This window comes from Eleutherodactylus coqui, chromosome 4 (assembly GCF_035609145.1).
Source record: "Eleutherodactylus coqui strain aEleCoq1 chromosome 4, aEleCoq1.hap1, whole genome shotgun sequence".
Classification (NCBI taxonomy): domain Eukaryota; kingdom Metazoa; phylum Chordata; class Amphibia; order Anura; family Eleutherodactylidae; genus Eleutherodactylus; species Eleutherodactylus coqui.
Genome location: NC_089840.1, coordinates 192,719,175 through 192,847,821, shown reverse-complemented (window position 1 = coordinate 192,847,821; position 128,647 = coordinate 192,719,175). Strand labels below are relative to the sequence as shown.

General features: G+C 45.1%; 3 protein-coding genes and 1 long non-coding RNA gene across 9 annotated transcripts; all 4 read left to right on the top strand.

The window, feature by feature from the left end:
* Positions 1–5,500: 5,500 nt before the first annotated feature.
* LOC136624826 (uncharacterized) lies at positions 5,501–7,331 on the top strand. 3 transcript variants are annotated; one of them, XR_010792451.1, is made up of 3 exons: positions 5,501–5,700; positions 5,855–6,028; positions 6,874–7,331. It is a non-coding gene; the product is annotated as an uncharacterized lncRNA (long non-coding RNA). The 3 variants fall into 3 exon arrangements; XR_010792452.1 differs by having other exon boundaries at positions 5,813–6,028; XR_010792453.1 differs by lacking the exon at positions 5,855–6,028.
* A 12,692-nt stretch (positions 7,332–20,023) lies between these two features.
* On the top strand, positions 20,024–66,970 carry SEC24C (SEC24 homolog C, COPII coat complex component). Of its 4 annotated transcripts, XM_066600498.1 has the most exons (24): positions 20,024–20,161; positions 23,870–24,060; positions 25,780–25,869; positions 26,145–26,286; positions 28,408–28,577; positions 31,408–31,860; positions 32,291–32,442; positions 42,884–42,995; positions 43,534–43,661; positions 46,764–46,902; positions 48,298–48,413; positions 48,966–49,090; positions 49,168–49,359; positions 50,768–50,861; positions 50,943–51,059; positions 54,117–54,287; positions 54,482–54,578; positions 55,820–55,965; positions 59,389–59,527; positions 59,660–59,778; positions 59,879–60,058; positions 62,097–62,288; positions 63,726–63,815; positions 64,867–66,970. In XM_066600498.1, exons 2-24 carry the CDS (start codon positions 23,898–23,900, stop codon positions 65,005–65,007), a joined length of 3,468 nt encoding a protein of 1,155 aa, XP_066456595.1. In that variant the 5' UTR covers positions 20,024–20,161; positions 23,870–23,897; the 3' UTR covers positions 65,008–66,970. The 4 variants fall into 4 exon arrangements, with proteins under 4 accessions (XP_066456595.1, XP_066456591.1, XP_066456593.1 ...); XM_066600494.1 differs by lacking the exon at positions 25,780–25,869; XM_066600496.1 differs by lacking the exon at positions 25,780–25,869 and having other exon boundaries at positions 20,112–20,256.
* A 4,405-nt stretch (positions 66,971–71,375) lies between these two features.
* On the top strand, positions 71,376–84,849 carry FUT11 (fucosyltransferase 11). Its single transcript, XM_066600493.1, has 3 exons — positions 71,376–72,487; positions 75,964–76,589; positions 84,622–84,849. The coding sequence occupies exons 1-3, from the start codon at positions 71,588–71,590 to the stop codon at positions 84,767–84,769; spliced, it is 1,674 nt and encodes a 557-aa protein (XP_066456590.1). The 5' UTR covers positions 71,376–71,587; the 3' UTR covers positions 84,770–84,849.
* A 7,632-nt stretch (positions 84,850–92,481) lies between these two features.
* CHCHD1 (coiled-coil-helix-coiled-coil-helix domain containing 1) lies at positions 92,482–107,771 on the top strand. The gene is made up of 3 exons (XM_066600492.1): positions 92,482–92,650; positions 101,240–101,358; positions 107,394–107,771. Exons 1-3 carry the CDS (start codon positions 92,515–92,517, stop codon positions 107,499–107,501), a joined length of 363 nt encoding a protein of 120 aa, XP_066456589.1. The 5' UTR covers positions 92,482–92,514; the 3' UTR covers positions 107,502–107,771.
* Positions 107,772–128,647: the final 20,876 nt, after the last annotated feature.

Sequence of the window (128,647 nt, the reverse complement as noted above, 5' to 3'; positions counted from 1 at the left end):
TGCAGCTAATTAGGGTCTGTCTCCTCCCCTGAGAATTCTGTCATTTTGGTTCATTGTGATTTCATGTATCGGTATCTCTGTGCCTTTCTCTTCATTCCCTACCATTTTTTTCTCTTTTTTTTCTTTTACTCTCTTCTTCTTTCTTTGTCATCTTTGCTTCCTTTTGCTGACTTCTCTTACCCTGTATCAATCTGATGCCGTTCTCAAGGGCTTAGCACATTGGTTGGGACTCGAGATGAGCGAGCATACTCGATAAGGCAAACTACTCGATTGAGTAGTGCCTTATTCGAGTACCTGCCTGCTCGTCTCTAAAGATTCGGGTGCCAGCAGGGGGCGGGGAGCGGCGGGGGAGAGTGGGGAGGAACGGAGGGGAGATCTCTCTCTCCCTCACTCCCCCCCGCTCCCCCCTGCTCACCGGCACAACTCACCTGTCACCCACGCCGGCAGCCGAATCTTTAGAGACGAGCAGGCAGGTACTCGAATAAGACACTACTCGCTCGAGTAGTTTGCCTTATCGAGTATGCTTGCTCATCTCTAGTTGGGACCCCTCATTGGTTGGGACCCCTCCTCTTCACTCATTGGTTGATTATATTGTCCTGCGGGTTTTGGTGGAGTGGGCCCTGATGCATGCCTATGTCTGTATGTTCCCAATGTTGGCTGGCATTTACCTCTTCCAATTTTTTTTCTGTGTTTTAGGCCAGATTCACATGAGTGTATGCATATTTTTGTTCCAGATGGGTTCTTTTTCCTGCGCAATTACGCAGTGTTTCCCACATCTCCTAGCATATTTTGCTCACATTTGCACATCCCTATTGACTTCTATAGGGATTTTTGTTGCACAAATGCGCAGAAAAACTGAGCATGCTGAGTTCTTTTTTTTTTTTTTGCGTGACCGAAATGCGCAGGAAATACGTGCATGCGAATTAACCCATTGGCTGGTTTTACATGGACAGTAGAGATGAGTGAGTATACTCGCTAAAGGCAATTGCTCGAGCGAGCATTGCCTTTAGCGAGTACCTGCCCGCTCGAGACGAAAGGTTCGGGTGCTGGCAGGGGGCAGGGAGCTGCGGGGGAGAGCAGGGCGGAACGGAGGGGAGATCTCTCCCTCCCTCTCTCCCCCCCGCTCCCTCCTGCTGACAGCCGCTACTCACCGCTCCCCCGTGCCGGCACCCGAACCTTTCATCTCGAGCGGGCAGGTACTCGATAAAGGCAATGCTCGCTCGAGCAATTGCCTTTACTGAGTATACTCGCTCATCTCTAATGTACAGTGAATTGACTTCAGTTGGGTTAGTTCACATGTGCATATTTTTCCTGCACATTTTGGTTGCGTAAAAAAACGTGTTATGTTCTATTTTCCTGCACATTTACGCAACATAAGTCCCCACAGAAGTCAATGGGGAGGCGCAAATGCGTGCAAAATACGATGAGATATGCATAATCAAGCAGAAAAAAAAACACATCTGAAACTCATTAAATTAATTAGACATTTCAAATGGTGCATATTGTTTTGCCATAAGCAAATGTACAGAATACATACTGATGTACATGCAAAAAAGAATTGTTCATTCTGCAAAAACGCTATGCCTATGTGTGCAGAAATACACATACACTCGTGTGAATTCGGCCATAATGTTGAAAGGTCCTTTCAACATGGACTGTGTGCCTGGGTGGACTTTCTCACATTAAGGCCGTTTTCACACGGGCAACAGCGATATTGCAGCTGTGTTCTGTTCGATATCGCTGCGTTGTCTTGCGCTCTTTTGCTGGGATTTTTTTGGGGGGGAGGAGGTTGAAATATAAGCTCTACCATGAAAATAAGCCCTGACTACAGTTTAAAAACAAAACAATACATCACCTAACAGGCACTGTCTGCTCCGCTGCATTTCTCCATCTGAAGCTCCGGCACACTTGTGTAGTCTTCAACCAGTACTTCCTGGTGAGGGGGGGGGGGGGGGGGGGGGTTCAAAAACCCCACCTCCAGGAAGCGCTGGCTCTGACTGGTTGTGGTTCCAATGGCCTTCATTGATATTAATGGAGGTCGTCCGTGTGGATTCTGTAGCAATATAGAGCACCCTACGATTTTTCTTCTGCTCACGGAATACGCAATTTGTATCTGCGAGTGTGAACGAAAAAGCGAATATGCATTCCTTTCAAAAGCGAATATGCATTCCTGTGGCTTACCGTGGATCTTCTGCGCAGACGGCGATCCCGGAATCCACAATACAAATCCGCCTATATGAGCCTGGCCTGAGTTGCAGTTCTCTGAACAGGTCAAGGTCGAGAGAAATGCTGTACAAGGGTAGGAAAAAAATCTGAAAAGTAGTAATGAGTCATGGCATGACCTATTTTGGTGGGAAAATCCTTTAAAGGGAACCTGTCACCCCGCTACAGCACAGTAAATAAGTATGGTGCTGTTAGGGGAATCACCGGCTCCCTGGTTCCTGTGCAGTCACCCGCCAAAGATAGTATAGTGACCAAGTGGGTCCTATAGAACACTTATCACCCACTTGTCCTGTCTAACCTGTCTGGATGCCGTCCCTGGATCCAGAAGGTACCGTCTGTGGGAGAGACCCTGTGTCTTCCATTCTGCTCTGAGCAATAAAGCTCAACACTGATGTCAGCTAGTCTCTCATTGGCTGACAGGTTTAATCTTACTGGTGCAGAGCCTAATGGCGGGAAGCAAAGACAGAGATCCCTATGCAAGATTGCGGGAGAGAGAGAGAGGTTATAAAAGGAAGTGACGTAGAGCAGTTAGGAAGACTCAGCCAGGAGTTAGTGAGGAGAGGTTGCAGTTCCGTAGTCGGCGAGGAGGAGTAGTTCAATAGTTATCGTTTCCCAAGGTAGAGTGTGGTGATCAACCCACTCCCTTGGATTCTTACAGGCGAAAGCACAGAAAATCCTTTCAGAGGTCCATCGGTCCACCGAGTGATAGCTACCCGGTGAAGTTAAAGCCAGGATTAGCCATACAGTCACTTGTCCCTCTACTTCATCAAATCCTACAGTTAAATCTAACTAAATTGTTTCATCTGGATTCACTAGTGGGGAAATTGTCTAATAGACCACTCTTCAGGAAAATGAGAGAGAGAGAGCGTTGAAGTTAAAGTATCATCAATTCAACATTGCTGTATCTTACTTGTTTATTACTGCATTACTTCTTGAATACCTACTCTAAATACATCTTCAGAGAATTGTAAAGTTTAACCCGTTGTTGCCAGATACCAAAGTTAGTAAATCTGCTTACTCTCAGATTGCTAAACTACAATGGACTCATCTCCGTTATTTCTGCGTCATCATCCGGAGTGTCTAACTAGAGTGTGGCGTCACCGTGACAAAGTCTAGGCCTCCGGACATAACTACAGTAGACTCATTGGGACGTTACAATAGTGCCGGTTTGAAGCAGCTTTTCCACCTGTATTTCGCTGTGGAAATTTCTCCCCTTAGAGAAAAGAGAGCCCGCAGTGGAAAACTGACATGTCGAGGACTTGAATTCCGCACCACAAGACAGTTTCCGCACAGCTTGTCCGCAGTGGACAGTCACCAGCGTGTGAACGAGATTTTTGCAAATCTCACCCACTTTGCTGCTTAGTCTGCCGGCCATGAAAACGGCAGCCAATATACGCTTCTATTAACCCTTTCCAATCCAATGTCAGGCCTGCCCCGACATCATAATTTCCCTCCACAGCTCCGATGTCGGGACAGGCCCAACACTGCAGTGCAGGAGTGCATCTGCACCTGATCATCAGACACATCGGGTGCAGATGCACTCCAGCACTGGTCCTCATCGAGGACCCGCGAGGAGAAGGCAGAAAGGGTTTTTAATCCTTTCTGACTTCTCCTTTACACATTACATAGCGCTATGTAATGCACGGAGATGCCGGCTGGTGATCATGTGACCGCCGGTGTCACCTGACCCCCAGCGGTCAAATGAACGCTGAGCCGGGAGCCTGCACCGTGGGGGGGCCTGCTTACCTGTCCGGCATCTTCCGCATTCTCCCTTCTGTCTCCCGACTCGGCGATCATGTGACTGCTGGGTGCCACCTGACCCCAGCGGTCACATGATCGCCGAGCCGGGAGGCAGAAGGGAGAATGCGGAAGACGCCAGACAGGTAAGCAGGCCCCCCCAAGCATATTAACACATTCTGCCGCAGTTCTACAGCGCGGCCGATTCAGCCAATCAGCTGGCTGGAATCGGCACCACGTGACACAGCGGCGTGCCCGCGCATTGCCGTGCACGATGAGCTGTGCCCGCGCGTCACGTGGGCTGTGACGTCACCGTGCCTTGCATTTGCCCGCGGATTTTGAACAGTATTGATCTACGGAGGAAGCAAGCTGATGGTTGGAGCCTTTTCCCCAATTTACAAGATGGGAGAGTAAGATTTGTGCGCTACGTGTGGTGAGTACCCACCTGAGATTTGTGCGCTGTGCGCTACGCTGTGCGCTACGTGTGGAGACGCGGTTACCTGAGATTTGTGCGCCGTGCGCTACGTGTGGAGACGTGGTCACCTGAGATTTGTGCGCCGTGCGCTACGCTGTGCGCTACATGTGGAGACGCGGTCACCTGAGATTTGTACGCCGTGCGCTACGCTGTGCGCTACGTGTGGAGACGCGGTCACCTGAGATTTGTGCGCCGTGCACTACGCTGTGCGCTACGTGTGGAGACGCGGTTACCTGAGATTTGTGCGCTGTGCGCTACGTGTGGAGACGCGGTTACCTGAGATTTGTGCGCTACGTGTGGAGACGCGGTTACCTGAGATTTGTGCGCCGTGCGCTACGCTGTGCGCTACGTGTGGAGACGCGGTCACCTGAGATTTGTGCGCTGTGCACTACGTGTGGAGACGCGGTCACCTGAGATTTGTGCGCTGTGCGCTACGTGTGGAGACGCGGTCACCTGAGATTTGTGCGCTACGTGTGGAGACGCGGTTACCTGAGATTTGTGCGCCGTGCGCTACGCTGTGCGCTACGTGTGGAGACGCGGTCACCTGAGATTTGTGCGCCGTGCGCTACGCTGTGCGCTACGTGTGGAGACGCGGTTACCTGAGATTTGTGCGCTGTGCGCTATGCTGTGCGCTACGTGTGGAGACGCGGTTACCTGAGATTAATGCGCCGTGCGCTACGTGTGGAGACGCGGTCACCTGAGATTTGTGCGCTGTGCGCTACGTGTGGAGACGCGGTCACCTGAGATTTGTGCGCCGTGCGCTACGCTGTGCGCTATGTGTGGAGACGCGGTCACCTGAGATTTGTGCGCCGTGCGCTACGCTGTGCGCTACGTGTGGAGACGCGGTTACCTGAGATTTGTGCGCTGTGCGCTACGTGTGGAGACGCGGTTACCTGAGATTTGTGCGCCGTGCGCTATGTGTGGAGACGCGGTTACCTGAGATTTGTGCGCCGTGCGCTACGCTGTGCGCTATGTGTGGAGACGCGGTTACCTGAGATTAATGCGCCGTGCGCTACGTGTGGAGACGCGGTCACCTGAGATTTGTGCACTGTGCGCTATGTGTGGAGACAACACCCAAGATTTGTGCGCTACGTGTGGTGAGTACGTCACCTGAGATTTGCGCGACGCCACCTGGCGCAACCTGTCTTTTTTTGCAGATTTGTGCGCCTTATTGCAAAATTACGTGTGGAGAGGATCCTGACGTTTGGACGCGTTTCGAGAAGAATTTCGCTTCGCTAGGACACCACCTGACATCACTCAGCGAGGTAAGCTGCTGCATCTGCCCAAATTTTCATCGCGTGCATCTGCTCATATGCGCATATTTGGCGCATATTTGCAGGTTTTCGCTTGCATCTGCTGATATGCGCATATTTGCAGGTTTTCGCTTGCATGTGGTGATATGCTCTCCGTTTTCCACAGGACGACTCGTGTGGAGAGGAACCTGACATTTGGCTGCGTTTTGTACAACGTATGGAACCGGAGATTAGCGTTTTAGGTGCTGATCTCACATTTGCCCCCCGCCTTTTGGAGAGGACGACTCTTCTGGAGAGGAATTTCGCTTCGCTCGGACACCACCTGACATAACTCGGCGAGGTAAGCTGCTGCATCTGCCAAATTTTTCATTGCTTGCATCTGCTCATATGTACATGCATGCCTGCCTGTATGCGTACATGCGTGCATGCCTGTATGCGTACATGCGTGCCTGCCTGTATGCGTACATGCGTGCCTGCCTGTATGCGTATATGCGTGCCTGCCTGTATGCGTACATGCGTGCCTGCCTGTATGCGTACATGCGTGCATGCCTGTATGCGTACATGCGTGCATGCCTGTATGCGTATATGCGTGCATGCCTGTATGCGTACATGCGTGCGTGCCTGTATGCGTGCATGCGTGCGTGCCTGTATGCGTGCATGCGTGCGTGCGTGCCTGTATGCGTGCATGCGTGCGTGCGTGCCTGTATGCGTGCATGCGTGCGTGCCTGTATGCGTGCCTGTACGCGTACATGCCTGTATGCGTGCGTGCGTGTATGCGTGCCTGTATGCGTACGTGCGTGCTTGTATGCGTACATGCCTTATGCGTACATGCATGTATGTATGTATACATGCATGTATGCTCACCCACTTACTCAGCCACCCCCTCTCTCTCACACACACACACTTGCTGTGTTAAATTCGTCTTATTGGCCGAAAAAGACATTACATTAGATTTGAGCATTTAATTCCTTTTTTTAGCAAACGTACAGGTTCCACCCCAATACTGCACTTAATCTGCACTAACTGAACAAACCTTCGGAGAAACATACCAATTGTCCAAATAAGATGTCTTTATCTATTAAAAGTAGGAGTGAAGAAAAGCAGGGACAGTGCAATAACTATGAAAACCCACGGAATTAAGCCAATTGCAGGCAGGGTTAATTTTTTTTTTCTTCCTCGTTATAGGTCAGCTGATACGTTTTGGTCAGAATCTTGCACTGTGGTAACCGTTTCTGGTGCTCGCAACCAGAGTTGAATCACCAGAGAGCCAGAAGTTCCCAGATGTTGGCTCCGAAGGACGCTTAAAAGCTGGAAATGGCCCATCACCTGCTATGGAAATACATCATCAGGATCTGATGGAGCAGTACGATGAAGATTGTCAGGTTGCATGTGATGCTGCTCACTGTCCCTCGTTAGTCGGTTCACAGTTTATACACTAAGCTATTTATCCCCTTAGAGAACAAGCCTGTTTGCGCCTTAGTGACAGACCGAAAATTTGGAACTTTACATGTGTCACTTGACATATCATAAGTCCGTAAAGGTGACTGTGACATTTTTTTCTTCCCCTTGTTGTACTTCTGTTAGGTAGTAAAAAAGGACTGTTAAAAGTTGTGTATATTTATTAAAATTGCTACTTTGCACAATTTTGAATTTTCATTTTTTCACATTGTCAAATGTCATATATAAAATAAGTGCAAACATACTGTACAAATCTTTGCGAACATATAGATTTCCATCTGTTCACTTTATTCTGGATGCACGGTTTAAAACCTTTGTAAATTTATTTTTTCCATTTAGGAGACGTACAAATTTAACATTTCTTTTCAGAATTTAGAGGAACACTGAGGCCTCATGTCTACGGGGAAAATCAGGCCCGCTCCGGATTCTCCATGTAGAATCTGCAGCGGGTCCCTCCTGCCCCGCGGACATGAGCGCTGAAAATAGGAATAAATCAGAATTAACTTACCTCTCACACGCTCCGGATACTTCCTTCGCTGCGGCGTCATCTTCTCTCGTCGCGGCCGGATCTTCTTTCTTCAGCTCAGCGGATGTGCATGATGACGTCGGTGACGTGCCCCGCGCATGCGCCGGGCCAAAGCAAAATGATCCGGCCGCGACTGAGAGAAGATGGCGCCGCGGCGAAGAGAAGAAACGGAGCGGATGGGAGGTGAGTTTATTCTGATTTATTGTTATTTTCAGCGCTCATGTCTGCGGGGCAGGAGGGACCCGTTACGGATTCTACATGGAGAATCCGTAGCGGGCCTGATTTTCCCCGTGGACATGAGGCCTTAATGTATTCTCTGAGAGGGTCTTTTGACCCCACATTTATTTTTAGGAATTAATGCAATTTAGGAGACCAAATAATATTTAATTTTTAGAAAACATGTCCTTTTCAAGACCTTTTTTTTTCTATATTGCACATCAAAAGGAGGATTGAACCTCCGAAATGGATACCCCTGTTTTGTCTCGTGTTCACAAGTATACACAGTGTGGCCCTAATGTTATGTCTGTATGCACCACTGGGCCCAAAAAGAAAGGAGTAGTCAGTGGCTTTCTGAACAGACTGTTACAATTGTGTGAGCAGATAAAGCAGAGGGCCCACACGATCGTGACTAAAGGAGTGGTAGTCTAGTAGTATACACGCACACAGGGAACACAGAAGAGTCACACAGTATCCAGGCAACCAAGCCTGTGCTACAGGGGGGATGACAGTGGCCCTACCTAAGCGGGGACATCAGACGAGTAAGAGGGCGGCCCAGCGATCTTAAGAACTGGGCCCTAGCAGATCCGAGGAGCCACACCACAGAACAGGAGTCATACACATGCCACATAACAGACACCGCCAACTGCATCAGGAGCAGGACAGGGCACACCGCCAACTGCATCAGGAGCAGGACAGGGCACACCGCCAACTGCATCAGGAGCAGGACAGGGCACACCGCCAACTGCATCAGGAGCAGGACAGGGCACATCGCCAACTGCATCAGGAGCAGGACAGGGCACACCGCCAACTGCATCAGGAGCAGGACAGGGCACACCGCCAACTGCATCAGGAGCAGGACAGGGCACACCGCCAACTGCATCAGGAGCAGGACAGGGCACACCACCAACTGCATCAGGAGCAGGACAGGGCACACCACCAACTGCATCAGGAGCAGGACAGGGCACACCGCCAACTGCAACGTATAGTCAAAACACGACAGACTCCACCCAATTCAGATTTTATAATTTATTGCTAGTGTGGATGTTACAACAAGGTTCATTCCGTGATATAGACCAAAGGCGGCTGTGTTTATGGGTCTTTTCTGTTTACTGGATTGTAGTAAAATATTGCGCAGTTTTTCAGGATCCTCCGTCATAATTCTTTTTTTTTTTTTAAAAACGTATTAAAAAAAAAAAGGGAGTCACTGGGAAAAAACAGTTCATAAAAAGAAGGGTTTCAAGATTGCTGAACGTCGAAGGTCTCTTCACTGTCCGCCAGCCTTCCCGTTCTCAAGGACGTCAGATCTGCAGGAAATGAGAAATCAGCAGGTTAACAGTCACATCCCACCATTATTACTGATTCCTAGATCCGCTCAACCCACTTACAATGACCACTACTCCCCCAACCTGGACAGAAGAATTAGACATACATACATACAGGCATGCACGCACGCATGTATACACACACAGGCATGCACGTATACACGCACGTATACACGCATGCACGCACGTATACACGCACGCATGCACGCACGTACGCACGCATGCACGTATACACGCACGTATGCACGCACGTATACACGCACGCATGCACGCACGTATGCATGCACGTATACACGCACGCATACACGCACGCACGTATACACGCACGCACGCATACAGGCATGCATGCATACAGGCACGCACGCACGCATGCACGCACGCACGCACACAGGCACGCACGTACGCATACAGGCACGCACGTACGCATACAAGCACGCACGTACGCATACAAGCACGCACGTACGCATACAGGCATGCACACATGTACGCATACAGGCACGCATACAGGCATGCACGCATATACGCATACAGGCATGCACACAGGCATGCACACATGTACGCATACAGGCACGCACGCACGCATACAGGCACGCACGTACGCATACAGGCACGCACGCATATACGCATACAGGCACGCACGCATACAGGCACGCACGCATACAGGCATGCATGCACGTACGCATACAGGCATGCACGCACGCATACAGGCATGCACGCACGCATACAGGCAGGCAGGCACGCATACAGGCATGCACGTACGCATACATGCATGCATGCACGCATACATACATGCATGCACGCATACAGGCATGCATGCACGCATACAGGCATGAATGCGTGTACGCATACAGGCATGCATGCACGCATACAGGCATGAATGCGTGTACGCATACAGGCATGCATGCACGCATACAGGCATGCATGCACGCATACAGGCATGCATGTACGCACACAGGCATGCATGCATGTACATATGAGCAGATGCAAGCAATGAAAAATTTGGCAGATGCAGCAGCTTACCTCGCCTAGTGACGTCAGGTGGTGTCCTAGCGAAGCGAAATTCCTCTCCAGAAGAGTCGTCCTCTCCAAAAGGCGGGGGGCAAATGTGAGATCAGCACCTAAAACGCCCATCTCCGGTTCCGTACGTTGTACAAAACGCAGCCAAATGTCAGGTTCCTCTCCACACGAGTTGTCCTGTGGAAAACGGAGAGCATATCACCACATGCAAATATGCACATATCAGGTGATGCAGGAGAAAACCTGCAAATATGCGCCAAGTATGCGCATATCAGCAGATGCACGCGAAAACCTGCAAATATGCGCATATCAGCAGATGCAAGCGAAAACCTGCAAATATGCGCCAAATATGCGCATATGAGCAGATGCACGCGATGAAAATTTGGGCAGATGCAGCAGCTTACCTCGCTGAGTGATGTCAGGTGGTGTCCGAGCGAAGCGAAATTCTTCTCGAAACGCGTCCAAACGTCAGGATCCTCTCCACACGTAATTTTGCAATAAGGCGCACAAATCTGCAAAAAAAGACAGGTTGCGCCAGGTGGCGTCGCGCAAATCTAAGGTGACGTACTCACCACACGTAGCGCACAAATCTTGGGTGTTGTCTCCACACGTAGCGCACAGCGCACAAATCTCAGGTGACCGCGTCTCCACACGTAGCGCACGGCGCATTAATCTCAGGTAACCGCGTCTCCACACGTAGCGCACAGCGTAGCGCACGGCGCACAAATCTCAGGTAACCGCGTCTCCACACGTAGCACACAGCGTAGCGCACAGCGCACAAATCTCAGGCAACCGCGTCTCCACACGTAGCGCACAGCGCACAAATCTCAGGTAACCGCGTCTCCACACGTAGCGCACGGCGCACAAATCTCAGGTAACCGCGTCTCCACACGTAGCGCACAGCGTAGCGCACAGCGCACAAATCTCAGGTAACCGCGTCTCCACACATAGCGCACAGCGTAGCGCACGGCGTAGCGCACAGCGTACAAATCTCAGGTAACCGCGTCTCCACACGTAGCGCACGGCGTAGCGCACAGCGCACAAATCTCAGGTAACCGCGTCTCCACACGTAGCGCACAAATCTCAGGTAACCGCGTCTCCACACGTAGCGCACAGCGTAGCGCACGGCGCACAAATCTCAGGTGACCGCGTCTCCACACATAGCGCACAGCGTAGCGCACGGCGCACAAATCTCAGGTGACCGCGTCTCCACACGTAGCGCACAGCGTAGCGCACGGCGTACAAATCTCAGGTGACCGCGTCTCCACACATAGCGCACAGCGTAGCGCACGGCGCACAAATCTCAGGTGACCGCGTCTCCACACGTAGCGCACAGCGTAGCGCACGGCGTACAAATCTCAGGTGACCGCGTCTCCACACGTAGCGCACAGCGTAGCGCACGGCGCACAAATCTCAGGTGACCGCGTCTCCACACGTAGCGCACGGCGCACAAATCTCAGGTAACCGCGTCTCCACACGTAGCGCACAGCGTAGCGCACAGCGCACAAATCTCAGGTGGGTACTCACCACACGTAGCGCACAAATCTTACTCTCCCATCTTGTAAATTGGGGAAAAGGCTCCAACCATCAGCTTGCTTCCTCCGTAGATCAATACTGTTCAAAATCCGCGGGTAAATGCAAGGCACGGTGACGTCACAGCCCACGTGACGCGCGGGCACAGCTCATCGTGCACGGCAATGCGCGGGCACGCCGCTGTGTCACGTGGTGCCGATTCCAGCCAGCTGATTGGCTGAATCGGCCGCGCTGTAGAACTGCGGCAGAATGTGTTAATATGCCCCCCCCCCGGTGCAGTGAGCATCTGCACCCTCCTGAACTCTGTCAGATCAGGAGGGTATAGGGAAATGGATTTTTTCTCATCCATTCTCACCAGCTCCAATTTATTTGGAGCTGGGGAGAATAGATGAGAAAAAAATAATTGGATTGGAAAGGGTTAATAAGCCCTTATGCTGATGTCACACAGGCATAAGCGCATTTATGCACACATTTGCCCTGCATATTTGCACGTTGCATATTTGCATGTGCATGTTTTACTGTTCCTTTTGCTTATGCAAAATGTGCACATTCATTGAAATGGGCAATTAGTGTAATTAGTTCAAGATGTGCAAATACACAGAAAAATAGAGCATGCTGCGTATTTTTTTTGCGTAATCAAAATGCGTGCACAAAATACACTTATGTAAACGAACACATTGAAATCAAGGGGTTTTATTCACTGCATATTGCGTGCACTATTTTTTCGTGCGTGCTATGCTGCAAAAATACATTTGTGTGAATCCGGCCTTTGATGATCATAAAATGTTTCAAAGATGCTTTGTTTAGCATCCGCGAGCAATGAATCTCCGATTTTGCCCTACATTTTACTCTAAGGAATGATGGTATTGCGTGCACTTGTAAGTCACTCGTTTGTGCAATAGGGACTTTGACTGCCTTCCTGTGGCCTCTAACACTACTTACTATTGAGGTAAATGTTGCCCATTCATGCAAACTATGCAAATTTTGCACCTGCATGTTGGAGTATGATGATGCCGACTCCTTGGAGGGTAGGAGCTTCACACCAGAGGCCATTGTGGATCAAGACACCTGGTAATGTTTAATTAAAGGGCTGTGTAACTGTTTTTTACTGGCTAAAGGCCCTTTTAGGCCTCATGTCCACGGGGAAAATCAGATCCGCTGCGGATTTGTAACGCGGATTTGGGCTGCGGATGCACTGTAATTGTCTTTTATTTTTCATGCGGGAGATCAATTGAGCTATGTGCTGTATGAGCTCCCGCATGCGTGATCCGCACTAAAATGGAGCATGTCCATTTTTTTTCATGCTCCAGAAATTTTTTAATTACCATCCGCGGGTATTTATCTACCCGTGGGTGGTCAATGCATTCCTATGAGGCGCGGATCCACGTGTGGGAAAAACGCTGCAGATTTTAATTCTTATTTTCCCCATGGACATGAGGCCTTCGGCACAATGATTATCGCTCAAAAGACATCTTTTGAGCGATAATCGATCTAACTGCACTGACATCGTGCAGTTTTCGTTAAGGTATCGCTGATTGTTCTCTTTCAGCATGCTGAAAGATCAGCGATGAGCCTTATCAGGAATTCACAGCGGTATACAGCTGATACTATTGTTTCAGCTGTATCCAGCTCCCTGATGACAGGCGGGGTATGAAGAACAAAGCGGTCCAGCTGTGTTCTCCATACCCCGCTCAGAGCACTCGGCTGTATAACAGGCAGGCGCTCCGAGCAGAGAAGAGCTGGATGCAGAAGACAAGCAGGGACACTCCACTTGTCTTCTGCATCCTCCGCTTGGAGCGCCCGGCTGTATAACAGTCGGGCGCTCCGAGCAGGGAACAGCTGAGTGCAGAAGACAAGCGGGGTGTCCCCACTTGTCTTCTGCATCCAGCTGAAGACCTCGCTCGGAGCGCCCGGCTGTTATACATGTGGAGATGGGAAGGGGAACTAGGTGAGGAATTGCCAATTTCAGATTGGCATAAAACCACCATATAAGGCAAAAAACTTTGTATTAACGTATCAATTACAGAGGCGGGTTATAAACTTCTAATGCGTTGGTACCTGGTTCCTAGACAAATCTCCAACCTGTTCCCAGGGACGTCAGGCCAAAGTTTCAGGCGATGCAGAGGGGAGAGTACCTCTCTACACATATGGTGGAACTGCCCTAGACTTTGTAGGCTCTGGATTCAGGTATACACTCTTACATTCTCCATTACTAATCTACTGTTACAAAATTCACCCTGGAAAGCTTTATTGGGCAAACAAATCCCTAATATCCCCAGACATACACATAAATGGATATCTTATTGCTTCCTAGCTGCGTGTACAGCAAACGCTCGCTTCTGGAGAAAAGCATCAGTTAGTATCGATTTAGTTAAAACAAAATTATGGTAGATTATGGTCAATGAAAAACTGGCAGCTATCCTAATGGACCGGGAAACGGTATATGAGAAAACCCGGTCATCCTGGCACCAGTACTCGCTCACTATGCGTCTTTGGAATCCTATAGCCAGATCGTCGACCCTTCCAGGGAAATCCAGCCTGCCATCAAGTAGTTCCTCTACCACCCCCCTCCAACAAACTTTTGAAGGTACATATCATTTGATCAAGTTAACAGAAGAGTTTACTTTACCATTCCAATATAGGTGCACAGCTCAGCTCCCTTCACCCCCCAGATCTTCTCCTTATGTGCTCTCCCACTACCTTTGTCTTCCCCTAAATGTTACCCTGGTTTCTAATCTATTCAGGTTGAATCTGTTGTACAATATTAGGGGTTAATTGTTTAAAGGAACTGTACCTTGAACCTTACTATATTTTACCATAAGAATCATTAGCTGTGATGTAAGTTTGAGACATTTTATTCAACTATGTAACACTCTGACTAGATACATGAATGTAATGTTGAAAATCACAATTTATATGTTTTGACCTTTTTCAAAATTACTAAAAACTTTTGTTAATCAAAAACATTTCACCGTGAAAATCGTATATTGGCCAGTGTAATATCAGACCGAGTTTCTTGGATTGATATTGAGCTCGCCCGTGTGAATGTAGCTTCACTCCTAATGTTCTGATTTGTGTTGCTGTGAAAAAGTATGAGGTAGGCATACAGGGATCTGGTCAGAGTGGGAAAAAATTAGCCCCTTTTAGTTGGCTATAAACAAAGTGTGCCATTCTAATCTCAACCGATCTCCGACAGTGGTACTATTTATTTTACCAAGCTCCCTTTCCTCGTCTAGTAATCCCACATCACTAGAAGTCTTTCCAGACTCCAATACTAAGGCCTCTTTCACAGGCGACAGCAATATTGTCACGTGTTCTGTGCAATCTTGCTGCGTTTTCTCGTGGCGATATCGCAATTTTGTGTCGTTACAAGGTCGCATGTTTTCTAGCCCATGTTTCCCTATGAAGCCTTCCTTTGTGTTGCATGGCATCGCATGACAACGCAGTTTTCGTGTGATGCAACTTTTACAGTAGAAATACTACAGTTTGTCCCTAAGATAACCCCTAGTTGCATTGAAAAAAACAAATAAAGCAATACATCACCTAAAAGGCGCTGTCCACTCCCCTGCACTTCTCCTCTGCAGCTTCGGCACTTGTCTGTAGTCTTCAGACAGTGCTTCCTGGTCAGGGGGCTCAAAATCCCCGCTTCCAGGAAGCTAAGCTAATACATCAGATCACATGGCCGTATTCCCGTGTCGTTAAAGCACCTAGCCAGGCCAATATAGCGCAGAGTGCTTTCATGCCAGGCCACAAAGATAGTCCTGGAACTATCTTTCGGGCCAGTATACGTTAGTCAGCTTCTGCATGGGTTCCTATGGGAGCCAATGACAGCGGCCGGAGAAGGGAGGTGTTACGTGTGCTGCTGAGATATGTTGTTCTATTGTGTTTCCAGCAGCACAGAACTCTCAGGTTTAATGATTGAGCTGGCTGGGTGTGGTACTGTCTGCTAGCCAATCCCCTGGATCTGTGCTCACATATAAACCCAGCCCCTGGTCAGTCACTGCTTGGCCCCTCAGGTGAGCAGTCATGAATGCTTGTCTGGTGAGGGTTGCAGTGTGATCAGGTTCATGTCCGGTTGTACGTTTAAATTCTGTCAGTTTTGTGTTAGCTTGCTATATGGCCTGCAATCTGTGTCTTGTCCTGTTGCAGCATTCTGTGTGAACTCTGTCCTGTTCTGCTGGACTCCTGGTTAGTGTAGGGACTAGCAGTATAACCAGGAGCCGTGAAGTGGCCTGCTAACTTTCAACATATTGTACAACATGTCAACTAATACCTGGTATTTATATTCAGCTTCCTATCTGTTACTAGTGGTTGTATGTAGTGTATCCTGGGTCTGTCATGTGGCATGTGAATGCATCCTGTTCTGGTGTGTGGCTCCTAGAATCAGCTAGGGCCCAGATCCGAAGACCGCTGGGCTGCCCTTATTGGGGCAATGTCCCCGCTTAGGTAGGGCCATGCCAACCTCCCGGTAGCACAGGGGCAGTTGCCTGAAACTTGTGTGAATCCCGTGTGTGTCCCCTTTGGTCACGATTGTGTGGGTCCCGTGCTTTGCCTGCCCACACGACCGTAACAGGAGGTAGGAGGGAGTTTAGCAGCGTGACTGCTAAACTCTCTCCCTTTTCTCTCCTCCTCTCCGGCTGTTTGCAATGGGAAGGGGTGGAATGGAGGGGACTTACCCCCGCCCTCTCCCATTTCAAACAGCCGGACGGGAGGTGAGGGTGAGGGAGGGGACGCCCATCGGCATTGCAGGCTCAGCGTGTATACGCCAGGGCCCATGCCATCTGAAAGGCCGTGTGAAAGAGCCCTTAGAGGGGTTTGCCAGGGAGAATACTACTGATGAGCTATCCTCAGGATAGGTCATCAATAGTTGATCGTCTGGGGTCCGTCGCTCAGGATCCTGACCATTTAGCTGAGCGAGTGCATGCTGTCAGCGCCGCAAATGCACAGAGATCGGAGCTGAAGCAGCAGAAATCTCTGTGCCGACCTCTGTGTAGTGGCCGGCTCTTGTAACTGCAGGTATAGCTCGCATTGCTTTCAATGAGAGCCGTGCCTGCAGTTACATTGAGGATAGGTCATCAATAGTATTCCTTGGTAAACCCCTTTAATAATGGAGTGATCGTTCTGAGAAGAGTGGCGCCATGATCCAAGCCCTCGCTACAACAAGATGATCACCAACATTTTTAGTCTCCATGTACTCAGATAAGGTGCTGAAGTCATATCAATGCAACGTATACTCCAATCTGTGTAAGTGCAAACCAATTACAAAGTATTGTCATTTATGCATTAATACATAATAAAATGACATGTAAATAAATACGTCATGTCAAACAACAAAAGAACATTTGGCCAAACAGTGCTTAAATATGGCATCACAGGCGTACATTAAGAGGTCATAAGATTAATCAAAACCAACGCGTTTCTCTAGATCTCCTAGTTCATCAGTAATAAATACATCAATAAATCACTCAAAACTGCACCAAAAAATACTAAATGCAGAATCCCAATTAGAGGGCCACTCCTCATGAAAATAGACCCTTGTATTTACAGTGGGTGTGTATACAGCGGCGATTTTTCTCTCACAGCCATGCTGCGAGATAGAAAGAATGTTTTCTATGTCAGCCAAAAAGTTGCATCGCACTCGCATGCAGATGCGATTTTCATGCCAGCGCAATGCAATTTTTATTTTTTTCTATTGAGTTTTACTCACATGTGCATCCCAATGGCAGAGAAAATCACGACTGCACGTAATATCTCATTCGCCTGTGTAAATCCAGCTTTAGACCGGCTGCACACAACTGGGTTGGATTCCACATGCGTTTCTGACCACGGCCGGTGACCCTGCTTTCTCCTGTATTGCAGATGACCATGGCGTACAGGTTTTCTCTTTAAAGCTTTGTTTTTCCCGCCCTGTTGCTAGGCGATGATGTGGGTATCCCCCAGCCTATCCACAATGTCAATGCGGTTAGGCTGCTGGTCGGACGGCTTCCATTGACTTCCATAGAAGCTGTCCGTGTAGATCTCACTGAAAAATACAACATGGTGCGATTTTTAATGTTATCCGTTCATCTGAGCGGACATGCGAATGTTCTATTCTTTCAATGTGTGCAGAATTCTGCGGATCGTCTGCGGATTCCGTAATTCAAACCCACTCATGTGAAACCAGCCTTACAAAGCACCATCTTGGAGAATCTGTACTGCGGATGGACCCGGTGGCTTGGAATCCGTGACCTGTCTACACTGTTCATCGCGGATGGGCCGCCGGTCTGACGGCTTCCACAAAAAGTGGAGCATGCTGTGATTTTTTTCATCTGTGAACGGAAATCGCAATTAATTTCCGCTCGTGTGGAGGAAGCAGCAGATCTCCATAGGTAATGGGCGGTATTTGCTCTGGATTTGCGGTGTGGACACTGACCGCGGATTCCGCAGCAAATATCCGCCTGTGAGCAGCAGCCCTAATTTTGAATCAATCCCATGATGCATAAGCATAGCATTATCTAGGGGGCTATACCATTTCTGCCTGCTATGGGAAAGTTTAATTATCATTAGCTTCTGTGTTCACTTAAACAAGCTACAGACCATAAGTATACTGTAAGAAGGGTGAGCTGTGGTCTCCTCTATTATAGCTGTGTGACAAGGTAACACTAGTCACTTATATGTACTGGGGGGATAGCTAGATAATGAATTGAAAAAAAGTACTTTAGTTGCCCCTTAACCCTTTGCAATTCAATTTTGAATTCAGGGTTTCCTAGGTGGCTTTCTCTTTCTGCCATTATACAATGGCGCCATCTGCTGGCTAGAGCCAGTATTGCGGTACGGGGCATGCTGGCGAGGCCCCTGACAACAGAGCAGCCAGTAATATACAGTAAGAATACCCTGCCGGGCGTCTTCCAACATCGGAGCTGTACAGCCTTCCATCAGAATGTCTTCAGACGTCAGACAGTGGATTGGAAAGGGTTAATGCACCCAAACATTAGTAAAACACTGACATATTAACCCCTTCATGACATATATGGCTATATACGTCCTAACTGCACATACCTCAAGCAGTTAGCACGTATAGAGTCGCCCACTGCATATGCTCAGGAGCTGAATGCGCTCCATATATGCTGTCTTTGGCAGCTGACAACCGCCAGCAACAGCCACGATCAGAGATAACTGTGATTATGGCTGTTAACCCTTTAGATGCCATGGTCAGTTGTGACACCAACAGTGTATCATGTCGGATGAAGAGCAACACATTAACCCATCATTTGCTTAGAGCATCTGGCTCCACTAGACCAGTGATTCCCAACCGGGGTACCGCGGCTCCCAGGCTACGAATCTGCCGACATTAGTTGAAGGAGTTTTTCAGGCCCGCCGGCTGTCGGAACCGGAATACAATGGGGTCGGAGCGGAAGCCACCGGCACTTGTAATTGCAGGCTGGAGTCCCAGTGATTTCAGTAAGAGCTGTGCCTGCAATTACAAGTGCTGGCCACTAAACAGAGGATGGAGCAGCGGCTTCGGCTCCGACCCCTGCGTATCTTGATGCGCACCGCCTGGAAAACCCCTCTAGTATGGGGACCGAATTTGCGTTGCACAAAATCCATGCGGGAATTGACATGCGGTGCGGAACTTAATTCCACAGCATGTCAATTTTATCGCCATTTCCAGCAGCAAAATCCATAGCATTTCTGCAAAAGCCACAGAATGAAAATACGCATCATCAGTGTGGATTATAACTCTAGGTCAGCCGTGCTCCAGAAGATACCGCGCTCCCGCTTATCTCTGAAGTCTTTGCGCTCTCAGCGCCTCCTTCACCGGAGCGGCCTCTAGTGAGCGCAGCTGGTCAGGTGATGTGGAAGTAGCCAGTGGTGCTGCGCTCATTAGCGATCACTGGGACATCTGAGGTAAAATCATACTCCATGATGAGCAACAACCCCTGACCATACCCCCTTTTGTTAGGGGTTGTTGTTAGGCGTTTAGTCGTTCACGACCCTTTGTGACCCTAAAAGCACGCTTTCTACGTGGTAGGGGTGCCCCACAGTAACATTTTTCCCCAAGGCTGAAAATCTTAGAAAAACCACTGCACTAGACTGAGGTAAACTACTGGATGAATACACTTGTGCTCCTAAACAGAAGCAGTAGTGACTATATCACAATACAGTCACCACTGACCTTTCACTCCCTGTGTACTGGCACTGCCAGTACTAAAGATGGCTGACCTTGTAGTGACGCAGGCGCCCTTCCAGGCTTTGCGCCTGTGCAATGACCCATGTGAGGCCGCTCGCCATGTCTGGGCGGAGTGTAGACGTGGCAGTGCCTGAGAAGCCCAACTAATACATCATTTCCGGTAGGAACTGGAGACGACGCTTTCTGGAAGCGGACGGGAAGTGAGAGAAGAAGCCGGAACGGGAGGAGGTGAGAGGCCTCGTACGCTCTGGGGTTCAGGAAACTGGGGCGGATCCAAGAAGCCGAGGTCGGGGGCCCCCAAAGCCAACGGCGACGTGTGTGATGTGAGTGGAGTGAGGCTGTCAGTGCCGGAGGCGCCCCTCTCGCAGGCCCGGTGTGACAGGTGTGACCCCACCTGTGCTATTTGAGCCTGCCGGCCGCCGTAGCCGTGGGCTCACGTGATGTTTACCGGGTGGGACCCGTATGTACTATAGGAGATGGTGGGACTGGGGGTGACTGACTGCCCCGGTATTACTGCAGTTATGGAATGGCATCCAATAGTTTATTGTTTAGCGCTTGTACCCACGAGCGTCTCCCATGCGCCAATGTTACGCACGTAATACGCAGCGCTCCCATTAATCTTAAGGCGTTTGCTTACACATTAAGCGTATTTTTTTTAAAGCGCGATGTGCAATTCCGTGAAGACGTCCGCAGCCGGACTTATCTTGCGTGAATTTGCGCACCATTAGAGCCCATTGAAATCCGTAAATGTGCCCAAAGCCTGCGTATCCACTGCAGGAAGGCGCACAAAATCACTGTCTTTCTGTGCGCAAATATGTGGTGCATTTGCACCCATATAAACACGCCAGAGTGACTGAAGAATGTGCGGATAGGCAATGTCGGAACATGCAAACATGCGGCATATTCTGCCCGTGTGGACAAGCCCTAAGCGCTATAAAGCCGGCAAATTTTAAGTGGTCCTTGTGCCACTTGTGTCGTGTATGAATGGTGACAACCACGAGGGCGCTGTACCCACGGCCGCATTGGTTGGTGCTCTGCTTGCCTAGGGACATCTAATAAGAAAGGGGCCTTTTCCAAGGCACAATTAGCGCCGGTTCCTGTGAATTTGAGCGCGAATCACTCAGTATAATCGCGGCCAACGATTAGATGGGGAACGATATTTTCCACTTGTGTTTACGGTTCGTTTTATGCCGACAGAAGAAATCATCGTTTTTAGTTGTTTGCTATTTACACGTAACAACTTGCGATTGTGCGGTCGATCCGATTTTTCGTGTCCAGACCGCGACGACCAATGATTGAATGATGGGAAACTATAAACTGGTATTTGTGTGTGAACTGACAGCGTTTTAAAGCAAACGCCTCTGTCCTCTGTGTGATTGCATGATGTAAATTGTTACAAAAATTGGCGTGACGCGCTAATCTCGCACAAAATATGACACCCTTTCTTTTGAGAGGGGTCATACATATGAGTGATGCTTCCCTGCATGCCACGGTACCACAGCATGTCCTTTCTTTTTGTAATATCGCCCATTGTTCTCAGTGGGATCGGGGGCAGCAGCGCCGGCCCTATTGAAAATAGTGGGAGAACATCGTGATCCCCTGCTTCCGCGCTGGGGGATTCATTCATCGCCGCAGGGATGCGAGGCAGTTTCCATGTGAAAACGCCTTGCCTTCAGGAGTTTCATATGTTCTCAAAGGGGTCGGTGGTGGCAGCAGCAGTGCCGACCCCATTGGGACCAATGGGAGAACTTGGCAATCCCATCAGCCGCAGCTGGGGGAATTCTGTCAGCCCAGCAGGGATGACAGGATTCCCCCAGCCGGCAATGCAAGGCTGTTTTCACATGAAAACACCGCACATCCATGGGGCTTTCACATGGTGGAAAGTGTGTGACTCAAGCCTGATATTGCCTTCGCCCGTGTGAAACTAGTCTAAGAGTGACTTCACATTGGCGCTGGGGAGTCGGCTTTCCTGCTGCATTTGGGAAACAGGAAAGGGGAATCCCCGTGGACGAACTGTGCCAGGCGGACCCCATTGACTATAATGGGGTCTATCCACTTCTCGCCGGGCGTTTTACACGCAGATGCGAGGTGTTTTATTATTCCAAAAACGTTCCTTTCATCATTTCTGTGACGCTGCGATCCGTGGGTGTGTTTCATGTGCGCTTGAAGATCGCATGCGTTTCCCTTTGATTTCAATGGGAAACATCACATTGCACGCTGTGTCTTTAAAGGTCCCATTGAAGGCAACGGGCGAGGTGTTACAAGGGAGCCTCAAGATAAGACATGCAGCTGTTTGTAACCTTGCAGCATCCTCTGAATGACTCGATTCAAGAGTGCATATTCATGCGTCTCGCACAATCCACAACACTGGCCGGAGATTCTTGCTCGTGCTAAAGCCAGTGTTTATGGCTAGCCTAATTTGATTCTGCTAACAGATCCTCTCATCCTGACCCGTCCGCTCTGAGGGTGAATATACCTTTGTTACATCTTGGAATGCTTTTCCCAGACAATACTATCGTGTTTCCCCCCCAAAAAAAGACAGTCTTATATTAATTTTTGCTCCAAAATATATATTTTTTTGCATGTATAACTGCCTGGACTCTCTTTAAAAATCATGCTAGGGCTTATTTTCAGGGTATGTTTTATTTTCAGAGAAACAGGGTGTATAGACACATGGCCCGAGAATCTATGAATGACTAATTATCTTGGCCGACCCATGGCACGCTCATTGTCCGGTACATTGACGCTGCAGTGAACTCGTGTCTACATCTGTGTCCAATGCAGGATAGTGGGACAGTAATAAACTACTTCAGCCATGGGGGGGGCCTTTTCACTCTTGTTTAGATGGATCCAGCAGGTTGACAGGGCTCCTGTCTGTACTAGCCATGCAGGCATCAGTTAAATTGACCTTTCATACGGTTCTTGGATTCTAGAGGCTCAGCGATAAAAAGGTTCATACGTTTCGCTACAAAGAAACACAAAGTTCCATGTGAGTCGAAGATTTCCTGTCACGTTGGCTACCTGCTTTCTGCAATTTGCCATCCTAAATACCTGGAGACGGACAAAGGTCATGTTATAAATGCTGATAAGGTATACCATGCCAATAACCATTTAGACATGTCATTCCAACAACGCGGAATTATTACTAATGGACTAGCAGAAATAGAAGATGCTGCGGGGAAAAAACGGTCTGAACCCGTCTCTTCAAATTGTCCATGTTAAAGGGGTTGTGCTATCAGGGCAGCTCTTTTCCCTGTGCCTTATTGTGGTATATGGATCTCCAATGGAAGGAGGGGGGAGCCATGAAGGCCACTCTCACACCGGACGCTTTTTACCGCGCTTAGCACGGTGTCCCAAGCTCCCCGCTAATCATCATACATCGCTCCCATTGATTTCAGTGGAGCCTCGCAGACCTGCGCTCGAACAGCGGCCCTGGAGGATCTTACTGTCCGTGTATTACATTTTTCGGACAATCCTCTAATTGTCCGCCATGTATTACTACTTTTCCCCTGCAAAGCCAGCTGTTGACCAGACATCCCATGAGCAGGAACGATGCTGCTCCTCTGGCCGGGCTCATGCGAGTGTATCTCGCAGTAAGATATATGCGCCCAGTCCGCAATAATATTGCGCACTGGCTGCATGCTGCCCATCGCTATATACTATCTTAGTGTGTGCGCGCGTTATATGCACCAAGATAGAACTTGCTGCGATTTTTCTTGCATGTGTATTTCGCGCAATTCGTGTGAGCGGTAACATGGCTGCGCATGGCAGATTGGTACAGCTTATGCCACACACATGGAATACGCAATACCAACATGCTCATGTGAGAGCGGTCTTTTTTCTGAGCAGTGGTGATTGCAATTATGTAACAACGTGTTGTGTTGATTTAAAAAATGTACTATGTGTCATTTAACTTTCTGTTTTTTGTTTCCGCAGAAACGACCAGTGTGGGGATGTACACAAGATGAACGTAAACCAGCCACCTCATTTAGCTACACCGTACATGCAGCCCCTGCCCCCAGGATACCAGCAGCCGGGCTACGGGGGGCAACCAGTGCCAGGGGGCCCTCAATATCCTGGGTATAATGGGCCTGTGCAAGGTTACCCACAACATGTACCTTCACAAGGTATTGTAGATTATAAAGGCTGTTCTATTATACTGGTGCAGTAAGGATGTGTACACATGGCTAGATTTTCAATCCACATGTTATTTTAGTACATTTCTTACTGGTTCATTCTAAATTCTAACAAAAGGTTGGTTGACTTAAAGGGGTTCTGTCATTAGAAGAAAAAAATCAATACTTACCTATTCCTCCCCATTCCGTCTTCTTACCGCATCTTCTCCCCACCGATCTTCTCCAGTCCCCGGGTCACCTCACCTCCAGCCGTTCGGATCCTCTTCTTCCTGTTTTGGAGAGTCCATTGTCTGCAGTTCACTTCCTGCTAGTCAGTGAAGGCTATGAATAACGTAGCATTCACTGACTAGCAGGGAATGCCGAAACATCAGCAGTCTGCTTTAGGTAAGTATAGCATTATTTTTTTAATGACAGAACCCCTTTAACTTGAATTCAGAATCCCCAACCTTCCTGCCTGCCTCCATTCACTGTAAGCAGCAGTTGTTCAGTACTAAACGACTTGTCATTTGGCTTTTAAGCATGCTGAAACTGAACGACTCTGCCTGCATTTACATGGGGCGACTATTGTTCAAAACCCCACGGGAGCGCAGGGTTTTAAACAACTACTAACAATAATCATCCCATATAAAAGGGCCTTTAGAAGACATTAGTTTTACACCTGCTAAGCTTGACTGCAGTAAACACACAGAGCGGTACTGAGATCCCTCTGCTGGGATCCAGTGCTGCAGCGCCGCTGTGCTTCCAGTGTTTGTTGTGACAGATGATGTGACTGGAATTCAGGTGATCGCTGCAGCGTCACAATTTTTATTTTTTTTTGAATCCCGGCATCATGGCGCTCAAGATGTGAGCTGCAACGAGCCGCTGACTGCAGCGATAACCTGACTTCCAGTGACGTCAGCTGGGACCACAGCGGTGGAGGGTCAAGCACTGCTCAGGTTGTTAGCCCTATTGTTTAGTAACCAATGTTCATGGCTGCGTTTACTGCGTACGGTTGTTGTACGCAAAATATGGAAGAGAGACGGTTTGTGAACTGTCATGATGGATTGCACTTTGCCATTCACAGAGCACATAATGTACTTGTTCTAAATGAAGCTATATTTCCTAGCACTCACCGTTCAAGGTAGCACAGTTGTTCGCAGCTGCTATTTTCACAGTCACTTTCAATACACAGGTGACTGCTGCTTAGATTAAGTAATTATGGTGCAGAATACAAATCTTGATGTTCTGTGAAGAGGTCGGGGTTAATCACTTTCCTTTATCTCAGGATGCTCTTACTGATGCATTTTGTTGCAGCAATGTGATCAAACCTTTCACAGCAAAAACCATGCCGCCAATCCGAATGCAGCTCTTCTGGACCTGTAAAGCTCTTGTCACACATTCTTTTCTATTTCCTTCTTTCCTTTTTTTTCATACGACATTGTTATCTGTAGGCAAATAGAGAATTAGGTAGTGCAGTACAAAAATACTGCTTTGTATCCTTTTTTTTTTTTTTCATAACTTTTGGTGTGTGTTTTTTTTTTTTTGTTTTTTTTCTTTTAGGTAGTTCATTAATCTGCCCCGATGTGTAATAGATAATACTCACACATACTCTTCTAGCATTTCATTTGGTGACCTTGAATATATTCCTTGTGTTGTCTATATGCTCTGCAGTCTTTTATTCCTTGTGCTTGCTCATCTTACACTCCTGTATTCCTGTTTTTATATTTCTAGGTTTCTCTTCTAGTTTGGGATTCCCTCAGAAAGGGTCTCCTGATTCTTTCACCTCTGGCACTTCCTCTCCTATTACTTCTCACTATATAGGTAATTTTTCTCTATTACTTGGCCGTGTAGGGAAGGATTTCCCATCAGCTGGTCTGAGGTCCTGTGTGATGGTTTGATGTGTGAGTGACATAAGTAGTCTTCTGAATCCTGTAGATAGTTCATAGAGCTGACGCTAACTATTTCATTTTACCATGTAGTTAACTTAGAGTTAATCAGTGAACTCCAAGGGGAACTCTTATTAAGTCTGTTGCTTCATGTGAGAATTACTGTGATTGTAACTCACACATGATGCCTGTTTATCTTCCCTTATTCAGGTCCCGTGAGATCTCCACCAACATCAGGTGTCCCAACTGCAGCGGGCATGTCTCTTCCTTCAGAGCAGATGCATTACAACCAGTATGGCGGCCAAGGTGACATGCAGAATGGACCAGCTTCATTAAGCAATCAGATGCAGAGGTGCGTCATTAGCATTCATTACCTGTATGATTTTATACACCTGAAAATAACGCTGCATTACATATAATTGCTATTCACAGCAGTAGAGTTCGACCTACCACATTATGAAGACCTCATATATGGCCTTATGCTCCATCCCAGTACCATACATTAAACTGGGTTTTGAGGGAGAATACTATTGATGACCTCTCCTCTGGATAGGTCATCAATAGTTTATTGGCCGGGGTCCGTCGCTTGGGACACCGACTGATCAGCTGAGCGGGCACATGCTGTCAGCATCGCAAATACACACAGGTCAGAGCGGAAGCAGCAGAAGTCACCTCTCCGATTTCTGTGCAGTGGCCGGCGCTTGTAACTGCAGGCACAGCTCTTATTGAAATAAAGGCAAGCCGTGCCTGTAGTTACAAGCGCCGGACACTGCACGGAGGTTGGAGCGGAGACTTTTGCTCCAACCTCTGTGTATTTGCGGCGCTGACAGCATGTGCCCGCTCAGCTGATTAGTCGGAACCCCAAGTCTATCAACTATTGATAACCTACACTCAGGATAGGTCATCAATGGTATTCTCCTTGGAAAACTTCTTTAGATTCTTGCCGTGTCTTTTTAGGAATAGTGTCCTCATAGCAGCTATACATTCGCTGATCAAACCTTTATGTTGGCATTGCGCAAGTCGGCAGTGTGTATACAGAGTAATTGGCCTTTTTACATGGGGCGAGAATTTCACGGTTCTCGTTTGCCCGATGGAACAAGCTAGTGATGACCCGCTCAGGCAGCCCGTTGAGAATTGTGCAGTTCTCGGGCATTTATTATATGTGAAACACTGAGCCATCAGTGTATAAAAGGCACAATAAGCACCCGAGGCGGCAATGCTGATTTTTATGCGGGCCGAAACTGAAAAACGAACAAGAAGCGCACACTTCTCGTTGGTCGTTGGCTCACTCTTAAACTGAACGATAATTTTTTTGTGTAAACGGGGTTTTAAGCAGGCAGCACACGTAAGATAATGTGCGGCTGATTGGTTCTCTTACAAATAATCACGTCAGCAACATGAAAGACTAAAGTAACTGATCAGGGAGCCAACTTGGGGTGCCTTGCGATCTTTGTGCAATGCATTTTTAACATTAGAAAGTCCTATTGACATTTGCGCAGAGATATTGCGATTTTACTCTTAAAAGCATTAAAATCTCACTCCACTTGCACAAACTGACAAATGCTCGTCCGAATTCAGGTGATGGCTCCATAGACAATTCACCTTTTGGTCAGGCAGAAGCCTGCAGTTAACTATTATGAACGCATCTTTGTGTAAGATATAGTCTGCCAAAATGTGCCGTTTCCTCAGACTTGTATCTCATATTTACGACTAGCCTTACAGACTGCATAGTACACAGATGGATGACAAGAGCTAGCTGCCCACCACTGAGTTCTAATGTTGGTTTTCTTTCTGCCTCACTCTTCTAGACTGCATATTACAGACTCCGTTAACATTTTATTCACCACATTTATTAGTTTGTAGCATTTGACTTTTGCTATTCCTGACAAAAATAAACATTTCTCTGCTTCCCTGGGCTATTTCAGATGATCACTGGAGGATGCATTTTGAAAAAGGGTTTTCCAGTTTCATACACAAGCGCACACCATCAGGGGTTAATTTCTTTTTAGGCTAATTTTATATAAAGAATTAGCTCGTTTATATGCCTTTTGTTTTTTTCATATGTCTAGCCCTTAAGCTGGACTCGCATGACCTGATCGGATTCTGCATGTGGGAGCCCCGCTGCAGATTCCGGCTGAGAGCCTGGGCGGTGGACCCCTGACTTCAGTGGAGGCCGTCCACACAGAGTCCGCAGCAAATGAAGCATGCTGCAAATTTTTATTTTTTTTTATTTTTTTCCCGCTTGTTCGTACCCACAAGTGTTCAGGAAATTAACAGTACATGCCTTTCAATGCCTGCGTTTTGCCGCAGGAAGTCCAAGCAGACGGCAATCGCAGATTCCGCTCTTAAATTCCATTTGTGTGAGACCCCCTTTCTTCTGACAGTGATGAAACTCAATAAATAACTTTTCAGATATCAATTTTTTTTTTCTTTCATTTGATGAACTAATCTTATTTTCTATTTCCTGCTCCAGACAACCCGTGTCTCAGCCATATATTCAAACAGCGCCTCTTTCACAAGGAACTAATTTTCAGCAATACCCTCCAACCTCAACCAGTACACAGCACTTAACGAACCAAATGATGGGCATGCATCTTGGTGGTGTGCCTACATCTACTCCACAAACCTCAGCAACTAGTTTTGGTAAGACCCTTTAGAATGATGAATTGTAAATGGCATCCTACAAATATTTTCTTTAGATTGTATATGTGCACCTTTCTTAGCAGCAAATTGTCTTTCCTACAACTGTCTGTCCTCCTCTTTTTTTAACACCTTTTTGCCACCAGAGTGTAAATGTTTGTTCTGGGAAGTAATTTACATAAACTGGTGTAAATTTACGAAGTGAAATGTCGCTGTAGTAATGGCTGCGGATATTGTTGGCAGCCAATCACTACTAGCTTCTGAGGGACCGATCAGAGTGGTCCTGCCCCAGCAATCGCTGTGATTGCTTAGTCAGTGCTAACTGACCAATCGTAGCTCAGAAGAGGAAGATGCACTGTGTACATGGCAGTCTCGCTGACCAACCATCAGTGTTTCAGCAGTGGTTAGAGAGAGAGATTGTGAGGGGAATCTGATGAATAAAAGCCGTTTTAGAGCAATCGTCCTAGTCTAGTGGCTGATCATGTCGGTGTAGTTAGTGTACCATCTGATCTGTCAGTGTAGTTCTTAGCATATTAGTCAGTGTAGTTTGAATTAAAATAGAGTGCTGCCGTGCCGCTGTCCCATAGTTACCCAACCAATAAATACATTCATGTAGTTGTAGAGCAGCACGCACGGTGTCCCAGTACGTTTTAGGTGCATAATGAATTGGATATCCGTACTATGGTCTGCAGTAGGTTTACTGATGAGGAGGCAGATGCAATGATTGCATCTGAGATGGACTTTACTAGTCACGATGACACCTGGTGTCATTCGCTTTGTTGTATAGCTACTTTGAACCCCCAAAAAGGCGTTTGTGGACTGTCATTTCAGAGGCCCTTGATACTTATAATCCTATGTGGATTAACCCTCGAAAATTTCAGACCCCCAGATCCCCAAATCTACTGAGAACTCAAGGATACAATTTGACCCAAAAGGGTGTATTTTTTTAAGTGTTTTTTTTTTTTTCCTGATTATTTTATTGCCTTAATGGCAACAAAAAGCACCCTATATGCCCAATTTTTTTTTTATTTTCTTTTGCAAAAACCCCTAAACTATTTTTGCCTAACCCCACAGGTGGACATCTGTGGATGTAGGAGAAATAATATTATGGGTATTGTATTGTGTATGTGTGGTTATGTCAAGGATGCGTTTAAAACCATCATAAAATTCCTGCATTTTAATTAAAGGATTTAGTACCCACCCAGCAATGACCCATAATTAAGATTGCTTATATAAAATCAGGCACGTAATAGAGTTTCAATGCAAGGTTTTTCCCAGGCGTACACTGCTGAGAAAAATATGTGAGTCCCTGGTGCATTTTGAAATTGGGCTTCAATTCTGTCAGTACTTGCCCAATAAGAGGGCAAGGTATGGCACGAAAATGTACCAGCTGTGAGAGAATGGTTCAGGATTTACGAAGGCAAGGATGTCTGAATTGAGCCACCAGAATGCCCTCTTCCTTCATGGAAATGAGAAGAAAAATTGTATGGGAATTGGTGCCCCCACTTCTGGACCGGGGAACCACCTCTACCTGGATAATTCTTACAGCAGTGTTCCCCTATCCTAGAGCCTTGCTGCCAGAAAAACTGCGGCATGTGGCACTGTTTAAAAAAAAAAAAAGAAAAAGAAAAGTTGTTTCTTGTGCAAAAAATCGGAAGGGGTGCGAGCCGGGCACTATGCAGTGACAAAGTACTGTATGTCAAGTATAAAGTTAAGAGGGATGTCCTTATATGGAGCACAATACATGCCCATACTAGTACCCCATACCCAGTACGAGGTACCAGTACACAGCCCCCCCCAAGCCAGACTGCTTCCTTGACTACAATAGGTACACGGGAGGGGTTGACCTGTCTGATTAAGTCTTCATGCTGTATAATGCAATGCGGAAAACAAGGGTGTGGTATAAAACAAATTCTTGAATTACAAGAGGTGGTCATCAAGGCCCTAATATTTGGGTACCAGGAAGGGGAGGAAGCAGTACTGCTGGAAGCGAGGACACATGTATAGTACTGGGGCAACACTTTCCTAGTGAAATTCCCTCCGCTGGTAAGAAGGGGAGGACCTCCAAAAAAGTGCATAGTCTGTGACAAACAAGTTATAAGGAGGGACACCGTTTATCATTGTGAAACGTGGCACATCCCAGCCCGACCTGTGCATAAGAAATTGTGTTAAAATATACTACACGTCCCTGGTATTTCAGTTTTGTGATATTGTTGAGCCACGGTTATGTTTTATCTCTGCACAGCTTATACATAAAGCCACATGCCGTTCATCCTCTTTTGAGCCCTGCCATGTGCTCGCACACGGGGCATTGCCATACTACGAAGAAATTGGGTAAACGCATTGTGTGGTGCTTTTTCTCTTATTGCCCCTTGTGAAAATCTGGGGCTAAACCTACATGGAAAAAGTTTAATTTTCAAATCAAAATGTTAACAAATTATATACCTTTTGTGAAATTTGTTGCGTCCGAAAAAAAAATAAATAAAAGAACACCTAATTGATTGCAATACAAAGTAGGCCTATGGTAAATATTAACTATTTTGTAATGTATGACTATCTTATGAGAGGAAAAATTGAATTTTTTTTCCAAAATTTCAGTAAATTTTGAATTTATTTTTATTGATGAAAATTTACCACTAAGTACAATATGTAAAAAGAAAAAAAAAGAAAGAAGTAAAAAAAAAACAGGATCAGAATCACGTTAATTAAAGGCATCCATAAGTTACCACTGTGTCCTGAAGGCCAAAATAGGCTGTCATTAAGGGGTTAGTCAGATTAGAACATGGATGGTTCTTTGGAGTAGCTTACTCAGTGATCTTTTATTCTTCTATAGGTTCACAGAGTCCTCTTCCACCGTCCTCTGGAAGTTTTCCTGCCTCTGGGTCGGCTACTTATAACCCATATTCCAATAATCAAGGTCCAGCTGCTATGAATTTGTCCCAAGTAATGCCTCCGACTAGTTTACCGCAAGTGCAACCACCTCCAAGCCAACAATTTCCTGGACCACCCGCTTCACAGCGCCTTCCTGCTTCACAAGGTTTTCCTTCTCAACCAGCAGCACCAGCCTCTCATTATCCACCACCTATTTCAGGAGGTCTTCCACCTACAACAATGCAAGGTCCAGGAATACCAGGACAGCCGCTATCTGGACCACCTTTATCGCAATCCAACAATATATCGCCAACTCAAGCCCAACCAGCTGTTCCTGGTATGATGCCGGGACCTCAAGGACCCCCTCCTCCTATGCCGCCGCCTGGTCAGGGAGGATTCCCTCTTCAGCAGAATGGTGAGCAAATTGCCTTTAATTGAATATTCCTTACAGAGAACTTTTTTAATTTTAAACTAACAACCCACCTGGACAAACAAATATGGCCACACCAGCTTCTGACTGCCTGAGGCACACTGTGCATTAGTATGCAGCGTTAGTTTAAGACACTACATCTGCTTTGGTGAACCCAGTGCTGCCCCCATGAGCAGTGCTGGTCAGTCTGAGTAGCATGTAGTGTCTTAGACGACCGATGCATACTATGCACATGTGTATCAGGTAGCCAGAGAAGCTGGCTGTTTGGCCAACGCATCATGTACTTTACATGATCAGCAGGATCATCCGTGTATGGCCACCTTACTAGAAAGTACTTGGATTAGAAAGGCCACATCTGTTGGAGGTGCTAAACTGTAGACTGCAGCTGTTAACCTCTTGTTCTGCTTGTTTCTAGGTTCCTTTGGGCAGGTCAGGGGTCCACAGCCTGGATACCCTACGGCATATCCTCGTGCACCCAACTATGGTAACCAGCCTGGTCCACAGGGGGCGCCTATCCAACCACCTCCTGCACAAAAGAGGTTGGATCCAGATTCTATCCCCAGCCCTGTAAGTGGATTTGTTTCATATGCACATTAATCTACGTTGTCTTTAATTTAAATAGTGTTTACTAGAAGGAAATGACTCAAAGGCTCATCCACCTGGCTGTATGTTCTTTCAGTTCGTGAATACGCAGCGTTTCACACACCAAAACTTTACCTGTTCCCTGCTTTTTGCGGGGTTTTTTTGCCCTCATGTTCGTTTTTCACTCACAAAAAAAGGAAAAAAACGCAAAGGCCCCATTGATTTCATGGGTAAACGCACATGTATCTTGCATATTTGCTGCGGATATGTGAGCTCCCATTGACTTTTAATGGCCCATTTTTGGTCCCTAATATAGACTAAAATCGGGCATTCTGCATTTGTTTTTTTTTCTTTTGGTCTTTCACAGCGCATGCAAAATAAATGCAAGTCTGAATACCTCAATGTAAACCAATGGGGTTTCAGCTCTCTGTATTACACATTTAAAAATAAACGCGTTGTACAGAGTGCAAATATGCCCATGTGAATGAGCCTAAACGGGCATAAATGTATTCCTAGTCTATTTTCTATTTCTAAATGTCCACCTGTTTACCCCACTGCACCCATTTTTAGAACATGTAATGATACAAAAGTGAAAGCTGCTTCCAGTGTAAGACCACTTGTGTACCTTAAAGGGGTTGTCCACATTCTGCTGATTTTATTCAGTTATAGAATGGGACATAATACGACTTTCTAATATACATGTATGTAAAATTCTGTTGTGTGTTTTTTTTTGTTTTTTTTATCTGTGTGATGGACCCTAATTGCACCGTAGAATGGTATAGTTCATTGACTGGTCTGTCTATGGTATTGGACATCAGTCACGTGACCCCCTGGTATTCGACGCTGATCAGTTATGTGATGGGTGAATAGTAGTTTACTCAGAGTCAGAACTCCAGATGGAAAACTTAACTTGGGAGGGGGGAGAAACATGTAAGAGCTGCTACTGCAGACACAAGATGTTGCTGTAGGTCTCCTCAATAAACTAATATACACCTGCTGGGTACCTATTGGTGTCAGTTGAATGACAGGGGTCACATGACATGTTTTGTGGGTCACATGAAATTAATAAAAAGTAGTAAAGTTATAAAGTGGGCCACCCTTCTTAACCTGAGGACACTGTTCTAGAAGCTATGTTTACTGATGTCTGGTTTTAGACATACATCTTTGTCTCGCCCTTAGAATACCACATGTGGATAAATGCATTTTTTCTGTATTTCTATGGTTTTATAACTTAGAGTGCGGTCTGCAGAACAGCTGCACGTGCCAAAGCCACAGTGCGATAATGGTGCCAACTCTCTGCTACAACAGTACTGTCCTGTGTAGATGGACCCCAACCATTGAATCCACTTTAGATATGGCAGATGTATGCCCTTCTATATGTTGTGCCCTATTTCCGCACTTGTATGCAGATGCACATTGTTGGCTCCGTGTAAGGAGTCCTCTGACAACCTGTTCATGCTTCTCTCCTTCTGTGTGAATAAGCTGACATGCGACAGTGGGAATGTCCAGCATGTAATCTGGTTTCCGATGGGGTTTTATTATACCTTACGTACTAAATCAATCTGTCCCTCTGTAAAGCAATTAAACGCATGAAATGCTTCTGCCGTCTGCCCTCCACGGACGGGTAGATGGTGGCTGAACATAACATGATGTTTCCCCTTCCCCTTTTTTTTCTGTTTTTGTTTTGTTATCCTTTAATACTCTTTCTCTTTGCTATTTTGTGGCATCGCTTACTCTCGTCTTTTAAACAATAAAGCAACTTAATGAGCTGCCACCCCAGCAGAAAACAAGGCACAGGATAGACCCAGATGCAATCCCCAGTCCAGTAAGTGAAGAGTGTGCTTCATCCCCTTGTCTGTGTGATCGTGACCCGGCTCGCTCTACCTCGTGCATGCCACTTACCTCACTAACGCATGTCTCCTTCCATCCCCTAATGCCACTAATCCCTTCATTCCCACACTGTGTTCACGTAGCTAATGGTGTGTTCGTCTTGCAATATGGGTTGTCTAGATCTGTGCTACACCTCCAGGGTTGGGGACATAATGTGGACTCGTGTTCATTGGCCTGACAACTGGAATGCAATATGTATCTGCAGTAATACCCTCAGAGCCTTTGCCGCCTGACTCCGGGGCCTTGTCCGCCTCTGAACTCCATAGTTTACAGCATTTGTAGGACTATAAGATGCACTCAGGTTTACACTACAGGAAAAATATTCTTTAGGCCTCATGTCCACTAGCTAAATTGAATTGCGGAATCCGCAGCAGATTTTGCCCATAGGGAATCATTGGCCATCCGCGGTCCATTAAATTGATTTTTTGCACCCGCGGATGGCATTTTAAAAGAATTGCGTTTTTCACGTGCAGGAGAAAAAACGCGGAATGCTCCATTCTGCCGCAGATTCCGCGCGGATCGACACACATTGCTGTCACATTGATAGCAATGTGTGTGGATATCTGCATGCAAAAAAATACAATTTAAAGCAAATCCGCGGCAGATTCTGCGCAGATTGTATTTTTCTAGTGGACATGAGGCCTTACTAACGTAAATGTCTCTGGGGTTCTAATAAAGTGGAGGGGCTACCGCTATTAATTTTGGTGTTCTAGTATAGAAGAGGGGCTAATAGTGAACAGTCGGCTCTTGATAAACATAGTTTGTTCATTCAAACAATGGCACAAGCACATAAATTCACATCATACACAGCTCTGCTACATGCACATTGTACATACACACAACATACACAGGTCTCTGCTACATACCACGCATAGCTCTGCAACATTCACATACAACTCTGTTACATACAGGGGGTGGACAAAAATATAGAAACACTGTACGAAATGCATGGGATTTTAACTGTCTTAGCTGTCCTTTTGACCCCTCACTTGGCTGAGGGCTTTCCTGCCAAATTTGTGTTTACTTCACCTCTTGCCCTGCTCTGGGTGGTTTGGGGAGCCAGCTGGTAACAGCAGCTGAGTGGCTAAAACCCCTGACCAATAGAAGCTTGTTGCTCGGGCAGATGTTCACTTCTGCCCGGCAGCATCTGGGTCATATTGCCTCCTTTTTAAAATCAGTCTCTACATGTCTTATTGAATTATGGTTTATAATCCCATATAACTTAAAGCGTGCATTTTGCATGGTGTTTCCATATTTTTGGCCACCCCCTGTACATGCACACGCAAAACCCACACCTCTACTAAATACATACACACATGCAGCTCATACAGCTGGCATATTAACCCATTTCAATCCACTGTCTGACATCTGAAGACATTCTGATTGAAGGCCGTACAGCTTCGATGTTGGAAGACGTCCGGCAGGGTATTCTTACTTTAAATTACTGGCCGCATTGTTGTCGTGCGGCCTCTCCAGCCTGTCCCATACCGCAGTACTGACACAAGGCAGCAGATGGCGCCATTGTATAATTGCAGAAAGAGAGAGCCCACCCCCTAGGAAACCCTGAATCCAAAATTGGATTGCAATGGGTTAAACACTGATTTTATTAATGCTAAATCATCACATATAATTGCAGTAATGCATAACCCCCCTCCAGCTGCTTCCTGCTCACGATATCATCAGAGCGTCGTTCTAATGAATACACCGGACTAATAACTAGGAGTCAGTTGTGTCACATTGTGCCAAGTGGCACGTTGTTTGGCTTATATTTTCGTAATATGACATAGCAGACTGCTCAGCACAATTCCCAGAAGGATAATCAAGGCTCTGAGTGCCTGACACGGGATGGTAGCCGCACTCAACGCTGGGATTATATACAAGGGATAAGTGTCATGATAAATTAGGAATATATTTAGTTTGTTTTTTTTTTAAGTGTTAAATGGTTTAAAAAAAAAAAAAAAAAAAACGCCTAAAGCGGAAAAATAACTAGTCCGAAACTGACGCGGGACCCCCGACGCGTGTAAATGTGCTACGACAAAAAAGTGTCATAAGTGCCAACATAGGAGATTTTCAATATCCGTATCTATATATGTGCAGTGTGCTAGAACGCAGCAGTCAATAGGACATCTCCATTGAAATGCAGTATTAGTCTTTATTGATGAATTTCGGCACTCAACACCACCTCTGTGTATGATGGCCTCTTGTACCCAGCAATGTGTCTGCACTCACACCGGCTGGCATCACATGGGCAAGCAAATTGCACAAGATTTGTGCATTGCAAGATGCACAAATATGAGCCCCATTTTTTTTTTTTTTTTTGAATGGGGTCCTACACATGAGCGAAGTTTTCCCACATTGTATTGCACTGTGATACGGGAAACAAATCCTGGTATGTTCTATTTCTGGGTGTGCCTTCGCATCTACCATTGTCTTCAATGAGGCCAGCAGCAGTGCACCACATGCTGGGTGCACATGATGCGATATCTCTCATTGAAAACAATTGCAGAAACTCTGCAATCCCCCGCCGTGTGACTGGTATCGTTCGAATGATTGTAGCAAGGCTGAAGACTATAGCCCCATTTACAATGCCCGACACTTGTTCCCGCACATAATAGCTCCAGTTCTCCTGCACAGGATCGAGTATCGTTGGCTCACGGGGAGTCTGCAGGAGATTTCACTCCTTGCTCTCCCCCCCCCCCCCCCCCCTCTCCATTCACTTAACATAGCGGCCGTTCAGTACTGAACAGCTGCTGTTTACACTGAGCAATCATCATTCAGCTCATCGTCCATCCTTTATGCTGCACAAACGAATACTGGTTCATATTCCCAGCACTCCAGCAGAAGATTGGCAAAAAAAAAAAAATCTGGCATTTCCTACAGGACCAGATTATTTTTGCACTCTGAGTGACATCGTATCACATTAATCTAACTTAGCTTGGACATGTATCTATTAGAAATACAGTGATTCCCTTTTTCAGGGGACCAAGCATATTAAACTTCTTAAGAAGGAAAACGTATTAGGCAGAGTCCCTCTTAAGATGTTTTGAATGGTAATGCATAAGATAAACTTCTTAAAGGGATTCGGTCATTAGAAAAAAAAAATCAATACTAACCTGTTCCTCCCCAGGCCGTCTTCTTACCACGTCTTCTCACCGATCTCCTGGCTCCTCCAGTTCCCGGGTCACCTCACCTCCAGTCGGATCCTCTTCTCCTGTTATGTAGTGTACATTCACGTCTTTCTCTTTCCAGCAGGTCAGTGAACGCCGACTCCTATTCCGGGCTATTGCTGAGACTGCCCATGCGTGGTGTCTCGTGGCAATAGTATATGAACATTCGCAGTGAGACAGCACGCATGCACAGCCCCGGCAATAGCCCGGCCTAGGACTCGGCATTCCCTGCTAGGCAGTGAACACTACATCACTAGTACACTGACCTGCAGGAGCAGAATGCCGGCAATGTGTGGTCCATAATATGAAGAAGAGGACCTGTCTGGCTGGAGGTGACAGCAGGAGCCAGGAGAAGATCTGGGAAGACAACTGAGTAAGTTTTTTTTTGTTTTTTTTTGTTTGTTTTTTTTGTTTTTGTGTTTTTCCTGAATGACAAAACCCTTTTAAGTTGGAAATACCCCAAAAATTACCATTGAAGACCAAATTTCTTAAAACCACTCCAATAAAGAGTGCTTTGTACGTGAAACAGTTCAATAAAAGAACATAGGACAAAGCGCAGACACTACAAACGTGGCAACACTGTCCACTGTTTAGTCTTCAGGAGATCGTCCAGTGTGGTTTGTCTTCATTTTATTTTCAAACAAACTCCCGTGTCCTCCAGTCCCGGCAGGCTTCTCGTCAGGATCCAGGGCCATGGGGTTTTGTACTTGGGAACTGCCTGACTGTTTCAAGACGTTGCAATGCCTCAGCATAGGTGGGTATCGGCCTACTTACCGGTGCTTGACCATTGTCTTCGTCCTCATCACTATCCATATTGTCCACTTCATCTTCTGCACTCGGCAGATTCCCTCCGCACATGTGCGGTGCAGACCTACCGTGTGTCGCACTTAGTAAATATAAAACAGAGCAGCACCATAACAAATGCACGTGTTGCTGGGATTATGGATTGCATCGGTATAAAGCGATTTATATGGGGAAGTGTTCCGCCAGTAACCTACAAAATGACACTTTTTTTTTTCTTAAGCGAAAATGTTTTAGGGGGGGAAAAAGTACATTGATCTTCTGGACAAAAAATTCAGGACCAAGACAAATCGCCGTCTTAGGCGGGAAAATGTCCTAAGGGGGAATCGCTGTGTGTGTTCTTTTAGCTTCTTTAGTGGCTTATCTGCTGGGCTGCGGACCCTGAGACACATTGCTGGGGATGGGACGCTATCAGACATAGAGGAGGTGTTGAGTGACAAGGTTCACTAAAAAGACTCAATTATATGTGGATTGTGTTTAATGGAGATGTCCTATTGACCGCTGCAGTCTGGCAGATTGCACATATATGGATACAGATATTCAAAAATTTCCTATGTTGGCTGTATAATCAACAGAAATACACCATAAATCTCTAGTTTTTAGTGTTAGCACATTTACAAGCTGCAAGGGCCCCACGGCAGTTTTTGTGGTTATTTTGTAGTTTTGGGATGTCTTTTTATTTGTATTGTTTGTTTTTGTTTAGTTTTTTTATTTTATTGAACTTTTTTTACCTTTTTTTTATTTTTAATAAATTAGAAACTTATAAAGACCCTTAGAGAGCCGCCTCTCTCCTTTTTATATGTATTTTTTGTGCTGTTCTAGCTACTAGGAGTGTGGACCTGTAGCAGGCATAGTGTATATTTTCCTTAGGTCAGTCTCACACAGGCCTTCGTAAAAACACAGCATTTTTAACGTACCCCATCATTGCAATGGGTAATGTGGTGCGTTAAAAAGCACTGCGGTTCAGAAGGGACTATGTCCTCTCCTTGAGGAGAGCACCTAGAAGGTGAGTGAGGAGACTTATAAGGCCATGCATGCTCCTCTGGGAAATATATGCAAATAAAGAAGATGGAACAATACCTCTACTGCGCCACCTATTGGATGGCAGCATTTCTGCAAAATAATGGCAGACCCTTTATACAAGTCTGTAGAACAATGATTGGGAATTGTCTCCTCACACCTTCTAGGTGCTCTCCCTAAGGTGAGAGGTTACCCCTCCCGACCCACATCATAGGTCTCTCACTAGCCAACCTAGAAACCTGCTGCACACTGCTGAGGGGCAAAACCCTGAAGCAGCTATCTGTGTATGGATTCTGGCTTGTGGTCAGTTCCCAATCACTGTTATAAAGACCCGTATAAAGGGTCTAATATTGATTTGCAGGAATGTTGCCTTCCAATAGGTGGCACTAAAACTGAACCTACAGCGTTAGAAACGCTGCGCTAAAACGCTCATCTGAGAAGCCTTAATTGAAATTAAAATAATGCAGGCTCATTACAGCATTTTTAGCGAGGCTTTCAAACGCTGTAAATGCAGTCTGTGTGAGAGTTGCCTTACATAGGGCAGCAGATTAAGCCGACAGACCTGCTTTAAAGCCAGTTTTACATAAGCACATTAATGTACCCTTAGAACCTATGTGTGTCCCGGCCCGACCGGTGGGTTTACTGATCCATCTGTGATGTTGAACGTTCAGGTCAGTCCCACTGTTGGGTCGGGACACATCGTATTACCATAAATTATAGTATACGGTTTAGGCTGCGGAATGCCAGGCCCACTTTTTATGCCAGTTTGGAAAAGTTGTCCAAGAACTGTAAAAAGTGACAATATTGTAGACCTTTATTACATATGTATGTGTTTGTATATAGATACTGTGTACATAGTCTATGTTCAGTGGTTATATAGTCCTAATGTTGGTAGTCTTCAGATTAGAGCTTGCCACTTCCAACCATTCTAGGGTGTAACTTGTATCACTAGCTCCGGGGACTCAGGCTGAGAACACAGGATTGCCATGAGGTTAGTTATTTTAGGTGTTGGATGATGAGGGAGCTGGTCTCGATGCCCCCTGCACACGACAGTGCTGGAGTCCGACCCTGGCAGCAGCGGCGTCTGCGCTTACCTGTAGTTTCTTGGCTTTTTCTGTACTTTGGATGGGCTGCACAACTTGCCCTCGCACATGCACAGTACAGATTTTTATTTATTTTCCCTTTAAACTCCTACCCTTCACACGCCATTACCTGGCACGGACGCAGACTTAACGAAGGGAGGCGGATTGGATGGCTTTCAATGGAAGCCGTCCGCACGGAACCCGTGCAAAAATGAGGCATGCTGCGTTTTTTGTTTTGTTCTTTTTCCCTTTGCGGGCTGAAACCGCAATTGGTTTCCTCTTGCGTGCTGGAAGATCCGATTTCCCATAGCATGCTATGGACTGTATTTGCTGCGGATCCATGGTGCGGATGCCTGCCGCAATAATGCGCCCGTGTGCAGGCGTCCTGATTCAGGATGTAGGCAGCCGGCACTGTTGACCTCGTTACCCATGTGGGAAAAATACAAGAAGCCTCCGAGCCCTCTATCTGTTCATCAGTGACACCTGAGCTAGTTATCCCTGGTCATTGTTAGATGTTACCGCGTTGCCCTCTGAGACTGCTGGTGTAATCGCGCAGCCAAAATGTATTATTTATAGCTTTGCCTTAAATAGGGCAGGATGGCGGTAAGTAATATGGAGCATACCTTCATGGCAATATCGAAAAGGGTCAATAAGACCTACATATGGGTGGGGACCTGTTCTTGCTAATATGCTGTTATGTTAATCTTTTTACGGATGACATTCCCTTATACTTTGCTCTCCTTTCTTTCTAATGGGCAGAATAAAGGCCTTTCAAATCTATGCAGGCCTTTAGAACACAACTTTGTAAATCATCTCTTGGAGCTCATACAGTGTGAGGGTTCGTTCCCACGGCCGTATGCGTACGATGTTGCGAGTCTGCCACAGAATTGTACGCATTACAGCGCATGCGCTCTGCCGGCAGAGACCACGTATGCCCGGGAATCACGCGATCACAGACATGCGTAGTTTGATTTTTCTTTATTCCCCGTCCTCTGAACAGAGCAGGGATGCATATATAACCGCTGCCCATATGCAACACATGCGCTTGGACAGCATTTCATATACAGCCAATGCAAAGGCTGGATGTGATACGCAGAGAAATGGATCATGCTGCGATTTATTTCACCTACGTATCGCTATGCAGCGCCCACACACAGGTGCGACTGGAAGAATAAAAGTCCGTTGACTTTCATAGCCTTCACATCGTATTACGCATGTGTAGAATATGCGGTGACAATGCGCTATGTGAATGAGCTCTGAGGCCGGACTCGCACAAACGGGTTATCCTGCGCAGTACTGTAGTGTTTTTTGGGGGGGTTTTCGTGTGTATTTCCTACGCTGTTGCTAATTGATGCTGCGGGTCGGACGCCTCCATTGACTTCAGTGGAGGCCGTCTGCAGCACAATAAAGCGTGCTGTGACTTTTCTACCGCTCGCAGAATACGCAATTCGTATCCGCGAGTGTGAAGGAAAAATCGGAAGTTCATGCCTTCCAGTGCCTGCATTTTGCCACGGATCCTCCACACGAATAATCACAGATTCCGTAATTGGAATCCGTTCATGTGAGATTCCCTGATTGGGAAACATGGTAGCACTAGAAATGCTTTATATGCATTTGTCCATGTACATATTCTAAAATGAGACCCTACTGTATATACTTCTAGAAGTGCCTTTGTACCGTGGGCACATCAACCTACCTGTACTTGAATAGAGCTTGTTTATTTTATGTTTCTTCGATAATTTAGACATAGAACGTGAAGCATTACGACACGCGATTTCATGATTCTTAATTGTTCAGCACATTTTTTCTTTTACAAAAGTATTAGTTTTCCGCCCCAATTGTTCCCTCTTATGTTTAAAGGCCCACTGTGGTGTTTTGTTTTTTTTTTAAACTTTATTCATTCATTATGTAGCTATCCCTATAGTATGTATATGTGAGTTAGGCCTCCTGCACACTGCAGAGCCAAATTCTTCATGCCGAATCCGGCTCTGCCAGCAGTGGGGTCCACACGTACCTGCTGTCGCTGGAGAATCTGTACTGTGTATGGACCCAGTGGCTTGCCGTCGCACATGGGCAGTACATTTTTTTTTTTCTTTTCCTTTTCTACATTTTTCTTTTCCACACCGACGCCATGGATGTGAAACCGAAAGTAAAATATCTCCTTCTCAAGATGGTGCTTGACAAGCATCAGACAGGGAGCTGCACTGCAAGGAAGTGACTGGAATACACCGAGACCACCTCTGAGAGTGTGACAATCAGATGAGGGGGGCAGGCATGGGAAAATTTGTTTTAGCTGGAGTGGCCCGTTAAAAGAAAACCATTTAGATTTTGCATGTGGTTTAGATTTGTGTGATGTCACCGGTGTAAGCGTAGTAAACACATCTCATGTATGTACTGTTCTACCTGAGGTAACCCATCCGCCATTATGCAGGGAATAACTTCCTTTTGTGCTTTCTCTCTCCCTAGATCCAGGTAATAGAGGATGACCGAGCGAACAGGAGTTCTGAGCCTTTTATCACCGGTGTGAGGGGTCAAGTTCCACCACTTGTTACTACCAACTTCTTGGTCAAAGATCAAGGTACGTTTAGCTTATAATTTGGGTCTGCTGCATTAACTCTTTCCTTGGTATGAAAATAGAGGTGTTTAATATGAGCAATACTGAGCAGTATTACCTTCCCTGTCCAAGGGGTCCGGTATGCTTACATTCATGTTTTGGTGGGGCTCTGCTTTTCTAATTCCATTTTTTTTTATATGAAATAAGGTCTGATGGATTGTTAGCAGTTGTTCAACTCCATGAAAGTTTTTAAAAAGTATCTGCAACAGTGTAAAGAAGCAAGAAGTAATACTCTCCTTATCGCTCCCCTGGTAGTCTGCTTCCCACACTTCCCTGATTGTCCCAACGGTCTGTGTTCTGTCTGCTCCAAAGGGGACGTGTGACTTTGGTAATGTTGGGGCAAGCAGAACAGGGACCGGTGGTAAAGTGAGTATTACTGCATTTGTTTTACGTCGTTGGCAGTTAATGGGGTTGGACAACCCTATAAAACTCTAAATGGCTGCTTTTTATTGTTTTACCTAATAATTCACTTATCTAAATTGTCTTTCTTCTCCCAATTCAGGAAATGCAAGCCCACATTATATCAGATGTTCATCATACAACTTTCCAGCCAGTTCAGATATGGCAAAACAGTCGCAGGTTCCGCTGGCTGCTGTTATTAAACCTCTGGCTACATTGCCATCGGACGAGGTGAGTATTTACAGAGAAACAGACTAAAACAAAAAATGTACCCAGGAGGCGCTGGCTCCTAAACTGCAAACTTTACAAGCCAAATAAAATTTTAAGTTGCAAACGTAAATGTATAACTGATGCTGTAATAGGAGGCTTCTGTGTGCAATGTCCTGCGTCTCTCCCCTCCTTTTAATTCTTCCTTTTCTGCTGCTGTTTGCTGTTAACGGAAGGCCACACAGTGGATGCAGGGCACCTAATGTGGCTTTTACCGCAAATTGATTTGGTTTACAAATTGACTGGTAATGGCTGACAACATTGAATGGCTGTAATTGGTTCATAAAACACCGGCTCTGATTGGATCATGAAGCATCATGGTTAAGCCAATCACAGCAATCTCTTGCTGGAGACGAGGTATTCAAGCCCCATTACCAGGAAGAGAATGCTCACTCAGTGCTGAGAACTACACGGAAGCCTGCCAGAGCACCACAACCCAGCTCGAGGGAACTGAACACTGCCTGCTAGGTGAGTAATAAAACACCGCCTCTTTTGGGACAAACATTAATATAAGACAGTGTCTTATTTTTGGGCAAACATGGTAGTAGCAGCTCATGGATAAACTGGACTCCACACTTTCTGGGAGCTGCAGGAGCATGCTGTAAGTTCTTAAAACACTGCACATTATTCAATGATTGACAGACTGCTGAAATCAGCATGTCTGTCTCTACTTTATGCTGCCTTCTGTGAGAGCTGCATAAGGGACAAAACAGGTTCCCTTTAAAAACCACATCACGGCCATGGCACTAGTCGTACAGCTTGTCGCTATGTGTAAGTTTTTCGTTGCGTTGGTGACCACTTTGTCCTCTATGTGAAGTTCTGTTATGTTTTTCCTTTTGTAGTCCATCTAGGACACAGGATTTTGTGTCTTAACTGTAGAAACGCAGTTTAATGCCCATAAGTAGCACTATAAGCAGAGTCGTCTTCTATGAAAGTGCATTTGGTAAAGCAAGATATATGAAAAGAGTGAAATGGTGAAATATAGCAGATTCCGCAACACAGCGGATAAACTGTATTCTACAATTCCAGGGCTATAGAGCTCTTGTTGGCATTGTATTATATTTAGTCTTATACCCCATTTTATGGGCTAAAGTGAAACTCCAAACTGTTTGTTCTTGTCCTAATGGCGCTCTCCACTTCTTGCTGTACTTGAGTAGATCTGCTGGCATTGTGGTCTTGATGTGGCATGACCCCAACCCCTGTATATGAGGAGAGCAGCTCGTTATGCTCTCGCATAAGGGATGTCAAGCATCTGGTGCCAGCAGATCTACTAAACCGCTTACAGAAATACATTGGGGGGTGGCAGGTCCTCTGCTATTCCAGACAAAACACGTAAGAATTAGAAGCAGAGGAGCCTTGTTTTCAATGACATTGGTATATCCGATGTCTTCAAGTGACCTCTCTTACTATAGATTTTCTTGCCAACACAGGGTTGAGAGATTTGGCAATCGGGCTTAATGCACTATATTGCATTGGATGCATAGTAGGCATCGTGGTACTTGCAGTCTACGTCTAAAATGTTTAGGATCCTCTCCTGGTTTTGGCAAAATCGGATGCAAAAATACTAACCAGATCCTGCTCAAAATACCAGAAGAAAAAGCGCCGCATGCAGCACTTTTTCTTGCAGCTAAAAGCCATCAACCTTAGTGGAAGTCAAATGGACTCCATTATAATCAATGGGGTCCTTTCAACGCGGTTCGATTCCGTTTTGAGATAGAGCTGTTTGGCCCCAGGGGATTTCCCCTTCATGCACCCCGAACGGAGCGGGAAAGTAGAACCTCAGGCGCAGGTGTTAAATCACCCTTAGGCCTCGCTCACACAGGCATTTTTCAACGCTGCGTTTACTGCAGATTCCGCCTGGTCTCTGCAGCGCTGGCATGCCTTATGTCAGCGTTTTCAGCACAGCTGAAAGCACAGCCAAGGATGCTGATAAAAAAAGAAATCAATACTTGCTTAGCAGGTGAAGCTGCTGTTCCCAGCACCGCTATTGGGACCTTGTGAAGTCGGCAGATTGCTGTGATTGGCTGAATGAATGAATGGCTGTGATTGGACGCATCAAGCGCTGGCTCTGATTGGCTCAGCCGGCTGTCACTCCGCCAATCGGAGCAATCTCTCACTGGGGTGGGAATTTAGAATCTCAGTTACCAGTAGAGATGAGCGAGCGTACTCGGAAAAGCACTACTCGCTCCAGTAATTGGCTTTATCCGAGTATCGCTGTGCTCGGGTCTGAAGATTCGGGTGCCGCTGCGGCTGACAGGTGAGTCGCAGCGGGGAGCAGGGGAGAGCGGGCGGGAGAGAGGGCGAGAAAGATCTCCCCTCCGTTCCTCCCCGCTCTCCCCTGCAGCTCCCCGCTCCGTGCCGGCACCCGACTCTTCAGACCCGAGCACAGCAATACTCGGATAAAGCCAATTACTGGAGCAAGTAGTGCTTTTCCGAGTACGCTCGCTCATCTCTAGTTACCAGCGAAAGCTCATCTGAAGGTTCACAAGTCCCAAGAGCGCTGCCGGGGACAGCGACATCACCTGCAAGGTGAGTATTGATGATTTTTTTTTTTCTCAGTGTTGCTAGGGCGTTTAGCGCTGCCAAAAAAGCACGGTACCAAGTTGTACTGCATTTTCGGCAGCGCTGAAACTGTTGCCGATTCATTTCAATAGGCAACGCAGGGCTGAAAACGGCCAAAAATAAAGCATGCAACACTGTCCAGGTGCAGCGTTGCAAGGCGCTGCGTTTTCAGCCTTGTGTGAGCAGCCCCATTGAAATGAATGGGAGTGTTGTACAGCGCTTAGCGCTGGCCTGAAAAGGCAGTGCTAAATGCTGCACGCGAACGCCTGTGTGTGGGAGGCCTTAAACAGTCAAAAGCCTCAAAATTATGACTCCAGTTCGGTGAAGGCCTGACTTTGGACTAGTGCTTAGGTTTTCTTGAGACCATAAATTAACCAGGGATAAATGATTCTCTCCTCCTGTATGTATTGCAGAGCATCATTAACGTCTTGGACTTAGTAGGAATGAATTTTATAAGTTTTATTTTTATCATTTTTGTATTTATTTTTTCCCCTCCCTCTTTAGGCCCCTCCTTGTCTGGTTGATCATGGTGAGACTGGACCGATTCGATGCAACAGATGTAAAGCCTATATGTGCCCTTATATGCAGTTCATTGAAGGTGGGAGACGATTCCAGTGTTGTTTCTGCAGTTGTGTCACTGAAGGTGAGTTACTTGCCCTGTTTTTGGCGATGTATTTGATTTATGACTGGTTGGTTGCCTGGATTTGCCTGACTCTTCAATGCCAAATGTGCCTAATTATGCTGCAGGACTGGGAAGGTTAGCCATTCAGGAGGCCAGTAAAGCAGGGAGACCTCTGTAGGAGCTATGATGACAGAGTGGAACCTTTTTATTAGGGTTTTTTTCCCCCACAGTAAACTTTACGTAAGATATAACAGTCTAGTGAACAAGAGGGTGACTTTTTATTTTTCTTTACTATAGGCCACATGTCTACAGGCGTACCGGTAAAATACTGTAGATGTTCCCGCAGTGTTCAACCAGTGTTTGTGATGCCGACAGAGACTGCGAATGGGCAGCCAGTGCATTGCGCATGCCCACGTATCTCACGCACAAGTTGCGCACACTGCCAATACAAAAGTATAGGGCTCGCACTATGTGGTATGCCGAGAAATAGATCTATTGTTTGTTTTTTGCGGGAGGAGTTAGAATTTTTTTAAAGTTTTTCAGTACATTATATGGTACATTAAATAGCACTATTGAAAAATACAAGTGGAGTAAAATGGAAAAAACCCCGCCATTCTGCCATCTTTCAGTGCATCTTGTTTCTACGGCGCACAAACTGTAGCAAAAACGACATGATAACTTTATTCTATGGGTCAGTATGATTACTGCAATACCAAACTTATACAGGTTTTTTTTACTGTACTACTCTTTTAAAAAACATTAAATTTTTTTCAATTATTTTCTGCCGCCATCTTCTGCATGTAATAACTTTTCAATAACTAATTTTTCCGTCGACCTGGTTGAGCGAGGGCTCATTTTTTCCGGGATGTCCTGTAGTTTCCATTAGTACCAATTTGGAATACATACATGCGGATGGCTTGATAGGCAGTCTCACTGGGGATTATGCGATTATTTCAGTTTTTCTTCATTCCATAGAGAAGCATGGGTGTCGGCCAATTAATTAAAGCATGTGGATGGATTTGTTTTGCGGACGTTTTTGGTCAGGAAAACAAATTGCAGCATGCTCCATTTATGTGCGGTTCCTGCACGGACGGCTTTCATTGAAGTCAATGGAAGCTGTCCGATCTGCAGCACTCCCGCAGTTGACACTGCAGACCGGCCACAAATCGCACATGAAAGCAGGAGATTAGAAAAACAAACACTGGACTGTGAATGTCCAACGGTGAGCCGTGTGGACCATTCACAGTACAGAAAATCAGAAAGTACAGAGGTGTGCGCGTCCGGAACAGGTATGCAGTGTCCTCGGCTGCGGGCCCCCGCACGTGGAATGCGACTTGTTCGTGGACATGAGGTCTTACACTCAGTTTAGATATGTTGTACTAGTGGACACCAACCTTTTTGCTTAATTTTTTCCAGTGCCGCCTCACTACTTTCAGCACTTGGATCACACAGGGAAGCGGGTAGATTGTTACGATAGACCTGAACTCTCAATGGGATCCTACGAATTCACAGCAACTGTTGACTACTGCAAGGTACATTATTAAAAGGAACCCCTCACTTCCCCATAGCACCATAAACTGAGTTATGGTGCCATTGGAGGACATGACAGGGAGTCGGGGGATGCATTTTTTTATCCTCACCTGCTCCCGCGTACCAGTGCTGTCATCCGATGAAGAGAGCGCTTAGCACAAACCTCTGATTCTCTTCAGATTCCTGTACGTACGTTCTCACATATGGTCTACGAGAGAGTGTGTGCACGGGAACCTAAGAGGAGTCCTATTTCCGTGCTGCACAGTGACTTTATCGGGTGACAGCGCTAGATCGCGGGAGCAGGCGAGGATAAAAAATATATCGTCCAGCTCCCTGTCACGTCCCCTAAAGGAATCCTTCAATTTTAGCATTGATGTTGTGATTTTTAGACAGATATATTCAATTGACCCAATATATATTGTCATGACCCTTTAGTCTCATTGCTACCTAATCCTTGTTCGTGATCTGATCAAAATCTGACCTGCAGCTCTAATGCATATTCATGTTTACGTTCATATTTTTCATACTTTTTTTGTTTTTGCCCGTATGAGCAGAATAATAAATTCCCCAACCCGCCGGCCTTCATCTTCATGATTGATGTGTCCTACAACGCTGTGAAGAGTGGTTTGGTTGCACTGATCTGTGAGGAACTGAAACAGCTCATCGATTATCTACCCAGGTAGGTACTACAAACTTTAATAAGATTTCTGTGCTCGCATTTCTTTTAAGCCTAATTCAGTCTTTTCCACTTTCTAGGGAAGGTAACATGGAAGAATCGGTGATACGGGTCGGGTTTGTGACCTACAACAAAGTTCTTCACTTCTATAATGTGAAAAGTTCGCTGGCACAGCCACAGATGATGGTTGTGTCGGATGTGGCTGATATGTTTGTGCCCCTTCTAGATGGATTTCTTGTAAATGTCAACGAATCAAGGACGGTCATTACCAGGTAATCGCCAGTCATCATTGGGTCATCATTGTTTCCCATTCCATAAAGGGTTTACAGATTAAACCCAATGTAACGATCATATTTTGCCGTGTGTGAGCGTACGCTCACAGCAGAAATGCTATAGATTGCTATCTGATACAAAATTTGGAGCATTTCAAAACTCCGCCAAAGCCGCTCCACCTGTGTGATTTTTGACCCAAAACCTGCTGCACCACTCATGATCTAATCTCCCCATACTGCCATGGGTACAGCAAGGCACATGGACAACTGCTACTGAGCCCCGCTGCTTGCATTCATGTGATGTGGAAGTGGCATCCCATAACCCGTGTATCACATGAACGCCAGCGCTGGGCTCAATAGCTGTAGCCAGTGTGTGCTGCTGTACTCGGAGCAGTGTGGGAGTAGCTCAGAGGAGCGCAGCGCAGGCTGAAAGCAGAATTTTCCACCTTCAAAAAACTTGCAGTATTTCCGCTACGAGTGAACATACGCTAACAGAGCACAGATTGTAATTGCTTTAAACAGCCTGAATACCTTTTATTTTACACAGAATCCATCGTTTGCATGTACAACCCTAATTACACTTTTAACCCCTTGGAGACTTTATCCTTTTTTTGAAAGCAGGAATGACGAACGAAAAAAAAATGGCTATCTTTTTATGTATCCATTGACTTAGCATCACTGCGGCTATTTTGTGGGATAAATTATATTTTCATTGGTACCATTTGACACTTTTAATTCTAATTTCCCTGTCACCCGGACACTTCCCAGCTCTTATTTATTTTGGGTGGGAAAGCACATAGATTACATGAAATTACTCAACAGAAACACATAAATGATCTGTCATGATTTTTATTAGCAATTTTTTGAAAATTAAATGGAAGCTATGAGTATTTGACACCGGGAAATGAAAATAAGCCCTAGTTACACTACATTGAAAAAAAAACGGTATACATTATCTAGCACGCTCCTCTTCATAGCTGCGGCGCGCGTCCCCGCAGTCCCCCGGTGCTTGTACAACATCACTTCTGAGTTATGGGATTCATAATAGCCTGCCTCCAGAAAGCGATGGCTGTGATTGGCTGAGCAGCGGTTGATGAATCAATCAACAGCCATCATGTTGTGGGAGCGGGATTTTTATGAATTTGTTCTATGAAGAGGAGCAGGAGGGATCTGGACCTGGACCAAGTCAGCTAGGCAAGTCTAATAAGACCTAGCGCCTCTTTATGACGGGGTCCTATTTTTGGGGAAACGGGGTATGACATGGACTCCTTTTCCCACCTACCCTGACACGATTGGTTGGTGCTTCTTATGAACAACTTCTTCCACTGTGGCGCAGAGATGCCAAAAGCTTAGACGCCCCTGCTTTAAACCCTTGCAGCCAATTGATTCTTTTCTTTGTCTTCCCTAGTTTGCTAGACCAGATTCCAGAGCTGTTTGCAGACACAAGAGAAACAGAGACTGTTTTTGCACCTGTTGTTCAAGCTGGTTTGGAAGCTCTGAAGGTAAAGACCTTGTAAGCTGAAGCTTTTCAGTGAAGTTGTCATAACTTTCACTCTGCAGTCATTTTCCTGTTTTCTTCCTAGGCTGCAGACTGTGCTGGGAAGCTTCTGGTTTTTCATACAACTCTTCCTATTGCTGAAGCACCAGGGAAGCTGAAGAACAGAGATGATAAAAAGCTTCTCAATACAGATAAAGAAAAGGTATCTGTAAACACAGCGCTCCCACACTAGATACAGCAAAAGCTCTTTAACTCCTTAGTGACTAGTCGTACGGGATTTTTACAGCCAATAAGGGGTCCTAGGCTAGGCTGCTTCTAAGGTGGACACAGGAAATCACATGCAGGGAAAAGTAGGGTCCTGGATGTAAGATAACAGCAGGGACCCTGCACTTAGAGACAGGAGCCAAGAAACCTCTGTTCCCAACTGTTTAACCCCTTACATACCATGACCAATGGCAATCATGGCATGTAGGAAGGTGACAGGAGGAGGTGGCGCCTCCTGTTGGCTATTGGCAGCTTGCTATGCAAATGAAAACATAAAAATGTTATGGCTCTTGGAACATGATGTAAAAAGGCTAGGAAAAAAAATGCTTGGTCATTAACATGCAAAATACTCTGGATACTAAGGGGTGCATCTAACATTAATGGGACCGGACAGGTGCTGGTTCATCAAATATTCACAATAATAGAACTACCACAGAATTGAATATACTGTTCACTTGTAAATATAAGATCACATGTAGTGGATTTTGGTTGGGCTTTCAAAAACTTCATCTTTTACATGCAAAATGAAGACCTTTAAATGATTTTTTTTTCCTTTAACCACTTAACACTACAGGATGTACAGTTACGTCCTGCAGCTTTGGGGTATGTATGAAAGGAGATTGCAGGACGATCCCGCGCCATACAACGCGGGTGCTGGCTGTTTCCTACAGCCAGCACCTGACCGCAACGGCTCCAATTAAGCTGTGCCACTCATCTGAGCTGTTAATCCTTTAAATGCCCCCATCAATTCTGATAGCGGCATTTAAATCCCTCGACTGATGATCCGGGGTCCCTTACGGCCCTCGTGATGAGATTGTGGGTTGCAGTGTGGGTGTCATGGCAGTGGGAGCCTTCTGAAAGCCCCCAGGGCTGTCCTATCAGAATGCCTATAGGCATGGCTTGATAGAATGCCTGTCAGACCGGTGTATAATGTAATGCTTCATACTACAGGAGCGATCAAAGTATCACATGTTCTTGTACCCTCTTGAGACCAAAAAAAAAAGGTAAAAAGAAGCTTAAAGTTTTACTAATTATTAAAAAAAATAAAAGGTAATAAAAGTTTTTAAAAAAGCAAACCTTTTGCCATATTTATAATAAAAGCATCTAAATATTAAAACAAAAACACTTAAATGGTATCACTGCCGATCTATCAAAATAATGCTTTATTTACCCCGCACGCCAAAATTGCGCTTTTTTTTTTTTTTTTTGGTCGCCCTATCTCTAAGGAAAAAATGTAATAAGTGATCAAAAAGTCATATGTACTCCAGAATGATACCAACGCAAACTACAGGACGTCCCGCGAAAAATGAGCCCTCGCAGAACTATGTCGACAAAAAAGTTAAGTTATAGCTGTCAGAAGATGGCGGCAGAAAAGAATTAAAAACAATTAAATATATTTGGAGAAAAAATACCAAACCAAAAAACTAAAGTTGGTATCGTAGTAATCGAACTTACCCATAGAATAGTTATCAGGTATTTTTGTTGCAGTTTGTACACTGTAGAAACAAAACGCGCCCAAAGGTGGCAGAATTTAGGTCTTTTTCCATTTCACTCCACTTAGAATTTTTGAACCGTTTTTCAGTACATTGTATGGTACATTTAAATAGCACCATTGAGAATTACAACTCGTCCCACAAAAAACAAGCCCTCATACAGCGACGTCGATGGATAAGAGTTATGATTTTTTTTTTTTTTTAAAGCGGGGGAGGAAAAAACGAAAATTGAGGGGAGAGGAGGGGGGAGCAGCGATATCGCTGCTGCAAAATCGCTGTGATATCGCTGCCATGTACACACAGTGCTGCTTTTTTGGGGGGGAAATATGTAGCATTGCGTCGCTGCTACCCACGATTGTCTTGCGCAACAATCGCCCTATTTTGTCAGGAGAAAGTTAATAGGACTTTCTAATGTTAAAATCGCATTGCACAAAAATCGCAAGTTCGTGCTATGCGATAAACAAGGTTCCATAGGGAAACATGGGCTGCAAGAAATCCAAATCGCGGCTGTATAGAGCATGCTGCGGTTTTCTATTTTCACAATGTAGCAGACTACAAAACATCGCTAATGTGAAAGAAACCATGGGTTTCACATAGATGCGTTTCCAGAGCTAATGATGCGATTTTTTTTTTTTTTTTTTTTTTTTTTTTTTATTGATTTTTTTTTTTGGGACCCCGCGTGAAAGCAGTCTAAAGGGGTTTTCCAGGGAAATACTATTGATGACCTATCCTCCGGATAGGTCATCGATAGTTGATCGGCCAGGGTCCGCTACTCAGGACCCCAACCGATCAGCTGAGCGGGCGCATGCTGTCAGCACCGCAAATACAGAGGTCTGAGTGGAAGCCTCTGCGCCGATCTCCATATAGTGCCCGGCACTTGTAACTGCAGGCACTGCGCCATTGATTTCAATGAGAGCCGTGCCTGCAGTTACAAGCACCAACCACTACACGTAGGCTTTTGCTCCAAACTCTGTATTTGCAGCACTGACAGCATGCGCCTGCTTTGCTGATCGGTTGGGCTCCAGAGCGACGGACGCTGGCCGATCAACTATTGATGACCTATCCTTTGATAGGTCATCAATAGTATTTCCCTGGAAAACTTCTTGAGCGGGTTAAAGGCCATACTGTTCAGTTGAGCTCTGTGGCCTCTTTACAGTAGACCAGGTACGGCACCATACATTTTTGCAGCAGCAATACCTGATATTGTAGCTCAATCCCATTCACTTGAATTTGACCCATCTGCACCCAAAGCATGTGGTCAGTGAATGTGATATGTCACAACTCCTTCTAACAGCTGATCGGCAGCGGTGCCAGGAATCTGCCCCCACTGATCTGATATGGATAACCCATCTTGAGAAGAAATGTAATGCAATGGTTAATTATGATTTATATTGAGTTCTATCTTATTCCCCACAGCATAAGCACTAGAAGATGTAGAGATAAAGTGAAGAATTTCAGGGCTTGGTTCAAAAATAACTTCTGATCCATCCCTTTTTCTGCAGACCCTATTCCAGCCGCAGACGACGTTCTATAATAATCTGGCCAAGGATTGTGTAGCCCAGGGCTGCTGTGTGGACCTTTTTCTCTTTCCAAATCAGTATACTGATGTGGCCACACTTGGTATTGTTCCATACCACACTGGGGGCTCCATTTACAAATACACTTTCTTTAAGGTAAGCGTTCTAATGTGTCTATTTTCAACAATGGGTTGGTAACCAATAAAATGCAGGTTCATATACGTCTCTCCATCCATGATGCACCATATAGAGGTTTTATTTACAAAAAAGGGCACCTGTAACAGAGCAGTTGCACAAAATCTCTATTTTTACAATGTTAATTCTCACTTTCATACTTTTATTCCTGATAGATGGAAACTGATAAAGAGAGGTTTCTGAATGATCTGCGCAGAGATGTCCAGAAAGACATTGGTTTTGATGCAGTTATGCGGGTCAGAACTAGCACTGGTGAGTATTTTATGGTTATTGAAATTTGTGCTTTGGCCAGCCATCTTCTCTCATTTCTATGGGCTGATTAGTGTGCCGTCCTGCTGGGATCACGCAGCAATCCACATCCATTCCCAGCTCGATTATTGCAACTCGCCGCTAATCGGCCTTCCATGCACCAGACTCGCCACTCTGCAATCCATCCTGAATGCTGCAGCCAGGCTCATCTTGCTGTCCAGCCGCTACCCTGTGCCAGTCACTACACTGGCTGCCTGTCAAATACAGAATTTGATTCAAATCATCACCCTCATCCATAAAGCTCTTTGCAGCACTGCGCCACCCTACATTGCCTCCCTAATCTCAATCCACCACTCATCCCGCGCACTCCGCTAACGAAATCCGATTAAGCGCCCCTTTTAATTTGAACCTCTCTTTCCCACCTCCAAGACTTCTCCAGAGCAGCACCAGTCCTCTGTACTGACGACAATTGCATCACCTGTGCAATACTGAGGAAACCCTGAAAAACATGACCTGTTGAGGGGTCCCTGAGGACTGGAGTTGGGGAACACTGGTTTAAATGAGCGAAAATGAACGATAATGGTTCAGTTTAAACGCAGCCACCGATTAACAATAAATTGTTTGCTTTTTAATCATATTTAATTATTTCATGTAGGCATAAAAAACGTCGTTGGCTCGTTCGCTAATCGTTCAGTTTAAATACCGATCATTCAGTCACTTTTACAGCGAATGTGACAGACTAAGCGATTTCTCCTTAGAACCAGCCAGCGATGTATCTGCTGGTATAAGCAGGCTGCACGAGTGAACTCTGACATAGTCTGCTTGTTCCAACGGTGTATTGTCTGGTGTAAACGGACCTGCTAAGGTCATCAGCGCTCGTGCAGAGCGTTTAGATTGACAGACTTCACTGGCAGATTGCAGGTTTCTCGCTCAGCACTTCACGTATGTGGAGCATTTAAACAGAATGACAAGCCCGCGATCCAGCAATGGTTCTTAAGCTGACTGAAAATCGGCGATAAAAACCTGTCCATGAGTAGTTAGCGACTTGTGCATTTACATGTAACTATTATCGCTTAAATTCGTTTGAATGCATTTTGTGCGATAATCATCTGGTGTTAACAGCCCATTATACTGTGATCTCACTGAAACAAATGGGCTCTTTAAACACTTAGCTTTCTAAATGGTATCATTGTTATAGGAAGACCTTTTGCGTACGCTAAGATATCACATCACTTCTATTTCAGGTATCCGGGCAACTGACTTTTTTGGGGCTTTCTACATGAGCAACACCACAGATGTTGAACTGGCAGGGTTGGATTGTGATAAAACAATAACTGTTGAATTCAAGCATGATGATAAACTGAATGAAGAGATCGGTGCCCTTCTGCAGGTAAGAGACAGCGACAGGTCAAATAGCCAATATTATAAATGTAGATTTAGCCCATTAGTGACCTCCAATATGCCTTTTTACAGCGGACACTAATGGGGCCTTATTCCACAATATCTCTTTTTGCTGGTCCATTGGAATAAAACTGGCATGGGTTTTCTGTGCCAGGCCTAGCAGGATCTCTATCTAATTTATAGCTGGACTCCTGCTCTAATGGCAAGGATATGAGAAACATCTGATCCCAGCCAGCTAAAGGGGTTTACCAAGAAGAATACTATTGATCGGCTGGGGTCCGTCGCTCCAGACCCTGACCGATCAGCTGAGCGGGCGCATGCTGTCAGCGCCACAAATACTCAGAGGCTGGCGCAGACGCAGCAGAAGTCCTCATGCCGACCTCCGTGTAGCAGCCAGTGTTTGTAACTGCAGTCACAGCTCTCATTGAAATCAACGCGATCTGTGCCTGCACTTACAAGCACCGACCACCACACAGAGGCCAGCACAGAGACATCCGCTCCAATCTCTGTGTATTTGCGGCACTTACAGCATGCGCCCGCTCAGCTGATCGGTCGGGTGCTGAGTGACTGATCCCAACCAATCAACTATTGATGACCTATCCTAATGATGGGATAGGCAGCTGGAGACCTAACACAATGGCCTCTGGGTCTGCCGGCTATGCCTTGAAAAGTAAGGTTAAAGATGAGCGAACATACTCGGTAAGGCCGATTTCGCAATCGAGCACCGCGATTTTCGAGTACTTCACTACTCAGGTGAAAAGATTCGGGGGTCGCCGGGGGGCAGGGCGTGGCGTAGCGGGGGGTAGCAGTGCGGAACGGGGGAGCTCTCTCTCTCCCTCTCTCCCCCCCCCCCCCCCCCCCCCCACTCCCCTCTGCAACCCCACGGCGCCCCCCCGAGTACTTTTCACCCGAGTAGTGAAGTACTCTAAAATCGCGGTGCTGGATTGCGAAATCGCCCTTACCGAGTACGTTCGCTCATCTCTATTAAAGATGCTTTTACATGGAACAACTATTCAGAAAAAAAAACCCCGCTGCATCTTTTGAATGTGAAGGATAATTGCTCCATGTAAACACGGCCATGATTGAACAATGAATGATTACTGCCCTTATTAATCATCGGCCATTTTATGCAAAGCATTTAAAAAATCATCAGTTCATTTGCTAATCGTTTAAGCACTGTTTTGTTCAGTCGTTTTCATTTACAAATACAGCTAACGTAAGGCCCATTTTACTTGGGGCGATCTCTTAAAAAAATCGCTAAAAGGCGATCGTTTCAGCGATAATCGTTGCATCTAAACACGAGGGCATCGTGCACTTTTCAGGCACTTTTAGCTGATCGTTAAATTCGGTTCAACCTAAAAATTGTCCTTCAGCCTTATCAGCAGTTCTCCAGGAAGTGCTGATAGCATTGTTTCCCATCTGAGAACAAAGGATCTGAGTGCTGATAATAGCCTTGGGCTATTAACTGCATTTAGTGAAGGCTTCATTTGCACATCTAATTGCTCTTATGGTTCAAACAGGTTTTATTTAGTCATACTTTCAACTAGTGCGAACAGTTACATTATGAATTTATCCACCATATCTTGACACGTAGAAACATTGTTCATATAGCTTACTTTGCGAAAAAAGATGACCAAGTAGTTATAAAAAGAAAGAAAACTTCAGAGATTAGTGCTTGAAAGTAATAGGGAAAGAGAAATTAAAGATAGGTAAAGAAGATCTCCATTACGCCCGGTGGGAGCGCCACCCCCTCTCGTCAAGCACATCTAATTGCTCTTAAGTAGCGGAGTAGCTACCTAATAGTTGATGCAAAATGATCACTCAAAGCTGTCACTCAAACTGTCAGTTTTTGGGGCCTTTAAAGAATAAAAAAAATTATTATTTTTGTGTTTAAACCTACTGCCCGAGCAAACTGTTATTGTTTGCTTGTACACTCGGGTGAACTATTTCTCGTTATGTGTAAAAGTACCCTAAGTTTGCGTATTCTGCCTCTCTAAAATTAATAAAAAGCACTCTGAAAGCCCTATGGGTTTCTCAATGTGGCGATGTGTATTTTTTTTTTTTATAAAGCGTTCCTATTTGTGCAAAAGAAAGTAGTAAAATATAGGGGGGGAAGCTATAAATTTAGCATCCCTGTAATCTTACGGACCTGCAGAATTAAGTTAACATGTTATTTATACCCCACACTGAACTCTCTTATTAAAAAGAAAAGTGCCATAACTGCAGTTTTTGGTTAATTTTGCCTCCAAAAAATGATGGAATGACTAGTGATAAAAATGTTATATGTTCCCAAAATGGTATTAGCGAAAACTGCCATTCATCGTGCAAAATAAACAAACTCTCCTACAGCTCTGTTGATGGAAAAATCAAAATGTTATGGCTCCTTCAAAAGCAGCAATACGCACATTTTAATTATTTTTTTTAATTGTGCAAAAGTAGTATAAAATAAAACTATATAAACTTAGTAATTTGCAGTCTGGGTGACCCAGAGAATAGTGTTATGTCGTTTATGTTGCAGGTTACATGCTATTAAAAACATAACCCCCCCTCCTTCCTCCCCCCAAAAAACAATGGTGGTATTTCTGTATGTTTTCCTTTATTTCCCTAGCCCTCGCTTCCAAAATTAGATTGTACTCTGTTATATGAACCCCAGATGGGTGCCACTAGAAGAATACATCTTGTCCCACAAAAAATAAAGCTATTGCTCTTGGAATGTGGCAGTGAATGAAACAGAAATATTGATTGAAAATAGACCAGTGATTAAGTGGGCAATATGCAGAGACTAGAACCCATTGATTTCAAGGAGTTCATTAACATACGCAGATTTTTCCTGTGCATTTCAGTTGTGCAAAAGAAGCAAACAAACCCCAGCATGCTCCATTTTCCTGTGCATTTTCGCACCCAAAGACCTCATAGAAGTCAATGGAGATGCACGAAACAGTGTAATTGCACAGAAAAAAAACACATCTGGACTCATTAGACTGATTAGCCATTTCAATCAGTGCATCTTTGTTTGCCTTGTGCCCTGCAGGTAGAAAAGTACCGTAAAATACGACGATGCGGTCGTAAGAAAAGTATCGTTCATTCTGCAGAGATGCAGCACTCGGGCGCTTGCAAATATGTATCCACTCATGTGACGAGGGCCTGAGGTGGAGTAGCATCTCCTCCAGTAGAATCACTTCACCAGTTGGCAACTGCTTATTAATGGGGGCTAATGCTAGTAGTGAACGAACAGCATCTCACTGGACACTGCATGTAACTCGCTGTTGTCATTGAGCTTTGCAGAACTTGTATGATGGATAATATATTCCACTGTAAATACTGATCCAACGAAGATTTAAAAGAAGGCAATTGATTGTTAGGGGCACTATATGTTTATATATCTAAGCTTCTGTGGGTTTTCTTCTTGCAGTGTGCTGTACTATACACCAGCTGCGGGGGGCAGCGCAGACTTCGTATACACAATATGGCTTTAAATTGCTGCACACAGTTGGCCGATTTATACCGGAATTGCGAGACCGACACACTTATCAATTACTTCGCCAAGTTTGGTAAGTCACTTACTACATTCATCGCCTGTAAAATAAAGTGGCAATATAACTCTTTGCCGCATTGGCAATCTTTGGGGATAGCACTTTTTCTCGTTTGGTCACTGCTTTATATATATGTATATATTGTTACAGCTTACAGGGGCGTTCTAACTAACCCAACAAAGACTGTTCGAGATTCCCTTATCAATCAATGTGCACAGATTCTGGCCTGTTATCGCAAAAATTGTGCTAGCCCGTCTTCTGCTGGACAGGTAAGTAGCTTCTTAAAGGCAAAAAGCCCTGTTTTTACATAAAAGAAAAGTAAGTATATGGAAATGACGCTTCATTGAAGAGCCTTCTCTTTTGTTCTAGCTGATCCTTCCAGAATGCATGAAACTGCTTCCCGTCTACCTAAACTGTATACTCAAAAGTGATGTGTTGCAGCCTGGTCCCGAGGTGACCATTGATGATCGGGCCTATGTCCGGCAGCTTGTTTCTGCCATGGATGTTGCGGATACCAATGTCTTTTTCTACCCAAGACTTTTGCCTTTTGTAAGTATTTCATTTGGATGTGAATGGGTTTTAGAATTTTCCCCAATGCGGTCAATTTAGGGAAATGTAAAGTTCTGATTTGGCCACCACATTTTCTTACTTGCTTTTCAGCAGCATACAGCCTTTTGTACTGGGATGTAAAATGACATTTTATCTATACTGGCTGGTCATGCCTAGACCCTTGACTAGTGCTATTAAAAAAGCACAAATAAAAGTTTAGTGCCACCCCATGTGCCCAGCTGTCTAATGACTCATTAGTACCCAGTAGAAGTGTCCTCCTGGCCTTTCGCTATTTGGATTGCCACAGTCAATAGTGACAACAGCATTATAAAAGGGGTCTTTATTAGGGATGAGCGAGTATACTCACTAAAGCACTACTCGCTCGAGTAATGTGCCTTAGCCGAGTATCTCCCTGCTCGTCCCTGAAGATTCGGGGAGCTGCGGGGGAGAGCGGGGAGGAACGGAGGGGAGATCTCTCTCTCCCGCCCGCTCTGCCCTGCTCCCCGCCGCAACTCACCTGTCAGCTGCGGCGGCTCCCGAATCTTCAGGGACGAGCAGGGAGATACTCGGCTAAAGCACATTACTCGAGCGAGTAGTGCTTTAGCGAGTATACTCGCTCATCCCTAGTCTTTATCCTTTGATTGTGTCACCAGGCTTCTGGCTGGTATGGCCAGGGATTGGGGAACTCCTATAAGTCTGTCCTAGGTGTGTGTGTTTTAAAAGCCCTGACTGACTCACCACTAATTCTCTAACTTCCGGGTGTGGTGCAAGCGTGAAATTTTGCACAACCATTCTTTACATCCTAAATAGAGTTGTGACCCCTTTACTATGCCTATTATTCAATGCTAATTGCAAAAGGAAGTGCACCCCAATATAATGTAACTTCCTGGTGTCGTACAAGCGTGAAATTTGGCACAGGCATTCTTTAGGTCCTAAATAAGAAAAGTAAATGGGTCAGAATTCGAAAATTCAATGCTAATTGCAAAAGTATTGACACCCATATGTTATACAACTTCCCGGTGTCCTACAAGTGTGAAACTTGGGCACAAGTAGGTCCTAAATGTCAGAGACTATGCAGCAAAGTGGAAGAGGTCTGCAAAACTCTCGTCCAACACTGCGGACAAGCCATGCGGAATTCAAATCTGTGACATGTCAATTGTATCACCGTTTCCACTGCAGGCTCTCTTCGATTCCCGCAGCAGAATTCAGGCGGAAAAGCCATTTTTAAAGCAGCCTGTCTGCTGCGGAAATCTTGTGGAATTTCCATGCGGTTCTGCTGCGGACATTCCTTGGGATCTTCATCCCATGGGGACCCAGCCTTAGAGGAGTACTTCAGGTTAAGGGTGACTACCCACTACAATTTTTGGTTTTTTTTTTCACTGCGATCTATCGATCGCGATTTCAACATTACAAGTCCCATAGACCCCTGCAGAAAAAAAACGCTGTGAATTTCGCAGTGAAAAAAAAACTGTAGTTAGTAGTCACCCTAATAGTGGAAACCATGAACGGTATTTAATAAATGACTGAATCCTATTGGAACACACACAAATAGATAGATAAATAAAAGTCGCACACTGATGCGTATACCCCCAAATGGTAGGTAAAATAAAAAACAAAATGTTAAGCTTATGGCTACTCAAATATGAAGGCATAAATGGAAAACAAATACTGCCACTAATACCCCAACCAGCATTAACCCCTTACTGTAGTTTGGGGTACACAATCATCTATATTGCTAGTTTACTCTTAGATACCCTCCTCATTGATGATACTCTACGTTTATTTTACGGGAAAAGCAAGTTGTGTTTCGCTTCGGTGCTTTGGGTTCTATTTTCATATTTTGTATCGGCTCTGGGGTTTCTATTAAATATTAATATTAAAGGTTATGGTTAGAGAATTGTTGTACTGACAGGAATGTGTAGAGAGGATTCTATTACTAGTTCAGTGAAAAATCCCCTACACATTCCAAGCTATTACCATAGAAATTCCTTTGCACCCGAATTGATGTATAACTGATGTCGTCTTCTTCTTCTTGCAGTCCAAAGTAGACCCTGCCAGCGATTCTCTGCCTGTGGCGATCCGGACCTCCGAAGAACGGCTCTCCAAGGGGGACATCTATTTGCTTGAAAATGGCTTGAATTTATTTATCTGGGTGGGGGCAAATGTGCAGCAGGCCCTGATCCAAAACCTTTTTGGCGTGTCGTCTTTTAGCCAGATAGACTGCAGCATGGTATGTTGACGGAGATATATATGTATCTATAGAAGTATATAGCCGGGGTTAGCACTCCAGACTGACAGCGAAAAATAAGGCTCTTTATTTACCCTTGTGTGCCGTTTCATTTGTTACCTGGTACCTTTCTATGCAAATACAAGGTGTACAAAGCAGGTTTACAAGTGAAATCAATTTACTATAAATTAGAATGCTATACTTTTTAAATGCATTTTATGAGTTAAGTGTAGAATTCTCTTCATATACCGTAAAATGGTCCAAACCGGCATACGTTGAATACATCATCAATAACAGCATAAAATCAAGTGAATTGGGTTATACAGTTGGGGTCCCTGTAGGCAGGCAGACCTATTCCCCATATGAGCGCTGCTTGATTGTGCAACAAGTAGGTTACCGCTCTTTTTTTAAAAGGACTTCACAAAGGCTGAGGAACGGATGCATGAACATTCACTTACTACTTGTTTGTGTGTCGATTTCCATGTTTTTCGGCAGCACATCCCTTGTTTACATCGGGTGATAAATTGCTAAGAAATGAGGATATTTGTGCCCCTATATAAAAGATTTGATCAGTCTAGAACGAGTTATCTGCTTGTTTGTTGGCTGATTTGTAAGCGTCTTTAGATGGGGCAATGATCGGGGACAAAATTAAGCATGGATCCTGGCATCCTGCAATGCTCACACCAAGTCTTATGTAGCCAGACAGTAAGCGAGGACATCCAAAGATACCACTAGAGGGCGCATAATGACTAGCAATGCGTTTAGAACAATGTTGCACAAGAGCTGTAGTGCCAAGGCCATGCTAGAAAAGGACATGCCAACTAACTCCTGGTATCCAGCATTAAAATGCTGTAAATGAGTGCCAAAAAATCACAGGGCACAAGTAAGTAATGAATGTAGCTTCATATTGAGATATAGAATGTCACATTGAGAATGAGATGGATAGATAGAAAATATATATTTAGTGAAAGGGCAAACGCAAACAAGAATTATTCAGTGTAAACATGGCCACCATCAAGGGGTGAGAGATGATTCGCTGACTAATTGCTAGTTGTTTCATTTCAACTCTCCTAAAAATAGTCGCTGGCCGATCAAAACTTGTCTGATGTAAGATCACAGTTGTTCGTATTTTGAACTACTTGCCAGGTAGTTGCATGGAGATCACCACCAACCCCTACGAAAAATATCTTGGCGAACTAATGAAGAAGCGCACTGTGTAAATGATTTCAAACTGTTGTTCGCACACTTCAGAAACTTTTTTTGGTACCCAAAATGTAGCTGTTTTTATTATTGGTAATTATCCCAAACAAAAAAGCTTATCGAAAAGAATTAAAATATTATATATAGTGCGGAATTTTGCCACATACTTCCCACTCTAATGTCTAGTTACTGTATAAGTGTCTCCTGGCTAATAGTTACCTGTGCCTCTTCTTTCCATAGAGTGCTATACCAGTTCTGGATAATCCTGTCTCCAATAAAATGCATGCCATTATCACCATGTTCAGAGCACAGAGACCGCGATACATGAAGGTACGAAAACACGGGATTCATTTTATTATTTTGGGCCTTTAAGGACTCCTTCCAAGAGCCATAACTTTTTTTTTTTCTTTTAAGTATTCCATTGTCAAAGCTTGTATGGGCGCTTGCTTTTTGCAAGAGTAGTTTGTTTTCATTTGCATTGTTTTGGGTTGCATATAAATTAACACGTATCGTCTCAATAAAGAGGGATTGTCTGACTATGGTCACCTATCCAATGGAGAGAAGTGTCTGATTGCTGGTGGGTCCAGGTGCTGTATTTGGCTGTCTCCAGCAGTCTGATAGATATGAATGGAGTGGCAGTGGGCGTGTGACTATAACGCCATTCAAACAGGGGACTGAAGACATTGATCATCCCAGAGGTGGAGCCCCCTCAGCAGTTAGACACTTATCGCCTATCCAGTGAATAGGTGATACGTTGCTATGGTGAGACAACTCCACTGAATTGCTCAAGGTAACCTCACCAGGACATTCTTAAGGCCAGCGGCACACGAATGGGTCCGATTCCGCATGCGGGAGCCTGCAGCTAAATCCGTCCCTGTGGCCAGTCAGCGACTGCATGTATCTTTGAATATCTGTATTGCGGATGGCTCCAGCGGTTCGCCGCCGGACATGCGTAGTACAGATTTTTTTTCTTAAATCTGTTTTTCCTGCACCGTTCTTTAAGCGATGACATGGGTTGGACGGCTTCCATTAATTTTGATAGAAGCCATCTGTGCGGCAACTGCAAGAAAATAGAACATGCTGACTTTTAAAAAAAATTTCCCCTGCTTGCGGAAATCGCAATTTGTTTCTGCAAGTGTGTAGGAAAAAGCAATTTTTGCATAGCACAATAGTAGCCTGCACATGCACTCATGAGGACCTGGCCATCATCTTTAGATGAAAGAAGTGTGCAAGCGCTGGCCTCCTTTGCTATACCCTTCCGCTGATACCTCTTTAAACCTTTCATGTTCTACACTCAGCTTTTAAAACGTGTTACTAATTGCATTACTGATCGTGTTCATACATGGTAACTTGCATCTGTTTTTGCAATCTCGTCTTGCAGTTGCTGATCGTCAAGCAGGATGACAAGCTTGAGATGTTCTTCAAACACCTATTGGTAGAAGACAAGAACCTAAATGGAGGAGCATCCTACGTAGATTTCCTGTGTCACATGCACAAGGAGATTCGGCAGCTTCTAAGTTAGAGCTAGAAGACATGGTGGTTCCCACCCACAGTGACATTCTGCTAGCCACCTTGGTCTTTTTACTATGCTACTACAAACAGGACACCAGATAACAGATGTGCTTTTTTTCTGATCCATCTCTCGTCTTTATTTTAAATGGCTCCCTTCACAGCCTTCTTTGCCCTTCCCTAAATTTAATGAAAAAAAACTTAAATTGGGATTGTCTACTTTAGAAAAAGGGCCTTGAAAACACCTGGTACATAATAAACTGATACGAGTTCTGTCTATAAAACAATTTATACTGAGGACTGTACATCTCACTAAGGGGGCGTACATTGAAACCTGTACTGCTAATATAGGAAGGGATTTTTGAACTGTACATTGTGGAATCATTGTAGGATTGTATAAGAGTCCGATTTCATTAGATTGCAATGGAGTGAATGCGTCTGATTGCGCTATTTTTACTTAGGAAGCCCCAATGACACTGATTAATCTGTGGTGGGAAACCTCACTTCATTATGCATTCATTTACATCAAATAAGAAAGGCTACAAACCAGATTGTTAAAATGTAATTCTTGTTACAATTCTTGTTAAGGATTGTAACATATGACCACATAATTAAAACAACAAAAATCTCCCATCAGTATGCTTTCAGTAGCCAAGCCAGAAACCTACTGCACACTGATGAGGGGCAATCACCCGAAACAGCTGTCTGTGTATGGTTTTTTGGCTTTGGCTTATAATTCCCAGTCATTCTTACAAGACTTGTTTAACGAGTTCAACATTACAGGAATGCTGCCTTCCAATAGTTGGCGCTATAGAGGTATTGTTCCATCTTCTCATTTGCATATTTCCCAGAGAAGCATGGATGCCCTTTAGAGGTCTCCGCACACGCAGTCTAGGTGTCTCCCTAAGGAGAAACCCCCTCCCTTGGAAAGAATTGATTGCTTTCTGTCATTCAGAATGAATTGATCCATAATGTAATAGCTCTTATTTCTTGTGTGGAGCTGGCTGCCTAATATAGAATGGGGCATTATTATTTCCGTTACTGCTCCATTCACTGATTTTACATTTCAGTTTATCCCGTTATCATAAAGGAAAGCATGGATGGAAGGTCCTAAACAAAACAAATGGACACAAACTACAACAATGGGATCCTAAATCGAATAAATTTGTATACCGAAAAAGTTAAAGTCCAATGGAGAGAAGGTGAAAGTAGAACTTGGCATCTGCACAAAGCTTCTGATAAGAACACGCAGGTTCTCCGGAAAAGATGGCCATATATTATGGATATCAGCACTGAGGATGTTCCTGAACCTGTGTGTTATGCTACTGAGAAATCAAACCCTTATGTCTGTATTTCTTTTGCTTCTGATGTTTTAAGGCTTTAAAGTTGGGGACTAAATAAAGTTTGGGTAGATTTTTGTATTTTGTTTTTATCTAGATGTCTGCATACATGGAGACAACTTGCTGCAGAGACCTGATGAGAATTGATTTAAGGTTGACTGACAATTGCATCATCTTATATGTTTTGAAGAGAGGCAACTGAGCTGTCCGCAAGCCTTAAGGAGTCAGCATTCCATGCCCTGTACCATCTTTGCTGCCAGCTGTCTTGCATGTGTCGCTTTGTTGAGAGGAAGAAGGGACAATGACCTCTGAGAAGAGCCATGCTCAGATGAAGAGTCTTCTTCTAAAGGACTAATCTGTTCTTTCATGAAGTCCTACAGAAGTTTATTTATGGTAGATGACTGTCAGTATTTTCCCTCATTTAACAAGCATAAAAAATAAAACCACCTAGATCACCCAGATAAAACCAACAAGGTCTTAGCAGCCTTGGTACCAGTGCTTAGTATTAATTGCTGTGTTGATTTCAAGATCGAAACAATATAAATTATATATTAAATCTTCTTTTTTTTTCTTGTTTGTTTTACCATTGTAACTTTAAATTTGTAAAGAAATAAATACAGAATTTTTTTTTTTTTAGTTTGAATTGCTTGGAAAATTACTTACATATGAAAGTAGCCTGGGCTTATGAGTTTAAAGGGTTTTATCGCTACAGAAAGTTATCTAGGGGATACCTAACTGATTGATTGATATCGGGTATGGGGGTTACAAGCACTAGGACTTTCACCAACCTCTAGAATAAGGGTCCCCAGATGAGTGCAGCAATGGTCACACATGTACAGCACTGCTCCATTCATTTCAGTGGGATTGTCGGAGATAGCCGAGAGCTGAATACTGTTGATAGCGAAAAACTTCTTTTAATAGGGCAGCCCCTTTAAAGGCAAATGACTTCTGGTTCCTTGATTAGTTTACAGTCCCTAGAACAGTGGTCCCTAACCACCAACCACTGCCGACTTTATATTTCCAATGTCAAAGTTCACCTATACTTGAATACGGCTTACAAGGTACAAAAAGTTGGCAACCTCTACCCTATAGTGACACATCTACCACCCCATCATCTCTTTAAATGTTGTTTTTTTTTTCCCAGACTCCTTTTTATGCTGTAGACCCAGATTGCAGCAATGGAATTCCTCAAACACTGTCCTAATATATATCATTGTTGAAATAACATGTTTAGTTTTTAAGTAGATATTGGTGATTTTCAGGACTGTATTAATATGCTCAAATATGGAATGATATTTCTGCTTAGATTTGTTTGTATGCCTCCGTAATAGAAAGTACACCTACCTATGAAATGCACACTTTCATCTTGGTTTAAAGGCTATGGCTATCTTTGGGGCAGTTTTGCTCACTTAATGCATGTGTTCTGGGCTGACAAGTATTTTTCCAATTGGGTTTAAATAAAAACTTTGCACCATTTGTCTTCTGCAACTTCTACTTATCACTGCAGATGTTAAACTGCAGACTAGGTCTCAGTAGGAGATCCGTCAGTGTGCTGGCCTGATGGCTTGGTTTCTCCCTGCGTGCTCTCCTTTTCGAATTTATGACCAACACAGTTTATTTGATTAGGTCATAAATTAGCAAGAAAGTTCAGGAGATGAGAGAGAAGGGCTGAAAACCATGTCATTCTTTCAGCTTTACTGATGGACCTCCTATTAAGACTCTGTCTGTAGTTTCTGCATACAATGCTATATAGAAACTGCAGAAGACAATGCAAAAGCTTTAACTAAACCCTATTGTATACATGTTTGTCAGCCCCAAATATATGCATTTAAGTGAAGAACAAATGGCTCCTCAGACTTTGAGAGTGAACAGTACTAGAGACCTTCACTCACATGTTAGACGTTCTAATTTTAGTCCATTATTGGTTAATTCAGTCCACTACTTAACCACAGTAATTCTGCAAATTTAAAGGGGTTGTCCCGCGCCGAAACGTTTTTTTTTTTTTTTTCAACCCCCCCCCCCCTCGTTCGGCACGAGACAACCCCGATGCAGGGACCTAAAGAAAAATCCGCACAGCGCTTACCTGAATCCCCGCGCTCCGGTGACTTCTTACTTACCGGCTGAAGATGGCCGCCGGCATCTTCTCCCTCCGTGGACCGCAGGGCTTCTGTGCGGTCCATTGCCGATTCCAGCCTCCTCATTGGCTGGAATCGGCATGTGACGGGGCGGAGCTACACGGAGCCCCATTGAGAACAGAAGAAGACCCGGACTGCGCAAGCGCGGCTAATTTGGCCATTAGACGGCGAAAATTAGTCGGCTCCATGGGAACGAGGACGCCAGCAACGGAACAGGTAAGTAAAAAACTTTTGATAACTTCTGTATGGCTCATAATTAATGCACAATGTACATTACAAAGTGCATTAATATGGCCATACAGAAGTGTATAGACCCACTTGCTGCCGCGGGACAACAGTACATACTGTAGCTGTAAATCTACATCCACTTTTGCAACCATTTTATTTTCAATGCTTCTAAAATATATTTTTTTTTAAAAAAGCCATGTTGCAAATGGTGAAAAAAATAAATAAATCTACACTTGTGTGGCTAGAGCCACTATCCAGATGCCTTTAAAGCCATGGTTATAGGCTTGAGGCCTCTTTCACACGGGCAACGCGATATTGCTGTGAGAAAATTGCAGCGATATCGTGATTCTGTGGCGCTACAAAGTCACACAAAATATAAGCCCTAGCTGCATAAAAAAATACTTTAACATCTGCTGTTCATCTTGCGGCGTCTTCTCTGCAGCGGCATTTAATACTCCGAACAATGTTCGGCTGTCCCGCACAGCCACCCCGCTGTGAGATCGGGGGAGCCTTGCAGGTGTCATGGCAGCCGCGGGCCTAATGAATGATGGCCCCTGGGCTGCCTTAGCAGACTGCTTATCAAGCCATCCCTGTGGTGTGGCTTGATAGACTGCCTGTCAAATGGCAGTATGACGTAATGCTATAGCATTACGTCATACTGCAGGAGCGATCAAAGCATCGCATGTTGTAGTCCCCCAGGGGGACTTTGATTTTTTTACTTTTAAAGTTTTTTTTAATTGTAAAAAAAAAAAAAAAAAGTTATAAAAGTTTGAATCACCTCCCTTTTGCCATATCTATAATTTAAAAACCGAAATAATAAAATAAATATACATGTTTGGTATTGCTGCTATTTGCTGCGCATTGCAGACACACATGCACTCGTGTGAGGCCACCCCAAGCCATTAACACCACAGGATGCACATTTACGTCCTGGCTGTGTGGGGTTTATATAGAGCAGGTAAACTGCGCCCACCATACAAGGTGGGTGCCGGCTGTCTATTATAGCAGATACCCGCCTGCAACAGCTATAATCGGCGCTAATGCTGATTGCATCCGTTAACCATCTAAATGCGAGTTGCATATTTGAGTGCACATCTGCGTGTTACTTTTTTTTGTGCGCACAAAAATACACAAGCATGTTCCCATTCATTGAAATGGGCAATTAAGTTAATTAGTTCAATAAGTACTATTTTTGTGCGCAAATGAGCAGGAAAATGCAGCATATTGTGTATTTTGTTGTGCGAACGTAATGCACGAGCAAAACACGCTTATGTGTACGAACCCATTGAAATCAAAACACTGCTCAAATACGCTTATGCGACATCAGACAAAGGGCGGCTTCACATGGACGTATGCATTTTTGCACGGAACTCACAGCAACGACTTTTTTGTGCGCATATCACGGCATTGTTTTTGTGCACGGGACACAAGCATGCCAAATTTAAATGACTGTGGAATAATAAATTCCAGATGTGTTCTTTTTCTTACAGAATTGCCCCTTTTTCTGTGCACCACGTTGCGTATTGCACACGCATTTATGCACACACCCCCATAGACTTCTGTGGGAAATTTCATTTGAATAGGGCTTGAGGGCAACTTCACATGGGCATATCCTCATTTTCTTTTTTTTTTTGTACGTTTGAAAAAAACACAGCCTGTTCTACTTTTGTGCACATCAAAGGTCCCCATAGAAGTCTATGTAAGGTGTGCAATACGCAAGCAGATATGTGGAAAACAGCGCAATTTTGCAGGTACCTGCTGTCTTCTGTTTTCCTCTGTACTGCGGATAGTCTGCACGGCTCACCGTCAGACATGCGCAGTACAAGTTTTTTTTCTTCAAACTTCTGCTTTTCCCACATCATTGCCTAGCAAAGACGCGGAATCTGCGACCTTTCTGCAATATGATTGCATTAGGGGTCGCGGATCAGACAGCTTCCGTCAATGCGGAATCCGCACAAAAATGAAGCATGTTGTCATTTTTCCTTCGCTTGCGGAGATTACAATTGGTTTCCGCAAGTGTGGAGGAAGAATCGATTTCTCATAGCATGCTATGGGCGCTATTTGCGGTGGATCCGCTGTGCAGACGGCCGCCACGGATTCCGCAGCAAATATCTGTCCGTTGGCAGGAGTCCGTAATCGGGGTGTGCTTGAGCAAAAAACCCTGCCCTGCGAGGTCAAAAAGTTTAGTAAAATACATAGATACGTGCACAAAAAAGAGTAGTTCATAGCGCAAATACGTTGCGCAGAGTCGTGCACAAAAAAAGCATACACTGTTGTGAAGCCGCCCTTAGATACATAAAATGTATCATATCGTAGCAAGATAGTTTAACATTTAGTTTAACCATCTTGCTGCAACATCATACAATAAATTATTTTAGAACCTAATGTATAAGTTATATTGTAACATAATAGTTTCTTCCCCTTAATTTCCTATTTAGGAGGAAAATAAGTAAATTTATTTCATTTCTGTATCATCTACTGAAACTCCCCAGAACTCCTTATATCATGGATGAACTGGAGACAGTGCGGAGTTACAAAAGAGAATGGTCTGGCAGCAATAGGGTTAAAGAAGGACTAACTTTTCTGGCTCGTGCTGTCACCTATGGCCATATGGTACACTCCCCTTCTCCCTTTACAAGTCATGTGACTGTGATGTCATTATTTAAGCAGCAGCTTCATGCAGCCACATAGACAGGAGGCAGCGGTAACATGGAACTTCCTGCTGGAGCTGAGTGTATGCAGCATTCACAATGCTGATGGTGTGGACATGGGAGCTCGGTGCACACGGACTGCCGGTAGGATCATATATGTACCCTCTATTTCCTGCCATCACACCTAACTTTAGTAGTTTCCCACATCCTACGTGAAAGCTCCTTGGGATCTAAGTAGCATGAGCTGCTTCGGTGTCTTCTGCACTTGCTGCAGGGTAGGACTATCTAGCCGTGGGACTATGAGGACCCGTTCTGCTCTACGGGAGACCATATGGTACTTTATCGTAGGGGGTATTTTACTGACTTGTACCTGGGCTACTCCTGACTCCGAACCGTTGGATAGTTCTGAATATCTGGAAGGAGAGGGCGTGTGGATGAACTCGGCAATAAATGACCTTCATCATGGGCATCCTGTGCATAACGACCAATTTCCTGAGGATTTACCCCTAGAGCAGAATATGGCGGTCATGCCTGGACAGTGGGAGCAGGACTCTTTCCAACCATCGAGCGTGCTCTCCAATGCCGGACGTGGTGTGGTGATGGTTGACTCTTACCGTGGTCCGGGTAACCGTGACACCAGAAGCAACAAAGAGTTGCCTATTCTTCTGTGGTGGAGTCAGAACTTGTTCCCGCACTTTCCTGGGGGCACGGAACGCGTTGACTGTCCTCTCAGTTCTTGCATGGTGACAAAAGACAAGAGAGTGAAACTTCACAAAAGGACCAAATCTATAATCTTCTACGGCACAGACTTCCGAGCATATGAAGCTCCGCTGCCCAGGTTGCCTCACCAGACGTGGGCGCTGTTTCACGAGGAATCTCCAATGAACAATTATGTTCTGTCACATTTGCCAGGAATTCGTCTTTTTAACTACACCGCCACCTTCAGACGAGAGTCAGACTACCCCCTCACCTTGCAGTGGTTGCCCACAATTGGTTACTTGCAGAACCCGGCCGTTTCTATAGCAGAAAAGAACAAGTGGCGTCAAGAAGGGTATGCCGCCATATTGTACATGCAGTCCCACTGTGATGTTCCCTCGGACAGAGACCGTTATGTAAAAGAGTTAATGAAGCACATTCAGGTAAGCGTCGGAAAATGACATTTAGATGGTGATAATTGTCTAGCATATGTTGCACGTTAAGGTGCGTTTACACGGCACGATTATCCTTACGGGGAAAAAATGGATTGCTGATTTGACTTTCATCGAGTGTAAGCGATTGACCAATAGCGCAAGCATGAAAATCATTACTGGCTCACTAAGTTTAAATACCGTTCGTTTAGTCGTTCTCATTCACTTATAGAGCGAATGTGAGCGACTTAACGAGCAAACAATTTATCTGCCTGTCTAAACGAGCTGAATGGGCCAATGAGCGAGCTCTGATATCATTCACTTGTGTGAACGATAAATAGTTCTGTCTAAAAGCACCCTTAAGACCGCTTTCACATGGCTCAGAAAATCGTGCAACATTTGCGCGTTCTGCAAACATGAACCGTATCCTTTCGAATACGGTCATAGACTGTCTCTCTCCTGCCACAGAGAATCGCGGGTAAACATCGCATGCGGTGCTATGCGGTCACACAAGCATGTTGTGAAACGCTGCATGCGCCAGTGTATTGCCGCATATGGTAGTGATTTGACTGCATGACAGCGTATCTCACGCAGGTCTGGTTTGTCTGAGTTTTCCTGCTCTGTTGCTTAACGATATTGCTGTAAACGCCATGCATATGTACAGCGTTTTATTACACACCCATAGAGAACAATGAAACTCTATCGCGGGTAATATACGGTAAAGTAGAACATGCTGGATTCCATTGAGCGCATATTATACTCAAATGTATATACGCAATCGTCAATAAAAATCAATGTACTTTGACTCCATTCACCACGTAGTATGCAGAAGTAATACGCTGTTAAATTACACTTGTGTGACCCTGGCCTTGTGCCGGCATAAAAATCATCCTTGGCTCGTTTACTAGTCGTTCGGGTATAAATACGGATCGGTCAGTCGTTCTCGGTCACTTATACACTGAATGTGGATGAGTGAATGATCCTAGTTTTAAACGGGCCAACGATGTATCTGCTGGTATAAACTCTGACATTTGCTTGTTCAAACAAGAAATCCACTCGTCTAAATTCACCCTAAGGCCTCATGTCCACGGGAAAAATCAGGCCTGCTGCGGATTCTCCATGCAGAATCCTGCAGCGGGTCCCTCCTTTCCCGCGGACATGAGGCCTAAAAATAAGCATTACTTACTTGTCTGGATGCTGTGGATCTTCCCTCCGTCGCAGCCGGATCTTCTTTCTTCAGACCGGCGGATGTGCTCAGCATGTCGGCAGCATCCCACGCGCATGCGCCGTGCAATTTTTTTTTTTAATTTATTTTTTTTTAAACTCCTGTTCTCCCGCGGCGGAGAGCAGGAATTCAGCTGCGGATCCGGACGCCTTCCATAGGCTTCAATAGAAGCCTGCGGAAGCCGTCCCCATGGGAGACCCGCACTAAAATGGAGCATGCTGTGGGTGTTTTCCCGCACACGCAATCCGCGCCTCAAGGGAAAATGACATCCGCATTTAATTACCTGCGGGTGTCCAATGCATCCCTATGGGGCGCAGGTCACGTGTGCGGGTGACCCGCTTCGGATCTGTCCCCGTGGACATGAGGCCTTAGGCCTCTTTCACACAGGCGTTGCGATCTTCGGCCACCTGCTCTCTGGCTAAATCTTGCATTTTTCACCTGTTCACACGGCCGGGTGCGGCATATGTGGCTGATTATGGCAATAGAAGCTCCCATAGAAGCGAAGCCTGAGGGAGTTCCACAGCACAAGCTGCTGCCAAAGTCCCTCCCCTTGTTGGCAGATCCCATAGTCTTCTATGAGAGCTGCTGGCTGATCGTGGCCAAAAAATAGGGCTAGACCTAGCTTTTCCGGCTGTGCGTAAAAGCAGCCATCTGGAATCTATAGCATAGGTGCTATTTTTTTTTTTTCTGGCAGGCCAATTATTTAAATTTTTTTTTTCTTCCTATGCCAGAAAATTGCCCATCTGAACAAATGCATTGGAATCCAAATGCCAAGATTTTCAGCTGATGCGTCATTGCAGTTAATTGCTGCGATAAAACATTAGTGTGAATTAGGGCTCCCACACATCTGCGTGGTTTTTTTTTTTGTTTTTTTTTTCTTTAACGCAAATGTAAATGGAACTTTCTAATATTAAAAATGCATTGTAAGTTTGTGCTTTGCGATTTTGTTTTGTTTTTTGTGCGATGCGTTTTTAACACTAAAGACCCCTTCACACTGACAATCACTATTTTTGCTGCGAGAAAATTGTGACAAATTCGCGTATTTCTATCTTTCCTGCGTGTTTTTTTTTTTTTTTTTTTTTCTTTTAGCACGAAAGTCAATAGGACTTTCTAATGTTAAAAACGCATCGCAGGAAAATCGTAGGTTCGTGCATTGTGATGCGATAAAGAGGCTTTATAGGGAAACATGGGAGATTTAAATAAATGAAAGCGCATGCTGCCATTTTTGTGTTTCACGCAACATCTCATGAGTGAAAACATCGCAAATGTGAAGGAAACCATTGAAAAGCATCGATTTCATAATTCTGCGTCTTCACTCAGGTCGCGCGAAAAACGCATGATTTTGTCTCACCAGAAGGCTCCTTTTGAGATAATTTCCAGGCAAAAAAAATGACAAATTCCGTTCTGCCTAGAGGAGACTGTAGTATTTGGGCAGTGTCTACTAACATTTTCAGCCTTAGGACATCCCTGGGGAAAAAACATTTTTCTGCATGGCTCCCCCTACCAAAAAGGGGCTGTGACTAGGGGTGTGGCTTATCACAACATATGATTTTTACCTCAGATCTATGGAATATGTTGGCGCTATATAAATATTATACCAGACACCTGGTGGCCTCTAATGAGGCCGCTGGTCCCTTCCACGTCAGCTGACCAGCAGCACTATGCTAGCGGCCACCTGGTGAAGAAGTTGCTTAGACCACGAAGACTTCGGAGGTGAGAGGGAGCGAGGTATATTCTGAAATCAGATGAATTTCGAGTCAAAATCCACACAGATGGTGAATATTTTGACTGTCTCTTGTAGAAATGCTGCAGAATATTCTGCTACAGAAAATCTACAGTATTTCCACTACCAGGCCCGGAAGACCGTATTGGAATTGCGTATTACGCGGGCTCTGTATGCACGTATGATAACTCGCCAGCAATCACATTGTCTTACGCAGTTCTAGTCACATTAGCGTGTCAGAATTGCATAATCTGTAAGTGTGTATATACATGAGACCCCATTGTTCTCTATAGTCACGGATACATCTGCAGTCCATATACAAGTACATTATGTATTGGCGGCAGGTATGTCATCGCTAAGCGACGGCGCCAGAAATATAAACAAAGAGGAGTACAGCACATGACCGCAGTCTGGCCTAATGAGACACAAAAGCGTTTATTACTGACTGCATCGTATGTATGTAAGAAATCTTCCCTGGAAGAATTTGACATAATTCTAACTTTTTACTTTTTTTTATTTTTTTTTTTTTATATGTGCTAGATTGACTCCTATGGTCAGTGTTTAAAGAACCGCCAATTCCCAAGCAAGAGACTTGAGGACACTTCAACGGCCACCACAGAAGATCAGCAGTTCATGGAATTTACCGCAAGATATAAATTCCACTTGGCGATGGAAAATGCCATATGTGCTGATTACATGACGGAGAAGCTATGGCGGCCTATGCATATAGGGGCAGTTCCAATTTACAGGGGATCCCCTTCCGTTAAGGACTGGATGCCCAATGATAACTCTATCATAGTAATTGATGACTTTGAGACTCCAGAGGAACTGGCCAAGTTTATAACTTCTTTGGACCAAGATGATGAAGAATATCTCAAATACTTGGAGTACAAGAAACCTGGTGAGATAACCAACAAGCTACTGCTGGACAGTATGCAGAAGCGAGAATGGGGTGTCAATGACATGAGTGCGCCAAACTACCTCAATGGCTTTGAATGCTTCGTGTGTGATCAGGAGAATGCTAGAGTCGAAGCTAAGAAGAAACACAAGAAGACCCAGGGCAAAAGTTCAGCTCCGGTGCCGCACATCGCTGCCAATAACCACATGGGGTGTCCCATACCTGTGCCGGGTATCGGAAAAGCTGACGAGCTCCCAGAGGATGACAGGTAACCAATTAGTAAAATCTCTGGGTAGCAGCAAATGTTTAATGGTCTCCAACAACTGTATGAAGAAGGCCCACTTCCTCTACACCGGGTGTCTCTATGGTGATGGCTCTTCTACACACAAGACGTGTACGATTTCTTGTCTGCCTGAGCAAGTGATGTCAGTGCCAGCTCGTTTGCGCTTGTGGAGACTTTTTGGACAGGCAGATCATCGTTAAAAATTATAAACTTCTTGTTCAGTGTTTCACATTCCTATGCAAAACACTGAGCGGAGAGCGTTTTAACCCATTAACGCTATAGGATGTACAGTTACGTCCCGCACGATCGGGGTATGTATGAAGGGAGATCGCAGGGCAATCTTGCTCCCATACAACACGGTTGCTGGATGTTTCTTACAGCCAGTACCTGCCCGCAACTGCTCCAATAAACCGCATGGCTCATCAGAGCTGTTAACCCTTCAAATGCTGCCATCCATTCTGACAGCAGCATTTAAGACCACCCCCACCCCCCTGACTGGTGTTCAGGGGTCCTGTATGGCCCCCCCAGGACTGCATTAGCAATATTCCTATCAAGATTGCCTGTGAGATCGTGGTATGATGTAATGCCATACCAGGAGTGATCAAAGCATTGCAAGGACTAATTAAAAAAAAAAAAAAAAACTTTTTAAATTAGTAAGGCCTAATGTCTACTTGCACGCATGGATTCCACTGCTGAATCCTGCAGTGGAATCCAGCCCTGCCCACGGACATGGACAGGAAAAGACTTTTTCTTACCTGTCCAGATCCAACGTGGGTCTCCTCTGTGCCGGATGGATCTTCTTTCTTCATCACGGCAGATGCGCAGTGCAATTTTTTTTTTTTTAATCTACTGCTTTTCTGTGGATCCGTGGCACATCCACAATGACAGCTGTGGCTGTGCCATGGATCAGACAGCTTCCTTTGACTTCAATGGAAGCCATCCCGCGGGATCCACAGAAAAATAAAGCATGCTGTGATTTCTTCCGGCACATGTGATCTGCACGCCAGGAAAAAAATCATATCCGCATGCTTTTTACTGTTCTGTAGACGCTAATGCATCCCCATGGGCAGTTTGATTTGCGGATCTCCTGCGCGGGTTCCACAAATCAAATCCGCCTGTGGACATTGGGCCTAAGTTTTGAAAAAAAAAGAAAGCCTTTTGCCATATTTATAATAAAATCTAAATAAACAAAAATACTAATTTTGGTATCTCCGTGTCCATAAAAGTCCAATCTATCAAAATAACAGATTATTTACCCCGTATGGTGAATGTCATCATCCCATCTCCTGGAGCGGGAAGTGACATATGGGCAACCACTACCTGAGCTCTTACATGTCACTTCCTGACAGTGGAAGACTAAGGGTCTTCTTACATTGACCAACTTGTCGGGCACAGATGCCAGTCAGGTCAACCCAGTGATAACCTTGTGCTGTTACGCAGGAAGAAGCATCAACCAGTGAATGACAGCGGAGCGGCCGGGATCATTCTGAGCAGCCCACCTTTTGTTCACAGTAAGCAGGCAGTCGTTTGTAAGTGACCAACTGCCTGTTTACACAGCCAATCGATCGTTCAGTTTTCTGCATGCAGAAACAATGAGAAGCGAATGCAATCTGGTCAGTCGTTCAGTCGGGGCATGCCTTTACACCTAGCGATCATTGCTCAGCATTCCACTGGATGTGGGACGATTTATCACTCCATGTAAAAAGCCTTTTAGGCAACTGGTCAATCTAGTTGAGGGTAGGACTTGTATAGGAAATACTGTATTTGCTGCATCTACTTGCTTTCCGATATCTTTTCTTAGAAGTTGATACTCATGTATACAGTCTCCTATAAATTTTCGAAGCCTTCACCAAGAGCATCAGTTACGATAAGAAGTTTTGCATTTACTTACAAAGTTGAGCAAAGTTCCTATCCTTAGTAGAAGTTCTGGTTTCCCCCATATAGGACTTTTTATAGATCTTTTGGGGGTGGGTAGTTAAGGAGCTGAAGCAGAGTTGTTATGACATACAGGATCTCCACCTACTTGTGTCTGAAAAAAAGAGCAATTCAATATTGACATATAAATGGATAGCACCGCTCTGCTCTTGCATTTGTTTATGCTTGGAAGGTTGTGCAAATATGCTCAGATACACGTTAGCGAGATTAGGGCACCTTATATTTCCCCCATCATGCAAGAAAGCTGTCCTGTGCGCCAGATGGCTCACTAATTCTGTTTGATCAAGGATAAAATATCCTACCAGCACAAGGTTGCTGAAGGCTCCCAAAACTGACTTCCTTGTGAGAGATCTCCTATGATCAAAGGGTGTATTTACATTGCAGAGTCTATTTGGTGTATGTGCCTGGAAACCACCTACCACTCATGTCAAACATATAGTGTCCCATTCACCCGAAAGAGGCCACAAATGTGTCCTCTTGGCATCCATTGAGCTAGTATGTACACTGACATGCCAAAGGTCATGGGACAGGAACTGATATAATATAGGGCCCCCCTCTAGCCCGGTGACGTGCAGCAACTCGCCATAGCATGGATTCCAGCAATAGGCAGATGGCTGGAGGGATGTTAAGCCATCTGATTAGCCACCCACAGCTCCGTGGTATCTGTAGGTGCGGGATCTCGGGCACGAATGGACCTCTTCATCACATCCCATAAATGCTCAATTGTACAGGCCGCACCATTCATAGGAAATCTCCAAAATGCTCCTTAAAATAGTTCTGGACAACTTGGGCCCTATGGCACTGTACGGTTATTGATGGGGTACTTGAAGTCCTTGAAAGGCTACAAATTGTCACCAAGAAGTGAAACTAAGGAGACACTGTCCAATGAGCTCTTTTGAGATCACACTCAGTCTGGTTTTTCAAAGATCTCCTGTAACTTGCAGATTTTAGCTAGATCCTGGTACAACAGGTTGCAAAAGCACTTAACAAATCACCATAAATTTATGGAGCTGATAACAGAGAGCCTGTCCAATCTGTGGAAGAAACAATAGTGATGGTATGGCAGACTTCCCGCCATTGCCCTTCAGATTGACAATGCAGAGGTTGTATACAGTCAAAAGTGGTTTTGAAGTTGCTGCTTGAAAGCTGCCCAACTCCAGTTCATAGAAACCATTGCTGAGGGTGGTCCCCAGCTTAGGGCCCACTGGTGCTCCAGTTCATAGAGCATTTCTAGGGCTCCTTTTATATATCGTATGAAGGGCTACAGCTTTAACCACTTAATGCCATAGGACGTAAGCTTATCCTGGCCGGGGGTACTTGACGTAACAGGATGTAGACTTACATCCTGTGGATGGCAGTCGCAGACCCGAGCCAGCGCCAACCTACAACAGGAGCCACCCGAGACTTACAGCTGGCTCCCTGCTGTTAACACTTTACATGCTGCAATCATTGTAGATTATAGCATGTAAAAGGTACATAGAGGGAGCAAGCTATGTAATCGCAGAGGGCTGAGGGGTTGCCATGACCTGTGATTGCTTTTGTACCGTAAGTGATTAATGCATTGCAGTATGTCTGTACTGTAATGCATTATCATAGCAATCCTGGCTTTCCTGATTCAAGTCCCCTACGAGGACATAGAAAAAAACATTTTGACTCAGGTTTATTTTCATTGTGCTTCCCAAAAGCAAAAGTGATCAAAAAAGCCTTATGTACCCAATATGGTATCCATAAAAAGTACAGCTCATCAAGCAAAAAACAAGACCTCACAGAACTCCATCCATGCAAAAATAGTTGAGGCTGAATGCAGCGATGCAAAAGAATTCCCTTTTTTCCTTTTTTTTTTTTTTTTTTTTTTGGTAGAAAAACCTAAAATATATAATTTTGGTATTGTCATAACACCAACCTGCAGAAATTGTTTGCTTTTGAGCACTAATTTTCTATTTTTTTTTTCCCCCCCTCTTCTCAAGGCCTAAGGTTGCATTCACACGAACGTATATCGGCTGGGTTTTCACGCCGAGCCAATATACGTCGTCCTCATCTGCAGGTGGGGGGGGGGGGAGGATGGAAGAGCCAGGAGCAGGAACTGAGCTCCCGCCCCCTCTCTGCCTCCTCTCCGCCCCTCTGCACTATTTGCAATGGGGAGAGGTGGGACGGGGGCGGGGCTATGTTCTGAGGTTTTCACGCCGAGCCGATATACGTCGTCCTCATCTGCGGGGGGGGGGGAGCATGGAAGAGCCAGGAGCAGGAACTGAGATCCTGCCCCCTCTCTGCCTCTCTGCACTATTTGCAATGGAGAGAGGTGGGACGGGGGCTGGGCTAATTCTCAGAACTTAGCCCCGCCCCCGTCCCACCTTTTTTCATTGCAAATAGTGCAGAGGGGCGGAGAGGAGGCAAAGAGGGGACGGGAGCTCAGTTCCTGCTCCTGGCTCTTCTCCCACCCGCAGATGAGGACGACGCATATCGGCTCGGCGTGAAAACCGAGCCGATATACGTTTGTGTGAATGCAGCCTTAAGATGTGTAATTTATACACATGTGATGAAAAAATGGTACCAATAAAGATTACAGTTCCCAACTCAAAAAAACAAGCTCTCCTATGGCCATGTTGATGGAAAAATAAAGTTATAGCTTTTCAAAATTAGGGATGAAAATCGCACCCTCCTAGCGTGTCCAAAGACTGCTTTTGCTCTTAGACAAGTTTTACATATGCATGTTGATGGACTATAAGGGGGACCTCGCTTTAGAGCCCTCACTAACAATAACATTCAGCTGTTCTGGAGTTCAACAGGCTCAGTTTAAAGCTTAATTTCTTTTATCTGATTGCTTAACCACAAGTATATTTTTAAAGTTTTGTATAGGATTTGAAGTGTTAATACACTTGTACAGAGAGGAAAGCAACATTACAGAGGATCAGCAACACCCTTTCCGGAGCATGACCACACAGGGTGGCATTGACGTGGTTGCTGCATTTTTAGGCTGCATTCACAGCTCGAGTAGTTTGCCTTAGTGGGTACGCTTGCTCATCTCTAATAATCATTTAGATACCCCAACAGCCACACGCCGCCCCCATATGGGGTCCCTCTTATAGCCCTTTTGCATGGGACTAGCTGTCGGGCAAACGCTGTACACATCAGTGAGTATCACTGGCAGCTCTCACAATGCTGCCGGAATGGAGCTAGTGGGGAGAACGGGAGATACAGCACTCATGCAGCTGGAGTCTGGAGCCACGGACTACATGGTCTCTTATTTTCACACTGCCTGCTATTTAAAAAAAAAAAAAAAGTGTGTGTGTTATATATATTACCTGATAAACCCCTTGGTATTATTGTATCTTGAAGCCACCAGGAAGTCCTGATGGAGCCAAGATTGACAGGCTGTGATTTCCCCTGATGCTAAAAGTTGCAGAAAAATACATACAGAGGGTCCTGCTGCAACCACACAGCCACAGCTCCAACGGTCTTCCTCCCCACAGAGGCACAAGGCGGAATACCCTCAGTGTTGTAGCACTGAGCCGAAAGCATCCTGAAGCAGCTTTTCCTGGGAATCCAGCAGCGGCCCCCTAGAGGCACCCCTACCCGCTGTTGCTTTCACATACTGCCCGCTGCAGGGAGGCGACAGGACCGGGGTAGAGAGATTCCTATGTGGCGGCTGCACAGTCCAGGAGCACAAACCGGCGTGTCCCCCCACCCCACCCCACACCTGATGTAACTTTAATATCGTCGCCACAGGCCCCGCGGCACACACACTGACCACCGTCGGCCGCACTGTGCAGGAGCACAGCCACGCTGCTTCAGTCCCTCATCTATTCGGGCACCTTGTAGGACCTTTACCTATTCTGCCAATCAGGAGATAGGGGTGTGACGGGCATTTTCCCTGTCAAACTACTAGCTTCCAGTGGCGTCAAGATACAATAATACCAAACCCCTTTAGTGACCATTTTTCTTTCATTCTGCTTTTAAGACAATAGGGTGTAACTTGACCAACATAAATAAGGGAGATGGAATAATACCTCCCCAGAGCCACCTATTGGAAGGCAGCATTCCTTCAAGCCAAAGTTAGACTCTTTATTGTAACAATGACTGGGAATTAAAAGTAATGCCAGACTCCATGTACAGACAGCTATTTCAGGGTATTTGCGCTTCATCAGTGTGAAGTAGGAGTCTGGCTCTGCTAGTGAGAGGCCTGGGACGGGGGTCAGAAACGCTATTTTTTTTTCTCCTTCAGGAGAGCATCTAGAGCAGTGTTTCTCAACTCCAGTCCTCATGACCCCCCCAACAGGTCATGTATTCTGGATCTCCTCAGTGTTGCACAGGTGATGTAATTATTGTCGGTGCCTCAGACATTGCCACAGGTGTTCTTCCTATAGGATGTCCTGAAAACATGACCTGTTGGGGGGTCCTGAGGATTGGAGTTGAGAAACACTGATCTAGAGGTATTATTCCATCTACTTTATTTGCATATTACCCAGAGTAGCATGAATGGCTTTTTGAGTCTCCTCACTCAGTCTAGGTGTTCTCCCTAAGGAGAAAAGATAGCGTTCTGGACTAAGCTAAGTAACCTTTCTATTATCCATTTGTATCTAGGGACATCTACATTGATTTTTTTTTAACATCCTTTTCGTACATTTTGAGAAAAGGCAGAAAAACATAGAGCCAACTGTGACCTATAGTCAATGTAGACTTGCAGAACCGTGAGTCGAGTTGTATGCATGTTTTCATAGAAGAGATGTATAATCCAAGTGACATTTTATTTCATATTATGGCCCTTCACAGTATAGACAATTAAAATAATTAAAGTTTATTAAGGCTATTTATGCCTGGAGTCCACCATCAGGGCTACAGGTCACACCTCATCTTTTATTATTTTGAATGTATATCTTAGATTTAGTAGGCAGGGTGATTGTGCCTTTATTTGATTGGTGACATTTAAGAAAGGGACTGAAGCTTTCTATAGCCTAATATAAGAAACCTCCTGAAAGAGTTAGTTTAGCCAGCCTAAGATTTATTTTCTTTTGAGACTAACCTATCTTGGTCTCTAGGTGCAAGCTCTTCGCTCTAGGACTAGCTGGAGCAGACCTATGGGTTCTATCTGTGAGCTATCCTCTGAATTTATTTAGCTTTAGAGCAGTTCTGACAGGATTTACCTATTGTGGCTGGCCTTTATGCTCTATGTACTGTGGGCTAGTGCTATATCCTAGAGCCTATTCCTATAGAGACCAAAGCCAACAATCAAGGAATTCTCCCTCGAGTGCATGTAGCGATAAGCAGGGAGTCAAGAATTTGAGAAGACTCCTATGCACTATATATAAAAAGGATTGTAAGCAGGTACTTAATATACTCTTCTCACCAACCAACTGCTGAGGGACATCTAGTACTCAGACGATCACATTGCATGGTCTCGATCATGCATATGATCCTTTCTCTGACTTTTCCTATTGCACTGTGACAGTACTTGCCATCTCTTTAAATCTAGGGAAAGGTTCATAAGGTTCCTGATGAACTGCTGTAAGAGCAGGGAAACTCATTGAACCACGAACCAACTTGCCTTCTAAACAGGAATATGATTAAAAACTAAGCTATGAACCAACTTGTAGGCTAAACAACAATCTGGGGACGATGCCTCAGAAAACTCTATTACCAACCAAATGGCTCTGCTCCTTCTATCTCTGGTGGGATGATACATTGTGTAAACCATCCAGCTGTCTGGGGAAGAGGTCTGTGTACCTCGAAACACGTTACATTGCTGGTTTGACTTTAGAATGTGAAATAAAACCTCACTTGGATTATACATCCTTTCTATGAAATCCTTATTTGACTGAACATGGGTACAACTAGACTCATGGTTCTGGAAGTCTACATTAACTATACATCGTGGCTGGGCCCCTAGTGTTTTATTTATTTTCCTTTTTCTCCAATTTATTAAATGCTGGCTGGCAGCACCTACAGTACTTCTATTTTATCTTCCACTTCTCCGTAACCTTTTTGTAGGTATAGGTTGTTTCATGACCATCCCAGCCATCAGTTCTTAGTGTAAAATGCAGAAATCAAAAGCACAATAACAATCTCTATTTTCCTTTTATTTTAGCTGGAAGCAAATGTGGCTGCAAGATTACTGGCAGAGTTTTGACCAAGGAGCTGCGCTTGCTGCCATGATATTACGAAATGAAACGAGTGAAGATAAATTTTGGGATTTCATGCATGAAATGTACATAAAGAGAAATATGAATCGTTGACAACTTTTTTTTTTATACACGTTGTTTCAACTCTTGACTGATATTTTTTAATACCAAAAATAAAACTATTCTTGAAGGACTTTCATTACCGTGACGTTACTCCGTTATCCTATGGAAGGATGGACGCGCATCTCATGGAAACTTTGTTTTTGTGCCAAAGCCTCTTTTTTTTTTTTGGAAGGGGGGGGGGGGGGGGAAAGACAAACCTTGAACTTTAATAGATATTTGAGAAGACTTTCAGGATTGTCCAAGCATTTCATGCTACCAAAAACATGTTAATGAACTAAAACGTGATTTTATATTTCTTAGGCTTCTTTCACACGATCGCATATTGGCCGATATACGCTACGTTGTGAGTGAAAGATTGGGTGAACGGGTGCACAAATCAAACGTTTGTGCGCCCGTTCATATGGCCTGGTGAGGCCGCTGCAAATGCGCCTACCTTACCAGGCCATCTCCCATTTCACCTCCCTCCTCATTGCAGGCTTAGCTGTCTTCCTCCCCTTTCGTTCTGTGCAATTGGAGGGGGCAGGACGGGGGCAGAGCCAAGCGCCGGTCTGCCTGGCCTTCTCGCATTGATGGCTATGGACAAGGGGCGGTGAGAGGACGGGCACTTAGCTCCACCTCTGCGCCGCCCTTTGTCCATAGCATCAATGGGAGGAGGCGGGGTGGATCGGTGTTTAGCTCCGCCCCTGTCCCGCCCCTCCCATTGCACAGAACGAAAGGGGAGGAAGATAGGTAAGCCTGCATGGGTGGGGGGAAGAACAGAGGGAGGGAGTTTAGAAGCCACGCTGCTAAACTCCCTCCCACCTACGGCCGCTGCCATAGGAGTCTGTGCAGCGGCTGGACGTATTCCGGCCAAAGCATAGTTCCAAAACTGTTTTGGCTCCGACGTAAAAACGCACGGCGCTATACTGGCTTGGCTGGGTGTTTTTGTTTTTTTGTTTTTTTTTTACGTCTCACCAATACGCCCATGTGATCTTATGCATTGCAATCCATTGCATCAGATCACAGCGCATATCGGCCGGCCACGAAAACTTTTGTGTGAAAGAAGCCTTAAGCTTATGCACCACCTTGTGGAGATCAGGGAATGTAGACCTTAACCATAAAATCAAAGGGTGACTATCACCGTGACCCTCCAGTTACTTTCGGCTTCACTCTGGTTAAGGCTAACTGTCTGTGGGCGTTGCGATATCCCGCGGCGGATCTCCGCCGCAGGAGCCGGGCCGAAGGATCTCCGCTGTCAGCCTATCTGTCAGATAGGCTGACTGTGGAAAATTGCGGCATTTCGTAGCATGCTGCGAATTGCCAGCCGCAGGCAGAGAATCGCAATGATTTTCCGCTCGTGGACAGGGGAAGGCGCTTTCCATAGCAACGTGATTCGCTGGCGATTTACCGTCAGCGAATCATCGCCCATGGACAGGAGCCCTTTAAGCTACAATGGCCTGACAGTGTCTCTTGCAGTGAAGCGAGGAGCCTGTAGCTACTGCATTGCAGCAATCTGTGAGGTCTCCTCTTTTGCACCAACTCGGATACCCTCTTTTGACACATCTTATGACCTGTTGGATTTTTGTGCACAAAGGCACACGTACACTTTTATCTTCCAAACAGTATTAGAAAGAGAATAGCAGTAGTTTTGCTTGTTTTCTATTGACAGTACTTTCAGGCTGCAATAAAATTAAGCTTTAATTGATAATAAACATGTGCAACTACTTTCGGACTATTGTGGAGCTGTGAGTAAGACTACATGGGATGTGAAATAATGTAATAACTTCACATTCCAATTATAAACAATGAACAGTGTGGCTGTGATATGACAGACAGTAGCTGTGTTTGCAAACATGGGGCAAGTAAAAGCAAAAGGAGGCTATCCCACTTGTATATCGCCATCATACACTGGCAACTGGTAAACGGGTATTGCCTTGAAATGTGTGGCTGGCACCGCCATTAAGCAAAATATCAATGGCCACACACTTGCATGTGTAGTGGCCCAGAGTTAATGGGGTCACCTCCAGAATGTTGTTTGTCTTGTGCAGTGTCTTGTTTGTGGAATGCATCAGGTTATGTGTATTGGATGTCTGCAGGCATGAAGGAGTTAATGTCTGGTATGTTCTGTGCTGTCTGAAAATTGTATCGTTCTGTCTGTTCGTGGAGTGGTTGTTGACCATGTGATGTGTGTTTGAATTTATGTGGTTGAATAGGAAGTCCAGAAGGAGAATGACTGACTGGAGAAGTCAAGAAGGACCATGGAGGAGTCAGAGGCAGTCCGTTATTCCCACCTGGGCCTAGCCATCTCCAAAGAAGTGAGTGTACTCGGACTAAGCGGAACACATGGAAACCGCAGAGAGAGGGAAAGGAACCGCTAACCAGCGAGAAGTGTGAGTGACTGTCAGGAGAGAGTGGAGTGTTACTGGGAGAGTTAAATGCCTACAAATAACTGAGACTGTAGAGATCCAAATACCCAGTGAATCCTCCCGGCGTCACAATTATAAGAACTGTTTTGGACTGTTAAAATTGATACTTGTTTAGTAAACGAGCAGAACTGAACGTTCCCGATCCTGTTCAGAAAAGTATACTTTGTGCATGAACTACATTATTTCTCTGAAATTATCATCTCCAAAGATCCACCACAGAGGACGGAATGTTGGCATCATGAGTTACAAATTGGACTTCAGGTAACAATAGTTACTGTCCCTGTGATTTTCTCCAGCAGTAACAAGGTCGGTCCTGAGCTACCCTTTCACAGGCCTCTTTCACACGGCCGTGGGCGTTTTTATGTGTCCATTCAGACGGCCTAGGACCGGCACATATACGCCAAGGCCATTAAGCAGGGAAAGACAGCTTAGCTCTGCTAAGCTGTCTTTCCCTCCCCTTCACCGACTCACCTCCTTCCCCCCCCCCCCTCCGGTTGTTTACAGTGGGAGGGGGCAGAGCCAGGCTCCCGCCCCTTGTCTGCAGCCAGCAATGGGAGAGGGGTGGAGCTTAACGCCACCTCCGTCCTGTCTTCTCCTATTGCAAACAGCCGAAGGGAAGGAGAGAAGGGGGAGGGAGTTTAACAGTCATGCTGCTCCCATAGGAGATTATGCAGCGGCCAGCATATTCCGGGCTGATAGATAGTTCCAGGACTATCTTTCCTGCCCAGCAAAAAAGCGCCCGCCCCTTTATTGGCCGGACAGGCGTTTTTACGCCGCAGGAATACGTCTGTGTGATCTGATGCATTGGAATCCAATGCATCCGATGGTAGCATATATCGACCAGCTGTGAAAACGGTGGCCGATATATGCCTGTGTGAATAAGCCCTAAGAGAGGAGATGGTAGAGCCTTGTGACAAGATTAACATCTCCTAATCTGCTGTCTCCTCGGCTGAGGGCCTGCCTCTCAGACGCTGTACATAAACCATTGACACAAAAGCAAAGTGTGCAAAAATGCCAAAATATATACAAAATTTAAGCAAAAGTTAAAACCCTCTAAAAAGCCAAATCAAGGTGTAGTCATGTAATAAGGACTACTGCCCCTCCAATAACTTCAGGTGATCCAATAAACAATGTTACCATGCAGCAATATTAAATGCTTATATGATGTCATTAAAGGGGTCATGCACAGAACGGACAGTTGCAGGACATTTGAAATCTCCTGGTTCCTGGCTACTGGAGCTAGCCGGGAAGCAGGAGATGTCACTGGGGACCGCGGTGAGTGGTTGTCTTCTGCGCATGCGCGCCCGACGGTTTCACAGAAGGGCTCGCGCGCCGGGAGATTTAAAACACCCCAGCATGATTAGCCAGGAGAAGAGAGATATCACCAGTCACATGATCGCTGTTGTTCAATGGATAACAGTGATCATGTAAAGTAAAAAAAAGTGTGAAAAAAAAGTTTGTTTCATTTTCCATCACAGATCATATCCATTAGGGAGGATGAAAGTAGGTACCTAAGGCCCCCGGGTTTATCTGCGGATCTTACCCCAGCTTCTGCACACACGCTCGTCGTCAAAATGGCGGATGCATGCACAAAAGCCTCAGATTGCCCCGGCAATTTAAAATCTCCCTGCCCCTGGCTACCAAACGTAGCCGAGAGCATGGAGATTTCACGGGGTGCCGGGGTACACAGTCCCTGGTCACGTGAACGTTGCTATCCAATGGATAACAGCGATCACATAAAAGTAAAAAAAAGTTAAAATTTTACCTCCCGTCACAGATTCGATCCATGAGAGGAGGTGAAAATACTTACCTAAGGCCTCCGGCGATGATCACACAGACATAAGATTAGGGTCACAATGGGTATGTTTCAGAACACAGGACAAACAGGGGGATACATTTTGGGGTGAAAGTCTTCATTCAGATGTGTGCTGTACAACAAAACCCTGCTTTTAACATATGTACTCAAGCATTAGCCGACCTGAGTATAAGCCGAGTCAATAGGTTTTACCACAAAAAACTGGTAAAACTTATTGACTCGAGTATAAGCCTAGCTATACTCGAGTATATACTGGGTAAAAAAAAATGCAATACTCACCTCCCAGCCGGTATCTGTATTCCCGGCCGAGCGGCAAGCTCCCTGCTGTCATCTCTCTACTCGGCTTTGTATTTCTTGGCCATCGGTCCTGTGTAAGTAAGCGCTGTGATTGGATTGAGCACCAGCCAATCACAACCAGCGCTCAATAAACCAATCACAGCCATTCAGGGATGTCATTCACTGAATGGCTGTGAATGATCGAGTGCCGGCTGTGATTGGCTGGCGCTCGATCCAATCACAGCGCTTACTTACACAGCACTGACGGCGGGAGAATTCAAAGCCGAGCAGGGAGATGACAGCGAGGAGAATTCTCAAGCTGCTTGCCGCACCGCCGGGGAGACCATCGCGCCGAGGAAACAGACGCTGGCTGGAAGGTGAGTATTGTGGGTTTTTTTTTTTTTTTACTCACTCGAGTACAAGCCGAAGGGGCTTTTTTTAGCATAAAAAATTTGCTGAAAAAGTAGGCTTATACTCGAGTATATATGGTAATTGCCAAAAGAATGAAAATCGTAATTTTTTCCTTCTGCTTTGCTTAGATTCATTCAAAAACTGTGGGATCAAAATACACAGTGCACCGCTAGATGAATTCGATAAGGGGTCTAGTCTTCAAAATGGGGTCATTTGTGGGGGTTTTCTGTCACTTTGGCCACTCAAGGGCTCTACAATCGGCAATGGGGCCTGAAGCATATTCAAGCAAAGTTACTGTTCTGAAAGCCACTGGCTGCTCCTTTACGTTTGAGTCCCATTGTGCATACCAAAATAAAATTTTTTCCAAGATTTTCCAAATTTTGGCAATTTTAATCAATATACACAAATTCTATCGGTCTATTATTACCACCTAAATGAGTACAATATGTGGCGAAAAAGCAATGTCAGAATCACTTGGATATGCAAAACCTTTACGGAGTTATTCTATGTTAAAGTGAAACATGTCAGATTTCCAAAATCTGGCTCCGTCACTAAGGTGCAAACAGGTTTCATCACTAAGGGGTTAACCGCATGAACTTCTTAAAAACATGGCAAGTTCTGCTGTTTTTATTATTTAGATTTAGATCTATTAAAAAAAATATTTGTATAACACCCGGACAACCAATTTAAAACGTAAAAACTGAACAAAAACTGCGGAGGGGATTAGGGAGGGAGAGAGAGAGATATCTCTCTCACTCTCCACCCCGCTCCCCTCCACCGCCCCCCGCATCTTTAGGGACAAGCCAGCAGTTACTCGAAAAAGGCGATGCTCTCTTGGGTAAATCGCCTTAACGAGTATGCTTGCTCATCTCTAGTAAGGGTATGTTTACATATAGCAGAAATGTTGTGGAAATTCCGCAGCATTTCCGTATCTAAATCCAACTCAAAATTTGGAGCCGGTGGCAGTAGCGCCAGCCCCATTAAAAGCAATGGAAATAACCCTGCAATCCTCTGCTGCGGCTGTAACAGTTGTGGCGGGGATTCCCTTCATCTCGGAAGTGATGAAAGACTGTTCTCGCATGAAAACGCCTCACTTACTTTGGGTATTTCACATGAATGGCGAACGCGATATGGTGACAGGATTCGCAGCCCCATAATCCGTTTGCCCTAATGCTACCTACACATGGGCGAGCGCAATCTCGCAATCGCAACGTGTATTTTTACGCGGATACAAGATGTATTTCTGGTAAAAATGCTTCCCATCACTTCCTTGAAGTAGCGATCCACCGGCGTGGCTTTCAAAGGCGTTAGAGGATCAGCAAGTGTATCCCATTATTTTCAGTGAAAAACCTTGCATCGCACACAGACGGCGATTGATGTGTTTTACTGTCCCATTGAAAGCAATGCTTTCCGAGGGACACGAAAAGATAGAGCATGCTGCGATAACGGGAAACATAACTCATACATATGATTCCATTTAAAAGAATTGGGTTCATATTTGCGCAAGATTTGTGAGTCTCACAACGCACAAGTCTCATACAAGATTCTTAGCTGCGTGAAACTCTTAGGCCTCATGTCCACAAGGAAAATAAGAATTAAAATCCGCAGCGGATTTTAACTCTTCTCCCGCGCGCGGATCCGCATCCCATAGGGATGCATTGACCACCCGCGGGTAGATAAATACCCGCGGATGGTCAATAAAAGTGATTTTAAAAAAAATGGAGCATGAAAAAATCTGGACCATGCTCCATTTTCATGCGGGTCTCCCGTGGGGACGGCTCCCGCGGGCTTCTATTGAAGCCTATGGAAGCCGTCCGGATCCGCGGGACACAAAAATCAGAGTTTACTCACACGCTCCAGTTCTTCTCTTCCCAGCGGCGCCATCTTCTCTCAGTCGCGGCCGGATCATTTTGCTTCGGCCCGGCGCATGCGCGGGGCACGTCACCGACGTCATCATGCACATCCGCCGAGCCGAAGAATGAAGATCCGGCCGCGACGAGAGAAGATGACGCCGCCGCGAAGAGAAGAAACGGAGCGGATGGGAGGTGAGTTTATTCTGATTTATTGTTATTTTCAGCGCTCATGTCCGCGGGGCAGGAGGGACCCGCTATGGATTCTACATGGAGAATCCGTAGCGGATCTGATTTTCCCCGTGGACATGAGGCCTTACACTGGCGCTTTTTACTGTGATTACCTGTCTGCTCTATTTTCGTGTGTTTTCGCATTTTTATAACGCCCCTGATCATCCACCGCAATTATGGGGTGAGCTAAAAAGCGCTGCCGAAAATCGCTGTAAAATGCAGCATTTTACCGACGCCATGTGTGAGAGTGGCCATGTACGCTTGCAGTGATATTGGTCAGTTTCCCGCTGATTGACACTGCACTTTCCGTGTGACTAAAGTCTATTGGATCAGGCGACGTGGCGCAGCGTGCGCTATGTGCGAACCCTGCAGGACATGAATTTTCACATATAATGCGACTGAATTGAGTTAATAAAAATGATATGTAGAAATAAGAGCAATAAGCTGAGGAATGCTATCCTCTGCCAATCTGCATGGAGAAAGTACGTGCCAGTGGGGATTCAGACGTCTGTGAACATTTCAGATAAGATAGATAAAACACTTATTCTAATACTATATTATTCAAATGTAACATATTCATATCACATATTTGATAAACTAAACAGCTGCATTTGGACTGTGGATTCATAATACAATCCACCACGCATGCGCAGCCGCCATGAGAGACTGGAGCGCTAGGAGGGAAAACGCGGCGGCGTGCTGACGTCACTTCCCACCCCACAGTCCTTTGCGGTGCCCTTGACTGTCATGGCGTCTTCGGGGAACCTTCTGCAAGAGAAGGTGGCGAGGCTGTTGAGCCGGCGGCACGGGAAGCCCGTGCTGCAGCCCCGGCTACCGCTGGAGCTCGCTGACAGAGTGGCCAACCGGAAGCTGAAGCAGGGAGGTGGGTGAAGGAGGGAGGAGACCTCGGTACCGGCTCCTTGTGTCACCTCTCCCAGGACAGGAGCCGTCCTGCTCCCGTGTTTGTGGTTTGGTTAACGTTCTGTTGCTTTCCTGGACGGCGGAGGGATCTGCGGCCTGCAGGGTGCTGCAGGTTCACTAAGCGTCACTGTGGCGTTCTGGTTGCCATCAAGGCTCCTTTGCACGGCCGTGTTTGTGCTCCGGCCGGTGACCCTGCCCACCTCCTGTAACCATACAGCGGATGACCGTGGCGGCTCACAGGCGGTCCTGCACAGTATTGTTTGTTTCTTTGCATTTCCTGCGCCATCTATGGGGGGTAACGGGCTCATGCCCACGAGAGTCACGGATATACCCCATCGGAGTACGGCGATTATAAACAAGTGCCGGCCGGTGATCCTGGACGTCCGCGGTCTCCATTAATGCTATATTAATAGACCTCACGCAGCATAAATCCGCGGCAAATAGAACATGCTGCGATTTATCTTCTGCTGCGGAAACCCGCAGTAGAATTCCGCATGTGAGCGTTGGCAGGCAGAAAGCTAATAGGTCCAATGGAACCCAAAGGCTGCGGAATTCACACACGGGAAACGCGGTACAAATCCATCCGTGGGCATTTGCCTTACCTTGACGGCCCGGAACGTGCAGGTGGTATAAACATCTCTGCCATCACACCCCACCAGGCAGCCTATCGCTACTTATCAGTTCTGTGTATCCGCATGTCACAGTATGCAAAAGTGTCCCACAACAAATTCTGGGACCTTAGGCCCCCCTTGTACTACTGTGTACGCTGCCACATTTAAAGGGGTTGTCCCGCGGCAGCAAGTTGGGGTATACACTTCTGTATGGCCATATTAATGCACTTTGTAATGTACATTGTGCATTAATTATGAGCCATACAGAAGTTATTCACTTACCTGTTCCGTTGCTAGCGTCCCCGTCTCCATGGTGCCGTCTAATTTCAGCGTCTAATCGCCTGATTAGACGCACTTGCGCAGAAGGGTGTTCTGCCTCCTGATTGGCTGGAATCGGCACACGTGACGGGGCGGAGCTACGCGATGACGCGTAGAGGGGGCGGAGCCAGAACTCCACTCATGCCAGACCGAGCCGAAGGCAGAAGACCTTTCTGCGCAAGCGCGTCTAATCGGGCGATTAGACGCTGAAGTTAGACGGAGCCATGGAGACGGGGACGCCAGCGCAGGGAAGGTAAGTGTATAACTTTAATGCACGATGTACATTACAAAGTGCATTAATATGGCCATACAGAAGTGCTTAACCCCACTTGCTTTCGCGAGACAACCCCTTTAACCCCTTAATGACACGGCCTATTTTGGCGTTGAGGACCAAGCGATTTTTTTTGGTATTTTTCCATCTCCATTTTTCAAAAGCCATAACTTTTTTATTTTTCCGTGGACGCGGCCGTATAAGGGCTTGTTTTTTGCGTGGCGATCTGTAGTTTTTATCGGTGCCACTTTTGGGTATATAGACAATATCGTAAAATTTTTTTTTTTTTTTAATAACAGGGAGAGAAAACGCATCAAGTCTGCCATAGATTTTTTTTTTTTTTTTTTTTTTTTACAGCGTTAATCATGCAGCATAAATGACACACTAAATTTTTTCTGCGGGTCGGTATGGTAACAACGATACCAAAATTGTTATATTTTTTTTAGGTTTTTACACTTTTTTGCAATAAAACCCCCTTTTTTTGGAAATCTTTTTTTTTTCTCTATAGCTGCATTCAAAGTCATGTAACTTTTTTATTTTTCTATGTACGGAGCTCTTTAAGGGCTTATTTTTTGCGAGACGAGCTGTAGTTTTTATTGGTACCATTTTGGGAAATGTACGGCTTTTTTGATCACTTTTATTGCATTTTTTGTGAGGCAAAATGCTAAAAATTAGCATTTTGCCTCTGTTTTTTAGCGTTTTTTTTTATGCTTTTTGTCGTACAAAATAAAAAGCGTGTTCAACTTTTTGTACACGTCGTTACGGACGCGTCAATATCCAATATGTGGGGTTTTAGTTTTTTTTCCCTTTTTTTATGCTAATATTAGAAAAAGCATAAAAAAGGGGTTTTTTACATTTTTTTTTACATTTTTCTTTTTTTTACACTTTTCTTTTCTTTTTTTTTTTTACACTATTTGAGTCCCTCTGAGGGACTTACATCACTGTGCCTATGATCGCTGTCATAAGGCATGGCAGAGCTACTGCTCTCCCATGCCTTATCGCTTGTACAGCGATTATAGGCATAGGCAATACAGGACGCCAGTGTCTGGCGTCCTGTTGCCATGGTGACAGGCCGGGCTCTCGCGATAACATCGCGAGTTCCGGCCGGAGACACACAGGGATCGCGATCCCTCTGTGAACTCTTTCCCTGCCGCGATCTACTTAGATCGCGGCAGGGAAGGGGTTAACAGCGGCGGGCGCATCTCCGATGCCCCCCGGCTGTTGGAGCCGGACGCCGGCTGTGACTGACAGCCGGCTCCCGCTGCGGGATAGCGCGGGATCTTATGTGATCCCGTGCTATCTCCAGGACGTACCAGGTACGTCATGTTGCGGGAAGTACCAGGCTGCCATGACGTACCAGGTACGTCCAGGAGCGGGAAGGGGTTAAAGGACTTTTGCATGACCCTCCATGCTGAGACTTGTAGTACCACATCTGCTGGAAAACCAATTCCCTTTCCACAGGGTAGGGGCTAAGCAGGTGATTGGGAGTTGTCTAATCGCTGGGACGCCCATTGATCATGAGAATGAAGGTCCTGTGCACCCTTTAACCCCTTAAGGACCAGGCTGTTTTGTACTCTATGGACCAGGTACTTTCTATGTATTTTACCCATGTGGCGTTTTTTTTTTTTTTTTTTAACTGCCTTATTTTTTTTTTCTTCAGTTTCCCAAATGTTTTTTTTGGCTGCTTTTTTTTCATGACATATAGGGCTACTTTTTAAATATCTTTTTCATTGCCTTTTTTTTTTTTTCTTCAGTTTTATTAGGCGTAAAAAAAAAAACAAAAAAACATTTAGGCTGGGCTCACATAGCGCGGATTTGCCACAGAATTTTGCCCCCGCTGAACCATGTGGAAGAGATTTGTCAAAAATGTCGTCCACACGGGGCGGACCATTGGTTGCAGCAAAGCCAGCACTGCGGCGCGGATTCCTGGGACGCCGCATGTCAATTCTTTTTTTTTTTTTTTTTTCGTTGGGCCTCGCTCCGCTACATGGTAGAGCCGGCTGCAACGGAAAAGCATACGGCGAAGCTGTTCCAAAACCCACTGCTAAGTACGGCGGGTGTTGAAGCTGCGCTTATCCCGCGGAAACTTCACGTTTTTTTGCTGCGGCAAGACCACAGGATTTCCTTGGTGAAACCGTGTCGTGGGAACCCAGCATTATAGGTTTTGTTTTTTTTTATAAATTAGTATAATTACGCTAAAATAAAGTATGGGAACGGGTTCCTCTATTTGTTTCGGACGTTTTAATGTATAGTATGTATGGTTTCGGATTACAGGGCGCATACGGCAGCGGTTTTTGGGTTATTTTCTTATGTATATAGTGGTGTTTTATTCTGTAATTTTGTTTTACTTATTTGTTTTTTTTCCTATCTATGTCCCCCGTGATGTCATAAGACCTATGGGGGACATTCACATGGTTTTTATTGTTTGACAGTTTTCCACTGTAGCTGAGGTATTGCATTTTTTTTTTTTTTTACGCAAATGTTAATGGGACTTTCTAATGTTAAAATTGCATCGCTAGTTGGTGCTTTGCAATTTTGGTGCGATGCGTTTTTAACCCCTTAACGACCAGCCCATAGTGTTTTTACGTCCTCCCGAAGTGGGCTTTATTGTCTGAGGACGTAAAAACGTGTCCTGCAGAGAATAAAGCCCCTCGAGCTGTCACGTCCACAGCCCCATGCTGTCGGTGTCCGCAGGTAGCCGACAGCATGGAGCGGTGGGGGAAGATGAAACATCTTCTCGGAGGCTTCCGCATTTGAATCCAGATGCGATTATCCTCCATGGACCCTTCCGGCTGCTGCGCATGCGCCCGCCGGCAAAATGCCGGACACATTCGCAGGAGCCGGGGAGCCCAGGAAATTTTAAATCTCCTTGCTCCCAGCGACCAACGGTTGCTGAGTGCTTGGAGCAGTGACCGGCAGCCTCGCTGAGCGGTCCCCGGTCACATGATAAAGTAGCGAACTAACATTAGGCCGGTCACACATGACCGGAGAGGAATTACGGGTTCTGCATGCGCTTGATCAGCGGTGATCCACGGATCAATCGCATGCATTGGATTACACAATTCCCCCCAATTAGCGGGTCGGAATTACATAATCCACTCGCAGAAACAGAACACGGCATGTTATATTTTACCACGAATATCTGCGACCTAGAGCCCATTGTGCTCTATGACCGCGGATATACTCGCACCCCATATGCAAACACATTGTGTCCGGGCTGCGGGTACCCGGGTCATCTCTAAGCGATGGCGTAGGAAATGCAAACAAAAAACCGCCTGTGTGAGTAGGCAGTTATGCGCAGTACATTACGCGGCCGTACGCAGGGTCACAGCCGGGCTCACAGTTGGAATCCGCTGCAGGCCTCGGCAAGCAGATTCCGCCTACGGCTGCGTGAGCCTGGCGTTATTCAGACCGCTACCAGTAATCCGTAATTTACAAGAAGCCCCGGGAACGCTCGCCTTCCTGCAGTTCCAGGAGCAGCTTGTTGAGCGCCTTCTCTGTGAGACCGCCGCACCGCAGCAAAATTACAAAGCCTCACAGCGCCACTTTTTACACCCCATACCCGCTGCTGAGGTTACGAAATCCCCCCCAAAATACATGAGGAGGGGGGATACCCGGTTTTCTTGCCCCATGTGCCCAACCCAACCAGCCTCCGTAATTACCCCTGTCTTCAAATATAAAACGCAGTTTATATTATTACCTTTATCTAATATTTAGGAAATGCCAAAAAAATGGGGATGGCGGGCGGGGGGGGGGGGGGGATTATTTTTAGAAAGTCAAATTTTTTTCTGTATAAGTGGGTAATGGGGCCTGGAATTTATTCAGTTCTGCCAAGAAATCCAGCGGGCATTCCCTCCATTATAGGCCTAGCCATGTGTCCTGTAAGTAGATTAGGCCCACAATGGGTATGTTTCTGAACACGGGACAAACGGGGGTATCCATTTTGGGGTGAACGTCTTCATTCCTACGTACACTGTTAAAAAAAAAAAAAAAAAAAAAAAGTTTTTAACCCTTTGCAATCCAATTTTGGATTCAGGGTTTCCTAGGGGGCTTTCTCTTTCTGTCGTTATACAATGGCGCCGTTTGCTGGCTAGAGCCAGTACTGCGGTATGAGACATGCTGGAGAGGCCCCTGACATTAGAGCGGGACAGTAATATACAGTAAGGATACCCTGCCGGACGTCTTCCAGCATCGGAGCTGTACAGCCTTCAATCAGAATGTCTTTACACGTCAGACAGTGGATTGGAAAGGGTTAAACTAACAAAATTGCCAAACAAATAAAAATCGTAATTTTTTCCTTTTGCTTTGCTTAGATTCATTCAAATACTTTGGGGTCAAAATATGCAGTACACCCCTAGATGAATTTGTTAAGGGATCTTGTTTTCAAAATGGGGTCATTTGTGAGGGTTCTCTATGGTTTTGGCCGCTCAATGGCTCTACAAGTGGGCAATGGGGCCTGGAATTTATTCCGTTGTACCCTGAAATCAAACAGGTGCTCCTTCCATTATAGGCCTAGCTATGTTTCCTTTAAGTAGATTAGGCCCACAATGGGTATGTTTCTGAACACGGGACAAACTGGGGTATCCATTTTGGGGTGAACGTCTTCATTCCTATGTACACTGTCCAAAAAAAACAGTTTTTAAATTGACACAATTGCCAAAAAAATGAAAATCATAATTTTTTCCTTCTGCTTGGCTTAGATTCATTCAAAAACTGTGCAGCCAAAAAAGTCATCATACCCCTAGATAAATTCGTTAGGGGGTCTACTTTTCTAAATGGGGTCACTTGTGGGGGTTCTCCATCGTTTTGGTCACTCAAGGGCTCTACAAGTGGGCAATGGGGACTAAATCTCCTTCAAGCAAAATTTCTGTTCCGAAAGCCACCGATTGCTCCTTTCATTTTGGGCCCCATTGTGCATCCAGACATACGATTAGGGCCACAATGGGTATGTTTCTGAGCACAGGACAAACAGGGGTATCCATTTTGGGGTGCAAGTCTTCATTCATATATGTGCTGTACAAAAAAACTGCTTTTAAAATTACAGAATTACCAAAAAAATGAAAATCGTAATTTTTTCCTTCGGCTTGGCTTAGATTCATTCAAAAACTGTGAAGTCAAAAAAGTCATCGTACCCCTAGATAAATTCGTTAAGGGGTCTACTTTTCAAAATGGGGTCACTTGTGGGGGTTCTCCATAGTTTTGGTCACTCAATGGCTCTACAAGTGTGCAAGTGGGCCTACATCTCCTTCAAGCAAAATTTCTGTTCCGAAAGCCACCGCTTGCTCCTTTCATTTTGGGCCCCATTGTGCATACAGACGTAATACTAGGGCCACAATGGGTATGTTTCTGAGCACGGGACAAACAGGGGTATCCATTCTGGGGTGCAAATCCTAATTTTCATGTGTACTATAAAAAAAAGTCCTGTCTTTAAAATGACATATTTGCAAAAATATGACATTTTAGTTTTTCTCTTCTAAATTGCATTGACTCCTGAAAAAAAACTGTGGGGTTAAAATACTCATGACACCCCTCAGTGAATACCTTAAAGGGTGTAGTTTTTAAAATGGGGTCACTTGTGGGGGTATCTATCATTTTGACTCCTATGAGCCTTTCCAATCTTGAATTGGTGTAGGAAAACAAAGTGTTCCTCAAAATGCTGAAAAGTAATGTTACATTTGTACGTCTCCTAAATGGTTAAAAAAAACCCGAAAGTTTTTCCAATGTGCGTCCAGAATAAAGTAAACGGATGGAAATATAAATCTTAGCAAAAATTTCTATATTATGTTTGCACATATTTGAGATATTGCAGTTGGAAATGTGAAAAAATGACGATTCTTTTTCAAAATTTTCCCAATTTTGGCGCTTTTAATAAATAAACACAAATTCTATCGGTCTTATTTTTTCCACCTAAATGAAGTACAACATGTAGCGAAAAAACAATGTCAGAATCGCTTGGATATGCAAAACCTTTCTGGTGTTTTTCCATGCTAAAGTGACACGTGTCAGATTTGCAAAATTTGGCCTGGTCATTAAGGTGCAAACAGGCTTGGTCACTAAGGGGTTAACATTAGAAAGTCCCATTGACATTCGTGTTAGAAAAACTCAGCGTTGAGAAAATGCAAGTGGGTAGAAGCCCTGAGGGCTCCTGCACAACAGCGTTTTTCATGCAATTTTGCTGCATTTTTTTTTTTTAATGCAAATGTCAATGGGACTTTCTAAAGTTAAAACCGCATCGCACAAAAATAGCAAGTTTGTGCTCTGCATTTTTTGTGCGATGGAAAGTCCCATTGACAATCGGATTTAAAAATATGCAGCCATATCGCATGAAAAACGCTAGTGTGTAGCAGCCTTTACAGGGAGAAACATCCCCGTAGTGACATTAGTCACTAACAGAGCTAATCAGCGTCGTTCAGGACCCTGCTGCTCTGCTGTGCCATAGGACACCCAGCGGTCATTGACTTCCACTTTAACTTGTTACTTCACACTGGCAAACGCAATTTTGCTGCGAGAAAATCGTGGCAAAATCGCAATTGTTTTCATGAGATATCTCTGCGAAAGCGATGCTTTTTCTTGCAAGAACATCAGTGTCGCTTGTGATTTTCTTGTTTTTATCGCGATAGAGAGGAGTTTCTAATGTTAAAAACGCATCACATTGCACAAAAATCACAAGTGTGTGCTTTGCGATGCGATAAAAAGGAGGCTCCGCAGGAAAACGGGAGATTAAAAAAAACAAACAAAACAAAAATGCAGAAAGGTAAGACATGCTGTTTTTTTTTTCCACATCGCATGAGTGAAAACCTCAGAAATGGAAATGAAACCATTGAAAATCATTCTGCGCTTTCAATCCCTCTCGCATTGCTGAAAAAACGCACAATTTTATCACCAGTGTGAAGGAGCCCTTATAAATGCAGGCAAGCTAGCTGATAATGCCAGAACTGCAAAAACGCGGTAACCACATTTTAATCGCATTTTCAGCAGCGCTGTAAACGCACCAATTCATTTCAATAGGCAAACAGATGAAAATAGAACAGACCGAGCTTGAAACATGCAGTGTTAAAACGCATTTTCACGCTTGTCTGAGAAGCCGCATTGAAGTCAGTAGTAGTAATCGACAGGGTTTAGTGCTGCGCTAAAAACACAGCTTTAAACACTGGAAAAACCGCCTGTGTGAGAATGGGGTCGAACGCGGTCAAAAACGCATGTCAACGCAACTGAAAAGCGCCTGTGAGAGCGGCCTAGCACTTTGTATCTCCATGAATGTATTTTTGCTCAGCGTGTAAATTCCATCACTGCTGTAACGCATTACTCTTCGTTTTGCGTCCGGCATCACACTTGTCTTCGTCTTTTCTAGAGGCATCCTGCATAACTGAAATGTCCCTATTGATGGCGTGCTGGAAAGAGAATGCCTTCAGCGACGCAGCGTGTTCAGATGCAGTCAAGGTTTTCTATGATTGTGTCGCCCGAGAACAGGTATCGTCATTTTGTCTTTTCGCGGTTGAACTGCTTCCTGCTGCAGCCCTTTTTGTGTATTTTCTTTTTCTCATCCCCACTTTCAAAAAAATCACTACTTCTTTATTTTTCCAGTGACGTAGCCACACGAGAGCTTGTTTTTGTGGGAAGATTTATCTTTTTAATGGTACCATTTAACTTACCATATAATGTATAGGAAAAAGTTTAAAGGGCCGCTCCGGTGAACTATTTATTTATTTTCTCCATTTCTGCCCCCTCGACAGATTTGCTGACACCTCTTCTCAGTTGCGTCCACGCAATGCAGCCTTCTGTCTGATACTTGATGCTGCCTGCTCACTTTAGGCCGCCTGCAGACGAGCAGGCCAGATCCGGCGGCGAGAATTCTCGCCGCGGGACCCGACCTGAGCACCTGCAGAGATGAGCGCATACTCACCCGTGCCCGGCGGCCCCGGCTCTTTCATGTACCGGCTGCCGGGCAGCCGGCGCATGCGCAGACCGGAGCCGGCGGCCGGGTGAGTGACGTACCAGTGCGAGGCCCTGCGAGCCCTGCACAAAAATAGGACATGCCGCGGTTTGTTTGCCGCGCGGCCAAACCGCGGCCGGCTGCATAGGAGTGTGTATTGTAATGCACTCCTATGCAGGCTTTGAGCGGCGGAAATCCCGCTGCGGGATTTCCACCCGTGTGCAGGCGGCCTTATTCTCTAAAGCTCCCATGATGCATCAGCAAAACATATAGGCAGCTGCAGCCTGTACTACCTCTGAACATTGCCATTACCTTTAGGCTGTATCTGCATGGGCGACAGCCATATCACTGTTAAAAAATAGCTGCGATATCGCTGCTATGTACATGCGATTTTGTAGCGTCGGTGATGCTTTTTTGTTGGATTTTCTCATGCGATAAAATCACAACAAAGTTAATAGGAATTTCTAATGTTAAAATCGCATTGCATGAAAATTACAAGTTCGTGCTATGTGATGCGAGAAGGTAGCAGCCTCCTAAGGCTGCCTGTCCACGGCGATGACGGAATATTGCTAGTGATATTCCACCGTGAGGGAGGAGGGGGGAGTACTGACAGGTCTCCGCAATAAGCCTATCTAATAGGCTTACTGCGGCAAATCATGGCATGCCGCGATTTGAATCCTGCGAGTGGAGAATCGCTATGATTCTCCACTCGTTGATGTCGGGCTGCGCTTTGCATAGTTAGCCTATGGAAAGTGTGTCACGTGTAGTCTGTGGGCGATTTATCGCCGCGGATCTTGCAATGGCAACTCTCCCAGGGACAGGAGGCCGTAGGGAAGCATGGGCTACAAAAAATAGCAAATCGCAGCTGTTCAGAGCATGTTGTGATTTTGTAGTCTTGCAATGTAGTAGACTACAAAACTTCGCTCGTGTGGGCAAACCCATGAGCTTACTTACCTAAGGCCTCCGGCTTTGTTCCCCAATGGAATCTTTATCTGCGGACCTTTCCCCTAGCTTTGGCGCATGCGCCCATCTGCAAAACGGCACACAGAAGATGGGTAGGGCCCTGGAAACGTAACCCTGTAACGACTGCTGATACGCTTTTTGACGGCCTGCATCGGCGGTCTATGTATAAAGAGATCGCGTGGTGATCACTCCATACAGGCGGATGCTGGCTGTTAATTACAGCTGACACCTGGCAGCAACAGCTCTGGTTGGCTGCGTGGCTGATCGGAGTTGTTAACCCTTTAAACGCCCCAAACTATGTTCGGTGGTCCTGTATGGCCCCCTGCAATGAGATCGCAGGGAGCCGTGCTGGTGTCGTGGCAGCTGGGGGCTTTCTGAAAGGCCCCAGGGCTGTCACGGCAGAATGCTTATCAAGCCTTCCCACGGGGATGGCTTGATAGACTGCCTGCCCGATCGCAGTATGATGTAATGCTATGGCATTACATCATACTGCAGGAGCAAACAAATCTTCGCTAGTTGTCGCCTCTGGTTTTAAAAAAGAAAAACTAAAAATAAGAAAAATAAAGAGAATAAAAGTTTAACCCCCCCCCCCCTTCCTTTTTGCCATAATTATAATAGAATCTAAATAGTAGAACAAAAATACATATATGGTATAGCTGCGTCTGTAAAAGTCTGATCTATCGAAGTCAAGCATTTACCCTGCATGTGCTTTTTTTGGTCATCCTGTCTCCCAGACAAAATGCAATAAAAAGTTGTATGTATTCCGAAATGGTACCATCGGAAACTACAAGACATCCCACAAAAAATGAGCCCCTGCACAACTGTGTCGATGGAAAAATAAAAAAGCTATTGTGTGCAGGAGATGGCGGCAGAAAATTTAAAAAAATTAAGTATCTTTGAAAAAAGATACAAGTAGTACAGCAAAAAAACTATGCTTGGTATCGTAGTAATTGTACTGACCCATAGAACAAAGTTATGTCATTTTTTTGGTGCAGTTATTGTGCCTTAGAAACAAGACGCTCATAAAGGATGTGCGGAATTTCCATTTTTTAATTTATTTTTATTTTTCTTCACTTAGAATGTTTTTTGTTTTTCAGTGCATTATGTTACATTAAATAGCACCATTGAAAAATACATGTCCCACAAAAAACAAGCCCTCCTACAGCTACGGCGATGGATAAATAAAGGAGTCACAATTTTTTTAAAAGGGGGGAGGAAAAAACGAAAATGGAAAATAAGCTAGGTCAGTAAGGGGCTAAAATCTCCTTACTCCTGGCTATGAAACGTAGCAGAGAGCCTGGAACAGTGACCGAGGCCAGGGTTAGCAATCCCCGGTCACATGATCGCTGTTGTCCAATAGATAATGGCGATCGCCTAAAAAAAGTTTTTTTTTTAAAAGTTGATGTTTAATCTCCCCAATGCGGTCGGTGAGGGGGGATGAAACTTCTTACCGGAGGCCTCCTCATTTGAACCCCGACGCAATCCTCCACAGACCTTTCCTGGCTCTAGCACATGCGCCCACTGGCAAATAACGGACACTTGCGCAGGAGCCGAATTGCGGATTCTGCATGTGTTTGAACTGCGGTAATACGCGGTTCAATCAAATGCATGTGATCACACAATTCTGCTCACATTAGCGGGTCGGACTTGCGTAATCCACTTGCAGAAAACAGAATGCAGGGTGTTCTATTTTATTGCGGATATCTGCAACATAGAGCCCATTGTGGTATACCCGTAGCCCATACGCAACTACATTGTGTACGGTCTGCGGGTATCCGTGTCATCGCTAAGCGATGGTGCGGGAAATACAAACAAAAATGGTGTACTGCGCATGACCGCCTGTGTGAGTACGCAGTTATGTGCCGTACATTATGTGGCTGTACGCAGGGCCACAGCCCGGGATCCGCCGCAGGCCTCCGCAAGCGGTTTCCACATACGGCCATAAGTTGTCCCACCGACTGTCTCTCATATGCTTTCACAGAGGAGCGATAGTCTAGAGCAGTGATGGTGAACCTTTTAGAGACCGAGTGCCCAAACTGCAACCTAAAACCCACTTATTTATTGTAAAGTGCCAACATGTCAGGGGGCGGGGCTTATCACGATGCATGATTTTTACACCCGTGGTTCTTAAAAGGACAAGGCTGTTTCAAAATAGACAGTGTGCAGATTTGGACTGCTTTTGGATGCGGAAATGCTGTGGAATTTGCCACGGAAATTTCCACTGAGGACATTCTGCAGCATTTCCACCTCGTGTAAACCTATCCCAGCAGTGATATTGACCCCCCCAGAGCAGCCCCAGCAGTAAGGGTGACCCCCCAGAGCAGCCCCAGCACTAATAGTGACTCCCAGAGCAGCTTTAGTGGTTATAGTGACCCCGCACAGCGGCCCCAGCAGTAATAGTGACATCGCACAGTGGCCCCAGTCGTAATAGTGATATCCCACAGTGGCCCCCCAGTAGTAATAGTGACACCACACAGTGGTCTCAGTGCTAATAGTGACATCCCAGAGTGGCCCCAGTAGTAATAGTGACACAACACAGTGGTCTCAGTGCTAATAGTGACATCCCACAGTGGCCCCAGTAGTAATAGTGACACAACACAGTGGCCGCAGTGGTAATAGTGACTCCCATAGTGGCCCCAGTAGTAATAGGGACATCCCACATCAGCCCAGTAGTAATAGGGACATCCCACATCAGCCCAGTAGTAATAGTGACATCCCACAGCAGCCCCCAGTAGTAAGTGTTACCTCACAGCGTCTCCAGTAGTAAGTGACATCCCACAGTAGCCAGTAGTAATAGTGACATCCCACAGTGGCCCCCAGTAGTAATAGCGCCCCCCTCTGAGACCCAAATCCCCCCCCTCCCCCCACCTCCTCGGTGCTGTTGCTGCCACTGATCCCAGGAGCACAATGTGACGTGCTGCCGGACACCTACTCCCCTCCCCTGCTCTCGCGGAACCAAGTAGGAGACGTCAAGAGGAGGGGAGAGGAGGGTCCCGGCTGCACACTGACATCACAGTGTGCGTCGGGATCAGCGCCTCTAGCAGCGCTGCTGAGTGAATACTAGCAGGAGGGCTGCGGCACCGCTGCCGGTATTTACTAATGTGGTGAGTGGCCGATGGTGGTGAGTGCCAGCTGGGAAGGCTCTGAGTGCCGCCTCTGGCACGCGTGCCATAGGTTCGCCACCACTGGTCTAGAGAATGTAGATGAAGCGGGCCAGAGATCTCTTCCAGCCGCCTCCTCAATTCACTGCAAACAGGCAGACGTGCAGATGAATGTTTACACGGCCGACATTTTAAGCTAAAAACCAAGCTACTGTAACAAGTGAAGGAGAAATCGCCTAGTGCACTGTCGGTGGCCCCGTGTGTTGGCCAACTATTGCCTGAATTTGCTTTTTCTACTGTTGTTCAGGCGATAATTACCCCGGGTAAAGGTACCTTCAGGCTCTGTAGTTGGTGTGAGAAATGCAGGGTATAAGGATTTTTAAAAATATAGATTTTTTTTTTTTTGTATTTTCAGTCAATCACCAAAAATTCTAAAATATAATTGGCACAAAAATATGATTTATATAATGGGTCATTTCATTATGTCACCTTCCCTGTAACAGGAGATAACTTTATGATCATTGGGGTCCAACTGCTGGGACCCCCACCGACCCTGAGAGAGGGTTTCCATCCAGTCGGTTCCCAAGTGAATGCAGCAGAGGGTGCATTTCTGCTCCATTCATGTCAATGACTGCACCTAGTTTACACATTTTGGCACTGGATGGCTCTGTCATTAAACTGAACGGAGCAACAGTTGCGCCTTTGTGACCTCCACTCCATTCACTTGGGGACCAATTAGACCCCCTTTTTTCAGGAGCGGTGGGGGTCCCAGTGGTCAGACCACCACAATCATAGTTATTCTCTATTCTGTGGATAGGGAATAACTTTATAACTTGGCACAACTCCTTTAAATGTCGTTCAGTTTTGCAGTCGTTGACGGCAGCCCTATAGGTAGATCTTAACTAATGGTTGTAAGGACACTTACAGTGGCTTGCGCTTGGCTCTCCAGAGGCGTCACCTGTTGTGCATGAATGTATTGTGTGTAAATGAACACGTTAACACTTGTAAAGCTTCCTTTACGCCCTCCTGTATTCTGTGCTTTTCCCAGTAATGCGCAGCCAAGGAGGCAAGAGACAAAAAAAGATTTTTTTTTTTTTTTTCAGTTCCTAGTGCAGAGGGTTTGCTGCTCTGTGTCAGTGGTGTCCTCTAGGCTTATACATTCACGTTAAACCCCTTCCTGGGTAAAATATAAGGCAATCTGTGTTAGAACATAAAATACCAACTAATAATAGGAGGAATGGGCCAGTTTTACATCTGTTCACGGAACTAAAACCATCCAGTTCTCGGGGTCTCTGGATGAGGGACTTCTAGAAAGTTTCTCCCGTATTTAGACTGAAGAACTTATTAGTTATTTGTATACGTTACTCAGGAAGTATAGTCCAAAGTCTAATCTCCCCTTCTCTTCCTAAAAAGTGGAACTGAAATGATTTGCACGGAGTATACTATGGCTATGCAATAACATGCACATTTCATGACAAACGGATCTGAGCTTTTGTATTTTCTTGCAGAAAGCTCGGAAGTTGGGCGTCAAAGACGAAAGATCCGACGGCCGGATGCCGCCGCAAAAAGTCAACAAAATGCTTCGAAAATTTCCAAATATTAAACATGAGATCTAGAAATACAAACTTTTTTTTGCAAGTGACTGATATGTGCAGAAACCAAATTAAAACTGCGTTAGGAGCCGAACGCTGATTGCAGACATGGAGCAAAAGCCGGAGTCCATGGGAAGAGGAATTCTCCAACTTCAGACACTGTTGATGGCAGCTGGCGATACAGAAGCCGGTGTATTCCTATAGGGTAAACGGGGGTTTCTCTCTGTCCCTATAGGGTTAAAATGCTGCATCCTGATGCACATTCTCAGTGGAATAAACTGATGTTTTGTGTGACACTGCGGAGTTGTATTTATACAATGACTATTATGTGAAAGGTCAGAAATTTTCTGGCGTGTTTTTTTTTTGTTTTTTTTTTGTTTTTTTTTAAATAAAGTTGGAAAAACCTTAATAAAGGGAATTGGAGCATTTCTAGGTGCACACAACATTTGGCGATGGGTACACATGCTTTTACCAAGCATTAAAGGCTTGGGGCTCTTTTACACGGCACAGTTATTGTGTAAATGCTCATTAGATCGAATAGTCAATGCGATAGTTGTTAGGAATCAATGTGTGCCGCGACCGAACAATTGGTGATAAATTATTAGATTACTGCTGATCGGATCTTTCATGCGGACTTAAATATCATTGGCTGCAAATCCATTGGTATAAACCAGTGTTCCCCAACTCCAGTCCTCAAAGACCCCCAACAGGTCATGTTTTCAGGATTTCCTCAATGTTGCACAGGTGATGTAATTATTGTCAGTGCCTCAGACATTACCACTGGTGTTCTTACTAAAGGATATCCTGAAAACATGACCTGTTGGGGTCAGTGAGGACTTGAGCTTGGGAGACAATGCAACGACCTACTCAATAAAAAGTAGTGGCAGAAGGACCGACTGGACGCAGTTATGATCCAATGAATGATCAAAGCAACCTAATTATTGTTCAGTGTAAATATATGCCAAGCGAACGGCATACGGTCGCTACTTCACCGCTGTCACATGCTCCTTCTAGTTTGTCCTGCAGTGTAAAAGGGCTCTTGCTGTCACTAGCTGGTAGTTTGATTATATTTTTGTCTGTCTTCACCTTTATTCCCATCTCAGCAAGTTATAAGGATGGGGAATAACTCGCTGATCAGTTTGGCTGCGATCGCTGAAGCCCCCACCCATTCCCAGATTTCATCCCTGTTGTTCGCTTGCCACTCCACCCATTTCAGTGGGACTGCCGGAGATTGCCAGGTTCACATTTCTGAGGATGTTTTATCTTCTATTAGTGAAGGATGAAGAGGAGTGTTTAACACTCATTCATATCTGCGTCTTGATTTCCATTTTAAACAGCAAAACTGATTTTAAAACGGAACCGACCGGAAACCTTTCTTTCAGCTCCATCACCCATCGAAAAAAAAAGGGTCCTTTCAGATTTTTTTTTTTTTTTTTCAAGAAGCATAAAAGCGCCGCAGTCTGCACAATTTTTCCGTTAGAAGGCAAAGCAAACAGTATGGAACTGAGCTCCACGGAGGCGCAGAAAATCCCTCTCAAATCCATAGAACTAAAACAGCCGCTTTCTTCTGTCTCGCTCCTCCAATGGAACAAGCAGAATGGAAAACTAAAATGCTGCTGTGAACGAGCCCCAAGTCTTCTCCCATCGTTATGATCTGCTCCGGCCATTCAGACTTGCAGCCGCCGGAATTGGGGTCTAAAATTTACATTAAAGGCTATAAGCAGTAATCCAGATAGAGCTTTCCAGTAGGCGTCCCCGTCCCCACCCTACCTGTAGGACTCGTCTACCAGCCTGCAGCGGCCATCACACTTCACCTCCATTCCGCTACTAAATAGCGCGGCAGACTGCACTAATTGTTCCAATTTAAAAATGTAGGGCAAATGACAGCAAATTGAAAGCTTTCCAAGTTTTTTGAAAACCCATTGAAATTGATTTGGAATAAAATGCAAACGGAGCGGTTTTCTAGGACATAAAAAAAATTAATAAGGGATTAAAATGAATTGAATACTCTCTTCCCCGTCCAATGCTGCAGCGCCGGTGCCCGCTGCACAGAACTCTGAAGAAGTGCTGGACAGAGAGCTGCCATGATAGATGAGTTCTCAGTTTTTCTTCATTCTAACCATATATATAATTTTATTTTTTTATGTCCCTGGAAACCCCATCAATTTTGGTTTTTAATTGTTTCTCTGTTCAAAAAATGGAAAACCCGAACGCATCTGTGAACGCGCCCGGAGCTGAATGTCCCCTCCCTTGGTAGAATGTAGATATTAGATTGCGAGCTCCACCAGTATGGGAAACCGGGAATTCCTGGTTCTGTGACTTTGTCCAGCCCTGATTCTAAGAACCCCTTTTTCTTGCTTGTGTCATTGCAGGAAACAGCAAACACCATGGCAGTAGCTATATCCCATGGTCTTTGCTGTGGCCCCCAATGACAAGTCGAGAAAGAGATTTAAGGTGAGTAAAAAAATCCTCTCGTCATCCCCCCCAGATCCTGAATAGCCCAGCGTATCCGGTTTGTCTTGATTCCTCCTAATAGAACAGTGAAACCCCACAGCGTCTCCTATTGGCATTAATTGTTGATGTCTTGTGTCAGCCGGAAACTGTGCGAACACTAATCGTGTCTGTTAACCCTTTAAATGCCTCTGTCAATTCTGACCGTGGCGCTTAAATGCCCCAATCCGGGGTCCTGAATGGCCCTCCCTTATGATGAGATCATGAGGTGCCATTCAGTTGCAGGACTACCAAGGCAGATTGTCTATGAAGCCATGCCTGTAGTGTGGCTTGAAAGACTGCCTGACATCACATACTGTAGTGTAATACTATGATATCTCATTACACTCTATAAGCGATCAAAAGTCCGCAAGTTCAAAACCCCTGTGGTGACAAAAAAGATGTAAAAATGAGTTTCAAAGAGTAGTATTAATCAGAAAAAATGTATTAAAAGTTAAAATAAAACCCTTTTTCTATTTTTTAAAATTATACAATATGTAAAAATAAATAAAATAAAAATAAAAGTTATGGCGATCAGAAGATGGCAGTAGAAAATATTTTTTTCAATAAATATTTTATTTATTTTATTTTTAAAAATAGTACAGCAAAAAAGACTAAACAAACCATATGTTTGGTGGTGTTGTCATCGTACTGACCCATAGAATAAAGTTATCTTATTTTTGTTTTTTGCTGCAGCGTGTACCTTTAAAACAAGCCCCCCCCCCCCACCCCCCAAAGATAGCTGAATTATGTTTTTTTTTACATTTTGCCCCGCAAGAAACATGCCCTCCGATAGCTGCATCCATGCATGAATAAGAGTTAGGTTTTTTTACAACTGGGGACCAGAAAACGAAAAGAAGAAAAAGGGCTTAGTCTTTAACCCCTTCCCGCTCCTGGACGTACCTGGTACGTCATGGCAGCCTGGTACTTCCCGCAACATGACGTACCTGGTACGTCCTGGAGATAGCGCGGGATCACATAAGATCCCGCGCTATCCCGCAGCGGGAGCCGGCTGTCAGTCACAGCCGGCGTCCCGCTCCAACAGCGGGGGGGCATCGGAGATGCGCCCGCCGCTGTTAACCCCTTCCCTGCCGCGATCTAAGTAGATCGCGGCAGGGAAAGAGTTCACAGAGGGATCGCGATCCCTGTGTGTCTCCGGCCGGAACTCGCGATGTTATCGCGAGAGCCCGGCCTGTCACCATGGCAACAGGACGCCAGACACCGGCGTCCTGTATTGCCTGTGCCTATAATCGCTGTACAAGCGATAAGGCATGGCAGAGCAGTAGCTCTGCCATGCCTTATGACAGCGATCATAGGCACAGTGATGTAAGTCCCTCAGAGGGACTCAAATAGTATAAAAAAAAGAAAAGAAAAGTGTAAAAAAAAGAAAAATGTAAAAAAAAAAATGTAAAAAACCCCTTTTTTTATGCTTTTTCTAATATTAGCATAAAAAAAGGGAAAAAAAACTAAAACCCCACATATTTGGTATTGACGCGTCCGTAACGACGTGTACAAAAAGTTGAACACGCTTTCTATTTTGTACGACAAAAAGCGTAAAAAAAAACGCTAAAAAACAGAGGCAAAATGCTAATTTTTAGCATTTTGCCTCACAAAAAATGCAATAAAAGTGATCAAAAAAGCCGTACATTTCCCAAAATGGTACCAATAAAAACTACAGCTCGTCTCGCAAAAAATAAGCCCTCATAGAGCTCCGTACATAGAAAAATAAAAAAGTTACATGACTTTGAATGCAGCTATAGAGAAAAAAAAAAGATTTCCAAAAAAAGGGGGTTTTATTGCAAAAAAGTGTAAAAACCTAAAAAAAATATAACAATTTTGGTATCGTTGTTACCGTACCGACCCGCAGAAAAAATTTAGTGTGTCATTTATGCTGCATGATTAACGCTGTAAAAAAAAAAAAAAAATCTATGGCAGAATTGATGCGTTTTCTCTCCCTGTTATCATTAAAAAAAAAAATAAAAAATTTACGATATTGTCTATATACCCAAAAGTGGCACCGATAAAAACTACAGATCGCCACGCAAAAAACGAGCCCTTATACGGCCGCGTCGACGGAAAAATAAAAAAGTTATGGCTTTTGAAAAATGGAGATGGAAAAATACCAAAAAATCGCTTGGTCCTCAACGCCAAAATAGGCCATGTCATTAAGGGGTTAAGGAGTCAAAAGATTAGAGACGCAAGCCCCAAGGCATATTCCTCCTGTGAATGTCCCCTTGAGTCCTCCCTGATATTATTCTGATACTGCGCCCCTTTCAGATCGGAATGGAATATGAGACATAAGATAGGATCTGGACGGGGACAAGAGAGTAGGGGAAGAAACATTAAAAATACCCCCTTCTGGTTATTTTTTTTTCCTTTTTACATTTTATTTATATATATATATATATATATATATATATATTTTTTTTTTTTTTGCTTTCTTTCTTTTTGCCTAATTTGAAATCAATTGATTTATACGAAGAGAATTGGAGGATTGAAAGTGATGCATGAACCATAATAAGGAAATAGTACAAGAGCTCAATATGTTTAATATTTTATTTCCCAAGGTGACAATGTAGGTTATATCTGTAAATGCAAAGTTTTTTAAAAATATCATTATATTGTCCAAGATGTACTTTATTTCTGTATTTTTTGGGGAATTGTAATGGAAAAATGTTTACAAAAGCTCAAAATAAAGATTTTTGAAAAAATATAAATATTGTCCTCCTTAAGCACCCCATTCAATAACTCTAATATCGCCCCTGAGCGCTCCCTTACTCGATTGTCACGTGGGTCGGGCTGTCACATGGCTCGGGGTGTCATGTGGCTTGACTCTCACAAAATTGAGTCTTCTCAAAAAGAAAGCCTGAAAGCTTGTCGGAACAAGTAAACACAAAAAGAAAACCATCAGGAACCCAGAGGGTCGAGCCTGTTGACGGGTGTCCTCAGAAAGAAAGCCTGAACGCTTACTGGAGCCCAGAGGGTCGGCCTCTAGATGGGTCTGCTAAAAAAGTGCAAAAAAAAGATAAGAAAACATGCAAACAATCACAGAAAAAGCAAGTAGTGGCAGAGCGAGCAGGCCTGCTTAAAGGCAAACGAATAAAAAACAGTGTCACATGGCTCGATTGTCACGCGGCGCGTGATGTCACATGGCTCGGCTATATTGCCATCACTGTATATAGGTGACACTTTTTATATTATATATTTTACATCTCTTATGTACAATCAGTATTGTTTCTCCTTTTGCTCCTCAATAAGAAAGCCTGAAACCTGTCCAGAGCCCTAAAAGTCAGCCGGAAGACGGACCTCCTCCAAAACCAACTAAAAAAGCTGGCATATCTATGCAGGAGAAAACCAGGAAGCCCTGCATGAGCGTCACCAGACAGGATTAAACCAAATGGACACAGACTGAGCAAACACAAACCTGAAAATACTTTCCCTAAACGAATTAGGACAATGGTGGGCACCTGCCTGAAAGCAGTGCGATCGGTCCCATAAGGACAGACCCATGTCTCATACTTACATATTGCTGGAGAACAATTGGGAGGGGGGGTGCAACAGTGCATATGTACAAATCAGAACGGGAACACTGCTACACCAAACACACAAAGCAAGACATGGATTCGGGCATCCACATACCTATGGACGGAACGGACAGACAAGACAAGGCCGTAGTCTCTGCCTACCAACGAACGAAGGGGAACCAACAGGATGATTTTTGGGTGTCCGCCACCCCCCAATGGACGGGTAGTACAAACTAACATAGACGGAGCGTCCGACTGCCAATCAGATGGGTAGATCAGACATATGAACAAACAGATTGATGAACAAGCGAACACACAAACTAACAGACAGATGAGATCCAGATGAACAGAGCTTAGAACCGACAGACAGAGCAGGAATCAGACAGACTGAGCTCTGACAAAGCTGTATGGTCACAACAGCAGACATAGGCAGAATGACTAGTGCCAAGACAGGGCACCGTCAGCTGAATGATAGGTCTACAGTTATCTAACAGTGCCTATATACCAAAGTAGCAGGATATCTATTATTCTAGCACCGTGTTTCCCCAAAAATAAGACAATGTCTTATATTAAATTTTGCCCCAAAAGAGGCACAGTGTCTTATTTTCGGGGAGTGGTGGGGGGGCGTATACTCACCTCGCACCCGGCGTCTGTGTCCCCCACAGAGCTGTGGCAGGCTGCTGTGTAATCCTCCCCGCTGCCAGAAGATTTGCTCTCTGGTAAATGGGGCTTTGAATTTTCCCCGACTCCAGCAAGTGAGCGCTGTGATTGGATCGAGCACCAGCCAATCACACCGGGCGCTCAATGAACCAATTACAGCCATTCAGTGATGTCATTCACTGAATAGCAGTGAATGATCAAGCGCTGGCTGTGATTGGCTGGCGCTCGATCCAATCACAACGTTTATTTGCTGCAGGCAGGGGAATTCAAAGCCCTGTCTTTGTACCAGAGGGAGAATCCTCTGACAGTGGGGAGGATTACACAGCAGCCTACCGCAGCGCTGGGGAGACCATCGTGGGGGACACAGACGTCGGCTGCTAGGTGAGTATTGCAGGTTTTTTTTTTTCACCTAGTGTTGCTAGCTTTTATTTTCGGGGGAGGGCTTATATTTTAAGGCCCCTCCTTTGAAAATCAGGGCAGGGCTTATTATCGGGGTAGGTCTCCAATTTTTGGAGAAACACGGTAGATTGCAAGCTCTTAGGAGCAGGTTGTATTTGTCTCTTTCTTTACAGCATCCACTCTCCTGAGCCTGTAATTACCCATATATATATATATGGCAATATGCAGCAGGACAGATTGATCCAGGGTGATAGCCGATCGCCAAATCTGGGGTCGGGAAGGAATTTTTTGCCCAACCTGAGGTAGAACTCTCCGGGAGGTTTTTTCGCCTTCCTCTGGATCTTTGGGTCCGGCGGCTCTCATCTCAGGACACTGGTGGACTAGCGAGAAGGACCCCAGTAAGTTCTGTGGTCTCCACCGGTCCTGACCTGAGAGTCACTGTGATCATTGTGTCATTTATTAAAGGGCCGGTAATATTTCATTACAATGTTGCTTATTGCTATTCTAATAAATAAAGAATTCTATACATCTACATTGTGGTGTTGTCTGGATTTGTCCTTACACAGCGACCATGATGAGAGTGATCACTGCCGCCCAATATTCCAGAAGTGAACTTATCCTGCACATAATAAGGTGTTTCATCTCCCAAAGACACGGTGACAGCTGCTGCCAGACAGGAACTATAGTAGGGCCATTCCAGGACAAATCACCCCATGACCCGATGGGCTGCAAACTGACATTTTTATATACATTCTAGTAATGAAGAAATGAGCACATTTTCCTAAAGATGGGAGATGGTCGGTGTTATCCCTTGGGTGATTTGTCCTGGAATGATCTATCAAACAGTCATTCACGATCATCTGCATGGGTGAAAGGGCGTTTTTCCAAGAAAGACATTTTCCCCCTATCTACAGAATGGGGAATAAATGTTTGATTATTGGGGGCCCCAGCAGTCAGACCCCCAGTGATACCGAAATGGGCGCATCCAGATGTCCCATGCGAATGCAGCGGTAGTACACTGACTCGACCGCTATTCAGTTCACTTCTATTCGCAGTCTGAGATCGCTGTGCTTAGTAATCTCCCTCCATCCCATAGAAAGTGAGTGGTCACATGTGCTCATTGACAATCCATTCACATGGTACTTTCCGCTGTGCTGGTCTTGGGAATGCCAGTGGTCCCAGCAGTTGGGACCCCAGCGATCAGACATTTATGATTCCTGAAAATAGGGATTAAATGTCTTCAATAAGAAAACCATTTGAAATTACAAAAAGCCACTATTACCTATCCTTAGAATAGGTGATAAAAGTCTAATTGGTAGGAGTCTTACCGCTAACACTCCCCATAATCCTAAAAACGGGGTTCCCATGTCTCCACTCCTTTTCACTGTGGACTTATTGAACCCTCCCCAGTGAGGAAATCGAATTGAGCAATGGTTGAACATGCGCAGTGCTCCATTCATTTCAATGCGACTGATGCAAACAACCGAGTACAAGTGCTTGACTAATTTCGGCGATCCCACTGAAAATTAGCGGAGCACCACCAGACATGTTTAACCGCTGCTCCATGCAATCTTTCCCTCACTGCCCTGAAGAGTAAAGGGGGACACAGAAATGGGTCTCAATGGTGAGAAGTTAAATCTACCGCGTTTCTCCGAAAATAAGACCCACCCCGATAATAAGCCCTGCCCTGATTTTCAGGGGGCACCTTGAAATATAAGCCCTTTTTATGTCTCAGTTTACTAAAGCTCCCTGGTGTATCCTCACTTGTTGTAGACACAGTATCCAAAGTACTGCTATGGTCCCTTCATGAGTCCTTAATGGCCTCTGCAAGAAATTAAATTGAGGATTAATAAAAGCTGTAGACCCTAAAAGGAGTTGTCACATTTCTTCAGACATCTTCCAGCCTCTGCCAGTCATCAAGACATTGCCACTACATATCGCGGCTTCGTCCCCACTAAAATGCTGCCTGTCGAAAAATCAGCAAACTCCTGAAAAACTCTGTGCTATTGTGAGTCCTGTTCCTTAAAGGGATTCTCCACCTTGGGCAATCCTTACCTGTTAGAAGAGATCCTAGGCAATAAGAGGATCACAAAGTGTCCAGCTGCTGGGATCCTCAGCAATCAACTGGCGAAGGACTTAAGGCCCTTTTACACGCAAAGATGATCTTTCAAACGACTGAAAAATTTAGCGATGTATTTCCATAAAGCGTTAATGGCCATTAAGACTTTATTATATTTATTTGCATGTAAAAGGACCTCCACCAGTTGTTTGCAGAACCCAGCATGTATTTAACCCCTTAGTGACCAAGCCTGTTTGCGCCTTAATGACCAGGCCAAATTTTGCAAATCTGACATGTGTCACTTTAACATGGAAAAACACCAGAAAGGTTTTGCATATCCAAGCGATTCTGACATTGTTTTTTCGCCACATGTTGTGCTTCATTTAGGCGGAAAAAATAGACCGATAGAAATTGTGTTTATTTATTAAAAGCGCCAAAATTGGGAAAATTTTGAAAAAATCGTCATTTTTTCACATTTCCAACTGCAATATCTTAAATATGTGCAAACATAATATAGAAATTTTTGCTAAGATTTATATTTCCACCCGTTTACTTTATTTTGGGCGCACATTGGAAAAACTTTCGTTTTTTTTTAACTATTTAGGAGACGTACAAATTTAACATTACTTTTTAGCATTTTGAGGAACACTTTGTTTTCCTATACCAAGCCGAGATTGGAAAGGCTCATGAGTGTCAGAATAATAGATACCCCCCTAAATGACCTCATTTTAAAAACTACACCCCTTAATGTATTCACTGAGGGGTGTCATGAGTATTTTGACCCCACAGTTTTTTTTCAGGAATTAATTCAATTTAGAGGAGAAAAAGTAAAATTTCATATTTTTGCAAATCTGTCATTTTAAAGACATATTTTTTTCCTATAGTTTACATGAAAATCAGGATTTACAACCCAAAATGGATACCCCTATTTCTCCCGTGTTCAGAAATATACCCATTGTGGCCCTATTGTTATATCTGAGTCCACAACGGGGCCCAAAATGAAAGGAGTAGTCAGTGTCTTTCAAAACAGAAATTTTGCTTGAAGTCCTTTTAGGCCCCATAGCACACATGTAGAGTTCTTGAGCGCCCAAAACCATAGAAAACCCCCACAAATGACCCCATTTTGAAAACTAGACCCCTTAAGGAATTTATCTAGGGGTGTACTGCATATTTTGACCCCACAGTTTTTGAATGAATTCAAACCAAGCAAAAGGAAAAAATTGTGATTTTCGTTTTTTCTGCAATTCTGTCATTTTAAAAACAGCTTTTTTTGTACAGCACACATATGAAGGAAGACTTGCACCCAAAAATGGATACCCCTGTTTGTCCCGTGTTCAGAGACCTACCCATTGTGGCCCTAATCTTATGTCTGGATACACAACGGAGCCCAAAATGAAAGGAGCGACCGGTGGCTTTCGGAACACAAATTTAGCTTGGAGTCCTTTTAGGCCCCATTGCCCACTTGTAGAGTTCTTGAGCGCCCAAAACCATAGAGAACCCCCACAAATGACCCCATTTTGAAAACTAGACTCCTTAACGAATTTATCTAGGGGTGTACTGCGCATTTTGACCCCACAGTTTTTGAATAAATTCAAGCAAAGCAAAAGGAACAAATTTGGATTTTTGTTTTTTTGGCAATTCTGTCATTTTAAAAACAGCTTTTTTTGTACAGCACACATATGAAGGAAGACTTACACCCCAAAATGGATACCCCTGTTTGTGCTGTTTTCAGAAATATACCCATTGTGGCCCTAATCTTATGTCCGCATGCACAACGGGGCCCAAAATAAAAGGAGTAATCGGTGGCTTTCAGAACATAGATTTTGCTTGAAGTCCTTTTAGGCCCCATTGCCCACTTGTAGAGTTCTTGAGCGCCCAAAACCATATAGAACCCCCACAAATGACCCCATTTTGAAAACTAGACCCCTTAACGAATTTATCTAGGGATGTACTGCATATTTTGACCCCACAGTTTTTGAATAAATTCAAGCAAAGCAAAAGGAAAAAAATAGGATTTTCATTTTTTGGGCTATTGTGTCAATTTAAAAACAGTTTTTTTTGTACAGCACACATATAAATGAAGGCTTTCACCCCAAAATGGATACCCCTGTTTGTCCCGTGTTCAGAAACATACCCATTGTGGCCCTAATAGACTTACAGGACCCATGGCTAGGCCTACAATGAAAGGAATACCCGTTGGATTTCAGGGTACCACTGAATAAATTTCAGGCCCCATTGCCCACTTATAGAGCCATTGAGCGGCCAAAACTATAAAGAACCCCCTCAAATGACCCCATTTTGAAAACTAGACCCCTTAACGAATTCATCTAGCGGTGTACTGCATATTTTGACCCCACAGTATTTGAATGAATCTAAGCAAAGCAGAAGGAAAAAGTTACGATTTTCAATTTTTTTGGCAATTTTTTCAATTTAAAAACAGTTTTTTTGTACAGTGCACATAGGAATGAAGACGTTCACCCCAAAATGGATACCCCCGTTTGTCCCGAGTTCAGAAACATACCCATTGTGGCCCTAATCTACTTACAGGACGCATGGCAAGGCCTATAAAGGACGGAACACCTGTTGGATTTTAGGGCACAACTGAATAAATCCCAGGCCCCATTGCTTATTTGTACAGAATAAAGATTGACTCCCTAAAAATCCCCCCCCTCCCCCTCCACGCCCTTTTTGGCGTTCGCAAATCTTAGATAAAAGTAAAAATGTGAACTGTGTAGTATTTCCGAAGACAGGGGTAATTACGGAGGCTGGTTGGAATGGGCCCATGGGGCAATAAAACCGGGTATCCCCCCCCCCTCCTCTCATGCTTTTTGGGGGTATTTCATGACCTCAGTGGCGGGTATGGGGTGTAAAAAGTGGCGTTCCGTGAGTCTCCGTAAGCTTGATGAGGTGCGGCGGTCTCACACAGAAGGCGCTCAACAAGGTGCTCCTGGAACTGCAGGAAAGCGAGCGTTCCCGGGGCTTCTTGTAAAATACGTATCACAGGTAGCGGTCTGAATAACGCCGGGCTCACGCGGGTGCAGGCGGAATCCGCTTGCGGAGGCCCACAGCGGATCCCATCTGTGAGCCCGGCTGTGACCCTGCGTACGGCTGCGTAATGTACTGCGCATAACTGCCTACTCACACAGGCGGTCATGCACAGTACACCTTTGTTTGTATTTCCCGCACCATCGCTTAGCGATGACGCGGGTACCCGCAGCCCGTATACAATGTAGTTGCGTATGGGCAGCGGGTATATCCGCGACCATGGAGCACAATGGGCTCTATGTTGCCGATATCCGCAGTAAAATAGAACCTGCTGCGTTCTCTTTTCTGCGAGTGGATTACGCAATTCTGACCCGCTAATGTGAGCGGAATTGTGTAATCCAATGCGATTGATCTGCGTATTACCACGGATCAGACGCATGCGGAATCCGTCATTCCTATCCGGTCATGTGAGACCGGCCTAAGGTAGATCGCTACCTTTTTATCACGTGACCGGGGACCGCTCAACGAGGCCCCTGGTCACTGCTCCAGGCTCTCTGTGACCGTTGGTCGCTGGGAGCAAGGAGATTTTAAGTTTCCTGTGTTCCCTGACTCCTGCGCATGTGTCCGGCTTTTTGCCGGCAATCGCATGTGCAGAATCCTGGAAGGTCCACGGAGGAAGATCGCGTCGGGATTCAAATACGCAGGCCTCCGGTAAAAAGATTCATCTCCTCTCACCGATCGCATCAGTGAGGGGAGATGAAACTTCAAATTTTTTTTTTTACTTTTACGTGATCGCCATTATTGGATAATGGCGAACACGTGACCAGGAACCGCTCACCGCGGACCCCCATTAAATCTCCATGCTCTTGGCTACGTTTTGTAGCCAGGAGCAGGGAGAATTTAAATTATCCTGGCAATCCACAGCTTTTGCGCATGCGCCCGCCATTTTGGCGACGGGCGCGTGTGCAGAAGCTGTGGTAAGGTCCGCGGATAAATCTGGGGGCCTTAGGTACGTACTTTCATCCTCCCTCACGGATATGATCCATGAGGGGAGATGAAACGTACGCTTTTTAAACTTTTAAAAACTTTTTTTTACTTTTTTTTTTTTTTACTTTTTTACACTTTTTTTTCACTTTACATGATCACTGTCATCCATTGGATGACAGTGATCATGTCCCCGGTATAATCTCTCTGCTCCTAGCTACACATGGCAGCCAGAAGCAGAGGGATTTTAAATTCCCCGGGGCTCGAGCCCGTCTGTGCACGCGCCCGATGTCAATCATCGGGCGCGCATGCGCAGACGGGGATTCGGGTCCCGGGACATCGGGACACCGCTGAGGACTGGGGGTGAGTATTTTCACCTCCCCTCATGGATCCGATCCATGAGGGGAGGTGAAACTGACTTTTTAAAAACTTTTTTTTAACTTTTTCACGATCGCCGCTAACCATTGGATAACGGCGATCGCGGTACCGGGGACCGCTCACCGCAGTCCCCGCTGACATCTCCTGCCTCCCGGCTACCTACAGGAGCCGGGAGCCAGGAGATTTTAAATCTCCCGCGCCGCCGGGCCTTCTGCGCATGCGGCTGACGTAATGCCGCCTGGCGCGCATGCGCAGAAGACCGGCTTCGGGCCCCGGAGCGGCAGGAGAGCGGGGAGCAGCGTGCCAGACCTCGGTGAGTAATTTCAGCTGCTCCGATGGATCCGATCCATCAGAGCAGCTGAATCTTTAACTTTTATGTACTTTTATTTACTTTTTTTGCGATCGGCGCTATCCATTGCATAGCGCCGATCGCAATGCCGGGGGGGGGGCTCCGAACAGCCCGGGATGACAGCTCCATGCTGTCAGCTACCTGCGGACACCGACAGCATGGAGCTGTCACGTCCACAGCCCGAGGGGCACTATTCTCTGCAGGAAGCATGTTTTTACGTCCTCAGAGAATAGAGCCCACTTCGGGAGGACGTAAAAACACTATGGGCTGGTCGTTAAGGGGTTAAACACACGCATAGCTGTGCAAACAGCTGTCATCACATTCCAATGTTCTAGTTGTGGCTGCCAGCACATTCTATTGTTCTCCTCATGGCTAGTGTAAACATGCCGAGGGGAGAACATCCTGCGGTCTTTTGAAAGATGAGCGAAATACATTTGAATGGAATGTATTTGCTCAGTCTTTCAGCGGCCGAACGATGGATTTTAAGTGAGCTAAAGAGTCCATTTGGACAAATTTTGAGCGATAATCATTTCATGTAAAAGGGCCTTTATTTACACACCTATTTTTTACACACAATACGCAGGGAATTAAACCCATTTATTTCTATGGTGTTATTCACATGTGTGGATTTATGCGTCTTATTTAAGTTGCGTAAAAAAAAGCCCACTCATCATGTCCTATTGCCTATTCAAATCCATAGGGGCCTGCTTGTGCAGGGAATATGTATATTTTAGTTGTGTAAAGATGCTGTGTATTTACGTGACTGAAGCTGAAATCAACTCGTCATGTTCATTAAGGGACACAGAAGACATTGGGGACACAGAAGACCTTGGGAATTACTTGCTGATCAGGTATGTCTGCAGCGCCACCGAAAGTGAATGGAGCGCTAATGAGCAACCAGCGTTCTGTATAATCTCCTCCTAGAATCATAGAATGGAAGAGTTGGAAGGGACCTCCAGGGTCATCGGGTCCAACCCCCTGCGCAATGCAGGATTTACTAAATCATCCCAGACAGATATTTGTCCAGCCTTTGTTTGAACACTTCCATTGAAGGAGAACTTGCCACCTCCTCTGGTAACCTGTTCCACTCATTGATCACCCTCACTGTCAGAAAGTTTTTTCTAATATCTAATCTGTGTCTACTCCCTTTTAGTTTCATCCCATTGCTTCTGGTCTTTCCTTGTACAAATGAGAATAGAGCTGATCCTTCTGCACTGTGAAGACCCTTCAGATATTTGTAGACAGCTATTAAGTCTCCCCTCAGCCTTCTTTTTTGCAAGCTAAACATTCCCAGATCCTTTAACCGTTCCTCATAGGACATAATTCGCAGACCACTTACCATCTTGGTAACTCTTCTCTGAACTTGCTCCAGTTTGTCTATGTCTTTTTAAAAGTGGGGTGCCCCAAAAAAGTACTTGCGCACCTGAAACGATACAAACCCGACATAGTGTTTCTACAAGAAACACACTGGAAAAAGGAGGGAAGGGGCGAACTAAGAGCACCATGGATAGAAGCATGCTACACGGCCTCACACACATCGGCGTCACGAGGAGTAGCCACCCTGATCAGGAAAAACATGCCACACACGATACTACAAAACATAGCTGATCCGCAGGGCAGATACCTGATAACAAGAATAAACCTGGATGAGCAAATTTATGCCTTGGTGAACATTTATGCTCCCAACACAAACCAATCAACATTCTACACCACACTAATAGAGCAGCTACAACTGTATCTAAATGACAAAATAATCATGGGAGGAGATTTCAATAGTACACAAGATGAAGCATTGGACAGAACAGGGCCATCCACCCAAACACTAGCAACCACACATGCATTATTAACACTAAAAGAACAACTCAGCGTATGCGATCCATGGCGTCTCCTGAACCCCACCAATAAGGAATACACATGCTGCTCTAACACCTATCAGTCATTCTCAGGCATAGACTTCTTTTTAATCTCAAACAACATCTTTCAATATCACCACGAATCGGTAATACACCCAATATCCCTTAGTGATCATGGGCCAATAGCAATGAGATTGCAATTGATCACACCGCGAAGACTAACCAAAATATGGCGCTTCCCCTCATATCTACGGGAGTCAGAAGATTTTAGAACATACATAAAAATTAACTGGAACAACTATGTAGATGACAATAGGGCACACATGGACAATATAAACCTATTTTGGCAAGCCTCAAAGGCAGTAATGAGGGGACACGTCATAAGTTACTTATCTCACAGAAGGAAAAAATTCCAAACCGAATTCGAGACACTACACCACTCCCTTCTGACAGCACAAAAAGAACATATGAACTCACGAGACGATAACTTGTATCAAACTTTCACCACAGCAAAACACTTACTAAACACGTTCGTACATACCCATGCGCACTGGCAAACCCAATTAACAAAAAACAAATTTTACAGATGGGGAAACAAGACAGGACGACTGCTAGCTAACCTGACAAAACAAAGACAACCACATAAACCGATACTGACTTTAAGACACAACAATGGCGACAACCTCACAACGAGACAGGACGAGATAGCCCAAATATTACAAGAATATTTCGAAGACCTATATAGAGCAGAGCCAACAGACATACAAGACATAAACAACTTCCTGGACTTCGTAAACTTACCAAAACTAACTGAAGAACAAAAATCCTTACTAGACGCCGACATTCAGGAAGAAGTACGGGAAGCAATAGCGAAGGCACCAGGGGGAAAAACACCGGGCCCTGACGGATTCTCGACAGAATATTATAAAATATTAACAACAGACATCGTGCCAATACTGACTCAACTCTACAACACAATATACACAAACGACACACAAACAGAAGACTTTGGCAACTCCAGAACGATCCTGCTCCCCAAACCAAACAAGGACACAACAGACCCAAAGTCCTACAGGCCAATAGCGCTACTGAATTGCGACTACAAATTCCTATCCAAGATACTAGCAGACAGACTTCAGCAAATTCTTCCGTCCATACTAGACCCGGCACAGAAAGGCTTTACACAAGGGCGAAGTGCCATAAAAAACATCAGAGCCGCCATAGCGGCGACGGTCGTAGCACAAAACTCTGAAAGCCAAACGACGATGTTGCTGAGTCTGGACGCAGAAAAAGCTTTTGACAAAATGGCCTGGCCATTCTTAAATTCACTGCTAGAAAGACGGGGCTTCGGACAGACATTTAGGAACTACATAGACACAACACACACAAACGCTACCACGACCCTTACAATTAATGGACTCAACACCCCCAGAATAGATCTATTTAGAGGGGCTAGACAGGGCTGCCCGCTCTCTCCACTATTATTTAATTTATCGATAGACCCATTACTCAGATACTTAGCACAGATATCGCTCTTCATAGGAGCAACCTGCGGAGACATAAAAATAAAGACAGAAACATTTGCAGACGATCTGCTCTTGGTGGTAAACAACCCCAGGGAAACACTAACACCTTTAATACAAAATATCGAGAGAATTGGCAAACTCTCGGGATACACTATAAACTTAGACAAAACAGAAGCCCTACTCCTCAGAGGCCCGGCCAAACCCTCATGGGCGACATAATACCCATTCAAATGGGAAAAACACGCTATACAATACCTGGGAATACAAATTACAAGGAACCCTTCCAAACTATATAACACGAACATAGAACCCCACATTAAAAAGCTAGAGACAACCCTGAATACGTGGAAAAATTTCACGATCTCTTTTCTGGGGAGGGCGAGCCTTAGGCCTTAGTCACACGGGCGTTTATTGCCGCGATTTGCGCATGCGTCCGGCGATTTTTTAAAACCATTGCTTTGCAATGGTATCGGACACATGAGCGCTTTTTATGCGCTCGTCCGATAAATTATAGAACAAAAAATTGCAGATCGAACCTATCTGCGATCTGCGATTCCTGTTCTCTTCTGTATATGCGCTCAATGGGGCCGGCGGCAGCAGCGCCGACGCCATTGAGAACATATAGAAGACAAATCATTCTTCTCTGCCACAGCTGTAACAGTTCTCCTGAACTGCTTCTCGGCACTATTCAGCCGGCGGGGCTTTAAAATCCCCGCCTGCTGAATGATCTGCCTCTGATTGGTCACAGCCCTGACCAATCAGAGGCTGAAAACACTCACACACCCATTCATGAATTCATGAATGGGTGAGTGACTGCTGCCTTAGGGGCAGGTCTGACTCACATCCATTCATGAATTCATGAATGGGTGTGAGTGAGGCATGCCTCTGATTGGCTCAGCGCTGAGCCAATCAGGGGGCAGGTCTGACTCACACCCCCTTCACACCCACTGCAGGACGGCCGCGTGGAGCTTCGGCTGCCGGCAGAAGGTGAGTATACAAATTTTTTTTATTTTAACACATTTTAGGATGCATTGCAGGTAACGGCTTATATATTTAAGCCCTTACCGACAATTCATCCCGGGCTCGCCCGCAGCGCATTGCTTTCAATGGAGACGGCTGTATTGCCGTCTCCATTGAATGCACTGCGCTGGACAGCTCCGGCCCGTTTCTAATGAAACGCGGCTAGGAGCAGATTTTCGGGCGATTTGCGGGCGACTTGCGCGCACCGGTCACGCGATTTGCGGATGCGCATCCGTCATGCGATCCGCAAATCGCGCGAAAAAACGCCCGTCTGACTGAGCCCTAATAAAAATGATAGAATTCCCACGTCTATTATATATACTACACTCACTACCCATACTGCTAAAGTCAAAAGACGTAAAAAAAAAAAAAATCTATATAGGAAATTCATATGGGGGGAAAAAAGACCGCGTATCGCATTCAAAACACTGAACAAACATAGAGAAAACAGAGGAATCAACCTACTCAATATCCCAGACTACAATCTAACAGCACAGGCGCGAATCATACATGACTGGATTCACTCCAAGTCATATTTCACAAACAAATCTCTTGAGCAGGAAATGGCTGGCTCAATTAGACTCCAGAATATACTACATAGCCCATATACAGAACTCTCGGGAAAAATCAAAAAGAACCCCCTGATATTAACGGCCTGGAAGTCATGGAACAAGCTACGTAAAGACAGTCAAGCTTTACCACAAGTATCATTACACCTGTCACTAATAAATAACCCCAACTTTCAGGACGGTAACCCTCACAACATCTTTGCCGAATGGGAGGCCCAGGGAATAGATTCAATAGAAAAACTACTGCACATAAGGGAACGAGTCTAGAGATGAGCGAACGTACTCGTTTCGAGTACTTACGCACCCGAGTACCGCCATTTTCGAGTACTTCAGTACTCGGGTGAAAAGATTCGGGGGGCGCCGGGGGGCGGGGAAAGGTGGCGTTGCGGGGGGTAGCAGCGGGGAACAGGGGGGAGCCCTCTCTCTCTCCCTCTCCCCCCCACTCCCCACTGCTACCCCCCGTGCCGCCACGGCGCCCCCCGAATCTTTTCACCCGAGTACTGAAGTACTCGAAAATGGCGGTACTCGGGTGCGTAAGTACTCGAAACGAGTACGTTCGCTCATCTCTAGGAACGACGTATAATGACATACAACGAAGTGAAACATAAATACCCGGAACTTCAAATTCCGCTGTTCTCATACCTACAAGTCAGGCACTACATCACGGAACTTATACCAAAACTCCGAGAATTCGATTGGGCACAGACAGGACACACATGGATAACTAAAAAAACAGGGCAAGGGGGCATGATCTCCAAGCTGTATAGAGCAATAAGAAACATGAGAGAGCAAGATGACATAGACCTGGGGATTGGAAAATGGGCCCTGGATAACCCAGACTTCACCCCAACACTGATAATGCAATCACTGACTTCAGCACACAGATACCTACCATCGGCAAGGTTTCTGGAGATGAGGCTACAAATTGCCCACAGGTCATATATAACCGCAAGCAGGGGATTCCATATAGGAATTTTTGCCACTTCAAAATGTTTCAAATGTCAGGCACCTCATGCAAACTTGTACCACAGCCTGTGGACATGCCCCGTAATACAGGCTTTCTGGACACGAATTAGCGAATACACAAAAGCACACCTGACGAATTTCTGCCCACAAGAGCCAACATGGGCAATATTTGTGTACTTAGGCCCTGAAACATATCGGTGCTCAAGAGGCATTAGGAAATTATTACATTTCATAGCAGCGGCAGGTCTAAAAGCCATCTTACAAACATGGATCCAACCAACAGGGCCCCCGTTCAGGCTGTTCCTGGACAAACTAGCGTTCCTGTTCCAGATGGACTGGGCGGAGACATCACTTTTCAAGGAAAAGATGGTACAAGCCTTTTGTGAAACCTGGGGGAGTTTTATTCAATTACTACCACAAAGGGTAAAAGACAAACTAAGAGACTGCTTTTGTTACACTTGCTGGTTCCAGGAGCAAATGATAACAGGGGACATACCTATCTTGGGTGACACACCTAGGTCGTGCCGTAGCCATGTGGGGACTCCACGATTTTGAAGATCTTCAAGGTACAGGTCAGTAGACCAAAAAACATCTGTAGTCATAATGGGTCAAGAGTTTGAGTTAATGTATGTAAATTACCTGTTTTAATGTTTTGTTTGTTATGTTTAACATAAATAATATAAAAAAGGCAGGCTATGACAGCACACCCATGTAAAAAGAAGACACTCAACAAACTCACTGTAATGCCAAGTGTTTGTCATGACCTGTTCAATAAAGACAAAGTTAAAAAAAAAAAAGTGGGGTGCCCAGAACTGGACACAGTATTCCAGATGAGTTCTGACTAAGGAAGAGTAGAGTGGGATAATGACCTCACGTGATCTAGACTCTATGCTTCTCTTAATACATCCCAGAATTGTGTTTGCCTTTTTGGCTGCTGCATCACATTGTTGACTCATGTTCAGTCTATGATCTTTTAGTATACCCAAGTCTTTTTCACATGAGCTGCTGCTTAGCCCAATTCCTCCCATTCTGTATGTGCTTTTTTTTTCATTTTTCTTGCCCAGATGTAGGAGAATATTGCTGACAGTTTTGGGCACTGGTGCTCAAGAAGGGCATATCAGAGCTTGAGCGGGTACAAAGGCGAGCAACTAAAATAATAAACGGAATGTGGGGACTATAATACCCAGAGAGGTTATCAAATTGGGTTATTTAGTTTAGAAAAGAGACAGCTGAGTGGCTACCTCATAACTATGTATAAATATATCAGAGGTCAGTACACACATCTCTTCAATCATCTATTATACCCAGGACTGTAACAAGGGGGCACCCTCTACATCTATGGTAAAGAAGGTTTCTACAATGACATAGAAGGGGGTTCTTTACTGTACGAGCAGTGAGACTATGGAAC

Bases quoted from the DNA above. Each gene is read 5' to 3' on its own strand.
- SEC24C (XM_066600498.1), top strand. From the start codon at position 23,898: ATGAACGTAAACCAGCCACCTCATTTAGCTACACCGTACATGCAGCCC. The intron at 48,414-48,965 runs GTACATTATTAA...CCGTATGAGCAG, and splicing joins CAACTGTTGACTACTGCAAG to AATAATAAATTCCCCAACCC. The intron at 59,779-59,878 runs GTAAGTAGCTTC...CTTTTGTTCTAG, and splicing joins GCCCGTCTTCTGCTGGACAG to CTGATCCTTCCAGAATGCAT.
- FUT11 (XM_066600493.1), top strand. From the start codon at position 71,588: ATGAGCTGCTTCGGTGTCTTCTGCACTTGCTGCAGGGTAGGACTATCT. The intron at 72,488-75,963 runs GTAAGCGTCGGA...TATATGTGCTAG, and splicing joins AGTTAATGAAGCACATTCAG to ATTGACTCCTATGGTCAGTG. The intron at 76,590-84,621 runs GTAACCAATTAG...CTTTTATTTTAG, and splicing joins GAGCTCCCAGAGGATGACAG to CTGGAAGCAAATGTGGCTGC.
- CHCHD1 (XM_066600492.1), top strand. From the start codon at position 92,515: ATGGCGTCTTCGGGGAACCTTCTGCAAGAGAAGGTGGCGAGGCTGTTG. The intron at 92,651-101,239 runs GTGGGTGAAGGA...CGTCTTTTCTAG, and splicing joins CCGGAAGCTGAAGCAGGGAG to AGGCATCCTGCATAACTGAA. The intron at 101,359-107,393 runs GTATCGTCATTT...ATTTTCTTGCAG, and splicing joins ATTGTGTCGCCCGAGAACAG to AAAGCTCGGAAGTTGGGCGT.